This window comes from Sorex fumeus, unplaced genomic scaffold, assembly GCF_029834395.1.
Source record: "Sorex fumeus unplaced genomic scaffold, SorFum_2.1 ptg000098l, whole genome shotgun sequence".
Lineage (NCBI taxonomy): Eukaryota > Metazoa > Chordata > Mammalia > Eulipotyphla > Soricidae > Sorex > Sorex fumeus.
In genome coordinates this window covers 21,123,859-21,241,578 of record NW_026606155.1, presented here as the reverse complement: position 1 = coordinate 21,241,578, position 117,720 = coordinate 21,123,859, and the positions used below count along the sequence as shown (strand labels likewise).

Sequence of the window (117,720 nt, the reverse complement as noted above, 5' to 3'; positions counted from 1 at the left end):
AGGTGGCTCCGTTGCACAACGGGAGTGCACTGGACTTCTAAAATACATATACAGTCTTTGGCCCATTTCCAGACCTCATGCATCTGATCTCTGGGGGGCACCTGGGCGTCCTGTGCTCCCTTTCCTGCACTCATAGCTGGGGTCAAAAATTGGAATGTGTCTGAGGGCAATTTGAAACTCAGGCTTGTGATCACCATCCAGGCAGAGAGAGGAAAGAAAGTGGGAGCCGCAGGGAGGTCACAGCCTGTGGGTATGGCTGCAGGAGAAGGGCTGAGTGCTCAACTGACTCGGGGACGTTGCAGCAACGGTGGGTCCAGAAGGTTGGCAGGAGCCGCGGCGGGATTGGCTCTCGGGCTCACCCACGATCTGATTCGAATTTGTTACTAGAACTTCAGAATCTGGAGATTGTACATTAAACAAATTCAGATTGCTTGTTTTTCCTTGAAACCTCAGGAGATCTGTAATTCCGGGTCCACATTTCCAAATGGCAGCAGCTGGCAGGCGCCGGGTAGCTGATTCCATGAGTCTCTAGCTGGACAGACTTCCTGTTTTCTGCAGTTCCGACCAGGTCCACTGAACTCTTGTTTGTTACCCGCTGGAGAAGCCTTGGAGACACGGAACTTGTGACCCCCACCTTGAGCGTGGGCTGGGTTGGTGAGGGAGCTGTTGCATATAGTGGACCACAAACATGCGGCAGTGTGCATGGTGTCACTAGCACACAATTCTGTGTGTTTCCATACTGGTTCTGCCTCCTTAGTGATTGCAGCCTTCACAGGTGCTCAGGGAGCCTGTGGGAACGCCATATCCCCAGCAGAGGTTCAAGGCGAGTGGGGTGCTGGGGGAGCCCCCAGGCTTCACAGAGGCCGGCCTTTCTCCTGTGGGAGTAGCTAGGGTGACTGAAGGGCTCTAGGAAACTGCATATTTACCAAGCATATCTTACCAAGTGGGATTGTTCTGGCCCTTTGTCTAGCCACGCTTTGGCCAACACTGGCCACAGGGCAGCCGTAAGGGAAAGATCTGTCCACCGCTGCCTGTGGTGTAGCACAGATCTTTCACAGAATAAAAGCCCCGTTCGAGAGGGTAATTCCGAAAGAGTGACCTAAAAAGCTCTATGGCCCAGAAGACTCAGTGTGTCAATATAGCTAGAGTCCCACTTGGTCAGGTGGCGTGGCTCACAGCCGCCAACCAGGAGTATTTGTCTCCTCTGACGGCTGCACCGCCAACAGCAGTGCCCACTCGTGTATAATACTGTGATCTGGACTCGGTAACTGTGAGTCAAGACACATGGATCCATTTCTGGCTCCAGAGATGCTTTATGAGACTTGTCCTTTGAGCATCAGAGGCTCCCTGTCTAAAATTAGCTCCGAAGCCTTCCCAGGCATAACTGAGACTGATGAAGGTTACAAGGGCAGAAGCTCTGTCCCTGTGTGCCTGGTCCTCTTACTGAGCCTTAAATAGAGGAATGGCACGTAGCAGATTCTTGAGACTCGCTAGATCCCAGTAAGTCAGTCTCATAAAACTATTTTTTGTTAGTTTCTGGGCCACACCTGGGGGTGCTCATGGTTTACTTTTTTTGGCTCTGCACTCAGGGATCACTCCTGGCAGTGCTCAGGGGACCCTATAGGATGTAGGGTGTTAAACTGGGGTCAGCCATATGCAAGGTAAGTCCCCTATCTGCGGTACTACCACTCTGGCCCCCACAAAGCTATTTATGTCTCTTTCCCACATCTTCCTGTCTCTTGAAAGGGAGAACTGGATCTGAACAGGGAGAAACTGAGGCATTCCACCATGACTTAACTACTTAATCAGCTGGTGCCCTCGCAGAATCCAGAAGTTCCAAAAATCAAACTTCCGCCGCCAGGAGAGAGTTCATGGATGAAAGAGTTCTATGGATGTGAAAAGTTTCCTGCATATGCTCAAGAAACCAGTCGGAGAACTTACTCCACAGCCTGTGAAGACACTTTCCCACGGTTTCTATCTTCCAGTTTGGGCGGAGGGCAGGAAAGGCACAATTCTTGGAACTCGAATAAGGAACAGAAATTCCTGATTTAGCCCCAGAAGAGAAATCTCTGAAAAATACTCAACCAAGAAAAACAAGTGTAAAGTGATACCTTGAAGAGTGAAGGCTGGTGGTACCCATAGGACCCTGAGTTTCACAGATGTGTTCCAAGACCTTTTCTCAGAGCAGTGGGTGGTATCAGGCTGGGCTGAGGAGCCCGCCAGCCGCTCAACTCTGTTGCTGAACTCCAGGACTCCAGTACACAGGCAGGCGGCGCCTTTTGGGGCCAGGTGGGGCTTTAATCAGCGTAAAGGGGAGCATGGCCCACCTGTCCTTGTAAAAGCCCCTGCAGACATGCACTTTGTGGTCACAAGAAACTGTTTCGAAATGTGGTGTTTAGGAGTGTTTTCTCTCTGGCTGGCTCTGAATTTTGCTTTCATTCACTGCAGCTGTCTCAGGGGATGGTGCAGTGGTTATGCAATTCCTGCTATGGAAGAGCCAAAGTCACCTCTGGCCCTCCTGATGTTCACACCATGGAGGGCAGAATTCTGAGTCTCACTGCACCTGAAATGGTGACGGCTTGCTCTCGTTTTCAGTCCCAAGCTACAGTGTTTTCTCAGCATGTTCAGAATTAGGACCAGTGCAGAGAAGAAGCTAAAGGCAGTTACTTAAAAATTTAGTTTGGGGGCTGGAGTGACAGCACAGTGGGTAGGGCTTTTTCCTTGCATGTGGTCAACCCGGGTTTGATTCCCAGCATCCCATATGGTCTCCTGAGCACCACCAGGAGTAATTCTTGAGTGCACAATCAGGAGTAACCCCTGTGCATCGCTAGGTGTGACCCAAAAAAGAAAAAAAAATTCAATGTGGGGGCTAGAGCGATAGTATAGTGGGTTGGGCACTGGCCTTGCACATGGACAATCCAGGTTCAATCCCCGGCACCCCATATGGTCCCACCACGAGTGATCCCTGAATGCAAAGCTGGGAGTAAGCCCTGAGCAATGCCAGGTGTGCACCCCGCCCCTCCCCCCCAGCCCTGAGCAATGCCGGGTGTGTGCCACCCCCACCCCTCCAAATTTGATAGATGCCTGAAACTCATTTATCCATGAGTGTGCAGTTGAGGAGGAGGACCTCTTTCATTAGCAGCATTTGCCTCGTATGTGTGAGGCCCTGGGTTCGGTTCCCAGCACCGCCCGCACCCCAATAGTGATGAAATACCTTGAATAATGAATGAGGAGCTAATAGCAATAGCTCCGGCCAGCCCATCTTTTGTGTGGGTGTGGGCGTGAGCATCAGCGGTTTTCTTTGCTTTTGAAGTAAACAAGAGCAAGTTGTAAGGGTAAACTCAGGCCAGCGCGAGCTGCTTCCGACTGCTGCGTGAATCACGCTGGCTGGCGCGCTGGACTTCAGACACAAGTCACTCAGTTCCCTTTAACTGTCATCAGGGTGCCTGAACCTTTGCAGGTGTTTCTGGGGAACACTGAGTTCCCCATGACATGGAGTAAAAATGATCTGAGGGTTTGAAAACTGTAAGCCACAGGATTAACCTCATTTTCTTTATATCCCCCATAACCTCTTTGATATTTTTTTTGGGGGGGTAGGTGGGGGGAGGAGGTGGAGACACACGCAGCGATGCCCAAGGGTTATTCCTGGTTCTGCACTCGAGGATCACTCCTGGCAGTGCTCAGGGGACCACATGGGAGACCGGGAACCGCACCTGGGTTGGTACATGCCAGACAAGCACCTTGCCCATGTATCTAGCTCAGGTCCCCTCCCCCACAACTGCTGATGCAATAAACGCTGACTGGGGAGGGCTGGGAGGAAGGGCGGGTTTATTGAGTGCAGATTCTCTAGGTTTTGGCTTTCCAGACTTCCTTCTTTCCCTTTCCTCTGAGCTCACCTCTGCCATCTCACTCTGGATGGGAAAGCTGGAGGGGCTGTGTGCTCAGCAGTGGCCGCCATACCAGGCAGCTGTTGGCCTGCTGTTGCAGAGGGTTTGATGGAATAGAGTGGCACCTCCAACCCACCACTGCCTCCTGGCTGGAGCGCCTGTTGGGCCCAGTGCCTGCTCTCGAGGGACCGCCGCTTGTCTGTTCTCATTCGCGTGGGGTCCTCAGCCCTCCACATAGCACTACAACTTGGCCCTGCTCTGCCTGGTTTAGTTCTTAGCTGTGTCATCCTCTTCCAGGCCCAGTGCCAGCTGGGAGCTGACCCTTCGCCTGGCTCTGATCTCTGATGGCTGGAACCTTGTCATCCTCCGGTGCTTATGGCATTGCAGAGTCCAGGCAGGTTTGGGACTTTGCCCAGGCTCCTACCCAGTCTCTCCCTTCCTTCTCACCTCTACCTTCAGCTTTTCTGACACTGGCTCCTAGTGCCAGCTGTAGTTTTCATTCTGACCGCAGGACCGCCTCTCATCTCAGGAGCTAAGTCATGGCTGTCACACAAGGGCCCGAGTCTGGAGTAAATGACCGTATTGCCATCAGTCTGCCTCTTTCCCTGACCAAAGCTAAGCGTCTGGAAAGCAGTCAGCCGTAGGTGCGCTTCTTGTCCTGTGAAATTCTGATTTTACCAAAAAGAGAACCCTCTAGAATGGTATCATTTCATAGACCCTGAAGTTAACAAAGCCTCTTACCACCAGAACCTGATAAAGTTCAGCCCCTAAGTCTATAAAGTATTAAGTTCCATATTAATGAATTATAAAGACCAGCATCGGGGGAGTGGGGGAATGGACACTGAGCAATGTTTAGGGTAATGGGCGGCATCACTGAACCTCAACAGTCTCTTCCTGGAAAAGAGGAGTTCCTGCTTCCTCAGAAGACTCTAGGAATCAGCAACAGTGAGGTTGGTCAGCGAGCATGTGGTCACATGCAGCTGCAGTGACCACAGCTCTCTCTTCGTGACAGCACCACCAAAGGTCTCAGCATTGCCAAGAACAGCCCCTGAGCATGATAAGGTGTGGCCCAACTCAACCTCCTTCCCCTCAAGAATCAGGAATAATATATACAAGGTACTAAGTATAATGTTAAGCCCTCAGCAAATGGTCACTATTACTGGTTTTTGGATTTTGGATTTTTTTTTTTTTATGAGTATCAGTATTTAAGATTTTTGGTTTTTTCTTTCTCTCTCTCTGTTTTTTTCTCTTTTTGAGTCACACTTGGTATTTAAGATTTTGATACCCAGGACCCTACACTGATGTCCTAAGGGGTCACTGCTGCCATTGCTGGGGCCAAAAAAACTTGGCACTCCTTTAACTTTACACATAATAGTTGTGTGATCCTAGACAAACCACTCTGAAATTTATTTAGCCCCAGTTTCCCCCTTTGTAAATATGGTGTGACTACTACCACTTTGTCTTACAAGTTGCTAAGAAATTCAAGTAATGTATGTAAAAATTTGTAACCTTGAAGCAATATACAGGGGCTGGAGCAATAACACAGCGGGTAGGGCATTTGCCTTGCACGCAACTGACCCGGGTTCGATTCCCAGCATCCCATATGGTCCAAGCACCGCCAGGAGTAATTCCTGAGTGCAGAGCCAGGAGTAACCCCTGTGCACCACCCGGTGTGACCCCCCCCCAAAAAAAGCAATATACAGGACATGTTAATGATTACTATTATGTATCAGAAAATTAAATATGTTTTTGCACAGTGGCACCAAGTTAAAACAAATCAACACTTACCTGGGTGGCATGTGCGAAATGCTCTCCCCACCCCCCTTTCTGGGTCACATCCAGTGATGCTCAGGGGTTACTCCTGGCTCTGCACTCAGGAATTATTCTTGGTGGTACTCGGGGGACCATAATGGATGCTGGTGATTGAATTGGGTTGGCAAGGCAAGGCAAAAGCCCTATCTGCTGTACTATGGCTCTGACCCCACAACACTGTTTTTTTTTTTTGACACAACCAGCAGTGCTCAGGACCATGTGCTAGGCAGATGCCTAACCCCTCCCCATACTGCCTCTTGGCCCCAACACTTATTTTGTTGTTTGTTTTTTGGGGGGCATGCCTGGCTGTGCTCAGGGTTTACTCCTGGCTCTGAGCTTGGAGATCAATCCTGGTGGGGCTCAGGGGACCATATAGGTTGCCAGGGATCTAACCTGGGTTGGCTGCGTACCCAGCAAGCTCCTTACCAGTTATACTACCTCTATAGCTACCCCACACTTTTTTTTTTAAATCTCACGAATTGGTCCAACCTGAAAAAGATTTGTTTGTTCTTTTGTTTGGGGCCACACCCAGCAGTGCTCGGGGCTTATTCCTGGCTATGCCCTGAGAGATCACTCTGGGCTGACTCAGGGGACTGAACCCAGGTTGGCTGTGTGCGAAGCAGGCACCTTAACCACTATACTCTTGCTCTGACCCCCTAAAAGAAAAGATTTTTATTTATTTTTTGCTTTGTGGATCACACCTGGCAATGCTCAGGGTCACTCCTGACTCTGCACTCAGGAATCACTCTTGGCGGTGCTTGGGGGACCATATGGGATGCTGGGAATCGAACCCAGGTCGACCACGTGCAAGGCAAACGCCCTACCCACTGTGCTATCACTCCAGCCCCCTGAAAAGAATCTTAAAGGTAAGCTTGGACAACTCCTCTCCAAGTAGCTGTGGAGCCTGAAGGTCAGGAGACAATAGCACCCTACTGGACTGGTAGGAGAGTCCTCCAGAGCTGAAAAGCCCCCTCTCTCTAAGGCACCTCAGGTGTGAAACAGTTTGTACGTGGTGGAGTCAGTGCCCCCTGCAGACACTGCGTCTGTGCTGCAGCGAGCGGGACGCCCCTGGGAGCCAGCACAAGCCTAACTGCAAATGAAGGTGCTGCCTCCCTGCACCTGCAGGACTGACCACTGGGCTGCTGGCAATGAGTTTTCTTATATGAGTACAAATCTGCTTCCTATATTAAAAAAAATGAGAAGGCTAGGGGCCAGAGAGACAGTAGAGGGGGGACACGTACTTGCATTGCCTGTGTCTTGCCCTGATTCAGATCCTCGCTAACACAAAGGTTTCCTGGAGCCTAACCAGGAGTGATCCCTGAGCACAGGACCAGGAGTAAGCCCTGAGTACTACACAGCCCAAAGAACAAACAAACAGGGACTGGAACGATAGTAAAAGGGGTAGGGTGTTTGTGTTTGCCTTGCATGCGACCAGGCCCAGGTTCAATTCCCAGCATTCCGTATGGTCCCCTGAGCACCGCCAGGAGTAATTCCTGCATGCAGAGCCAGGAGTAACCCTTGTGCATTGCTGGGTGTGACCCAAAAAGCAAAAATAAATAAATAAATAAATAAATAAATAAGAACAGAACGAACAAGCAAACAAATATTGAGGCTCATCAGAGAGAACACGAAATGTTATTTCTGGATTACTAACCTATTGTCGAAAGATAATATTGGGCTGGAGCGATAGCACAGCGGGTAGGGCGTTTGCCTTGCACGCAGCCAACATGGCCGACCCGAGTTCGATTCCTCCGCCCCTCTTGGAGAGCCCGGCAAGCTACCGAGAGTATTGGATATGCCAGACACAGTAACAACAGTCTCCAATGGAGACTTTACTGGGCCCGCTCGAGCAAATCGATGATCAACGGGAGGGCCTTTACTTACTTACTTTACTTAACCTATTGTAATTTATTCAAGAATTAAGTAAATGCATTGAGGCTCACTCCATGTATGGTCTAATTTGAGAGGATTTGTCAGGTAATATAGAGCTGATGTCCTCATTTTAAATCTTTCTAATTGTATACCCCTTCCCAGTTGCAATGTCATAATTATGAGTTACTTTGTTGCTTTTTGTTTTCTTTTTTGTAGGACTTATTCTGTTGTTTTTTTTTTTTTTTTGTGTGTGTGGGGGTGGGTGGTTGGGGGAGGTGCCTACACTGCTTACTCCTGGTGGTACTCAGCCAATCGGGCTGGGCATTCAATGCCAGGCCAGAGGACGCGCTGTGCTGCTCAGGCCCACAGGGCCACAGTCCCAGCTGTGCTTGGGCGTTCGGGGACCCGCAGGGCTAGACCTGGGGATGCTTGTAGAGCCTTGTGGTGAGGGAAGGTCAAGCAGATGCGAGACATGACCTCGACTCCTGCACTATCTTCCTGGCCCGCTGTTGAAAAAAAAATCTTTTTTTTTTTTTTCAGATTACACCCTGAAGAGCTCTGTGCTTATTCCTGACTCTGCTCTGTGCTCAGGGATCACTGTAGGCAGACTCAGGGAACCAGATACGGTGTAGGGGATTGAACCAGGTTGGCTATGTACAAAGCAAGCGCCCTGCCCACTGCACCATCTCACTGCCTTCCCTGCACGGCCACTGCCCCCCCCCCTTGAGAACTCTAATAGCCAGAAATCACATCATCTAGGAAGGTGGCAAAATTCAGATTCGAGCAGCATAATGAGCACGTGCAAGGCATTGATCTTGGTCCCGAATGAGATGCTGAGGCTGATAGGCTTAAGGTAATAAACCAAAACAGAACTTCCTGTCTGGGGCCACCCCCAGCAGTCTTCAGGGCTTACTCCAGGCTCTGTGCTCAGGGTTCACTACTCACAATGCTTGGGGAACTGGATGGGGTGCTGCCGGGGATCGAGACTGGGTCAGCCGCATACAAGGCAGGCACCTTATTTATTATTTTAAAAAATAATTTATTTTATAAAGTAGCTGACAATATTTCATTAAATTTAACATTCAAACGCCAATCCCACCACCATTACACCTTCCCACCACATTTTGAATGTTTCCGCCCCGACTCCCAAAGCCCGCCACCAACCAGGACCTAAATAATTTATTTTGTATTACTTGTTATGAAAAACCATTGAAGATGCTACAAAAAAGTATCCTTAGAGGAAAGAGGGTGAAGACTGTTGTATTTCATTCAGGGGCCATTAAGCCCTTCTATAAGAGATCACTAGCATGTTCTTAGAGGTGGAGCCTTGTGTGCATATATATATATATATATATATAAAATGTAAAAAAAATTTTCCTTCTAAAATTGGTTGCCTCCTGCCTTAAACTCTGTCAAATGTGGAAACACCTTACTTACTATATGATCTCTCTGGCCCCAAAACCAAGACATGACTTCAATGGGACAAAAGTGTCCTCTTTTCCAGGGGAAAAAATGTAAAGAATGTTTCTGGCTAGCCTGAAAGAAAGCGGCTGCATTTTGATATAAAAACTGTTTTTTATGCTTTAGGGGGCACTCATAAAGTACAAAAAATATTTTTATAAAGTGAGCTTGTAGTACTTTCATCAATTTACAGATTTGGGCTAGGGATATCAGTCTCAGGGCCTAGACCGTTTCAAAGCTGGGGCCACATAGTTCTGGAGAAGAGGGGGTTGCCAGGGTCATCTTCATCTCAGTACTGGGGGGGGGCATGCCGTGGAGGGGATCAAACTCAAGCCTTCACATGTGCAAGGCATGCGTACCAAACTCTGTGCTAACTCACTCCTCTTCCATCTGAAAGGAGGAAGTGAACTGCATCAGGAACGGGATGTTACATTTTCCTGTTCAGTCCTGGTCCTTCCTTCTCTTGATAGCTTTTGTCCCTAAATAATGCAGTCAGTGATCTGAGAGACTGAGGGGAAAGCTTTATTGAGCTGGAGAAAGCCTTCAAGTCTAAGACTTCGAAGGCAAAGTAGCAACAGGGGGACATGCAAAGGACAGGAGGGAATGGGGTGGTCAGTGGTGTAGCACTGGCCAGCTGCTGGGTGGTGACTGGGTGGCCACAGACTGTGGATGTGCTGGGTGTCAGGTCAAATTCATAAATGCAGACCAGGAGGCCAAACCAGAGCAACAAAAGCACTCCTCGAAAAACAAAAAATAAGCAAACCAATGCAATCATTGAACAATTAATCATGAAAACAATTCCCTAAATAGGAAGGAGATCATGCAGGGCAACCTCCTGTGACCATGGATGCCAAAGTATAAACTATCCCTGGCTCCAAGGGACTGGCTGATGCAGTGCCCAGAGTGGCTGAGTGTGTCAGACGCATTGGTGAGCATCTCCAGGGCTCCTTAAAGACCAAGAATTTGGGTTTCTGTTTTATGGGCCACACCTGGCTGACTCCTGGCTCTGCACTCAGGGATCACTCCTTGGTGAGACTCAGAAGACTGCATGTGATCCCGGGGATCGATCCCAGGTCAAGGTAAGTGCCCTATCCGCCAGACAATCTCTCCAGCCACAAGACTGATGATTTTGTCCTCAGGTTGGTTCACAAGCCGACAGAGTGGGCTTAAGGCTTGTATCACATCTTTCTGTTTTTCCAAAGAGACGCCAGGCTTGAGCCATTTTACGAAGTTTCGCGAGATTGGGTTTCACCTAAGGGGAGAAAGAGTAACTCCAATTAGCAACAGGCAGAAGGAGCACGTAAGCACTTCCTATTGTGGATCTTGAAATATGTCTCCAGTTTGGATTTCGGGATTCAGAAAATAGTCCTGACAGCCTCAGGCTAAGTGGGACCGGACACTGGGTTGCCATCTCTTCAGGACCGAGGACAACACTTGTTTCATTTCCTTTCTTGTATCGTATGAAACCAACAATTTTTAATGGGAGTCAGCACTCAGATCGGAGTTAGAAAACCTGATTTTGGTACCTGAGAAGGCAGTGGCACAGAAGACTGGATGGCCCTTGGCAGGAAGGTAAGCGAGAGGAACATTCTGGAAAGCAGCAAGCTGGACATGCCTATTACACTCTCGTGTTGTTTCGCTTAAGACGAGAACAAGGCCAGAAAGTCTGCTTTCACTGAAACCGTTCCGTGCCTTTATTGCATTATCCCCAGCATTGTTCCCGGGCTGCTGAGTCATAGGGACCAAAGCGCAAAGGAGGCGCCTCCTGCCGTGGCTGGCCCAGGCCCAGTGCAGAGATCCTTGGCCACGGCTGCCACTCCAGCTAGGGCCATCGAACCACAGATTGTTTGAGCTTTATCTGCCGGCAGTGAACTTGTGCTTCTACCAGTGCTTTGTTGCCCTCGAGAGAACTTCTGAATCTTATGAAACCCACGGGCCAACAGGTCACAGTTGTTAGCGATACAGCGATCTTACATGGATGCTGAGCTTAAAAAATACAAAGACGTAGGGGCTGGAGCAATAGCACAGCCAGTAGGGCGTTTGCCTTGCATGCGGCTGACTCAGGTTCGATTCCCAGCATCCCATATGGTCCCCTGAGCACCCCCAGGGGTAATTCCTGAGTGCAGAGCCAGGAATAACCCCTGTGCATCGCCGGGTGTGACCCAAAAAAGCCAAAAAATATAAAGACGTCAAGATCACTAAGCATTTCGCCCATTTTGGATTGGGCAAGAGGAAATGGTGAGGCTTTTACGAAAATCCCCGCATACTGTCTTCCAACCTCTCAGATTCTGGAGAGGATGAAGACGGGTTACATTTGGATATTCAGAGCAGAGCGGGAGGGCTGGCCTTTATCCCCTCTTCCTGTGCATACCTGTGTGTCCTGTTCCAAGTGATTGATGTCGGCCAAAGGCAGCATTGAGGGCCTCCCGTGGGCGCACTGGAACGGCAGCCGGCACCAGGACAGCGCGTCAATAAGGCGGCAGCATTCCTCGAAGCTCAGGCTGTCGTTGAACTTAATGGCCCCTACATGAGGGACAGAAGCAAGACAGTCATGGTGTGTGTGGCGGGAAACCGGTGCTGACCCTGGGGCAGAGCCATACGTCTGGGGAAGGTGCTGTGTTTCCTGGGCTGCTTCTTTTTTTTTTTTAGTTTTTATAGCACAGCGGTAGGGCGTTTGCCTTGCACACAGCCAACATGGCCGACCCGAGTTCGATTCTTCAGCCCCTCTCGGAGAGCCCGGCAAACTACCGAGAGTGTCTCGCCTGCACGGCAGAGCCTGGCAAGCTCCCCATGACATATTTGATATGCCAAACACAGTAACAACAAAGTCTCCAATGGAGACGTTACTGGGCCCGCTCGAGCAAATCGATGAACAATGGGAGGGCCTTTGCCTTTACCTTTACCTTTATTTATTGAATCACCGTGAGAGCAGTTACAAAGCTTTCGGGTTTAAGTCTCGGTCATACAATGAAACACCCGTACCTTCACCAGTGCCCATTCTCCACCATCAAAAGCCCCAGTATACCCCCATCCCACACCCTCCCCTACCTGTGGGGCAGATGATTTCCACATTACTCTCTCTCTATTTTGATCACATTCAATATTTCAACACAAGACCCACCATTATTATTTGAGATTTTACCCCAACACTCAGATCTGCTGAAAAGGCAACAGTAGACAATTTGTTTTCTATTGCTGGTTAAGAATAACATATGATGTCGTGTGGCTGCAGTAGTGGCCACGCAACTTTGAAATTCCAAAATTTTAACACTTAAATCTGCAGGGATTTCTGCCAAAACGTGCTGGGTTCCGAGATTTGTTCCTGAGTCTCTGGGGTCATGGCCGTTAAGCAGCTTGATCAGGAGCAAGAGAGACCGTTCATGGGTGACAGTCTCATTGGGGTCTCATTGGGGTGTGGAGGAAAGGGCCAGCTCCACCCCCATCCCATGAGGCTCCACGTGTCTCGTCACTGAGGGCCCAAACTTGACTGTCCAAATGGCCTCTGGAGGATGGCAGCCACCGAGCCACCTAGGGGGAGCAGGCAGAGGGACAGTACCCTTTCCTCCCTGGGGTGGACCAGCGACAGTAACCTACTGCGGGTCTGGACACATTTCTGCCAAAAGCCACTGGATTCCGAGATTTGTTTCTGAGTTTCTGGGATCATGGCCATTAAGCAGCTTGATCAGGAGCCAGAGAGGCTGTTTGTGGGTGGTGACTCCGGGTCTCGTTGGGGTAGGGAGGAAAGGACCGAATTCACCCCCATCCCCTGAGGCCCCGTGTGTCTTGTCACTGTGGACCCAAACCTGATTGTCCAGTGGCCTCTGGAGGCTGGCAGCCACCGGGCCAGGGGGAACAGGCCAAGGCACGAAACCTATTCCCACCTGTGGTGGCCCAGCGCCGGAAACCTACTGCAGGGACTGGATGCATTTCTGCCAAAAGCCGCTGGGTTTCGAGATTTGTTTCTGAGTCTCTGGGATCATGGCCATTAAACTGCTTGATAAAGATCCAGAGAGGATCCCACCGTTTGTGGGTGGTGACTAGGGGTCTTGTTGGGGTGAGGAGGAAAGGGCCGGCTCCACCCCCATCCCGTGAGGCCTCGTGTGTATCATCACTGGGTTCTGGGCTTCTTTAGGTTGGCCAGAACCTGGCACAGTGAGAGTGTCAGGCTGAGCAGTCTCTCGGCGTCTCCTCGGGAGAGGCTGCCTCAGGCCTGGAGGAGGCCATCCTCCATCTGGCAGGCTTGTGCTTGCCGGGCTCTGCTCCGAGGCGCACTCCTCCGAAGCTTAGGAAACTGAGGTCATCTCTGTCCACAGCCAAACCATCATCAAGATCTCTGCTTTCTACAATGTCCACTTTATTTGCTTTTCTTTAATTCCATAATAATCTTCTGAATCTAAACTCTCACATAGTCAGGTGCTCTGTGCGTACAGTAATTCACTCTGTCAACAGGTATTTATTAAGTGTCTAGGACTGATGGCTACTTTAGCCACGCCGGGCCGTGACGGTGAGAGCTGGAGCTGAGGATCCGATAGGCTCAGACTATGAGGTGACCAAGATATAAATAACTACACCGTCATTGGAAAACAGAAGTCCAATCAAACCCAGGGCATGAGAGAATACATGAGACCCAACCCAGTTTTAGAGGTCAGAGAAGGCTTTCCTGGAAAACTGGTATTTAATCTGAGACCTGAGGTTAGAAAGACATGACTGAGAAGGAGCAGGAAGTCATTCTAGTCATACAGCAAGGACAGGGCCAGAGTTCAGCACACACAGCAAGACTGAGGAAGCAGGCCGCAGTGTGAAGCAGGGTGGAGAGTGACCAGAGAAGAAACCATGGCCGCAGTCAAGGGCCTGGCCATGAAACCCTGATACATCGTGACAAACACGATTTCCTGAGAGCAAAGGGTCGTCATCAATTTTTGGTACAAGCATGACATGCCCAGGGGCTGAAGAGACAGCCCAGCAGGGAGGGCACTTGCCCTGGATGCACCCAACCTGGGTTCAATTCCCTGAGCACCTCTGGAAGTGATTCCCAAGTGCAGAGCCAGAAGTAAGCCCTGAGAACCATCCTGTGTGACTCCAAAACAAAACAAACAAAAGAGAATGACATGCTCAGAGGGATGTTTCAACCAGAATCCTCTGGGTGCTGAGGCAAGAATGGCTTGAGAATGAGCCAGAATGAATGTGGGGAGATGAAGTCTGAAGACTGGGCCAGGGCGAGGGAGACAGGGGCGGGGGGTATGGAGCAGCTGTGGAGATGGATGAAAGCAGACACAGGAAGCACTACAGCGGCAGAGATGAGGTTGGGTGATGGAGCAGGCATGGCAACTAAGAGAAGACAAAGGAGCAAAGGCCTTCGGGATATCTGCGGTAGGCAGACTCATGAGGAACTGGGTTTCCTGAGCCCAGAAAAGAAAGGAAGTGAGGGGAGGGCAAAGAGAGAGGGTGCCAGTGGACGGGACCCCCACAATAGTCAAGAGGCAGCTGCAGCGACCCCTTACCGTCCCTCCAGTACCACTGTCTATATTTTATCATAGACAAATACCGCAGAACCTCCATTATTCTAGGGCCTTCTATATAAAAGCTAAAGGCTTTGTTGTGACCTTTGGCTTCTGTTTTTCTTTTCTTTTTGGCTTCTATTTTTCTTTGCCAGCCTAATTTCTTGGTACTCTCTGCCACTCCTCATCTAATTAGTTTGTTTCTGCTTTTGGGTCTCTGCCCAGACCGTTATCTCCCCACCTGTAATAACCTTTTCCCTTCTAGCAATTTCTGAACTTGACTCAAATTGGATCTCCTGGAGCCGGAGCAATAGTACAGTGGGTAGGGCATGCCTTGCACGCAGCCGAACTGGGTTTGATCCCAGATACCTCATACGTCCCTTGATCCCACCAGGAATGATCCCTGAGCACAGAGACAGGAGCAAGCCCTGAGCACTGTCAGATGTGACCCACAAACAAAATAAAACATTAGCTCCTCAGGCACTGAGAGTCTGGGCACTTAGGCGATGATGGGGCGTAGTAACACTGTACATCAATACTAAGAAAGTAAGCCCTACTGTTATCATATTATCTGTACAACGATGTAAAAAAAAATGTTTTTTATTCACCTCCACTAGGAGAAACTCCTCTACTCAACCACAGGAGGGTCAATTTGCTTTGTAAAAGTCATTTGTTGGTGTTCACTTTCCCCCCCTACAGTTTCACTGCTTATTGGTCATTTCTTGACACAGACTCCCTAAGGCAAGCTGCAGAGTCTTTTTGCTTCTTTCAGAAATGCAGCATCCTGGGATTGCTGGCATTTGAAAACAGCTGTGCTGAGTCTCTTTCCCTTTTGGCACGGGCCACTGTGGTTAGTGCTGGGGGACTCTGCTGAAGAACTGAGGATCCAACCTGGGGCTCCTGCACTAGTCACCCACCTCCCCGCCCATGAGAATCTTACCGTGGCAGGCTTGAGATGCCAGCACCTTCTGGACAGTCAGTGGCAAAGTCCCCTGGATGCTGCCAGTCGTCTGCAGCAGCTAATGCGGGAGACACACTCTTTATTAATGGGGAAGGGCCCAGGACAACGAAGCCTTTTGTGTCTGTGAGAAATCCCAAAGGAAGAGAAAGTTTACCTCTACTTGTTCTCGAAGCAATTCCTACAAAGCAGAAAAAGGAAGGAGGATGAGGCGTGGGAAGAAAGGCATTAATATATACCATTATCTCAAACAAAAAAACAAACACTGTTCATCGATTTGCTCAAGTGGGCCCAGTAACGTCTCCATTTTAAGGCTTGTTGTTACTGTGTTTGGCATATTGAATACGCCACGGGTAGCTTGCCAGGCTTTGCCATCACGATCACGATCACGATCATCCTGCTGTTCGTCAATTGCCTCGAGCAGGCACCAGTAACGTCTCCTTCATCCTAGCCCTGAGATTTTAAAAAGTGCCATATTCAAGGCTCTTTCTGGGTTAGGAGAATGAGACCCATCATTGTTACTGGTATTTGGCATATTGGGTATGTCATGGGGAGTTTGCCAGACTCTGCCGTATGGGCCGGTTATATTCGATAGCCTGCCAGGTTGTCCAAAGCAAGAATGAGATAATAAGATGTCAAGTGGACACAAATGTGGCCATGTGCTTCTGGGAGCTGGGTTTTATAGTCTCTGGGTCTTGGCCATTGATGGGATTACATGGTGTGGGGGGATGGGGGGCCAGTTGGTGGGTGTGACCGCTGCCTACTGAAAGATGGAAGATCTGGGTGGAGTATGCTCAGCCCCAATCCGAGCAGGCTTGGAGATCTCAGCCCCGGGACCCGCATGCCTTTGTTCTTCTGCAGGTACCTTCATGCGTATGGAGAGTGGTCTCAGCATGTTGTGACTGGTTCTGGAGGTCTTTGACTGCCGGAGCCCTGGTCAGGGCGGGGAGGGAAACTCAACCTGCTCCCCTCCAAGGGGCCCCGGCGAGGACAGCCAGGTGCGGGGGCAGGAGACTCTGCACTGTTATCTTCCGGGAGCTGGGTTTTATAGTCTCTGGGTCTTGGCCACTGATGGGATTACACGGCGCCAGGGGGCCAGTTGGTGGGTGTGACCCCTGCCTCCTGGAAGATGGAGGATCTAGGTGGAGGATGCTCAGCCCTGATCCGAGCAGGCTTGGAGATCTCAGCCCTGGGACCCGCATGCCTTTGTTCCTCTGCCGGTACCTTCATGAGTGTGGAGAGTGGTCTCAGCATGGTGGTGGCTGGTTATGGAGGTCTTCGGCTGCCGGAGCCCTGGTTGGGGCGGGGAGGGAAACTCAACCCACTCCCCTCCAAGGGGCCCTGGCGAGGACAGCCAGGAACGGGGGCAGGAGACTGCGCTGTTCTCTTCCGGGAGCTGGGTTTTATAGTCTCTGGGTCTTGGCCTTTGATGGGATTACACGGCACCATGGCAGAGTCTCCTGCCCCCGTGCCTGGCTGTCCTCGTTGGGGCCCCTTGGAGGGGGTCGCTTTGAGTTTCCCTCCCCACCCCGAGCAGAGCCCCGGCAGTCGAAGACCTCCAGAACCAGTCACAACCATGCTGAGACCACTCTCCACATGCATGAAGGTACCGGAAGAGGAACAAAGGCATACGGGTCCTGGGGCTGAGATCTCCAAGCCTGCTCGGATTGGGGCTGAGCATCCTTCACCCAGATCCTCCATCTTTCAATAGGCAGGGGTCACACCCACCAACTGCCCCCCCTCCCGGGCATGATTACATGCCATGGCTTTGCCATGCAGATGTGATACTCTTGGTAGCTTGCCGGGCTCTCCGAGAGGGTCGGAGGAATCAAACCCGGCTCGGCTGGGCTGGCTGCGTGCAAGGCAAACGCCCTACTGCTGTGCTATCGTTCCAGCCCATTATATCATACCTTCCTTTTGACATTTACAGAATATCCCAACTTTCTCTAAGGTATTTTTCCTGGGCCTGGAAGGTGGCTCCAGTGGCAGGACACCCCCCCTTCCCCACCACCACTGTAGGTTGTGACCCTCACACCAATTTAAAAATAAAGTAAGATACACCTTTGAAGGGAGACTTTCACCCATCTGCACATGGGTACAAAGAACTGGGTTGTTAGAAGGCACTTTGAATATGAAATACTGAGACAACTGAATGGAACTCTTACTGCATGAAAATATGTTTAGCCCCTGAAACTTCCTCCAGTGACAGCCTATCAGCTTAGCAGGTTATGTAACTGGGGAGAACAGCCTTGATGATTCAACCGATTCTAAAGATCATGGAGGCTTTGCACCAAGAAGCCGTCTGTTTATATGTATAAGCTTAGCTAGAACAAGTGTAATGTTACACACAAACAGAACAAATATACAACAGCCACCGAACAACTGTGCACTCAGCCTAACACTCGCTGAAGTATCATAAACATACGTAAGCTGTCTCTTTGGTTCCCACAGACCTTCTTTCCCCCTTGACAATTCCTTTCGGGTCACAAAGCTTATTTTTCCTAGACGTTTTGCTAAGTTTTTCCCCACTAGCATAGCTCTGTCCCTGGGGAGGGCTTTTCAGTAGTAATGTCCCTGCATCTGTTAATATTTACAAAAAGACTAAAGAAATGTAAAGAAACGGTTTTATGCTATTAATTTATTTTGCCTCTAGGGGTAAAAAACAAAACCAAACCAAAACTGTTCTTATGAGATATGGCACACTTAATCATCTATAAGAAAACACAAGATTTCCTTACTCCTAGGAAAGACTGTGTATTAATTAGCTTCTCAAAGTTATAATGCGTGCTCGCAGTAGATTTTTCATTGTCAACAGGATTCAGAAAATCCTCTCTCCCCCCTCACACACAGGGTGGCCTTCCAGGCTGATACATGGGCACAGTCACTGAGAGCTAGAGGGTGGATACTACAAATTCTTTTAAAAGTCACTAACTTCCCCAAACAAACCTAAAGGGAAAGATGTCTCCTAACACCTGACCCACTAAGTTTAACAAAGATACAGATCAAACCCAACTTTCTTGCGCACTCCTATCCAGGTCTTCGGAAGCATCAGTTTGTAAGCCTGGTGAGCGGGGGAGCTGGGTCTTAATCTCTGCCGATTTTATATTCCAGCGGTTCAATGGATGCAAGATAATCTAAACAATATTCCAAAGAGGCTCGGGCTGGAGGGTCGCACGGCACACACAGCTGTCTCTGTGATCTTCCAGCGGCTAGGCCCAAGAGGCTACCTTCTCCCCAGGACACCAGCCCTCTTCCAGCTTTTTACAGAATCAACAACGTCTTTCTTTATCAGCCCGACTTAGCATAATCAAGAAAGACTTTCTGAAACCATAAGCTTTGTTTCAATTTGAAGTAAACTCCTTACCAGTAGTCTTTGAAGTCCCTTTAGGAAAAGTTTTTACTGTAATTTTCTGGTTAAATACTTAGGGATTGAATTACAATAAAGAGCCTAGCAGATCCTATCTTTTGGACTTATGACAATTTGGAGAGAAGCTTTGGAGAGAAGTTGCGTTGGAAGGGGAGAGCGGCTGAGGGCGAGGCGCAGGCTGGTCTGGTCAGCAGCAGAGCTGAGGTAAGGCCAGAGGCTGCCACTGGAGCGGCCTCTTCCTCCGGGGTCCTCTTACCAGGAACCACAGACCCCCTCATCACCCCCATCGGAGGACACACACAGACCCTTCCTCACCCTGTGTCCTGCCCTCCCCCCAGCCAACATGCTGTCTCTCTCTTCTGCGTGTGCCCAAGTGCTTGAAAGCACCTCCTCCTTTGCGCCACTTCCTCCTGCTGCCCCGGCCACCACGTGGCAGGAGACCATTCCATATGGGCCACCACCACAGCGCCGGCCCTGGGGGTGAGACCCAGCCCTGCAGTTCTACCCGACGGCCACTGCTAACCAGGCCCTCTGGCTTAAGCCTTCCCTGAGCTCCGACAATAGTTACTTTTCCCCAGATCTTCCCCTCCTCCTCCTCTAACCAAATATTTTCAATCATCCTTTACTTTGGCAGGGGACCTCAGGATCTCTGCCAAGACACATACACAGTGAGTGACGGTGCGCCATAGGCTCTGCTCCACACTCCTCATTTCAGTTTCCATATTATCCCTGGACAGTCTCTCCAGACCCTTCTCCAGCTTCTGATATTATCAAAATAAATATGTACTTTTAACTCTCAAAAGAGCTACATAAGAGCCCACACTTCCTCCCGAAGCCGCAGAGTGCCGGTAACTCTGCCTGTCCACGCACTGGACATGAGGCACATTCAGTATGGCTCAGTCTGGACTTCATCGCGGGCACAGCTCCTCCTCCACTCCACTATCTGCTGCTGCCACTGCCACCACCATCCTCCCCGTCACCCAAGCGAGAACTCATTACCCACTTCTTCTCCTTTATCCTTTTCATATCTTTATCCCTTTTCTTACTCTCCAGATCTTTGTTTCTACCTTCCAAATTATGTTTCAAATACATCCTTCCTCTCCTGTTCCACTGCTATAAACTGAGCATTTAATAGCACTCATTAATCCCCCGCCTCCTTTATTTGAACCAGTACAAGAAGCTGCCTCACAACCACCTAGTCTCTCTCACTCTTTCCCAGATAGTGTATCCCACAATTTCTCTAATAAATCAGTTACCATTTTTATTTTCAGATATTACTAGAAAGATTTCAATTTCTAGAAAAATTTTATTTCTAGAAAAAAAATAGTATTCCTAGGCAAATGGTATGAGCAAATGTGAACTTGCTTATACTCCAAAGAGAAGGGGTCAGAGGTAAAGAAGGAATAAGAGACCATAATTAGAAGATAGTTAAAAATACACAGAAATAAGGAGTGACTTGAGAATGAACCAAGCATAAATTCTGGAAATGAAACAGTCATTGATATGAAAAATACAGCTGCCTTGCAAGCAGTCAACCCGGGATCCATCCCAGCATCCCATATGGTTCCCCCAAGCAGGTCAGGAGTAATCCCTGAGTGAAGAAACCAGCAGGAAGTCCTGAGCACAGCCAAGGGTGGCGCAAAAACCAAAAACAAAACCAAAACCTTTAATAAGATTCACTACAGTAAAAAGAAACTGAATACAAAGAAAAAGTAGATGCAAAAAGCAACAACAAAAGACTTTATAAACTTGGTTAGTCTGATCACTGTTTTCCAAAATGCATGACTGACCCCATCAAGAATGAAGACTGAGAGACAGAGACAGAGACAGAGATGCAGAGTGGTTGTTTCAGTTTCTGAAAAGGGGATGGCAGGCCAAGTAAGTCTGAGGACCTCTATCTAAACATGGATCATAAAATCAAGGCCTGCCAGAGGGCCGTGACCTAGAGGGGCACATGCCTGTGCTCCCCGCAGTGCAGCTTACAGCAGCTGAGATCTGGGAACCACTCTGGGACCTGCGGTGGATGAGTGGAGGAAGATGTGGTATATGACCACAATGGAATACTACTCAGCTCTGAGAAAAGATGAAATCTTGCCTTTTGCTACCACTTAGATGGAACGGTAAGGAGTCATGCTAAGTAAAGGAAGTCAGGAGGAGGACAAACACTGCGTGATGTCACTGGCTGTGTACAAAATAAAGAAGCAGAGTAAAGACATAGGCAACGGCCAAAGAAAACAAACTCTAAGGTTCTGCCCACAGGCCTGAGTTGGCTGTTGGGGCAAGAGTGATAGTATATATGGTCCCCCAAGCACTGCCAGGAGTAATTCCTGAGTATTGCTGGGTGTGACTCCCCCACCCCCTCAAAAGAAAAAAAGATAAAAAAAAAAAGAGTAGATTAAAAAAAAAGAGTTCAATGGGTTGAGAGCATGCATTACATGTGGGAGGCCTGGGTCGAATCCCAACAAATCCTGCAAGTCTGGGTTCAGCCCTGCCTCAAGCACTTCCAGGCAGTGAATACTGAATACAAATTCAAGAGCCCGGAGTACTGAGCTCGGAGTAGCTCCTGAGTACTGGCGTTCTGGTCCCCCCAATAGGAAAATAACAGAGAAAAAGAGGCGAGAAAAGGCAATAAAGACAAATCATAAGAAAATCATGAAACACGTAAGAAAGACCTCTTGAGCAACACTAGTACTATCCCCAGCAGCTGTTCTGAGGCCTTTATAAAGACACATACGTAATACGCAGTACTAGGATGGGTCTTTCTCCTCCTCATTCGCTCCCTACGGGATGAAGTGCGAACAGCTCGGTGAACTAGGCTAAGCTCTTGTGTGACGCGGCCTGACTGTGTAGCTTACTCATCTCATCTAATTCGGTATCAATCGTAATTGGAGTCAGCTGAATGGCATGGACATTGGAAGTTCCCGAAACTTAGGCTCTGCTCCCGTCTCCACCACCCACTGCTCTGCCCCGTGCCTGCGTCCCCACTTCTATACTTGGCAGGCTCCTACAGTTCCAACAGACTTCTCCTAAAAACACATAAAAACAATGGCTATTTGGCGACAGTTTCCTTGGCCTGAACCCCCAGACAGTTACCATTCTATTTCCACAGCACTTTTGAACAGACCTCTATTGGACAACATTTTATTGCATTATAGTTGAGGGTCATTCCCAACTTGATGTGGGCTCATTCATCTTTGAATCTTTTTTTTTTTTTTTTGGCCACACCTGACAATGCTCACGGGCTACTCCTGGATCTGCACTCAGGAATCACTCCTGGTGGTGCTCAGGGGATCAGGTGGGATGCTGGGGATCAAACCTGGGTTGGCCACATGCAAGGCAAACACCCTACTCCCAGTACTATTGCTCCATCCCCTCATCTCTGAATCTTTAGCTCTCAACACACAGCAAGTATTAGGATTGGAGGTTGGGGGGTTCACATCCTGGCTCTGCACTCAGGGATCACTCCTGGCAAGGTTCAGTGGACCATAAGGATGTTGGGGATAAAACTCGGGTCAGCCGCATGCAAGGCAAGAGCCCTAGCCACTGTCCTTACTCTGACCCCAGATATTTCTTACTTACTGAGTAAAAGATGAGCATAGAGAAGTTCAAGACAAGATACGGCCCCGCAATTTCCAAATATCGTGTCTTACCTCCACAATACTCTTGGTCACAGTGGATCTTCCTCTTCGGAGTTCACTGGCCTCTCTCTCTACGAAACAGAGAGGTACTTTTCCTATAAGGACTAGGGAATCACTGGAGTCCGGAAACAGAATTTCAAGGCCCAGATCTTCCAGATTTTTGTGGTAGCACCTACAGAGAGAATCTCAAATTAAAAGCATTACTTCATTCACATTCCGGCACTGGTTCCAAAGATTTGATAGTTTCTCAAAAGCTGCCACGAGCTTTGAGAGTTTACTGTTTTTCTCACACTGCTGGGCGTGTTTAGGACTTTCTATGATCAAATTTCCATTTTGAAATAGGGCAATCCTCCTTTTTCTTCTCTTTTCCATTGAGAGAATCAATTAATTCTAAGTCTTATTCCTAAGTTTTTATTCTTCACCAAGGAATAGCTCATTTCTGGTTACTGGCACTTAAAGGATTTTGGCACCAGTGAGAGGCTGAGAATGTTTTGAATCAGCACTAAAGCAGGGAGATAATTAACACCCTCAGGAACTGCGAAGTCCTGATTAATGGGATGCAAATAAATGGATCTGCCTCTAATATAAATTATGCTCCGGGGGAAAGACTTATTGGCAGTAGCCTATTTTGAAACCCGAAATAAATTCTGAGACAATTCTCCTTTTCATTTCCAATCATTTGTGCTGCTCAGAAATGGGAAAATGTCCTATCTGTGACTCGCAGTAAGATTTGCTCCTGCCTGGCGGCACGGTGCTTTGCTTTCTCCCCAATATTATGGTAATGAAAACTAAGAATCTAGAATGCACCAAGGCAAAGCAGAATGGAAGCAATTACTGCAGTAACTCTGCTTTCAGAAACAGCACAGCATAAACACTGACGGTTCCAAGAAATGGTAAGTGTTCTAAGCCAACTGCTGGAAAAAATTATCAGGGAAACTCTATCCTATATTCAACAGATGTGCTATAGTGGAAAGAAGGGCGCGGGGAGGCAGGAGGGCTGCCACTGAGCGGCCGCCCTACCCGTCAGGAGGCAGCAGGGCCTTGAACAAATCCTGGGAGCACCCTTGGGCTCAGGGCCGCCTCTGGCGCAGGGAATAATGTTATGCAGAACTCAGCCTTGCCAAGTTCACGTTAGAATTTACACTGTCACTGCCACACTCGAAGATGCCTAGTGATACTGACCATAAGAGTCTCCTTTGTTCCTCTGTCACTGTTATTTCCAGGGGAGGACTTATGGTGGAAGACAGTAATTTTTTCCGCTTAGAGCCTTGAGGGGGCTGCTTCTCATAAGAATCTACGGAAGGAAGAATGGACAGGTTACGTGTGGGACATGCAGTCTCCTGGCCTGAGCTAAAAGCTGGCAAGGCCAGCTGTGTTCATTACTGCTGTGTGCGTGTGCATGGCCGCGGGCGCACACACGCCGAAGATGGGCTTCAGGGCCTGCCTTACACACGCAAGTGCTTTACTGCTGGGCTACTGTCCCCAGCTGTGTTCATTAAAGTGGTCATTAGACGTGGGTTCAATATTTAGTCTTAAAGTTCGATTCTCCATTATTGAGATCAAAGAAGTATCCAACCTATTTATTCGTTTTAGCACAATTCTCCAAAACAAGAATTACTTGCCGTAAACATTACACTGAAATGGAGAAGGCAATGTTTCTGTAGCTAGCTAGTCAATAAATATGGCTCTAGTAAATGAGGTGAAGAATGTGGATGGCTGGGGCTGGAGCGATAGCACAGAGGGTAGGGCGTTCGCCTTCCACGCGGCCAACCCGGGTTTGATTCCCAGCATCCCATATGGTCCGTCGAGCTCCACCAGGAGTAATTCCTGAGTGCAGAGCCAGGAGTAACCCCTCTGCATCACTGGGTGTGACCCAAAAAGAAAAAAAAAAGAATGTGGATGGCTGAGGAAACGGAATGGGTTTGCTACCCAGTCTTCTGGCTCTGCAAGGCTCCCCATTCCCCAGTCCCGAGTAAGCCCTGAGCCTCTAACACTGTTTTCACTACATGCCTTCTCAACAATTAGGTCTTCGCTTGAGCAGGGAAGGTGGACCTAGAAGTGACACCTGCCAGGCGAATTCATGAAATAGCTCCTTAGCAACTCCCTGACGCTGGGATATTTCACTGTTTGAAAAAGGGGGTGAACGACTTCCCTGATACTTTACCACATAGGGAACAAACTGTCTCACAATGAGAAAAAATGGTTACTAACGATTTAAAAGCACAGATTATTACTGATTTTTGGTCACTTGCCCACATCCTATGATGCTTGGGGATCCCTCCTGGGGGTTACTCCGGGTGATGCTTGGAGGACCATGTGGTGCCCGAGCCTCCTGCATGTGGATCCCGGGCCTCCTGAATGCAAAGCTGTGCTCCAGCCTGCTGATCTCTCCAGTCCCTTACAAACGGACTTTGGAAGGTTACAAAACAGCTTACTCTAGCTGATAGCCCCTGGGAGAGAAACAAGGTGGTGGGATGAAGGAGAGGGTGGAAAGGAGACTACCGTCATCCTTTAGAAACTTTCAAACTTGAACTTAGTCCAACTATAACACATTTAAAAACCAACAACCAAACACTGTGCCAGCTAAGCTGCAGGTGCTGCCTGCCTGCTGAATGGTGAGAAGGTCTACAGAGTCACACAGCCGTGTGGAGGGGTCCACCTTGGTGCTGGATGGCACCATAAGTTCTGAAACTCTCACTCTGCAGGGCTGATGATGAACTCACAAATATGCCTGTGACCACGTGGGCCTACATGTTTGAACCAGTAAACTGAAATGCATCCTCTTGATCCTATCAGCAGCCCTTCTCTTGGTGGTAGAATGCCAGCTTTGCATGCATGAGGGCTTGAGTTGGATCCCAGGCCTGCCCCGCATTGCTGAGTTCAATTCCAGCACTGTGGCCGTGATCCCTCGCACCACAAGTATGTAACTCCTATGAGCATCATGCCAAGCCCAGGCATTCCAACAACAACCAGAAAGGAGAGCAAAGGAGGAGCAGGGTCTTGGGGAAGCAAAATCAAAGGCCGTTAGCTTAATTTTTCAAGTGTCCAATTTACCTTTCCTCCCCATAAGCACGGCTAGAGAAACCCACATACACTGATCCTTTGAGGAGCCTCAGACGCTTTCTGGCCCCAGACAGACCCTTACCAAGGATGAGCTGCTCCAGACGGACGCGCTCATGCGCGGCGTGCTGGTCCACCAGCACCAGCAAGTTCCCACCTGGAAGATTCGCAAGGATTACTGCATGCTCAAGCTCTCAGGCCAAGATCAGGATGTTCACACAGTATAGAGGGAGAAAACGGTTAAACTATTTAACAACATGGGAACAAGAGAAACTTCCTGAAAAATAACAACTCTATCTTTTATTTCTTGAAAATACTGAAACCTAGGAGGAAGTTTACATCTACCTTATCACTGATTAAAATACTCTTCTGGGCAGGAGAGACAGTATAGTGGGTAGCGCACTTGCCTTGCAAGTGGCCAATCTGGGCTCGATCCCCAGCATCCTCAAAGGTTCCACCATCAGGAGTGATTCCTAAGTGCAGAGCCAGGAATCAGGTGTGACAGTTCATCAGTCCCCCCGAAAAAAAAAAGCTTAAAAATAAAACCTTTTTTAATTTTTCCTTTTGTTTTTGTCTGTTCATTTGTGTGTTTGAGCACACCCGGTGGTGCTCAGGGCTTACTCCTGGGTCTGTGCTGGGGATTCAAACCTAAATCAGGAGATCAGTTCCTTATCCACTGTATTTTCTCCAGCCCCCTAAAATACCCTTTGGTTCATTATTTCATTTACCAAGCAAGGTTATAGCCTTCAATGTTCAAATACTGACTGTGCTTTATTAATTCAAATTTGAGATAATGAAGGAGCATCAAAACAACACATTGCTGTAACAGCCAACTGTGATTTGCAAGCTATAACCTGTGAAGAATGTAAGTCTAGTACACTCTGGATGCTAGCATTTTTGGGTTTTTGTTTTGGTGCTCAGGAAACCATATATGGTGCTGGAGAATATGGATCAGTCATGTGCAAGGCAAAATGCCTTAACCCCTATACTATTTCTCTGGCCCCAAAACTAGTTTTTGTTTGTTTGTTTGCTTTTATATCATACCCAGAGGTACTGAGGGCTTACTGTTGGCTTTTCATTCAGGAATTACTCCTAGCAGTACTCAGGGGACATGCAAGATACCAATCTGGGTTGGCTGTGTGCAACATAAATACCCTACCTGTTGTACTATCACTCCAGCATTCCCAATACTAGCTTCTTAAAACTGTGGATTGACGGGCCAGAGTTATAAGGGTTAAGATGTTTACCTTGCACCTGGTTTGATTCCTGATACCACATAGTCCTGGAACACCACTGGGAGTGGTCCCTGAGCACAGAGATGGGAGTAGCGCCTTAACACAAAGATGGGAGTAAGCACTGCTGGGCATAGTTCCCAAACCTCAAAACTACCACGACCCCTCCCCCCCCCCCCCCCCCCCCCCCCCCGCTGCCAATAACATCATTCACATGCCACACTGCACAGGCAGATGAGCCACAGGCAGCCAAAGAGAAGCATCCATGTCTGTCCCAGCAGATCACAGGATTTCACGGGACTGTTCATGGGCCTGACATGCCCTACCCCTGCTTTAGACTCTTTAGTCCAAGAGGGAAGGCCAACACCCTGGCAACAAACCAGGAGAACTCTTTTCCCCCCTCCCTCCCTCTTATTTTGGATTCTAGGTGACTCCTAGCTATGTGCGCAGGGATCACTCCTGACAGTGTTGAGGGTATTCTATGGGGTGCAGAGGACTGAACCTGGGTTGGTTGCTTGCAAGGCAAGTGCCCTACCCACTGTACTATTACTCCAACCTCATACACAGGAAGATGTGTTTCTTATGTCCTAGCACAACAGAACAGTAGTTTCATTAAAGGCAAGAATTTTTGTCTGTTATATTCCCAACTGAATCAAACACAGAATAGGCACACAATTAATATTTATGAGATAAATAAATGAAACTTTATTGTTCAGGATATCATAACTGAACAATTATATTTTATAGGTTAAAGCATGCTATCACTTAAAGTGATGATATTTAAGTCCATTACCAAAATGTAAAAAAACTAAGATTAAAGGAAATTCTTTAGTTAATCTATAATTAAACTCTTAATTATAAGAATAGGTTGCTTTGGTTATTCATGAATGACAGTCAATACACTTACATTTTGATTTTGTAGAAATATTATTTGTATTTTCTAAGAGTAAGTACTCTTTGGTGGCACCTAACCAAAACAATTATACTACAGAATTACAAAAGAAATTCGCGTAGGTCTCTTTTATATCTTTAGACATCTGCAGATCTTAGTGGTAAACAACAAATAACTCTGGATTATCAAAACTGTAGAAAAATAATTGATTCATTTTGTAGAAACAGTAAAACAACCAGAATTTGACCTCACTAATTCTATATTCTTGATAATTATAACTGAACTTATGGTTAATCTGTCTTTCATCTACTATGACATTTTCTAAATGAATTTACTTAGTAAACCAGATAAAAAGGAACATTTGAAATACAAAGAGAATGAAGTGCTTCCAAGCGTGAGAAGCACTCAGAAGAACTTTTTCCCCGTCTGATGGAAGAGCGGCAGGGCACTTGCCTTGGAAGTAGTGTACCCAGATTGAATTCCCGGCATCCCATACGTTCCTCCATGCACTGCAGGAGTAATTCCTGAATGCAGAGCCAGGAGTAACCCCTAAGCATTGCGGTGTGTCCCAATCACCACACCCCCAAAAAACCCCAAAACAACCTCCCATCCTCAAAAAAAGAAAGCAATGTCAAATTAGTTTTTTTTGATATGTGTGTGAAAGGTTTGGGCCACATACTGCAGTGCTCAGAGAATGCTGTAGTACCAGGGATCGAGTCAGGGTTGGCCACATGCAAGGAAAGTGCCTTGATCCTTGTACTATCTCTCTGGCCCCATATTAACTATTTTAAAAGGTCAAAAATAAAAACTTTCCCTTTACTTACTGCTTACACATACTCTCAAGGTAACTACTGTTAATAGTACAGTGTTTATCTAACATATGTATGGGCATGTATATAAAACTAAACTATCTGTACTGTTTATCTAACATATGTATGGGCATGTATATAAAACTAAATGTACTGAGGATGAAGGATAGTAGGGTGGGGTAGGTGGGCAGGGTGTTTGCCTTGAATGCGGCCAACCTGGGTTCGATCCCTGGCAACCCACAAGGTCCCCTGAGCACCACCGGGAGTGCAAAGCCAGGAGTAACCCATGAGCATTGCTGGATGTGACCTAAAGAACCAAAAACAAAACAAAACAAAACAAAAACCCAAAACACCAAACCAAAAAAAAAAAAAACCCAAAACAAAACTATTTCTCTATAGTATTAATTTGAGTTGATTTTTCCTAATCTATTCAAAGACCTTTAATGTGGCCAACCAAGATCTGATCCCTGGTATACCTTATAGGCCCCCTGAAATATCCCCAGGACTCAACCTTAGTGCAGGGCCAGGAGAAACCCCTGAACACCACCATATGTGACCCCAAAAATAAAACTAAAAGACAAAAACAAAATCATTGCAGCTTTAGTGTAGATAAAACACCTGAGGAGGCTAGAGAGATGGCACTGGGGTTAAGGCACTTGCCCTGCATGCAGAGGACCCTGGTTCCACCCCACAGAGCTTCACCTGGAGTGATCCCTGAGCAAAGAGCCAGGCAGAGTCCCTGAAACCAAGGGGTGTGACCCCAGAGCCCCAAAACAGATAGATTAAAAGGAGGCTATCAGAGGGCAGCTGGTTATTTATTGAGGTTCAACTCCAGTCTTACCTGCCCCGGCATTCTCTTCCGTCTTAGTGCTCATTAAACAGGCAATAAACTTGTTATCCACTTGCTGGAGAACCTGCCACACATTCAAATAAACGTGTAACACTAAATAAGAAATACCAGAGGCTTATCTGCAGAGAAAAACAAAACTTAGTTTGCCTTATAACACTCCCCTTTGGGGCTGCGGATCAAAGAAGAAGGGGAAGGAGTTGGCAGAGACAGGAGGGGCGGGGACTCTGGGAAGGGCAGGGGGAGGCGTCCAAGGGGGGGGGCGAGGGGCAGGACACGGCAGTGATCACAAACCTGGGGGAGATCTGGAGTGTTCCCCACAAAATAACTCTTAAAAACTAGTCACAGAAACTGAGAATTGTTAATAAGACCAGATATTGCTAAGAGGGCTGAAGTAAAATTGAAAGTTTTACACAAAACAAGGAAAACTATTTTGGAGAAGACAGAAGACAGTCTGTCGAGAGGAATCTCAAAAGCCCCCAGTGTGTGAGGGGCGTGGTAGAGGGTCTGCTGTAGCTGTGCGGGGTCCTGGGGTTCAGTTACACACACACACACACACACACACACACACACACACACACACACACACACACACCAAATGAACAAAACCCCCGAAAAACCCCCCAAAACCCCAAGATATCTACCTTGGGTCTATCTCATTAAATAAATCCAGTTTCACAAGAGTTAGTCTAGCCTAGATCTGAAACTTATTTTTCTGAAGTCTCAGAGTCCACCTTTTACCTGCATTGAATGGATCATGTCTTTGGTGAAGCGATAGGGATACAGGACATTGTGGATTTTCACTGCTAAGCTCTCAGCCTGGCCACTGCTCACATCAACAGCAACCTAGAAAGACCCAGCATAAGCATCACTCAAATTCAATTTTTTATGTCCGCAGATCTGTTTTACAAAAGATCTCGAAGTACAAAGAAAGATTCATTTTCACCGAACCCACTAGAGGGTAAGATGAAGTCAGGGAACATAAAGAAATTCAAAGAACTCAATTACTGGTCAAATGACTTCTGTTTTATAAACAAAACTACTGATAGAAGCCAATGCTGTTTCAGAATAACTACTTGCCAATGCCCCAGGATCCAATTTTGAAAGATCCCATCTTAACTGGAAGATCAGTAATCAGATACTCAGCTATGATACACCCTCATTAAAACACCCAAATACATTCTGTGATAATGCTGAGAACATCTGCCCAGGACGGTAAGGAATTGTTCCTCCTTTGTCTCACAATAATTCTGTACTCCGCCACCCAAACACTCTGCTAAAGCTGCAAGGCGAGTTTCTAAGAGTGGCAAACACATCCTCCATCCACATCCTGACTATATCATCCTAAGTGTCTCAGTCCCCTCTTAGGCTCTGAATTCTGATTCTTTCTTGTATCCAATTCGAACTTTTGGATATATTACTTGGGAACATGTCTACTCTTCCTTCATAATTACAAATGAGTATGGCCATTCATACCCATCCCCTGCTTAAATCAAGTTTTAAAATGTAAAATAACAGATAAAGGAAAACTGCTTGCAAACCCACCTCTGGACAACGGGCAAATACGGGATTGTCCCATTCTGAGAGCAGACACTGAAGTGAGTCACTCCCAGCAGCCTCGTCTGCAGCATCTAGGGCAAAATGGAACAGGTGAAGTTGGCATCAAGCACCTCAGGGAGAAAGTGGGGACAGACTCTTGCATTCAGCGCGGTGCAGACTCAAGACCATACAGTTCCCATATGCTACAAATGTGCCCTGTTTGCTCTATCTCTAAATTGTTTTTGATCTCTTTAATACAGATGATTGTGTCATCTGGCATCCTAATTGCTCCTCCAAACTATTTACACTAAAGATCCTTCAGAACACAAGTCCTGAAGAAATGGGTTCAAATTAGTAGCATGATTCCCCTTAGGTGCAAATATGCCTTATCTGCTTCTAGAAACAAAGACAAAAACAATCAGTGTCTGTGGTGGTTTTGTTTGTGTTCTTCTGTTTTATTTGTTTTAGTGTTCTGTTTAGATAAAACGACTTGCAACATACAGTACAACTATAATCTCTGAAAACAAGAAACATCTTCTCAATCAGAAGATACCACAGACTGTGCATAATCGCGCGGGATTGACCTCAAGTCTGGAAAAGTAATTCCTGATCTAAATGCATGCACTGAATTACTTAGTTCTGCTGTTAAATAAGACCATGGGGAATTCCAGTAAGGCACAGCTGGCACTGATCAGGCTTCATAATGCAGCCCTGCTTTGTTTGTTTCTCTGGAGGGAGGTGGGACGCTATGTCCTAGGTGTCCCAGCAGTCGCTGGGACTGACCCTACCTCTGTTAGTCTGGCCCATCACAGCCCTCTCTTTCCGAGCTCTTGGAAGGAAAGGAAGAACAAGGTCACTTCGAAAAGGATGACACCTGTACTGAGATCCTAGAGACAAAACAGAAAAAATCTGGCCACTGGAATCCAAATATAAACAAACCATTAAACGGTTAAGGAACATAAAAATCTCTTCCCCTGCAAGTGGAATAAAGACATGGCCAACACTACCACACACACACACACACATGCACACACATCACTGGGCTTTGCTGTGATTCTTTAATAAAATGACCATCATGGACCACTCTGCACGGATGCTTTGTCCCACAGTATGTCTGCATCAGATGGAATGAGGATCTAAAGGATTCTCAGGGGGAATATTTTTGCCTGAGGGCCACTGGGGTAATGATGTGGGATATTAAGGGTTGTCTCAATTTGGGGAAGGGTTGCCACTGGCACCTAGTAGACAAGTCTGCTAAAATACTGCTAATGGGCCGGAGCGAATTACAGCAGGTAAGGCGTTTGCCTTGCATGGGCCAATCAGGGTTTGATCCCGGCATCCCATATTATCCCCCAAGCACTTTCAGGAGTGATTCGTGAGCGCAGAGTCAGGAGTAACCCCTGAACATCACCGGTGTGGCCCCCAAAACTAAATAAATAAATAAATAAATAAATAAAGTGCTGCTAAATGTCCTACAATGTTTAGGACAAACCTGACCATCGATAATAATTAATTCCAAATGTCAACAGAGCAAGAGTTGAGAAGCCTGTCCTATGGACAGTGGGACTAAATTGTCATCCTTCACCACTTGGTGCAACCTTTCCATATCCTAATGTAAGTCTCTATTATAATGTATGTCTTATCATTTTATAACGAGTTTTGATAACTGTTTTCCCTAAGAGACGGGCAGGTTCAGAGAGCAAAGCATCAGTTCACAGCTGCACAGACTCCTCAAGGAGCAGGAGAAACAGTACAGTGGGCAGGGTACTTGCCTTTCATGTGGCTGACCCAGCGTCACACATGGTCCCCACAGCACTGCTAGGAGTGATCTCTGGGTGCAGAGTAAAGAGTAAGCCCAGAGCACCACTGGGTGTGCCCCAAAACAAAACAAATTGCTAAACTGACATGTTCTGAACAACAAAATGATGAGTTTATTATATCAATAAAATCAGCTGGATTAAAAACTGGAGAAATGAATTTAGAATATCTTTGCGAAAAATAGTATGGATCACCAGTCACAGAGAGGACACCAGCAAAGATGTTTAATTATTTATTTATTCTATTTTAACCTTTTTTTTTTTCTTTTTGGGTCACACCCAGCGATGCACAGGGGTTACTCCTGGCTCTGCGCTCAGGAATTACCCCTGGTAGTGCTCAGGGGACCATATGGGATGCTGGGAATTGAACCTGGGTTGGCCGCGTGTAAGGCAAACACCCTACCCGCTGTGTTATTGCTCCAGCCCCCTCTATTTTAACCTTTTGGCCACAGCCAGCAATGCTTAGGGATTACTCCAGGCTTTGCACTCTGGAATCATTCCTGCCAGTGCTGGGGGGACTCTATGGGGTGCCAGGGATCTGAGTCTGGGTCAGCCAAGCCAAAGGCAAGTGCCCTGCTTGTTGTACTATAGCTCCAGCCCCCTGAAAGCAAAGACATTTTAAAGAAAAAAACTGCTGGCACTCCTTAAAATTATCTTCAGAGTTCCTGTTTTCTATGCTCACCTCCCAATCATTTATCTTGTGGGATGGGCAAGCTTCCAGCACAACATTCCCATTTCCAGACAGAGGATGCGCCAGGTGGTACTTCTGAGCTATCTTTTCAGGGAACTTGTTTCTCTACCCCAGAATGTTATGAAATTACAAAATTTAATATAAAAGTTATATTATAAATCAACATGAGGCGTGAAAAAAAATCAACATGAATTTATATTCAAATATAAATTTAATAGCAAACCCTTATAAAATTTTGGGTTGACATGCCCTTCGAAAGTTCCCAACAAAACTTTTTAATTAAAACTTAAATCAGTTTAAAGGGTTTAAAAGACAAACAGGCATGGATGTTTATGTTGAGTGCAGTAACTAAGACTTCCCTTTGTTTTAGCAACAGTCTTCTCAGTTGGATGTAATCTGTTTTTATTTTTTTTTTCTGGTCACCTTATTAAAAGCAATTGCATTTCAAAAGGATGAGGTGCCAGGGTTTCAGCATTGCCTCTGATAAGCATTCACTACAAATTAGGATGTAAAACTACATCGACTGAAAAAACACACATGGGTCTGGAGTGTTAACACAAAGGGGCTGGAGTTTAAGCTTTGCACGCTGGAGCCCCAGGCTCAATCCCCAGCACTGCATGGGCTCAGGAGCACTGCGGGGTGTGCCCCTGGGGGGACCTCAGCTCTCGCTGAAGAGGAACCCACTCCTCCCAAACCATCTGCACCTTTAAGAGCAAACTGATGTCTCAAAAACAGGATTGGAAATGGGGCTGGAGCATTAGTACAGCGGGCAGGGCGTTTGCCTTGCATGTGGCTATCCCGGGTTTGAGCCCCAGCATCTCATATGGTCCCCTAAGCACCTCCAGGAGTTCTTCCTGAGTGTAGAGCCAGGAGTAAACCCTGAGCATCACCAAATGTGACCCTAAAAAACTGAAAAAAAAAAAAAGTAAAAAATAAAGAACAGTATTAGAAGAGGAAGGTTTTCTCTTTTCTCAAATATTCTGAAAATTATTGGAGTTGCTACAGAGATCGCTCAATGGGCTAGAGCATGTGCTCTGTATGCAGAAGACCTAGCTTGGATCCCTGGCACGGCATGGTCCCTTGAACACCAGGGCAAGGGTAGCCCCTAAACACCACCAGGAGTGTATGACCCAAAAGACAAAAAGAAGAAAAGAAGAGTGATGATTTCTTAACCAGAGGGAAAAAAACACACAACTCCATTTAGAAACAAAAGATACGGGGTTCGAGATAGCTCAATGATCTGAGTGCAGGCTGTGCTCAATCCCCGCACCCCATGGTCTCAACTGCACCACCAGGAGTGACCCCAGCCCACAGCTGGGGAACCCCCCTCCCCACCAAGCACCATCGGAAAAGCCCCCAAACCAAAACCAAACAAAAAGCCCAAAGATTTATTTAACCTTAAATCATCAGAGCTTCCTGCTAGAGAGTCGTCCCAGGAGGCATCCTAAGTTAATTTACAATCACATTCATATAACTTAAGTTCCTTTATAGCCTTCAAGGCTTTTAATCTGAACACACATTTTAATGTTTATCCTCTGATGTAAAACCAAGATAATAGCCAGATGGAAATCAGCTTCACCATCTCCCAACATCTGGCTCTCAATATACTGCCAAAACAATGTCACTTCTAAGGCTGTGAGACCCGAGAACTGAGTTCTCAGCAGGCTCTAAAGTGGCTGTGTGAGGAGGCCAGAGAAACAGCAGCGAGGTGGGTAAAATCCTTGCCTTGCGTATGGCCAAACCCCCTTAGGTTCCCAGCACCACACGAGCCCTCCAGGAGTCATCCCTGAGCACCAAGCCTGGAGTCATCCCTGAGCACCACCGGGTGCAGTCCCCAAAATAAAGAGCTGTGTAGCATGATTTGAAAGTCACATTACTATCTTCTTGAATAACAGCTATTCAAACTGCAATCAGATTCAGTGAATTAGCATCTGTATCATATCAAAGCACATTTGAAAAGCATAGCTATTAAGTACATACTTATAGTCTACATTTCGGAACCTGTATGGTGAAGTCCTAACTTTCTGAGCTTTTTTTTCGGGATCACACCCAGCAGTGCACAGGGCTTACTTCTGGCTCTGTGCTCAGAGACCACTCCTGGTGGGGACTGAGGGACCGTCTGGGGTGCTGGGGACTGAACTCTGGTTGGCCAAGGGCAAGGTAAGTGCCCTACCCACTATACTATTGCTCCGGTCAAGTTCTAACTTTCTGGGAAATAAAAAGTTCTTAAATATTGCATGTACTGAGCCATTGTTTTTACTGGGAAACCTAGATTATAGGATTATTCTGGTCCTTAATCTAGGAATCACAAAAAAACACTTCTAGAAAAATACCAGGCATTCCAAGTGCCTCTGAAGATAACTTTCTAGGAGAGTTATGTGTTTGGGAAATGGAAAAATGGGGCTGGGAAACACAGCAGATCCTCTCATAATGCTAACATCTGCATTAAAATTTGACTCACACCTTGCTTGTGTGAGGTCTTGGGTTCAACCCATGGCAACGCAGAGAAAAAAATAAATGGACCATGTCATCTCCATATACATGAAACCACAGGCCTGTATTTCATTGTATTTCCAGATTTCAATAATATCAGTGCCAGAGATATTGTAAAGAGCTAAAGGAACTTGGCTTGCACATGTCTGATGTTGGTTTGTTCTCTGGCACCACATACAGTGTGCAGAGTCTCCCGAGCACTGCCATGTGTAATCCTGGAGTCTGACAGAGCCAGTAGGAAGCCCCAAGCATCGCCAGGTATGGCCCCCCTGCCAAACAAAACAAATAGGATCAGACTTAGAGATTCGCTATAAAATATATTTTAAAACTGAACGTTCTATCCACTGAGATTCTCTCTTTGAACAGTAGTCTTCTCTGGGCCATGAATCCTAGCTTTCTGCCCAGAAATAGGATACTCACCATTCTCAAGCCTGACATCCACGGCCATGGTGGTCAAGTCTTTCGTGCAAGCAGCCTGCACGTCCTCGGTAGGGGTGACAAATGTGCTAAGTCCAGTCATTTTGTTGATGTAAACCATTCTTCCCAAGACTGTATCAAAATGCTGCTGCCAATCCAAAGAACATGTGTTTGATGTTTCAATTTCTGAACAAGTCCTTGCTACAGTAGACTCCTCAGCCTGAAAGCATGTTTCAGCTTGGTCAGCTGGGAGGTCTTCCACTTGACCCACAAACATGGTTTTGGAAGAAGCAGGACTTCTGATCTGCTGTGAAGCTACCAAAGCTTCACTAGTAAGTGCACCATTATGACAGGGTAGCAGTGAGGGAGGTTCTGGTATCACAGAGTCCTCTGGTAGACTGCTGGTAGAATGCGTTTCACTAACCTTACTGAAGGAATTAGCCTGTGTGATAGAGTCTGGCATTTGGACGATGCAACTCTCGTTTCTTTCATGTTCATTGGTAAGCGACTGGGAATCCAGGGTTAACCCGCCACACGAATCACTATTATTCCTACTGGGATCCAATTGTGAAAACTCACCAAAATGACTCATCATCTCCACTGTGGGATTCTCTCTTTCAGAACTTCTCATCTTGGCTAATTTAGAGGCTAGTGATTCAGGTGAATCTTCAATATTCACAGTTTTTCTGTTAACATGAGCTAATTCCTGCAGAGTTATAGGACTTTCGTTCAAGCAAGGCATTTGTTGTTCCAAATAGTCTTTTTCCTTGGAGAATGGAAACTTCTCTGAATCAAGGATATTACTTACTTGTTGACAACTAGTTGAATCACTCTGTTTCACAGTAGTGAGTTTATGAATGTCAGAATTATCTAAGTGGTTTTTGTCTGTCTGGGACGCATCAGAGTCAACGTGGAGGCTGAGATTGGTAGGGATTTCGAAATTATTTTCCTCTTCTTCAGAATTCAGATGACTTTTAACCTTCCCATATTGCCTCTTAAACTTCTCTAAAGATCCCAGTTGTGCATTTAAGCACAGCTTTTTACGGGTTATGATTTTGAAGGGACCCACTGACTTATCTGTTTTCTTACTACCAACTGAAACCTTCCTACACCAAGGAAAAGAGGATGTGTCAAGAAATAGGCAATCTGTGCCTGGTTTTCCACTTTCTTTTTGAGAAGCAGCAAAATCTTCATAGGCTGATATAGGTTTTTCCTCCCGCCCAAAACTTGTACTTGCTCTGCAAAACTTTTTATTGGGCACTTGAGCACATTCTTTACTAAAAGTGCTGGTTAAATCTTGGACATCTGAAGTCTCCACTGAATGGCAACTTCCAAATGTCTCCCTCCTCGGTCCAAATGGAACACAATTTTTAAACAAAAGTTGTGCTTCCCTTGGGTTAGCCTGTTCATTTTGCACCACATGAGTTATGAAGCCAGTGGAAGATAATCTAACTTGTCCACAACTAAAAACATTCTTTCTGCCCCAATCACCAGGTTCATTCTTACTTTTCTCTTTCTCTCTCTGAGCACCATGTTCCCTCAGTGACGTCTTACAAGGCAGAGGCTGGCATGCCAAATCAGTAGCTCTTTTATGTCTCTCTAGTTGATTCTGAATTCTGCTGTTTCTCAGGATGTTGGCAGCCATGCCATGAACAGTAGTGCTGACGTTTTGTATTTCTAGATCTTCTCCACTGTCCTCAGAATGACATGTTCTCTGCAAAGGGCTTGCAAACATTTCTGAGCTGACTCTACTTGGAGTTTCTGAAGAGTTAGGTTCAAACTGAGAATTCTTATTTTTCTCATTTTCTCCTGGTTCTGATTCTTCAGCTGTCGCTTGTTCTAAGATCCTTGCTTCTGAGCCAGTCCTATCTTCATTTGGTGAAGCAGGCTCTGTCATCTGACTATGGCTGGGGCCCTCTGATTCACAAGTATACAGAAATGAATCAGTTGTCTTTTTCCCGATAGGTTCCACATCCCTGAAATTCGGTGCCTCTGTGTCTTCTGTAGGGGCTTTTCTTTTCACAGCTTTGGACTGCAGATTAAACATTTCATAGGAATCCAGTATATTACTACATGCTTCTTGGAAACGGAACTGGTCACACTTTTCATTAGAGGACACATGCGTCTGAAGCGTAGCACTAAATAAGTTAAAATCATTATCTTCACTCAACTCCTTGAGGTCCTCACCTGATAATTCCACAAATAGCTTTTCTTTCTTTAAAAACCTTTTCACTCCTTCCTGGATGCAAATCAAAAGACTGTCCCAGTTCTGAAACTCAATCAGAGTTTTTGCTGGCTCCAAGCACACATCATACTCACAGAATTGGCACAGCAGATTGATGACATATATCCCATGGAGCTCGGGGTGAGACCGCTGCCGAGGGCTTGAATTCACTTGCCTACTGGCAGAGCCATTCTTTGGCCTGCATATAATGCTTTCTTTTCTGAGTAAGAAATCAATGAGTTTGTGCAATTTTGTCCTTAAAACTAGCCTTTTGTTCACGAACAAAAACTGCATATTCTTATTGTAATGTGCTTCAGAGCTAATGTAGCCACTGAGCTCAAACTCCTTATATTTAAAATTTATTTCTCTTAACTTCTGGGACTTACCCAGTCCATAGATTTGACAAAATCGGGAACATGTGTCTTTGGCTTTAGGGAGCTGAAGAACCATGGACCCAGAAACGTCATTTCTCAAAGAGAAAGAAATGGCAGGATGCATAAGCGAGAGCGCCTCTATTCTTTGCCTGACCTTCTCGAACTCCAGCCTGGGATCCATGCATTTCCTCCTTACAGGTAGCTGATAAAACAGATTATGTACAGTAACTGTGGTCCCAGCACTTGGTCGAGTCAAGTCAGCTTCGCTAACTTTCAGGGCTTTTCCATTCTGAAAGAGTTTGACAAAAGTTTTTATTGTCCTATTTTTCCTGGAAGAGATTTCCACAGCGCTGGCCATGTCAGCTACACTTGCCAAGGCCTCTCCTCTGAAACCAAAGAACCTTGGATTCTCCAAGTCCTGGATGGAGTTGCATTTACTGGTGAAATACCGATTTCCCGCCTTGTCTACATCTTCACTCCCCATGCCCAAACCATTGTCTATCACTTGAACTTGGAAGGTTTCCAGATTCACCCTGACCGCCACACATCTTGCTTCAGCATCAACACTGTTGAGGACAAGCTCCTCCACACACTGGCCCAGGGAGCAGATAGCCAAACCGGAGCGCAACTTAGCTTGTACTTCACTTGACAGGCACTTGATCATGGCAAGAAGAAAGCTGGTGAGGGGCCAGGCACTGGTTTTCTCCTCCCACTGGAAAGAATCACCTATGAGAGGGAAAACAAGCATAGACACCATCAGAGCCTCATTATCATTTCTCTCAAACCCTGTGAAGAAGTAGCACTTGAGGGCCAGAGCAGCAGTACAGCAGTGTGTAGGGTGTTTGCCTTGCGAGAGGCTGACCTGGGTTCATCCCCAGGACAACCAAATGGTCGCCTGAGCACCAACAGAGGTGACTCCAAAGTGAGGAGTGAGAGTTGAGCACAGCGGGGGTTGGGGGGTGAGGGGATTGGTGGGTTGGTGGATCCCAAAACAAACAAACTAAAAGAAATAGCACTTGGGGTAAATAATCACTGTTTGCTTTGAGGGTTACTCCTTCTGGGGTGGGGTGGGGGGTGTGATTCAAGTACAGAACCCAGGCCTCCAGCAGGCACTGGAGATACACAAGAGATACTCTTCTTCTGAGGTATCTCTCTGGCCTGCTATCTCTCACTAAGCCACATTGTAAAACAAATGATTCCTCTGATCACACAGTGATCAGTGCAACAGACTTAACATCCAAAGCAACAGCCACAATTTCATCATTTTCACTGCTCCTTTCTAAATCCCAAATGCCCTAAAGTGAACTCATCATCACGCTTGAAGTTGACCCATAAAGATAGCATTCAAAATTCTAGTCACTTCACCAAAAACAGATGCTAACCTAAATGCAGCTAAGAAACATTTGCTAGAAAATTTTTCATTAAAAAGGGGGTCTGTTAGTTTCATAACGTTGGTTATTACACAATAACCTGTGACTTTCAGAAAAATTATATAATAAAGTGTTGGAAACATTGTAACAAGAAGATGAGAGACCCCCAGGCAATTAAAAAAAATCAAATCGTAGCACGGAGAAGCGCATGCAGGGGTTATTGTTTTTGCTGGCAGTGGCCGGTAACTGCCTCCGGGAAGAGGGGACGCGGACGGGAAAGGGAAAGTCCTTTTCATTATGAACCTTTTTAATGTAGCATTTCATTTTCATAAACTAGTTTGGTTAAAAGTTCTCATAGGGTCCTTATTACTTTGGGGGGGGGCATCGATACTCCTTTGGTCTTTGAAGATGTCTATCTTGGCAATAAAGATGGGACGTGTGAATCTGATTTTTTTTGCAGGGAAACAAAATGAAGATTACGGTGCGATTCCAGGCCCCCCGGTTCTTCCTCGTGGGCGAGAGAGAAGCAGGGCTGCATTCTCCCAAATAGGAACGGCTGATTTTTGTATTTCCCACCCCCCCACCCCCCAACCCAGGAAAAATCAGAGCTCTAACTGCAGACCTGATGATTGCTAAGGCAATGAACAGTGGCAGTGGGCAACAAAGTGGGCTGGGGACCGTGGGGTAGGGAGACAGGTCTCAGGAGTCTCGGTACTTGGGCCAACGCCATAGACAGCAAGGCGCTTGCCGTGCACGCCGCCCACCCGGGTTCGATGCCCGGCATCCCACAGGGTCCCCCAGCAGGGCCAGGAGCCATGCCTGAGCGCAGCGCCAGGAGACAGTCCTGGGCAGTGCTGGGCGTGTCCCACAAAACAAAATAAATAAATCAGAGTCTCCATACTAGTTCCCCACGCACCGCCCCTGCTTCTGCTCCAGGCCTTCTTGCACCGCAGCTCCGGGGTCCGAGGGCGCCCCTGGGCCGCTCAGCACCGGCCCGTTCCCCGCCGCGCCCCCCGCCCGGTTCCCCCCAACCCCGCCGCCGGCTCGCAGCCCCTGCCCAGTCCCAAGGCCGCCCGCGGGCCACATCCTTGAGCCGCGCGTTGCCTCCCCAGGTCACCTCCAGTCGCGCGTCGCCGGCCCTGCAGACCAACCGCCTCGGGTGCGGGCACGCGCGGGACTCACGAGGCGCGGGCACGCACGCGCGCGCTCGCGCATGCGCCGTCCCCGCGATCCGGCGACCGCCCGCCCGGGGCGCATGCGCGCCAGGTGTGCCTGCGGTCCCCGTCACCCTTGGGCCGCAGGCTCTCAAGCCTTTAGCCCCCCCCCCCCACCAGCCCTTCACCCCTAGATTCTTTAATCCGATGCGTATTTTGCATTTAACCGGCTTTCTGTTCTCGAGGAGGACATTCTCGGCGGGAGGCATTTCGTCTGTTTCCTGCGGTGACCCCAGCGTCCCGCGGTGATGCCTGGCTTGTAGGTAGAACGTTCTGTGCCAAACTCTTCTAGAGCCGTCCGTGTCACAGGCTGTGTCCTCAGAGCCGCCCAAGACTGGGAAAGGACCCAACTCGAGTCTCTGCCTTGACTGCCAAGGGCGCCCAGAGGTCCCTGCAGACCGTTGCAGTGTACTGCCTTCCTAGTGGAAGTGGGTGCAATGCAGAACCCCGCCAGGAGGGGTTCAGGCAGTTGTGCACGGTTTTTTTTTTTTTTTTGCATGGTCTCGTTTCCACGGAAAGAAACAAGGAATTTGTAACAAACCTGTCAAACCCAGGACGCATTTCACTGTCAGCTGAATGGCTGACCAAACCAAGTTAAGACTTGTAGGGCAGAAGGAGCAAAATCCTGTTTATTACTTATATTAGTTTGCTACGGCTGTCCTGATACAGAGAGGGTGGTTTAAACAGCTCATGTATTTTGTGTTTTGAGGGTTCTGAGCCTGAAATGGTGCCAACGTGATTGATTACTCCTGAGGGCTCCCGCCTTGGTTGGTTGGTGGTTATCTTCTCATCTCTCTCAGTACATAAATGAGTTTATTTGTCCTTAGTTACTTCCCTAAGGCCTACTTCCAAATATAGTTCTGAGATATACAGGACATACAATTGGGGGGTGGGGGGGCATAATTTAGTCCATAACATTGCTCTGTATGAATTCCTTGCTCAGAGGGAAAGGAATGATAGCAGAAATTCTAGACAAGTAAAAAAGTAAGGGCTGTAAAACATCCTTTGAATAACAAACAAACTGAATTTACAGTATTTGCTTTTATTAGGCTTTCAATCCTGAAGAAGACTTCATGGAAACCAAAGAAATGCTTCAAAGTAACTCTTTTAGACCTCTTAAAATTGCCTCAAAATTCTCTTCCCACAGATGATTTCTAATTAAATTTCTTTGTATTTTGCCCCAAATGAAATTCACCAAAAATAAAGTGCCTCTCCCCATAACGTCCTGATGTAGCTTTATTGATTATAATTGTGTACAGTTGTAATCCTGCCATTACAGAACAGACAATAACATTCACATGTGGTATTAAAATAACTTACTGACATATTCAAATTCTGAATACAGAATATTTACCTCTTAACAACAAAATAAAACCATTGTGTTTCTCCTAGAAATTGTCAATTTAGGACATTATTTCACAATTTGGAAATCTGAGTAATCCAACTTTGAGATGACTTTCTCGTTGTTGAAATTTGCTCTCTCAATTTGGGATTTGGGACTTCCTTTCTTCTCAAGCCACTGCTGCATATGACGCACTTTGGAGATGGGACCTTGTAACTGTCCTTGCACTGTGCCCTGTTCAGTGTTCTGGACCCAGCCTACCAATCCCAGCTTTTTACTCTCAGCCTAAGGGAAAGAAGAAAAAAATGAAAAAAAGACAAATCCTGTGAGGTCAAACCAAAAAAAAAAAGGTTACATCTGTTACCAGAATCTTGGCCCAGAATCAAGCCACTGAAACAAATTTGATATTGTCCAGAACAGTTAAGACAGCTAGGAGAATCTCATTGCTGATCTTAACATGAACACAGGTCACTTAACTCCATTTCCGTCTACCCTAACCCTAAGAAGCTTGGGCACTAGAATTTTTTCAGTGTAGTCAACATGACTAAGCACTTTGGACTAAGGACCAAATGAGACACTTCCACAATGACTTCCTAATAATATTAGAAAACCCAGAGGGTCGTGTTCACTTTCTCTTTCCCTAATCAGGAAATTCAGTGGGTACATTAAGTATAAAAAGCATGAAGTTATCTGATGCTTTTTTTTGTCTTTATTCAGGACCACACCTAAACAAATCCAGATGAATTAGTGTCCATTACATTTTTAAAGATCAGCAGAGTATTTCACAATTTCCTGGGCAATTCATTCCTCTGTTCTCATTGTAATTGAGAAAAATTTCTACATTTTCTTGCTGTAGAGAACTTGTCTAACCCAAGGGTTTTATACTGCATTCAAAGCTCATTTTCTGTCATCCTGTTAAAGAGTGAAAAGGCTGAGAGTGATCAACCAAAACACCAAAAGTTCATGAGACCACATAATTTTTAGCCTTTTCACTTGACCTTCTCTTCTAAATAGTCACAATGTTTTAGAGTTGGAGTCACTTACAGGACCATCTCATAGTCCTGTTCTTAGCTTTCCCAAGGCTCATTGCTTTAAATCATTAAAACTGGAAAAGAGTGAAAATTTGGGAAGGTGAAGTGTTTGAGAGATTTTATTTTTGTACAGATACGCAATAGAGTTTTGTAAGAAGTTACTGTTCATCAAATTTGTGGATATGGAAGAGGCTAGGGCACAACAGAAAACGGGAGTTAACAGGATAACCTGCCCACACGCCTGAAGGGTGACCCAGTAGATGTAGGAGTTCACTGAAGTTGTCCAAAGAAAACATTACGTATAGCAAAATCATATTTGGAGAGCATCCACCAAATCAATTATGCTTAGTCTAAGGCATGTAAATGTAAATGAACAAGAGTGTCTATAGTCAATAGCTGTGAGGGAGACGGGGCAGTTAAGGGATGAAAACAATCTGAAGGTAGTAACAGGATGTCCTTTTTTGGGGTTTCTGGGTTTGGGGGAACATAGGGGATGCTGGAGAACAAACCGAGGTAAGCTACATGTAAGACAAACGCCCTACCAACTGTACTACTGCTCTAGTTCCTTCTTTTTGGTAGTACTGAGCATCAAACCCAGGTGTCCTGCACGTTACCACTGAGCTACATCCCTGGCCTCTTACAGCACCTATTAAATGAAGGCATTAAAAAACAAAACAAAACAGCCACCGAGATAGCACAGGAGTTAAGGCATTTGCCTAGCATGTGGGCCACCCTAGTTTGATCCTAGACACCACATTTGGACCCACAAGCACTGCGAGCACCAAGTCAGGAGTAAGCACTGGTGCTGCTGGGGAGGCCCCAAGCCCACAAAGTACTTTTAAAAAATTTTAAATTAAACACAGAGAATGGATATTGAGGAAGACTATACACTCAACTGCCTTTGAGTCACAATTGTACTTTTATGCTTCAGACTAACCCGGAGCAGAAGACTATCGATAGTTCACTATGGGGACTGGTCTCACGAAATTTTGGTGTTTTGGTTGATCACTGACACCCCTGAGCCATCCCTGGTGGGGCTGAAGTCTGGCTCCTGGCTCTCTGTATAGGGGTCACTCCTAGCAGTGAATGGGGGACCATGTAGTACTGGGGAGCAATCCAGGGATGGTCACATGCAAGGTAAGTACCTTAACTCCTATACTAGCTCTATGGTCCTTACTATCCAGAATTCTGTTTTGGTTGTCTTTGTTTTAGGGCCACACCTAAAGAGGTATATAGACTTTATTCCTGGCTCTACCTGTGCTCAGGGATCACTCTTGGCATGGGTTAGGGGACATGAGGTGCTGGGGATCAAACCCAGGTCGGCCACATATAAGGTAAGTACTTTACCTGCAGTACAGTATCTCTGTTGGTAGTCATAATTATAATTATTTTTTTTATCTTGATGGGTTCTTTTTTTCTTTGCTTTTTGGGTCATACCCAGCGATGCACAGGGGTTACTCCTAGCTCTGCACTCAGGAATTACTCCTGGCCATACATGGGTGGACCAATTGGGATGCTGGGAATTGAACCCGGGTTGACCGCATGCAAGGCAAATGCCCTACCCATTGTGCTATCCCTCCAGCCCCTCTTGAGGGATTCTTAGGGCAAGACCTGGCTATGCTCTAAGCTCTATGTGCAGGATCACTCCTGGTGATGGATGGGGGACAGTATGTAGTGCACAGGTAAGTATCTTATGCATCAGATGATCATGATGTCCTCTTTGAATTTCTGAGTCTCTCTTTTCTTGATAAGTCTAGCTAAAGGTTTGCCAATATGGGCCTGGGGAGACTGCAGGGCTAAAGTGTATGCTGTAGAAGACCTGGGTTCAGACCCCATCACTGCATCACCTGGTCACAATATTAAAAAATTTAAAATTATTCATACATTTAAAGTTAGTATTTAATATTTTGGGGGCTTGGGACCACCCCGGCAGCACCAGTGCTTACTCCTGACTCTGTGCTCTCAGTGCTTGTGGGCCTAAATGTGGTGCCTAGGATCAAACCAGCGTGGCAACATACAAGGCAAATGCCTTAACTCCTGTGCTATCTCTCTAATCCTTTTTTTTCAAAGTGCGTCAATTTCCAACACTAAATATGTGCTGTAGGAGGTCAGGGATGTAGCTCAGTAGTAAAGTGTAGGGACACTTGGATTTGGTCCTAAGCACTACAAAAAAAAAAAAATAGAGGAGCTAGAGCAATAGTACAGTGGGTCCAGCATTTGTCTCATTATCATCTAAATGGGCCTGGCTGACTGCAAGGTAAGCACCTTACTCCCTATACTATACAGTTCCTATTTTTATTTATCAATTTTTTGCAGTGCCAGAGGTCACACCTAGTGCTTCAGACATGCAAGGCAAGCATTCCACCACTGAGCCACATCCTTAAGCCTTATTTGTATTTTTTCTCTTAATGGTAACAGTGTTGCTGAACTAAGATATTTTTTCCCTAAGAAAATTCCAAAAAATCAAATTCCCTTTCATAACCAAATTTTTGCATAGACAGTCATCTGAAAACATTTTAAGGAATGTAATCACTAACTCTAGCCTCAATCAAAAAAAAAAAATTTCCCTCAAACCAACAATCTAGACTTCTACTTATGAAACAAAATGAGAAGAGCAAAGCTAACTCTGAACAAGAAGGAAACAATAAAAGATCAGAGCAGGAGTTACTGTAACAGTAGAAAAAGAAGGGAAGGGGGCCTGAGTAATAGTAGAGCAGGTAAGGCCTGCCTTGCACGTAGCTGACCTGAGTTCCATCCCCAGCATCCCATATGGTCCCCCCGCCCCTCCCCCACCCCCCAGCACCGCCAGGAGTAATTTCTGAGTGTAGAGCCAGGAGTAACCCATAAGCATCGCCAAGTGTGACCCAAAAAGCCCCTCTCAACTAAAAAAAAAAAAAAAGAAAGAAAGAAAAGGAAGGAAAATGGATGATGCCAAAGTTTAGCTCTTTGAAAAGATGAACAAAATTATTAGAGCTTAAGGTGGGTCTAGCCCACTCCTGGGGGACCACGCAATAGTGGGGACTGAGCCCAGATCTTCTATATGCACAGTATGCCAGTATGAGCTTTAGCCCTGCAGTTCCCCTGGACCTCTATATTGTCAAACCTTTAGCTATACATCATCATAACCAAATTTCTGCATAGGCAGTCATCTGAAAACATTTTTTTTTTCTTTTTGGGCCACATCCGGCAATGCACAGGGGTCACTCCTGGCTCTGCGCTCAGGAATTACCCCTGGCGGTGCTCAGGGGACCATATGGAATGCTGGGAATCGAACCCGGGTCGGCCGCGTGCAAGGAAAATGCCCTACCCGCTGTGCTATTGCTCCAGCCTCATCTGAAAACATTTTAAGGAATGTAATCACTAACTCTAGCCTCAATTTAAAAAAAAAAAATTACCAAAAAAAGGGTCAGAAATTCAGAGGGGACATTATGATCAATCTCACAGAGGATTCATGGGACTCTAGAGTATCAAGGGGGCCGAAGCAGTGGTACAGCTGGTTGGGTGCTTGCCTTGCATGGAACAAACCAGGGATCAACCCCCGGCATCCCATATAGTCCCTCAAGTACTGCAGAAGTAAGCCCTGAGCACAGACGAGTGTGGCCCAAAAACCAGAAAAAAAAAAAGGTATAAAGGAGACTGAATTACTAATCAAAAAGATTGGTTTGGGGGCTAGAGAGAGCTCAAAGGGCCAAGCACATGCTTTGCATATGGAAGTCCAGGTTCAATCCCCTGTACTTCCTGTACTTCATATGGTTCTCTGAGCCCCACCAGGAGTGGCCCCCAAGGACAGAGGCAGCAGCAGCAGCCGTGGAGCACCACGGGGTGTGGTTCCCAAACCAAATGATTGGTTTAACACATAACAAGTACCAAAACAAAAAACAGAACGAACAGATTGTATTAATGATAAAAACAAAAACTATGTCATCATCTGAATAGAAGGAAAAAACACTTGGCAAAATCTTGTTATGATAAAGATATTTCCATATTAAAACAAGAAAGAGGTGTTTGACTTATGAACATGAGAAACCACTATTAATGGCAATCTTGTTATGATAAAGCTATTTCCAAGAAGTGAGGGGTGTGAGATATAGTACAGTGGGTAGGGTGCCGGGTCAGCCATGTGCAAGGAATGCCTTGGCCAACCTGGATTGATCCGAGGCAGCATGTGGTCCCTGAGACATAGCCAGGAGTGATTCCTGAGTGCAGAGCTAGGAGTAATCCTTGAGCATCGCCAGGTGTGGTCCCAAAACCAAAACAAAAAGAAATGTATTGGTTTTACTAATTTTATGCTATTTTGGAAAGAATCTCTTTGGCCTGATAATGGGCATCTGTGAAAAGGCCACAGCTAAGGGGTCCTATGATATGGTTCAGTCATGAAGCCATGAGTTTGATCCCTGGCACCATCACATATAAAGGTTTTCCAATTGTGACTCCCCAGACACAACTGAAAATAGTGTGTTGAGGTGGAAATATAGAACAGAAGCCAATATGCTTGCTTTGCAATGAGGACAACCCCTGTTCTATCCCTCAAACAGCATATGTTCCACCAAGCACCAGCAGGGGTCACTCACAGAGTAGAGTCAGGAATAGAGCAGGTGTGGTCCAACACACATCTTTCCCATTCACCCATTCACCAATCCACCCTCCCGCCCCTCCCTCCCCCCTGCAATTAAAGAGTGTTTGATCCTCCAGCAAGCATACACAACTAAGCACCGCATAAAATGGCAAAAACAAAGAGAAGGGAAGGAACAGAAATAAAGCCAAACCAGAATCCCCAAATTTTTTTTCTTTTTCTTTTTGGGTGACACCCGGCGATGCACAGGGCTTACTCCTGGCTCTGCACTCAGAAATTACTCCTGGCTCTGCACTCAAGAATTACTCCTTATGGTGCTCAGGGGATCATATGGGATGCTGGGAATTGAACCTGGGTGGGCCATGTACAAGGCAAACACCCTATCCACTGTGCTATTGCTCCAGCCCCCACACCTGCCCCCAAACTTTTTCAGATAGTGATGTTGGCTCTCATTTCTGCTCTCTATTATTCTGGAGGTCCTAGCAAGGTCAGAGAAAAAGAATAAAAAGGCATTCAAAACGGAAATGAGGTATATATACTTCCATTCAGATAACACACCTGTACAAACAAAAAATCTTACAGAATACACACACACACACAAACTGGAATTAAGTTTACAAGGTTGTAGGATACAAGATCAATATATACATATAAATAAATTGTATTTCTATAAACACAGATTAGTTCAGTAATTAGCGGGTAGGGCGTTCGCCTTACAAGCGGCCAACATGGCCGACGCGAGTTCGATTCCTCTGCCCCTCTCGGAGAGCCCGGCAAGCTACCGAGAGTATTCGATATGCCAGACACAGTAACAACAAAGTCTCCAATGGAGACGTTACTGGGCCCGCTCGAGCAAAATCGACGATCAACGGGAGGGCCTTTACCTTTTTACCTAAACTGAAAAATGAAATTAAGGAAACAATTCTACTTAAAATTCAAAAATAGGTGCTGGAGTGATAGCACAGAGGGTAGGGTGTTCGCCTTGCTCATGGTTGATCCAGGTTTATCCCCAGCATCCCATATGGTCTACCCATGCATGGTCAGGAGTAATTCCTGAGTGCAGAGCCAGGAGTAAGCCCTAAGCATTGCCTGGTGTGACTAAATAAATAAATAAAAAAAATTTAGGAATAAATTTGACAAAAGAAATGCAAAATATTTGTGGAAAACTACAAAATACTGCTGTAAAATTAAAATCTAGAGCCAGAGTGACAGTACAGCATGTAGAGTGCTTGCTTTGTATGTGGCAGACCCAGGGTGAATCCCCGGCATCCCATATGGTTCCTTGAGAACTGCCAGGAGTAATTCCTGAGTGCAGAGCCAGGAGTAACTCCTGAGCATTGTCTAGTGTGGTCCAAAAAGTTAAAAGAAAAAAAATGAAAGTCTGAGCAAAAGGAAAGACAGTGTTGGGGATGTAGCTCAGTGGGAGAGCTCTGGTTAGATTTGACACCAACACAGGAAAAAAAAAAGCCACTCTGTGATTCTATATTCATGAACTGAAAGACAATACTCCCTAGACTGATCTGATTCTAGCAGACATGTAATTCAACTAAGCATCTTGATAATAGACTGCAGCTATAAACAAAGATCAAAACATGTATTTAAATAATAATAATAAATCTAAGAATGTGGAAGGTAACAATTTTCCTAGAAAATTAATTTACCAATTCCTATTTTTCTATATTATTTTATTCTCTCCTAAATTGGGGAACACAGAGGCAAGTGAAGAAAGGTGGGTTGTACCACCATCTGGCCTTTTCCCCCTCAATAAGCTTTAAATTTGCCTTTGAAACTGTCCATTTGCTGAACTGCAGGAAGCTATCCTGCAGAACTGGCAGCAAAGCTAATTGTAACATAACTCTTCCTTTAACTTTCAGCAATTGTTTTTTTTTCTTTTTTGCTTTTACTTTGGGTTATGAATCAAACCAGGGCCTTACACATGGAAAGCAAGTGCTCTACACTGAGTTATATCCTGGCCCAAATACTGAACTGAATGGAATTTGATTCCCCCCACTCCCCACCCCCACCCCAAGTACTAGGGATCCAACCCAAGGAGTCACAGGCAAGTACGACAGCTAAACCACATCTCCAGCATTCAGCAATTTTTTTCTTTTTTTTTAAACAGGTATTTCCTGTTTAACATATAAAACTGATTGTAAAATTTTCAAATAGTTGAAAAGAGGCACTAATATTAAACATACCTGGAAATATTCAGGAATCACTCCTGGTGTGCTCATAGGGTCATATGGTGTGCCAGGGATCAAATCTGGGTCAGCCGTGTGCAAGGCCTACCCCCTATACTCTCACTCCAGCCCCTTAATCTTTCTTTTTTTTTTTTTAAGCTATTGAGCAGATAGAGAAGATAGAGAAGATAGAGAAGTGACCACCAAGTAAAGGATGTTTGGAGGGCCTGCTCTGGATGGGAGATGTATGCTGAAAGTAGACTATAGACCGAACATGATGGTCACTTAATATTTGCATTGCAAACCACAACACCTTAAAGGAGAGAGGGAGTAAAAAGGAATGCACCTACCACAGAGGTGGGGGTGGGGGTGGTGGGAGGGATACTGGGATCACTGGGATCATTGGGATCATTGGTGGTGGAGAATGGGCATGGTTGAGGGATGGGTACTTGATCATTGTATGACTGAAACGTAAGCATGAAAGTTTGTAAGTCTGTAACTGTACCTCATGGTGATTCATTAAAAAAATAAAAAAGATATTGAGCATATTTCAAAGACTAAGGATTTGACTTTTTAAGTACCACCATCCTAGGAATGTGAAATTTGGCAGATTCTACATCTTGACTCATCTTTGGGGTTGGAAATACCCTGTAAGGCACCATCCTACAGAACACAGAAGGGAAACTGAGATTGCATTTGTACGGGCATGCTGTGGGAAGATTAGTGACATTAAGCTAGAGGCTGCCAATAGTACGTTCATCCCCTAAACTATTCTCTATTACTCATAGAATACCACACACCATGTTCGGTATTACCATGACTTATCCTGGAATGGAGAAAGTATTTTCATTGGAAAAGTTTCACCTGGAAAAGGTCCTTATTCCATCAAAGCCAAAATGAGCAGGGGCGGGGAGGTATGGGGGGGTGGGGGGGCAGGGGAGGGACAGGTCAGTGGTAGAGCACTTCCCTTGCGTGTAAGGCTCTGGGTTTCATCCCCAGCACCTGGGCAGGCACGCCCATGCCCAATTGAATAGAAAAAAAATTAAATGAAAGGGAAGACATGTGAGGTCACAGAAGTCTAAAGAAAAAGATAGATTATAGAGAAAGCACCTTATGCTAGGTGTTAATCTCATGCCATCTCTTGGGCCTAGATACCACCGCAGGGAGAAGCCGGGAAGCTCATGAATGTGTGTAATCAGGTGGCCTGGTATCACCCACCATATGAAGAGGGGCCGGAGTCATAGTACAGCGGGTAGGGCATTTGCCTTGCATGTGGCAGACCCAGGTTCCATCCTTTGCATCCCATATGGTCCCCTGAGCATCACCAGGAGTAATTTCTGAGCACAGAGACAGGAGCATCTCCTGGTGTGCCCCCACCGTGAGCCCCCAAACCAACCACGACGAAGAACTTGGGCTTTCCCACTGCAAACCTCACACACTCCTGGGTCTACAAGCCTGTTTCTGTATCATGCTTCCACCCTTCACCCTGCTCAGGCCTGTGGTACTGGTGTGTCCCCAAAGCGAAGGTCACCTACCTGAGTATACTTGCGGAAAAACACCCCTTGTACTTTCCCAAACACTTCATAATCCACCGAGATGAGGGTGTCCCCCTCGGCCATGCTCACACCTGTCAAGAGACCAGGAAAGCAGAAAAGGGAAAGAGCCCGTCATCCTTCTCCCTGGGACGGAGACCTAGTACAGGGGCGAAGGCGCTTGCCTTGCCTGTGGTCCTGCCCTGGTTTGATCCCGTTGCCACCTAGGATCCCCCAGCCCCCTGCACCGCCAGGAGTGATCCCTGGACACCAGTCCAGGAGAAATCCCTGAGCACCCCTAGGTGAGCTCCTCCAAACCCGTCCCAGCCCCTACCCCACCCCAGCCAGTTTCCAGGGCTTCACCTGCCTTTGCTCCAGGCCCTGAGGGACCCCGTGGGGGGCAAGGAAGCGAGCCTGTAAAGCGACAGGAAGTTAGGGGGAATCTTCAGGGTCGCAACTGCCCACCGAGGTTTCTTTAGCGGTACTGACCTGCGCAGTCCAGGCGCCGCCCCACATCCACCCACCTGGATGGGGGTCCAGCCGCCTCCCTGGGCCTTGCCCTTCCACCGACCTGGAGTCCACGCAGCCCCGAGAAAACCCTCAACATCTGCGGGTGAAGACCCCCACGGAGCCCCCACGCCTCGGCAGCCGGCCTCCCAGGCTCACCGTCCAGCCGCTCCACCCGCACGGCGACCACCCGGTCAAACTGTTACCCTCGTGCGTAACCGCCGCGCTCCGCACGGCAGCTCCCCCTTCGCTGGCCTTCACGCCCATCACCCTCAGGACCAATAAAAATGGAGTTCTTGGCCCAGTGCCCGCCCACAGGGCGGGATTTCAAGACGGGCTGCGGAAGAGCGCAGGCGAGAGGGGGCGTGCGGATCTGCCCGGCGTTTTTGCTCCGACCTCGCAGAAAAGGTCTCGCCCCACCGCATAAAGTGGCCTTTGTCTCATTTTCTCCAAGGAGAACTTGAGAAAACTCCAGTCCGAGAGCCTGCAGTGTGCCGGCACAGCTGTCGGGGGGGGGGGGGGTGTGATAGAATCTATGCACCACCAGGTGTGGTCTACCCCATTTGGCCCCCCCAAATATATAAAGGGGAGTGAAGAAGAACTGACCTAGGGCAGCAGAATGCAAAGGGGCCGAAGATGAGATACGCTGCAAAAGTAAATTTACACAAAGTCTGCTTAGCAACAAGAGGCAAGAGTGACAGAGAAGGAAGCAGTGAAAATGGGCAGGAGAGGAACAGGTGGGGGAAGTGATTATGAGCTCGTTTCTGTCATTTGAGTTAGGGGTACCTCTACCTCAGAGCTGTTGGAAATTTGAGCTGCAACTAGCAAGAAAGCGAAACTGCTTGTCATTGAGACATAGGTGAGACCTAACAGTCTAACCCTTTGGTTAAAATCATTAAGGGAAGTAAGGCCTGGAAATGTATACAAGGCTTTAGAGACAAATTTAAATTTGGGGAGCAGGTGTGTAAAAGATGAAATATCAGACACCTGGAGAAGGAGTCTGGAAGGACTTGAAAGAAGAAACCAAGAAGCCGTGGGGGACTATGAGAGAATTTCAAGGGTGGACAAAAATTTCAATGGCGGTCCAGTAGGCTGCAAAATAGGCTGCTTTTGTCTTGTTCCTAGGAGGACTGGACAGTGAGGGGTAGAGGCAGGAGTGGGGGTGGACCATTTTCTATTAAGTTTTTTTTTTAATAGAGAACAAAGTTTTCTATTAAGAACTATTGAGGTTTGGAGTAGTAGTATGGGGGTAAGGTAGTTGTCTTGCACATGGCTGACCTGGGTTGGTTCCCCAGCAACTCCATTGGCCCCCTGAGCACTGCCAGGAATAAGCCCTAAGCATAGCCCAGTGTTATGCCAAAATAAAACAAACAAACCAAAAGAACTCTTGATAGAATAGAGAGTTGAATAGATAGATGCTTTGCATGCTGGTGTCTTGGGTTTGATCCTTGGCCTCCATATCCCCTCTGAATACCTCCAGGAGTGAGACCTAAGCCTCCTACCCCCACCCCACCCCCACACTGGCAGGTGTGGCCCCAAAACAAAAATAGTGAAATGAATGGGACCTTAACATGAGAGGGGGTAGATGAAGGGGGATCAGGTTTATTTTGCAGGGGTAAGTGAAGCATATTTAAAATACGTGGGTAGAAAAAAAATTACTGTCACTGTCCTCCCTTGTTGATCGATTTGCTCGAGCAGGCCCAGTAATATTGTGAGACTTGTTACTGTGTTTGGCATATTGAATAACGTCAGAGGTAGCTTGCCAGGCTTTGCCATGCGGGCGAGATACTCTGGGTAGCAAGATTTCCTGGGTAGCTTGCCAGACTCCCTGAGAGGGGCGGAAGAATCGAACTTGGGTTGGCCGTGTTGGCCGCATGCAAGGCAAATGTCCTACCCGCTGTGCTATGGCTCTAGCCCAGAAAAAAAATTAAAGAAAAAAATTTTAGTAAAGGAAAGAGATAGGTGGGCAGATAAACTTAAAAGTTACTAAAATGGGGCTGGAGAGATAGTACAGCGGCTAGGGCATTTGCCATGCATGCGGCCAAGTCTGGTTCAATCCCTGGCATCTCAAAATGGTCCCCCAAAATAGCCAGGAGTGATCCCCGAGTGCAGAGCCAGATTACCCCCCTGAGCATCACCGCATGTGGCCCTCCCTCCCCCCCCAAAGATATTACTAAAACTCAGAGGTTAAAGAATGGGGCCAATTCCGGAGGAATATTGAAAGGAACTCTGGGAGGAGAAATTAATCTTGAGAAGTAAGAGGGAAGGAAGTCAAGATGAAGGAAGGCAGTTGGAAGAACAGTGTCGGTGTGGAGGGAAGCTTCTATAGAGTTAATGACAGGCAAACCCCAGGCTGAGATCATTGACACCTAGAGATGAGTGGCTATTTGGAGCTGATACACAGAGCAGTCAAGGAGGAGAGAGAACGAAAGAACTGCCTTGGAGATCCCAGCAAGGAATCACTTTGTAACATATAAAAGCAGTGACAAGCCACACTGAAGCATTAACTTGGACTACTACTAAGTTGTTTCCCATGTGCACGAATAATTTTGAGTAAGTTACGAGAAAAAAGTAAGCTGCCTGTTCCGGACAGTTTACACAAATGAACTGAAGCATGAAGACAAATAAACTCTCCTCTGATGTTAACAAGTTATAGAATATCACTTAGTGTTGAAATTAGGTTAGACTGATTATTTTCTATCTGGTAGTTAACTTGATTATCGTTTCATTTGGCTGAGTCATCCTTGGGCCGTAAGAAGAGCCGGCCAGTTACCCCGTGAGAGTGAAACATTATGTCAAAATAATTAGATTGGCTACAAAACGACCATGGAAAGATACTGCAGAGCAAAACCTAGTCGAGATGCTCAAAGTTGACAGCAAGCTCCAAACTGCTGGCGCAAAAAAAAAAAGAAAAAAAAAAACACCGGGCAAGGGTTCCCAGCAATACCTGGGGCCGATGCAAAGCAGCCGAGCGTGCAATGGAAGGCTAGCAGCATGCCCACTCCTGCAAGGTGGACTGGCACCACCGGAATGGAGCGGCCCAAGCAGCGGCGAGCACCTCTCGGGGCTCCGTCCTTGGCCAGAGCAGGGCATTCCCCAGAGTCTGCGAGCATCGTTCTCAGCCAGTCCGCGTCTCGGACCGAGCCCCGGGGAAGAACTCTCTTGTAGCCGCCGCACTCCCCGAGACCCTGATCCTCAAGGGCAGGGCTGGACGCTCGGTCAGGCCCGCGACGCGCCGAGTGCGCCTGCGCGCTGCTCGCCGCGCCGCGGGGGCGGGGCCGGGCGCTCAAGCTCTCCCGTCTCCAGGCAACGGCGACAACAGAGGCGGCGCGCGCCTGCGCGGCGGGCAGTTGGTCCGCGGGCTCGGCTGCCCCACGGCGAGAGCGGTGCCCGAGAGCCTCAGGTACGGCAGGAGTGGGAAGACATGGGGTCAGGACCTCCGGCTTCCCACGGCCCAACGAGGACTTGTCCCCAGAGCGGGGTCCCCAGGCGGGGCGGTACCCTAGGACTGAAGGTGACTTCTGAGTTCCCGACCCAAAGCCCGCGGCCACCAGGTCAGGTGACCTCCACCGCGCAGCGACCGACTGGACCCCGGGGGCGAGGGGTCCCGCCCTGAGCCGCCTCTGATCTCCTTGGCATCAGCAAGAGGGAATCCCTGGGAGCTGTTTATGCCAGTCATTAACCGGCCTCCCTCCCTCTTTCCTTCCCTCCCTCCTCTTCCTTTTTTCCTCCCTCTCTTTCCCTTCTTCTTCCATCCCCACACCCAGCAATGCTGAGGGGTTACTACTGGCTCTGCACTCAGGAACTACCAGGAGTACTTGGGGGCATCATACTGGGTGCAGGAGATCACCCACCACCACCATCACCACCACCTCCCCAGCCGGCCTTGTAGAAAGCAAGCGCCCTACCCATTGTACTATCTATCTCTAGCCCCTGGGTCACAGATTTCTAACTTGTTTTTAAAAAAAAAAAAAAAAAAGTTGGGGCTGAAAGGGCCAGAGCTATAGTCCAGTGATCAGGGCAATTGCCTAGGTCTCAGCCAACCCAGGTTCAATCCCTGACACCATGTGGTCCCTGAGCACTGCCAGGGGTGAATCCCTGAGCATTGCTGGGTGTGGTCCAAAAACCAGAAAAAAAAATCAATCATGAATTGAAGTCAGGACTTAAACTGAAATTAAACTCTGAGCATAGCCCTTGGCTTATGGAAGATACAGCCAGCCAGGTTCAGAGGTTGCCCCTCCTGTTTTAAAGGCCTTAAACCCATTTACTGATGCAAAACACTGTGTGGCAGGAGTGGTCAATGGGGATGACCAGCTGGTGAGGGGACACCTGGGCATGTTCATCCCCCATCCTCAAGTGGCCACATGTGTCTGGCATCTACCAAATGCTTACAGAAAAGAAAGGAAAATATAGGTAGGAAAAAAGGCAGTTAGGGTTCACGTTAGCAACTGGGGTGAGCCTCAGTCTCCTCACAAATATCTGTTTGAAATCCCCCGTAGGCTCCAGAGCAGACCTGAATGGCTGATCTCCAGCTGGGACCTCTGCCAGTGGGTGTTATGCTCCCACATAATCAGAGGGAAGGCCCTGCGCTCCGCTCAACCAAGCAAGACCCCTACCGACAAGCTGGCTCTTCCCAGAGGCCCTCAGTGGTACACCTGAAGGATTATTCCCAGCATAAACTTTTGAGCACCAAAGAGGTGGCCCTGGAGAGTGTCAGTATTCACCCCACCTGGGACAGCTTAAAAATCCGGAGCTGCTACCCTCCCCATTTTGTTGGAACCAGCCATGAAGATTCAGGAAACCATCTCCAGGCTCCAGCCAAGGGCTTGGTTTACTCCTCAGACCCTCCGCCCTGTTATCTCCAAGCTAATAACCAAGACTTCATCCCCTTTGCAAGGAAGAGAATTGGGGTGGACAGGGCATACCCACTGAAACCCGTGTGCCACCGGAAATCTCACAGTACAGGTGAGACACACAGTGTGAAGGGTCACAATGTCTCTTTGAGATCCCTGGAACCAAGAAGGTTTTCCTGTGGCAGTCTTGGTTCACCTGTGTTTGATCCCATTTTTGATGCCACACAGAGGGAGGGCATCATGGCAAACCACCCGAGAGCTGAGCGGATACAGATCCAACGGCTGGAAGCTGAAGGGGCGAGCTTACAGGAGGAAATCCGAAGGAAAGAAGCCCTTCTGAAGGAGAAGCTAAAGAAGACAGTGGAAGAACTCAGAAGGATCCAGAAGGAAAGGGAACAGGCCAAGGAAAACGAGAAGAGAGAGATACAGAGAATAACCCTCCCCGTGAGGACAGTCAAAGGTAACAGAAATGCCCTGTATAGGCCCACCTTCACCCCAGCGTTCTGTTCTGAAGAGATGAGCAGTAGAGACAGGAGAGAGGGTGAAACTTGGGAACGGTCTTGGGAAAATTCTGGCACATTCCAGTTTTCTGATGATGAACTCCAGAGGCTTAGAAGGGAAAAACTGGTGGCAAACAATAACAGAATGCAGGACCAAGGCTCAGGGCCACTGATGGACACATTGTTCTTTCAGCCTTCAGAAGCTGCCCTCGGTGCTGGGCAGGGATCCTTCAGCAACTCCAGCCTGTCCAGAGCATCCGACTCCTCCAGTTCCGACTGCTCCACCAGAGAGCCAGAGCTGGGAGAGTGCATCCACTGCGGACGCAGATTTCTCCTGCCCCGGCTGGAGAGACACTCGAACATCTGCAGCAGGATGCAGGCTTCTAAGAGGAAAGTGTTTGACTCCTCCAGGGCGCGGGCCAAGGGCACAGAACTGGAGGAGTACTTGAACTGGAAAGGAAGCGCGGCATTCGTCAAGGTAACAAGGGCTGCTTGCACTTGACCGCGGGGATGGTTGGGAGGGCCAGTGAGAGCCTCACTGGCTTTCTGTAGAAAAATTTCTTTGTGTTGAGAGAAATTGAAAGCGAGGGCTGGAGAGATAGTACAGTGGGTAAGATGCTTGCTTTGCCCATGGCCGACCTGGGTTTGATCCCCAGCATCCCATTATGGCCTCCAGAGCCTCATCAGGAGTGATCCCTGAGCACAGAGCCAGGGGAAAAGTCCTGAGCAATGCCAGGGATGAGACTGAGATTGAATATATACTGATGACTACTGCTATGTGGTGCTGTGAACTTTTCCTGTGGTATTTACCATGACTCGGTGAGGATTTAGTTCTTTACTAGTTCAAACATCAGGTCTCAGAGATAAGTAGTTTGCTTGAGATCACAATTTTATTTTGGGGGTCTCCCATGCAGTGCTGGCCCTCTGAGCTTTGTCTCCAACCTGGGATCACAACTTGAAATGGCTGAGTCATATTGATTTTCAAAATTTAGATGCAAACAGACAGACAAGATCCTGTGAACCAGAGAAATTGTATAGAAGTTCAGGCACTTGCATGGAGCCGCCCCTGGTTCAATCTCTGAGCACCCCTAAGAGTGATCCCTGATAGTTGCTGGGACATTTTATGATTGAAACCCAATCACGAACAACTTTGTAACTGCAAATCTCATGGTGATTCAATTTTAAGGAAAAGATAAAAAAAGGGATTCTTGGGCATGGAGCCAGGAGTAAGCCCTGAGCATCACTGGGGTAGACAAAAACAAAACAAACAGAACCCCCTCCTCCACCCCCCCGCCCCGCCACCACCACCACCAAATCCTCTGGAACTGGGAATGTAGCTCTGTAGTAGAGTGCCTGGTTTACATGTGAGAGCCTGGGTTCCATTCACAGTCCATATGCCCTTTACTCAGAGTCTCCTAAATGTTTTTTTGACTATATATAAAAGGAAAGTTTACTGTAGAAAATGTAAAAACTATGAAATATATAAAGAAAAACAATGTGAAACATTTCATCACCCAAGAGAATTCTTTGCTTTTTTGGTAACTGCTTGGCCACCTCCCAGACTAGCATCTGATCACTCTTATGATGGGATTGATTTTTTTGTGTGTGTTTTTATATGTTTTGGGGGCCATACCCACCAATGGGCTATAGCGATAGCACAGCGGGTAGGGCGTTTGCCTTGCACTCAGCCACCATGGCCAACCCGAGTTCAATTCCTCCGCCCCTCTTGGAGAGCCCGGAAAGCTACTGAGAGTAACTCGCCCGCATGACAAAGCCTGGCAAGCTACCCGTGACGTATTCGATATGCCAAACACAGTAACAACAAGGTCTCACAATGGAGACATTACTGTACCCGCTTAAGAAAATTGATGAACAACGGGAGGACAGTGACAGTGACAGTGACCCACCAATGCTCAGGAGTTACTCCTGACTCCGTGCTTAGGAATACTCCTGGTGATGTTCGGGGACCGTATAGGATGCCGGGGATGGAACCTGGGTTGACAGCGTGCAAGGCAAATGCCCTACCCGCTGTGCTATGACTCCAGCCCCATACTGGAATTTATCTCTTAAGACTGGCTATTTTAATATACAGAACTACCATGAAATTTGGATTGCATCCAGCTCCGCCCTCTCTCCCTCCCCTTTTAGAGTGCAAACCCCTTAACGGCAAAGAGATTTCTTTTTGGTTATCTTTCAAAACTTTTCTGGCTGCAGGAAGACTAGGTTGTAAAAAGTGAGGACTCCAAGTTCAGGAGAATGTCACAGACACATTTAGACAATCCTGATCTGGAGAGTATTGCCCATAAATTAGTCTACAGCCTTGTCTGGGGCCTGCCTCCTGATTTGTATGTTGATTGTTATTCAAAGAGAAGTCTGCTTACAAGATTGTTTTATTGGTTTTAGTGTATTTGTATGGAATACAATATAACAATAATAATCCCATGATTCCCAGGAATCATAAATTTAAAGGTAACAGGAATAATTAGGGGAATAGAGTCAAAGTGGCAAGCCAAGTAAATTTTTGAAAAGCCTAGACCATGTGATTCAAAAGCACAGTTACATATTTAGCAAAATGACTGCTATTCTGTTTTCATTTTATTCTCACCTTCTCTGTGCTGTGTTAGCACTTCCTTTCTGTTAGCACTTTACAGTTGATGTGTGAAGTTACTGGAGCCTTTAAAAACTACTATTTATGTGATGAGACTGAGACGTCTACAGAAAATACTCCGTTCCATTTGGAACCAGAACCTGGAGATGCTCTTTCTGAAATCCCATTTCCACAAGAAGTCAACATTTTGTTCTTGTAGATAATGATGTGATCACTAGTTCCTGTTCTTTCCTGTTTTCTTTCTAACCACCCCAATAATGCGCTGGGGTAGTCTCTGACCATCTGGAGCACTTTGATCCTGGCCAGAATCAAAACACTAAAAAGAATCTTGTGTTTCTTGTGTTCTCAAATACAGTAGCAGTGAAGCCAAAGAGCTGGACTTTGAGATCAGATCCAGAAACATGTTTGAGGGAAAGTGTTGCCTTGAGGGGATTAAGGGAGGAAGGACCAGGGCTGAGGGTATCCTGTCACCAGGCTTACTCCAGAGCTCCAGGCCACTCCTCTGGCCACTGCTGTCATAACTGGTGATTTTTCCCTTTCTCTTCAATCTTCATAGAACTTCTAGCAGACTCCCACTTCAGGTCTCTACTGGACATTAAGCATTTGAACACAGGGACAGTTCTGTGCTTTGTGATTAATGTGTGAACTGAATAAAATTTCAATACAAAATTCTTTCTTTTTTTTAACGGTGAAGTTTTTGACTAAGTATCATATAGTTAAGGAACTTAATTTTTAAAAAGATTCCAGATATCATATCTTAACAACCGATTCTCTTGCTGTCTTTTCTGTTTGAAGTGAGATTTTTCTGGTGGCACCTTCCTTTTCCTTGGAGAGCATCTTTTCCTGTTATCATTAAGGATGTCAGATGACCAAGCAGTTGTCTTTTTACTCCTTTTTAAAATTTAATATAGGAGCCAGAGCAATAGTACAGTGGGTAGGGCGTTTGCCTTGCACGCAGCCAACCCAGATTCTATCCCCGGGATCCCATATGGTTCCCCAAACACCACCAGGAATAATTCCTGAGTGTAGAGCCAGGAGTAACCCCTGAGCATTGCTGGGTGTGGCCCAAAAAGCAAAAATAAATAAAAATTAAATGTTAAACAGTTGAGTACATTTTAGAAGTCACACATGTAGTGCACAGTGAACAGTCATACCTTGTTCTTCTCCCACTCTGGATCTAATCCCCAGAGGCAGCTTTTGCTTCATTTTTGTATATATATGTATATGTGTGTGTGTATATATATATAATATATGTGACACATATACCTCTCTCCTACATGTGTCCATATTTTGAGATAATAGATTTTCTTGACTGAGCACATTATCTGCTGGCTTCCTTTTATGGATAGTGTTGGTTAAGCTCTCTTTTATATCCCTTCCTCTCCCCTGCATTGAACCATCTTGGGTTAAATTAGTAATCAGCTTTTACACTATATTGACCAGGTAAATTTTGTTCATAAGTGAACATGCCGACCGCCCACACAACTGGAGTTAATAACTAACTCATGCTTTCATTTGCTTGGTTTCCTGCATACCTGTCTCTCATACCTGTTAGATACCTGTTAATGTTTCTGTAAATCTCAGACATCTCTAATAAGATATTATCTATTGGTTTGGCATTTTTCGGGTTGTATTTTAATTCTGAACACCTGTTCCCCATCTTTCCTTTTCCTTCTCCTTAGTCAGGACTGGCGTCTCAAGGCCTCATGTAGGTCAACCCTGTTGCCTTGGGGTTTCTCTCTGCTTCTCTCCAGTCTTGACCTGGTTGGCTTACTCCTGGCTTTGCTAAGGTTTACTTACAAAGGTAAAATTTTGGTTTTGGAATGAGTGAAAATTTCTCTACAATTTGAGAAATTATATTTGATTGAAGTTTTGGCCAGAATATGGAATTCAAGGTGGAAAATGATTTTTCTGTTAGAACTTTGAGGGTATTTCCACTCCTTTACTGTACACCTGGGTTGGAGCGATAGCACAGCAGGTAGGGCGTTTGCCTTGCATGTGACTGACCCGGGTTGGATTCCTCTTCCCCTCTTGGATACCAATAGTATCCCGCCTGCATGCCAGAGCTTGGTAAGCTCCCCGTGGCATATTCAGTATACCAAAAACAGTAACAAGTCTCACAATGCAGATGTTACTGGTGCCTGCTCGAGCAAATTTGATGAACAACGAGACAACAGTGCTACAGTGCTACTGGACACCTAACCAGTGTTGACTGCTGAGGAATCTGGTGCTTTGTGGTTCCTGCCCCATGATTGAAACTCTAATCCCCCTTCCCTTTTTTTCTTTTGTCCCCCTTTTTAAAAATGATTGTTAAAAAATTGGTCATGATTGGGTTTCAGTCATACAGTGTTCCAGCACCTATCCGTCCGCAGTGTACATTTCCCACCACCAATGTCCCCAGTTTCCCTACCAGCCCCCCCCCCCAGCCCCCACCCCCATGGCAGGCACTTTTCTTTCTCTTTCTGTCTCTCTCTCTCTTTCCTTTTGGGCATTAGGATTTGCAGTACAGATAGTGAAAGGTTATCAGGTATATCCCTTTACCTACTTTCAACATTCAGTTCCTGTCCAAAGTGATCATTTTCAACTGTTGAAATAGTGGTCCCTTCTCTATCCTAACTGCCCTTTGCCTGCATACACTTGAGGCAAGCTTCCAACCATTGGCCAGTCCTCCTTTTTTATTTCTCTGAAAGTTTGCATTAGGGGCTGGGGCGGTAGCACAGCGGGTAGGGCGTTTGCTTTGCACGCAGCTGACCTGGGTTCGATTCCCAGCATCCCATATGGTCCCCAAGCACCGCTGGGGTATGGGAGGGGCACTTTGTGCTCAGGGGCCACACCTGGTGGTGTTCAGGGGATCACATGCAATGCTGGGATTCAAACTAGGATCACAGTCACAACTGCATGCAACACAAACACCTTAATCTCTGCACTCTCTTTCCAGCCCCTATATTATTTCTTTCCCTTTTTTTTTTTAAGGAATGTTTGTTTTGAACACCAGTTGATCAGGTGTTGGGATTCCTAGACTAGACATTCTAGATTTCTAATCATTTGTGTGTGTGTGGAGGGGGCATGAGGGGGTGGAGAGGGGGTGGTGGTTGTCACACTTGGCAGAGTGTAGGGGTTCGTTGTGCCAGGGATGAACCCAGCCTCCTGCAGGCTCTCGAGGCCTCGAGCTCTTTCCCTAGTCCCTGATTTTCTTCTACCTTTCATTTTGCTGCCCTCCACCACGCCTCTACCCCCACATCACATTTTTTATTTTGGGGCCACACCCCGGCGATGCTCAGGGATCCTTCCAGGCTCTCTGCTCAGGGGCCATGCCTGGCAGTGCAGGGGTTCCAACTAGGATCACAACTGGGGCTGCATACAAAGCAGGCACCTTAGCCTTTACACTGTCTCTCTGGTTCTCATCACTAATTTTTTTGTCCTTATTTTGTTACATTGCTGTTTGTTTTCTTTTTTTTTTCTTTTTGGGTCACACCCCGACGATGCACAGGGGTTACTCCTGGCTCTGCACTCAGGAATTACTCCTGGCGGTGCTCGGGGGACCCTATGGGATGCTGGGAACAAACTGGGCCGGCTGCGTACAAGGCAAATGCCCTACCTGCTGTGCTGTTGTTCCAGCCCTGTTATTTTTCAAACTTTTAATTTATGAGAATTTTTGTCAAGCTACTTCTGACATATTCAATATGCCAAAAACAGTTAACAAGTCTCACAATTTGTTGTGAAACGTTACTGTTGCCCGCTGGAGCAAATCAATGAACAACAGGAGGACAGTGCTACAGTGCTACATAGTATGTGTATTCTTGTTGACACCATGGTTTTGGTAAAATTTCTTTTCCTTTTTCTCCGACTCCCGGCCTTGCTGCCGCTCCCCGAGTCTGAGCTCCTGTGTCCGTGTGCTTGTTCGGGGCTCGCTCATGCTCACGCTCGACTACCCAGGTCCCAGCTGAAGTGGGGCTTGTGGGCGAATGGCCTCCTAAAGAGTGAGGCTGTGGATCCATGAGCCCTCATTTGCAACTTTGGCAGTGCTGGGGCAGGAACCTGGCCTGACGACCCTTTATGCTGGGACCCCTCCGAGTTCACGCCCGGTGGCTTTCTCTGCGCTGCTCCATTTCCTCAGAGTGCCTCGCCTCCTGAGGGGCCAGGCCTGCACTCTGGGAGCTGACTCGAGGGAGGGAGGCCTGTCATCCGCCCCGCACTTCTCCTTAGCTACCATTTTCAGCCCCAGAGGATTGATCTCCTGAGTGTGAAACTGGTCCGGTCAGTCCCAGCAGGGAACAAGCGGCAGCTGTCCCACGGAGGTGTGGAAAGGCAGCTGCCTGCTGGGATTCTGCTGGGGAAAGCTCCCCAGGTCCCGGGACCGCCTCTGGCCACTCAGTCCTGGTGCCCCATGGCTTGCCTGGCGGCCGAGGAGGGTGACAGAATAAACGCCAAGTTGAATGATCAGCCTGCTTTCTCCTCGCAGGCTGAGCCTCCTCCGAAGAGCAACTGGAGACAGAAGCACGAGTCCTTCATCCGCACCCTGCGCCAGGCCCGGGAGATCCAGCAGGTCATCGCCAAAGGCGGAAAGCCCTCGGAGCTGCCGCCTATCCCCCCGGCAGAAAACCCGGACTATGTCCAGTGTCCTCACTGCAGCCGCCACTTTGCTCCCAAGGTGGCTGAGCGGCACGTCCCCAAGTGTAAGACCATCAAGAACCGCCCTCCGCCTCCGAGGAAGCACTGCACCTGAGCAGGGAAGGGCAGAAACCCCCAGGGGCCAGGAGGCGTGCTTCTCCGGCGGTAAACCGGGGTAGAACCCTGGGAGGCACAGTGCAGGGCAATGAGACACCTCCCAGACCAGGCCCGCTGCAGAGGGGAGGCAGAGAGGGAGCTGGGCTTCCTTTGCGCCCCACTGCGAGCTGCGGTGCCTCCATTCTGCCCGAAGGCACAGTGGAGATGCCCACTTGGTCTGCGGGGCAGAAAGCGGCCGCACTAAAGCTCTCTCCTCAAAAGCCCGCCTGTGCCATCTTCCTGCCACATCTCAGCATGTGCCCGTGGTTCCTGTGAACTCCTCCCGCTCCGTAGGAGCTCTCCCCAGCAGAGGCCCAGGCTCGCCAGGGGGAATCTCTTAGAAAGAGAATGAGCTTTGGCTCCAAGGTCAGTGGAAGCCTTGTTGGACCTCACGGGAGCGGGGTCTGCTGTTGGTCAAAAGCCAGTATGTCAGGTTAGGGCACACCGGACCCTACCCTTGGTATACTGGGTCATTTTTCTTTTCTTGGGGAGGAGAGACAGCCTGCAGGCTCAGGGGCACTCCTGGTGGTGCCTGGGGGAGCATCATGGTACCGGGCCCCCATGGGGCCTCCTGCAAGGGTAACACGGGCTCCAGCCCTCTGCTCGTGTGGCCCTGGGAGCCTCATCTTCGGGCGGGGCCATCACGGTCGGAGTAGCACACTATGTGCTCTGTCGTGGCTCTTTCCAAATGGACTTCATATGTTAAACAAAAAGGCAGACACTTCATTCGCAGCTATTGCGAGCACTCTGCTTTTTCAAATCAGGATGGATAGCAGGCTTTTAAAAAGGAGGCAGCAAAATGACCAGCAAAGCAGGACGCTGCAGGGTTATGTGCCCTGCTGATATGCCGCAGTCAACTCCTAGATCTGAAAGTGAACTTTGCAGGGACAGGCACCAGGCTGTTTTCAATTTTCTGTGTCTGATCATGTCCCGTACAAGAAACCTTTGTAATCAGACACTCGATAAATGAGGTTTTAGGGATTTCAGATTGAACAAGAAAGAATCCTTGACCTGTCCAGTGGGAGAAGGGATTAAGTAATGTCATACTGGGCTAATGTCAGTGCAGATAAGAGAAAGCCAGCACCTCGGAAAGGCTGGCTGGGCTGTCCTCCCAGGAACATTACTCAAACTGTTGTTTTTTTTTGGGGGGGGGGCACACCCGGCAGTGCTCAGGGATTACTCATGGATCTGTGCTCAGGGATCACTCCTGGTGGGCTTGGGGACTACATTGGGTATTGGGATTGAACCCAGACCTGTTATATATAGGCAAATACCCTCCTTGCTATAGTATCTCTCTGGCCCCTCAAATTGTTTAGTTTTAAAAAAAAAAAGGGGAAAAAGTATCTTAATCTAGATACTTAATCTAGACTTTTAGGGGTATTTCACTCAGCAACAGATAAACACTCCTCTGCATCTTCTACTGGGTGTCGGGGCTCACAGATGAGACCAATTTGAAATGAGAGTTTAATGCATTAGCGGTGAAGATGCTACCCTGAAAATAGGGAAGTATTTTAAAAAACAGCATGTTGAATTGCTTTGTGTTCTAAATTGTTGCAAAGGAAAAGAATGATCACATAATAAACTTCTGGTTGAAACCTGGGGCAGAGAACCACACTCTGCATTCCCTGGACACATTTAATGAGGCAGTGTTTCATACACAAGATAAAAGCAAGAGATGGTAAGAATGCCCTGTGGCTGGGCTGCAAAGTGGACTGCTTTGCCCCACAGATGTTTTATTTGGCTGGCATATTTAAAACAGAATGTGACATTTAAAAAAATTGCAGTATAAAAAATGTCTTGAAAACGTGAGAGTTGTAGTAACACTGGGCCAGCAGCAGCTCTGCACAGCACCAGCCAAGTGCGGACCAGAATCAGTTGTGGACCAGAGAGAGTATAGGAGTCATGGTGGCATTTGCCTTGCACGTGGCAGACCAGGGTTCAACCCCTGGTTACTGCATGTAGTCTCCTGAGCTCTGTGTGTGTGGCCCTAAATCTAAGAAAACGAAACAGTGGCTGGTTCTGACTAGACAGAGTGCTCACATCCTTGCTGGCCAACTGCAGACTTTGCTGGTTGCCTTTGGCCTTGGTCAAAGGGATTTCCCCACAGGCACTGGACTTTAGGATGTCTGAACCAAGACCAAAGATCAGGGCCCTCAAGGGAGAACAAATGTGTGTCTGGAGGGAGCAGGAGTCCATTCTTACATTGCCAAAGAGGCCCTCAATGACAACATATTTAAGCCTGGTTTTATTGGAAGTATCTATTGTATTTTAAATTTAACTTCATCTGATCTTTGGGATGAGGTAAGAATTCCAAGATGGCGGAGAGTAATTGTGTAAATGCATGCTGCTGGTAATGTCCAGGCACCATGGCCATTTAACTAAGGAACTTTAGTACATACGCTTTCAACTTCAAAGTTCAAAAGATTATGGGTTTTGGTGTCAGAGAGACAGTGGACAGGGTCCTTGCCTTGCAAGTGGCCAGCTCAGGTTCAATCTCCGGCACCCTGTAAGATCCTGAGCCCTGCCAGGAGTAATCCCTAAGGAAAAACAGGAAAAACCCTGAGCATCACTGGGTGTGGCTTCAGAACAAAATGAAAACTAAAGGACTGGAAAGATGTCATGGTGAGAATCCCATGGAAAAACATTATATTTCAAAGTGTATGCAGATATGCTGAGATAATCTTCTCTCAAAGTTGAATGTTTAATAAAACAGGACGTTTGGGCCAACATTTATTTGCTTTTGGCCATCAACTTATCACTCGTCACAACTGTGCAGAAGGTAGAGATGTTGTTAGGGTGTTTTTCTTCCTAATGTTCAGAATTCTGGGAGGTTTGGTGACCAGCATGTTTCTTTCCATAATCACTGCAGCCAATAAAAGATTTTTGCTTTGCAGCAGGAAGGAAAATATAGTCCTGACTATAGTCTACTCTTGTCTGATACTACCATACATACCTACCTTGGAGGCCCAAGAAGGCATTTAATTGAGTTTACTTACAATACATCCTCACTCCAGAGTTGTTCTATTATGGATCTTTCTAAATATATGGTAAGCCAAATGAAATGTGAGTTGAAGGCTACTTTTGCTTTAAATGTAGTGGAATACTTAGCTAAGAGATGTTATACCTTGGCTGTGTCACTCAGGAGACAAGTACAGTTCAGTCTCTTTGAGGGAAAAGGTTTATAAATACCAGCTGGCATTATCACTTGGAAAAGCTCGTGAGATTGAAGAGGTAAGTACAAGAGGGTCTTCCTCTTCTAATGGCTCCTCCGCTCTCCTCCCAGCCCCTCCCTTTATTTTAAGCACTGTATTTTATAACTTCTGGGGAGAAAACTAGCAGAAATAATTGTTAGCAAGAAAAAGAAATCAAAAAGAAAAGGCAAAGACTTATTTCTGTTACGACTATTTATATAATATAAAGACTCACTGAATCAGACTCAGAAACGCCTGGAACCTAGTCTTTTGTCCCTACCTATGGAAGGCCTGTATGCAAGCTTACTGAAGCAGAGAACTCATTGAGAGTTTAAACGTTTATTTAAAACAGAAATGCCAAACCACTTTACCTTCAACCTTTCAAATAGCCTAGCTCACAGTAAGCTGCTTCTGTGGCAACAGTGTCAGAGCAGAGGGGTATCTCAGGTTATACTTTAACTCAAAAAAGCATTACTACTGGAAAACTTAAAACACTTCGCATAAGGAAAAGAAAACAGGACAAAATATAAGAGAATGAGTGATGACAGAAAACCACTCAAAGGCATTTCTGCTGCCTCACACTTTATCCACTGCCACCTTTGAATTGGTTCCTGTTTGCATAGCTGTTTGGTGGGAAATATCATACAGCCGTGTCAGGCACAATCAAAGTGCAAACTGTCTCTAAAGGCACAGAATTTATATTCTCAGCCAGATTAACAGTAAACCTAGACTTCCCAGGGGAACATGCTAGCGAGCATGACCACTGCGCTCTGCTGCTGGCGGATGACCCCGGCCCTGAGCAGCGTGCTCCCCCTTTTGCGTTCCGCAGGTCCACGGCAGGGTCAGTGCGTGTCAGCTAGACCCACAGGGCCCCCGCCTCTCAGGCCTGCTGAGATGGTGAGCATGGGGGCTACAGAACAGGAAAGGCCTTCAATGATTAAGTCCTCACAAGAGTCAAAGTTGCATTCACATGATGAACCGGAACCCACTGTCAGGGTGTATAGCAAACTCCCACGTCCCCAGAACTTGTCACCTTTCTACAGGGTTGGGCCCTTCCCTTATTTTAAGGAAAGGCTTCAGTGATTACATTAGTACCATTGTACTAGGCTTCCCAGAATTGAGAAAACAATGGGAACATCAAACCAAAAAGATCCCATTGAACAGAGTTGCCCATCCCAGCCATGAGTTTCCCCCAAGCACCTGCCTTTACTCTACCAGTTTTAGAGAAATGGCTGAAATTTCATAGCACATTCTTTGAAAATGTTGAACATATTCCCAAACTTACTTTTTTTTTTAAGTATGGGAAAATGAAACAAAAATTCATTTAAGGAGAGAGGATGTGAGATTCACCAAAGCACGTCTTATAGAAAAGAACATTTCATAAGGCTAGGTGAAACACAGCTCACATCCTTAACACTGGCCTCAACTGGAAGAAATTCTATTCTTCTAGGACACTATTGCTCCCTTTGGAAAGCTGACTCGCTCCTGCCTACCGGGACACGACAGCACGGGCACAGAGGGGAGCTCTCGGCCAGGTTCTTTTCTTTCACTTGGCAGGTTCTACCTGTTCAGCGAGGCTTCCTGGACTACCAGGGTTTGGTGCTGGCTTTAGGCTACTCATGGAGGAAAAATGAGACAAACTCACTGATACGGCTTCATAAAACACCGAAAGGGGAAAAATACTGACTAGACATATGGGAAGGGAGTGGCTGGGGCCAGCTGCTACCCAAACTCCAGGAGCCTGAAGGTGACGGGTGGGCAGAAGGCTCTGTCACCCGAGGCCTTCCAGTAAAGGCAGCCAAAGGGGACCTCTTCTCCCTCATGTTTTTCTTTCTCCTAAAAACCTGGATGTTAAAACCCCACTGACTCAATTCCTATCAGACACCTCATCTCTTAGGTCTCTTCCACAGCGAGACAAGCTTACCCTGTACTGGCCACAGCCTGAAACTCCAGCTCTGGGACGTGGAGGGCCCTGTCCTTTCCCCTCTACTCCTTACTGAAGACATTTCAGTCAGCCCTCAGAGGGAAAGCTAAGCCCACTTTCCCCCTCAAGCATGGAGCTGCATGAAGTGACTGAACTTTCTAGATCGACTACACAGACACCTTTTCCTGTACTCAGGGATCCCGAGAGGGCTCTGAGCCCTTTGACCACTCTCCGGGGGACCCTGAGCGAGCCAGGCTTGGTTCCAGCCCATTTCAGCTTCACACTTTCCCTCCTCCACCCAGAGGTGCAATGCCTGGTGTTGAATCCCCGAGGCAGCTTCCAGGTAATGGTGAAATGATGAATGGGATATAAGCTGCTACCAGTGAAATTAAAGTGAGCATTGTGTCTCCTCTTCAAAGGTGGGGTCCCAGATGAGGTACAGAGCTGCTGTTGCTATGGCAGTCAGGACAAAGCCAGGGCCACGGGGCCCTTCCATCCTCCAAACAAAACCACTCCTAGATCCTAGCTAAAAGGCAACGCCACTCTCCCAGTGTCTGTGGAAAGTGCTCCAGACCCTCCGCCTCGCGCTCCTTGTCTGCAAGTGAACAAAGCCAGGAAAGCGCGCTCTGCATTCAGTAAGTGTGCTGTGAAGTTCTCTGCGCCCCAGTTTCCTGGAGGCTACACAGGCTCATGAGACTAGAGGCTGGGTCGACAGGAGTCTGTTCCTAGGAGGCACCAGGAATCGGAATCTAAGTCAGGCTTTGGATCCATCTCCATTTCTTCCTTTGCTGTCTGCGTTCCTTTGGAATGCATCCCCACCTGTGCAGGTAAAACACAGTTCCCATTAACAACACGGCCACCACCAACTCACAGCAGTTCAGGATAGATTTTCTTTTTCCTATTTTTTTGTTTTTTGGGCCACACTTGGCAATCCTCAGGGGTTACTCCTAGCTCTGCAATCAGAAATCACTTGGGGTCCATATGGAATGCTGGGGAATCAAACCTGGGTTGCATGTGCAAGGCAAATGCTTTCTCTACTGTGCTATTGCTCTGGCCCTCAGGAGAGATTTTCAATGCCAAACTTTTATGTTTTTAGTGTAGGAGAGAAGGGGGAACCATACCTAGCATTGTGCTTACGGGATCATGCAGTTCTGGGGATAAAACCCTGGGCTCCTACACAGAAAACAAGAGCTTGAGGCCCGGACACCATCTCCCTTGGCCTTAAGCATCAGACACTTAATAGTTTTGTGAGAAGTCATAAAACTCTTTTTTGGGACGGACAGAGGGCACACCCAGTGGCACTCAGGGCTTATTTCTTGATCTGTACTCAGAGATCGCTTCTGGCAGGCTTGGGAGATCATATGAGGTGCCAGGAATTGAATTTGGATAGGCTGTATGCAAGTCAAGAATCTCTACTGCTCCTCACAATACTATTTTTAAAAATTTTTTGATCGAAATCTTCATGCCTGCTACAGCTGTCAGTCACCCAGGCTTAACTCAAGAGTTCTACTTTCCAGAGTACTTTCATAGACCTTACTTTACTTAATCCTCAAAATCATCATACAAAGTGGAAGGTAGTATTTATTCTCTTAGGTAAGAAACCAGGGCTCACAGAAACAAAGGAATTTTTTTCCAACTACATATAGCTGGTAAATGGCAAAGCCAGAGACTGAACCACATTTCCCAGTCCTGGCTCACTGTAAGAAAACACTAGAATCAGTATCAGCATCATTAGACCTATGAATATTTGTTCCTAAAACATTTAATAAGTTGGCTCTAATCAAGTCTTAAACCTAACTTCTAATAGAAATAACAGGGGAAAAAAGAGAATAAGCAGTGCCCCAGGAAAACCAGCCTCATCCAGAATGTGGGAAATCTGTGTTAAAATGACCAGCTTCTTAAAGTCAGTAACTGAAAATGAAATTCTATCTATCTATCTATCTATCTATCTATCTATCTATCGATCGCCAGAGAGAGAGCACAGAGGGTTAGGGTATTCCCTTGCTCGTGAACGTCCAGGTCCAAATCCCTGGCACTGCATATCCCCGGGGCACCACTTGGAGCAATCCCTGAGCACTGCTGGGTGTGGGGTACCCTCCCCTGTAAAGTTTATACTGTAACGCATCCATGGTGTGTTTAAAATGTGTGGGTATAGATGTATGTATATATACATACACACATCTATGTACAGATAGATGTATATTATGTCTAAATATACATCTAGACCCACATTTTATTTATAAACATTTTAACACATTTAACACATTTTAAACACACATCTGAAACATACATTAACATGTTAAAATTTGTTGGATTGAGATGGTGCACATATGGGAATTCATTGAATTGTAACAGCTAATGTGTTTTAGAGTAAAAAGTGAAAGGAAAAAAAGTACCCAAAACATGGAAATTAGGGGATAAAAATGATTCAATCCAGTGCCTGAGCCAGGGCCAAGACTTCTGGGATAAATTACAAAAGTTACATCAAACCAAAGGTAAGTATTTCAGAGGACCAAACCCATTCCGATCCTTGGTGTTTTATTTTTGGGATTCTTTAAAACAGAATTAGAAATCATTCTTTTTATGCTCTCACCTGCTGCCCCACTTCCAAATTCTTGTTCAGCTTCTGCAGCTGGGTACAGATCTGGAGGTTTTCTTGCTGGAGCTTCTGCTGTTCAGCCAGACACTTGAGCAACAGCCCCTGCAGTCTCTCGACCTCCGCCTGCAGAGTGCTGCAGGCGCACGGAGACGGCGGTGCCGGCACGCCCTTCCTGGCACCTGTCCCCGCAGCAGGCAGCCGAGGCGGCTAACCAGAGAAGAGAACAGGGTCACAGTTTGCCAGGTGCCACAGCTTCCCAATCCCAACACCGCCCAAATGCTCTCAGATTTTATTTGACAGGACAAGGACACGGGTCGGGGAGACAGCTCCAAGGGCTGAAGCTTTGCCAGCAGGAGCCCTGGCCTCACACCCTACTACATGGTTCCCCCAGCATGGTCAGGGACAACCTCTCTCCACAAAGGTACTAGGATAAAACATGCGAGACAATCAGAAAATGTACACTAGCAGAAAATGAACAGAGCCCCGAATTTAGTCCTTGGCACCACCACCAAAGAAAGGGAAGAGGAAAATTCAGATTGCTAGAAGAAATAAGAAAACTTTTGAAACAGTTTGGTCGTCAGCACCACATATGGCCCTGCAAGTCCGAAGAGGCGGGGTGTAGCCCATAACCCCGCAGAAAAAGCAAGAAAGGGAAAAATCCTTTGGGGGCTGGAGAGATAGTATAGAAGAATGTTTGGCCAAAATTACAGTAGTAATAGCTCAAACCTAACAGGTCAAGAGAACAGTGTCTACGATGCCATTATAATGAGGTAAAAAAATCATGTTTCTGAGATCTTTGCAAAAAAAAAAAAGTAAACACTTTAATATTCCTTAAAACATGCCGAACCCCACCCCCAAGGTAATCCCAAACATTTACTTTGAAGTTTCAAGGGTCTCTGTTTTGCTTTGGGGCAACAGCTGGCAGTGCTCAGGGCTTCCTCCTGGCTCCATGCTTAGGGATCACTTTTTACCTTTTTTTTTTTTTTGTCATACCCGGTGATGCTCAGGGCTTACTCCTGGCTCTGCATTCTGGAATTACTCCTGGAGGTGCTTGGGGGACCATATGGGATGCTAGGGATAGAACCCAAATTGGTAATGTGTAAGGCAAATACTCTACCCACTGTACTATGGCTCTGGCCTGTCAGGGATCATTCCTGGGGGATCTCAGGGAATCATATGGAGTGCTGTGCACTGAACCTGGGTTGGCCAAATGTTCTATCTGCTATCCCATCTCTCCAAACCTCAAAGTGTTTTTCCCTTTCTTGCTTTTTCTGGGGGTTATGGGCTACATCCTGCCTTGTGGGACTTGTGGGGTCATGTGTGATGCTGGGGACCAAAGTGTTTCAAAAGTTTTTTTTATTTCTTCTAGGAGTTTGAATTTTCCTCTTCCCTTGTTTTGGTGGTGTCAGGGACTGGATTCAGGGCTTTGTTCATCAAAGTATACACTTTACCACCTTCACTGTCTCCCTGGTTCTAAGCAAACTTTCTTACACTTGGTATCTTTAACCCACCCTACCAGTGTCAAGGAGAAAAAGGATTTACACTTAGGGATGTCAAGTCTGGGGTTTCTAAAGTAGAGAGGAAAGATGAGATGACCATCTGGTGTGGAAAGTTGTTACCCTGTCAAAAAGGAAAGGGCAGCAACTCGGGTTAGCTCTGACGTGCTACTGCACAGGGTGGTGAGCAGAGCAGGTGGGAGACTAGGGAAGCTAGGGAGGGGCCAAGAATCTAGCAGAAGCGGCAGCCACTGCTATCTTCATGGAGACCCAGAGGGGAAAAGCTCACCCAGGCCCCGGCTGCGGGCTTGTTTTCTGAGGGCGCCTCTGAGGCCACTTTCAGTTCCTGGAGCTCTTCGTAGGGCAAGGTGTCTTTCTCAGACTCCGAGAAGGCTGCACTGAGGGGAGACGAGCTGTTGGGCATGGGGATGAACTCAGCATTTTCCAGCTCCTAGGCACACCGGGAAGAGTCTCATCAGTTTGGTTGCAGGTATCCCCTCTCCTGCCCCGCCCCTCATTTTCATGACATCAGCACCCCCTAGTGGGGCAGGACAGCTGTGGGTACAGCACGGAACACCCGACCTTTCAACAGCATGTTCTGCACTGCTACCCACTCAAAACTAAGACTCCAGAACAGTCTGGAATGTCTCACACGGTTTTCCCACATACTTCCTCTACACGGGAAGCTGTGGCTTGGCAGTGAGGCTGACCGCCAGGCGGCTAGATGCCAAAGAGATGGAGCCACTTCCTCCTGCACGCTCCTAAGCGCGATCAAGTTCCGCTTTGTCAAACGAAGTTTGAAATCAACCGTACCAGCCAGTCATCTATGTAGATTTTGTATATGTCTGTATGTATCATCTGTCTAGACTGTGTTTTGTGTGTGTGTAGAAAATAAGTACCAACTATTCCATCTTCAACTGATGATGACTGTTCAAATAATAATTATGCATTACATATTTTCTAAAAGAATCCATGATACCACACAGTCATTCTTTTTTTAGTTTTTTTGTGTGTTTTATTTACTTATTTTGCAGTGCCAGGACTCAAACCCAAGGCATCATACACTGCTCTTACTCAACATTTTTTTCTTGTTTTTGCCATACCAGGTGTTGCTCCTGGCTCTTTTTCTTTTTCCTTGTTGGGTCACACCCAGGAATGCTCAGGGGTTACTCCTGGCAGTGCTCAGGGGACCATATGGGATTCTGGGGATTGAACCCGTGTGAAGGCACGAGCCCTACTCACTGTACTATCGCTCCAGCTCCTCAATGTTTTGACCATCTGTACTTCAACTTTCATGTTTCATTCTAATTATCCCAATATTCAACTTCTACAGACCACAGTACTAAATGAACCGGCACAGTTTTTACACATTCAGATCACAAAAACTGCACGCAAGGCTTAATTTACATCCAAAGATTTCCTATCAATGGGCACTGGTGAAAGGATGGGTACTCAATCATTGTATAACTGAAACCCAAGCACAAAAGTTTGTAAGTCTACAACTGTACCTCATGGTGTTTCACTAATAAAAAAAAAACCCCAAAACAAACAAACAAACAAAAAAACACCCAAAGATTTTCTATCTCTTTGGGAAGTAAAAAGGACAGCAAAACCGGAGATACTGTTCCAGGTAGAGCAGCTGCCAGATAGATAAAGGGATGTCTGGGCTACTGAGAGGTCCTGACAAAGGAATCTGTACAGAAGGCATTACCTTTCGAAGCCAGCCTGGACAGGAGCTGCTGGCCCCACTGCTGATGCCCACGGCCTCCGTGGGACTGACTAAACCTTCTATTCCTCGGTCTGCTTCCATTGTTCCTCGAAAGCCTCCACTCGGATCAGGAGTTTCCGATTCCTGTTGACTGTCTTCCTCTTCTCCCCCACCGCCGCTTCCTGGGCCAGAGCTCTGTACCACTGACATACACAGCACAGAAGTAAAGGGTTTGTTACAGCGTACGGACAGCTGCCACCTTGCACCCCCAGAGAACCCCTACAGAGGTTCTTAGAGTTGCATGAAGAGGAATAACAGTTTTATATATATATCTATATGACTATATTTTTAATTCTTGTACAAGGTACATGAATATTTTCATATGAAAATTCCACTGCTACTTCCCAGACATGCTTACCTCTACACCGAGCGCACTTTATCCATGTTCTAAAGCATCACGGAACGGGCACCCAACAATGGTCAACAATGGTCCAAGCCTAGTATACTACTTTAACAGAGATATTCAACTCTAGCACCCTTAACTGAGGCTTGTCTTGTACAAAAAGCTCTTTAACACCTGAGTTAGAGATGTTTACTCTTGAATTTTCACCTAGCTATTCTGAAGCTTGCAGAACTAAACTGGTGCTTCCCAATATAGCAGCACTAGCCATACACAGCACTTATTTTTTAAATAAAAATAAAAACCCAGTCAGTGCCTCAATCACAACAGGTTTTTTTTTTCTTCTTTTTTTGGGTCACACCCAGTGATAACCAGGGGTTATTCCTGGCTCTGTGCTTAGGAATTACTCCTGGTGATGCTCGGAGGACCATATCGGGTGCTGGAGATCAAACCCGGATTGGCTGCATGCAAGGCAAATGCCCTTCCTACCATCACTTTAGCCCCATGAGCCACTTTTCAAGTGCTTAACAGTCCCATGTGGCTAGAGGCTACTCAGATGGCCAGTGCAGACAGCGAGTATTTATACTGCTGCAGAAAGAGCTACAGGGAAGTGCAGAACCAGAGTATCACCTTATTGTTCTATCCCTTGCCTTGAATTCTCTTCCTTCTCTGGCCTGCAACCCAGATGGAACTACTACATAACTCTGTATTTATTATTTCTATTTTTATTTTTGGGTCATGCCCAATGGTATGAGTCTACTCCAGGCACTACTACTTGGTGGCCCAGGCAGTGCCAGGGACCAAACCAGAGGCTCCTACATACAAAACATGAGCTCTGGTCCTCTGAGCCATTTCTTTGGTCTTGGGTTTATCATTTTTTTGGTTGGCTGGTTTTGGATCCTCATCCTGGAGGGTCTGAGCGCTTCTGGGTGTGGCCCCCTCAACATCCCCAAAATCTTTTCAGGGTCAGAGAAATAGTTGACAGGACTGCACATATGATTTGCATACAGGAGACCCGGGCAGATCTCCTGCACCACACGGTCCCCTAGGAAATGTCAGGAGTGAATCTCAAGCAGAGTCGGGAGGATCCCATGAATATAGCTGAGGCCCCAAATCAACCCCCCACCCCCACTGCCCCATAAGAATTTTTAATTTTCCAGCAAGACAGCTTTGCTTAGGAAAGATATGTTTGTTATGATGTGTGACAGTAATATGAACAAAGAGATACTGAGCAAAAGGAAACTAACAAAAGATATGTATATGTGTGAACTAAAGTTCAACTCCACATCTAATTTGAACTGTTTCTTTTTAGAAAGATTAATCTTTTTATTTTGGGTCCTTATTCTACAAAATATCAGAATACAGTTTGTGAAAAATAAAGTGTTCTAGCACTGGAACACTAGATGTGTTCTAGCAATGGAAAACTAGAAAGGAGTAAATATTCGGCTTCCTGGCAATTCCAAATAACAAAGGCCCATAGATAAAGCAGTGAAAAGAACACAATCAGAATCTGGTTTTGTAGCACTATTTCCACACACAGGAATTACCCCTGGGAAGGCTGTGGATCTAAAGAGCAGACAGAATCTATAGTCTACCAAGGACAGGAACAATGCATATTCACATGACAAAGTTGGACAAACCACTTAATTACTTCCATATGCTTGGTGGCAAGGATGTACTCTCTAGCTTTGACCACAATGTAAAAGTTTTTACTGCGAAATCTACCCAAATAGTATTCTTCCTCTTGACCACTGTATTCCGCATTTCCCAAATATATATTCTGTTAACCTTTTTGGGAAGACTGTGAAATCCAACCCAATGGCCCACACCTCAGAAAAGCACTGGTATCCAAGCCATGGCTACTTACCAGTTCTGATGGATAAGCTGCTGCTATTGGAACGGATGGTCTTGGAATTCAATACTTTCTCTGAGGAAAAATATTCAGTACATAAGCACTCTTTATAGGCACAAACCGGAAAAGAAGACTCGGACAGGGAGTGAATTTAGGCAATCACCGCTATTTCTGAGTGTAGATAAGTTTATGGTTATTTACATTTTAGATTTTCATATGAAAGTCAATACTAGCTACTCTAGACAGATTCACCATGTAAAGCAGTGGCTCTCCAGAGTGGCTGTTCTCTGAGTGTCTGGGAAACCAGAAAGCACCCATGCTTCGGTGCCAATCCCGAGACTCAGATTCAATTTGTCAGGGATAGGGTCTAGGGAATAGGATTTCAAAAAGGCCCTCCGCCTCCTCAAGCGACTCTTAAATTCAGCTGGTTTTGACCTGATCGTTGAAAGAATGAACGTATCGTGAAAGGTCACACGGGCTTTTATAAAAATCTAGTTCATAACAAAGTCAGCCTTAGGCAGAAAGCTGTCACAATTTAGTTTCTACAGGTGGACGGAACATTATCCACAAAGCTTGAATACAAATAATAAATAGATTATTAGAATTAGCACATTCTAAGGTGAGGCGGGCTGAGCCCAAAGATATGTGACACTGGCCAGCTTGGGACGCTACTGCATCTGGCCCCTTTAGAACACTTGTTTCTAAGAACATGACCCCATCAAACCTTAAGTGTGGCAGACCCTATCCAAGCCACCCCACCACTACAGATGAAACCCTTACCAACAATGAGGATGGTGTGCCAGCCCCGGCAGGACAGGTCTGGGACATGATGCAGAGATCCAAAAATAGGCCGAGGCCACGAGGTACAGATATCAGAGCCATGTGGTCTGTCTGTGGGGGTCATTGCCAGGCGACCATTACCACCATTGCCCCAAGCAAAAATGTGGTTATCTAGAACAAAGAAATCAAACAACAATAGTTTAATACAACATTGGTTTCCCAGCTCTGGCTTGCCCATCCGTGTGCCTGAGAGCTAGCAAGATTTCCCACTGGATCCCAAACGAGGGAAGGCAGCTGTTTAACCCCGTATCTAGGCTAAACTCTTCCTGATCCCACTCAGGTAATATGACCGTGACTCCTAAGTGCTGCCAATCATTCAACTTCCTCATTAACCTTTGGGGGACTGCCAACCACCTCTCCCTTATACACTTGATGACAGGTTCTGCTCAAGGTATAGGAGATAAGAGCACTGACTAAGAGTTTCTACTCTCTGGTGCTGACATTTGGTGGGAGACATCTATTTAGATAGTTGGAACTTCAGATAGTGTTTCGTGCTATGAGGAAAACAGAAAGAAAAGTGGAACAAAGTAATGGTAAAAAGAGCAAAAGAGGGGTCAGAGTGACAGTACAGCAGATGCTTGCCTTGCATGTAGTCAACCAGGGTATTGGTCCCTGATATCCAGTAGGGTCCCTGAGCACTGCCAGGAGTAACCCGAGTGTAGAGCCAGGAGTAACCCTGAGTACTGCTGGGTGTGCCCTACCCCGCAAACTCAAACAAACAAAAGAACAAAGCAGAAGTAAGGAATAACAGCAGGGTATCATAATTTCGGGTATGGTGGGTAGAGAAGTACTGGCTGACACCTGGGCAGACACCAAGGGGAGAGACAATGTGAATATCTAGGGAAGGATTTTCCAGGCAGAGAAAGCTCAAGTGCAAAAGCCCCAGAGATAACTCTGTGCTTTACAAACAAGGGACATGAAGGTGCTTCAGCCAGGGCAAAGATGGAGAAGGGACAGTGGTTGGAGAAGAGCCTGGAGGTGGCTTGTAGGTTATGGTAATTCACGACTTTTTTTTTTTTACTGGTAGAGGCAGGAAACACCAGAGGGTCAGAGCAGCGGACTCTGCCATGAGCAGACTCTCACAAGGTAACAAGGGCAGTGCGAGGAGAGGAGCTGGAGGAGTATGAGAAGCGGCAGGACAAATTCTGAAGGCAGACAACAGGACTTGCTGATGCACCAGCTGCAGCCATTAAGATGGAGCTCCCATTTACCGAGCTGGGAAGGCAGAAGGAGAAACAGGTGTGGACAGAAAACCAGACATGCAATTTAGCATATAACGTTCATTGGAGATGCCTATAACTTATCTATGCCAGGGCATTTTATAATGAAAATTGCTATTATTGATTAAATTAGGATGACATGAGGCTGTAGTGATAATACAGCAGGCAGGGTGCTTGCCTTGCATGTGACCAAGCCTGGTTCGATCCCTGATATCCTTATGGTCCCCAAGCTAAGTGTAGAACCAAGAATAAGCCTGAGCATCACTGGGTATACACCTCCCCCCCCCCAAAAAAAAAAATCAAACCAACAACCCCTAGGATGATAAGTAGAAATAAGAATGGAACTGATCTGGAAAATTTAACCTATAAAGCTGCTCCTCTTTTATTTATTTACTTTTACTTTGTGGGGTCATGGATGAACTCAAGGCCTTACACATGCAAGATATGTGCTTTACACTAGCCCTCTCCCCCTGCCCCCCAAAGTCACCCTATCTTTTGACATCTAAGATATATAAAACCAGGGGCAGTAATACAAAGTGACCAGGTGCATAGCAGGGATTGAAAGGCATGAGTGCACTCAGCTAAGGAGCAGAAAGAGAGGAGGATGAGCAGAGAGCTGGACATAGCTGTGAGAGCCTGACTCACAGGCCTGCACGGGTCTATTTTATTTGTCCGTCTCCTCTACCCTATGACACAGGAGTCCTCCAGTGGATCTCCTGAGACTCTCTACTTCCAAAGCCTAAAGGGAACCAGGAGCACAGCAGTCTCACTTTATGTTTGCAATGTGAATAAAGGACCAAATAAGGCTCAGAAAAGTACAGAGACATTCATTAAGATATAATATGCCCAGTACTACTCCTGGTTCTGAAATCAGACTTGTGAATTTAACAGATTTAGGAAACAATTATTGGGGCTCGAGTGACGCAGTGGGTTGGATGCTTGCCTTGCATGTGGTCAACCCAGGTTCGATCCCCAGTACCCTATATGGTTCCCTAAGCACTGCCAGGAGTAATCCCTGAACACAAAGCCAGGAGTAAGCCCCGAGCACAAGTAGGTGTGCCCCCCAGCCTCTCAAGACACAAAACCCGAAACTGAAACAAAACACCTTACGTCTTTAAGGCCCAGTTACTAAGTGCTCCTGAACTTGCTGCACCATAAACCTCAGCAACATGTCATCTTTCTAAGGAGCATTTCTATGTACCCAGCAGCATGATACCAACAGCCTGCTCACTAAAGCCCCTGGCATGGAGAAGAGCAGGGAAGGTCCACTGCCCATCTGAAAGCTGGTTCCATTATAAAACAAGGAAACATCACTTATCTGTTACTTAAACTCCTTGTGTGTGAACAGGTCCAGATGAAAGATGAAAGACATCTCAGAGAATGAGTGACAACAAGGAAAGCTGAAATATGCCAGAAGGTAAGAGGAAGTGTGCTAAGGGACATCTCCACCCTGTAGTGGAGGTGTGGTGTTGGCGCAGCATATGCATGAAACCGTGAAACCCTCCCATTAACAGCACTGTAAATCACAGTGCCTAAAATGCATTTAAAAAAATTATTTTTAAAAGATGAAGTGTGCTTTTTGTGTGGTTATCTGTCAAAAGACAGAACTACAAAAAAAAAGAACACAACACTGAGAAGAGAAGAAAAAGGAAACAAAGCGGAAGAGGGAAGGAATAAAGACTAGTGTAAGTTGCAGTAATGATGAGACACGGTGAGCAAGATGCTTCAGAGAAGAAACAGCCCGCAGAGAGAGAACAGACTTTAGCAGACCAACTTGGAGAGAGCAGCACAATGGACACAAATGTTCACCTGCAGAAGGGCCTGAGGATATAACCGCAGTGCAGACAATGCCAACCAACGGGCAAGGATAAATTTGATTATTTTTTCCAGTTAGTCAACTGAGGTTGATTAAAATCAACATGGTTTGGGGCTAGTATTTCATTTTCTTGTTTTGTTTTTGGACCACACCTGGCAGTGCTCAGGGCTTACTCCAGGCTCTGTGCCAGGGATCACTCCTGGTGGGACTCTGGGGACCAATGTAGTGCAGGGAATTCAACATGGGTTGGCCATGTGTAAGGCAAACACACTATCTGCTGTACTATTGTTCTAGCCCTGTATTTCGTAATTCTTAAAACAGGGTCCAGAGGTCACCAGGGGAAGGCACTTGCCTTGTATCCCACTGACCTGGGTTCAAATCCCTGGGATCACATGTGGTCTCTCAAAAATCATCATGGTTAGCCCTCAACACAGAGCCAGGAACAGTCCCTGAGCACCACTAGGTGTGGCCTGAAAGTCAAGGAACCAAACCCAAGCAGACCCAACCCAAAGGACCTGCAACATTTTACAAAAAAAAAAAAAAAAAGTAAAAAAGTGAGGACTTAGAATAATAACTTGCTATTATCTAGAAATTTGACTTTTTAGAAACGTCACTCTCTTACTCATAAAAAAAAAACAAAAACAGTGCTAACTTAATATAAACAAAAAACTAAATAAATATATGATCCGGTTATATAATCAGCTCTCTTTTGCAATCAAAATCAAAACACAATCATGGAGTCCAGAAGGTTCACAGCGACGCGAGACTCACCATCCGTGGCGGCGATGGTAAACTCATCGCCACAGGAGACCCTGATCACTTGCTTCCCACTGAGGGGTCCCGTCAGCACATTGATTCCCAGACGCTTCTTGTAATTGCCAATGCCCAGCTGTCCACACTTGTTGCAGCCAAAGGTCAGGAGCCGGCCTCGCTCTTAGAAAGAAACAAAAACACAGGCCTGAAGGGACATACAATTATAAAGCTAACAACAGGGTCCTAAGCGAGAGCAGTTACAGTATCTTGGAATTATTACCAATTAGACATAGAAAATGACTCAATATTCTATTTTCTCCCTAGTATTCTAACGCAAATGTGAAAAATGGGTACTAATTCGCTCAAAATATTTACAGTAGGTACTATTTTTTGTGGTTTTGGGGTCACATCTGGCAATGCTCAGGGCTTACTCCTGGCTCTGTACTTAGGGGCCGACCATATGGGGAGCCAGGGATGGAAACCTGGGGCCGCTGTGTGAAAGGCAAATGCTCTCCCCGCTTGTTCCATCCTTCTGGCCCACAGAGACTACAGTTGTCTGGAGCTCTAAGTGCGGCATTCAGGTATGTTTCTATTATACATTTATGATTAGTAAAAACCTGTTGTTGAATACCTACCTAATTGTTAATAAGCTAATACTGGGAGGCTGCATGTGGAAGGCTCAAGTTTGATACCTGGTACCACACGGTCCCCTAAGGCCTGCAAGGAGCAATCTGCAAGCACTGTGCAGAGAGTAGCCCATGAACACCACTGGACTCCAGGGAGGCAATCGGGAGAATGTTATATATTGTTAAGAGAGAATACTTGATGAAATGAAATGAGTGAGTCTGGTATGAACACTACATCTGGAAAGGTATGAACCCACAGTCCTAAAATGTATACAGTGTTATAAATTCACATTACCTCAATGAAAAACAAAAACACATAACAAAGCCAAAGCCTAGGCTCTGAGGGCCCCTATCTGTAGGAAATCAACTCACCATCAATAGCAGCTGTGTGAGTCTTTCCTGGGGCAACTGTACGGATTTTATAGAAGGACAACTGTTTGGCCAGAGTAAAGGAGGTTGTGTAGGGAACTTCATGGTATGCCTGAAACAAGGTAAAGCAGAAAACCAAAGCTCATGAGGTTAAAAGAAACTTCAGGGGTAACAGGCTACAAATGCGGCCACAGTGTCAAAAGGCCTCTTAAGCAAATCATTTTACCAAGAAGGTATCCAGGTAGCTTTATCCTCCAAAAGAATTTAAAAAGAAATAAGTCCAATACATATCCAGAAAATTTAGTGTATAAAGCAAAACTTTCTGGGAAAAAGAGACTCTTCAGCAGGTATGCAGAACACAAACTCTAAACCCCTGTTTTTAAATAAAGACTGACATTTATCTTGGTTATACATTCTGCATACCTAACAAGGGCAGGGAAAATAAAGAAAATCCTGAGAACTTTGTTTCACAGTACAAAGCAACTAGATTACTATGATCAGATTTCTACCAGAGGGCAGTGTTTCTCAATGTGTTAAAAAAAAAAAAAAGGAAAGAAAGCATGCTCTGAGGCAAGAAAGATAATACAACAGGTAGGGAGCTTGCCTTGCATATAGCTGGCCTGGTTTGATCCCAGGAACCCCTTCAGTGCCCTGAGCCCTGCCATGAGTGATCAGCAGAGAGCAGAGCCAGGAGTAAGCCCTGAGCACAGCCAGGTATGATCCCAAAACCAAAATAAACAAAAGTGTGTTCCTTTAGATAAGCATTAAAAAAAAAAAAAAGTCCTGCTCTTATTAAATGTAAAACAGGGCCCACAAGGATAGGTCAAAAGGGATGGGACCCTCACTTCGTATGTTCAGGGTTCCTTTATGCCGAACTATGTGGCCAGGTATTACCTAGAGCAATGATCAGGAGAACCCCTGCCACACAAACAAATACGAACTCTTAACTTGCCCATTCAGTCAGGGAACTTTTGCTTTTAATTTCATGCTTTTTTGTTGCAGAATTCGGGCCATCCTTTTTTGTTGTTTTTCAGGACTTACTCCTGGCTTTGCTCAGGGATCATTCCCGACAGCGTTCAGAGGACCTCATGTGGTGTTGGCAATCAAATCCAGGCCAACCGCACACAAGGCAAGCACCTTAACCCCCTACTCTCTTTCTCTGGCCCCTAATTTCATTATCCAGAAAGAGATAAAATTCATTAAACTAACACACAAAAGAGAGACTTAATATCAATGATAAATTTCAAAACATCCTTGAAAGAGAATAGTAGTTATATTCAATAAGTCTATACATACCCAGTAATTTGGGAGAAATAAATCTTCAAAAATTTCCCAGGTAGGTGAGACACAAAAATTAAAAAAAAAAAAAAAAGTTGATTTTCCTTGGGGGGTGGGGTGGCCTCCTGGCAATCTGCATCACATGTCTGGCCTAATTTTCTTGTACCCATTTCAGTGATAAATAAATCTGAACATCATCACTTAATGCGTTGTCATCAAGTTACTGACTTTTGATAATATACTGTATTTTATATCATTTAATAATTTCCTTATCTAATTGTGACACCACCACCCAGACCATCTATAGACCATCACCTTTGATAATTCCCACCTCTTCCGTTAACACATTTTCTCTCCTCTAGAAGTAAACACGATTTTGACTAAGGTTATCATAATTTTGCCTTTTCTTAAAGTTCATGTAATTGGAATCATACAGTATGTACTCTTTTGTGACTGGCATCTTATGGGGAACGTAACATCTGTGGGATCCTTATTCTTTGTTGTTGTTGGCTTTTGTTTTTGGCCACACATGGTGGTACTCAGGGGTTACTCTAGGCTGAGCATTCAAGAATCACACCTGGCAGTGTCTAAGGGACTGGCCGAGATGCTGATGATTAAATCGAGGTTGGCTACATACAAGGTAAGTGCCCTACCTGCTGTACTATCTCTCTGGCCCTATTAGCTTACTTTATTCTTTAGTCAAATTTTATGGCCACTAATCAAATTTCAAGGAAATTTCAAATTAGAGAAGTACTGACAGTTTGTTTTGGACATTCAAGGGGGCACTTACTTCATGGTTGATGATTCCAGACATGCACTGATTCAGACCAAGCTTATTAAACTCATTGAGTCCACAGGCCAGCACTTTGCCTGACTGGGTAAGAAGAAATGTTCCATCACAGCCACACTGAACTGCGACAATAATCAAAGTCTTGGGAACATCCACCTAGAAGGAAAAAAACACAGGAACAAAATCCCCCAATCAGGGAAGATGATACAGAAATCTGTTCTATAGTATGCCCTGCACTTGAGAGGATGACCATCGGAAAGGAAAGGTTGTTCTTTTTTCTTCAGATTTGCTCAGCTTCTCAGAAGACATGATTCCAAGGAGCACACATTTCCTAATCAAATTAAAGAGGTCACTTAAACAGAAAATCCTATCAGAAAATGCTTATCTAGGGGCCAGAATGATAGTATATGGATATGGTATTTGCCTTGCACAGGGTCAGCCTCGGTTCAATCCCCAGCCATATGGTCCCCCGAGCACCGTTAGGATTAATTCTTGAGTACAGAGCCAGGAGTAATCCTTGAGCACCACCACCTGGAGTGATCCCCCAAAAACAAATAAATGAGTTGAATAAAAATTTTCCAAAAAAAAAAAAAAAAGAGGAGAAAATGCTTATCTAGAAAAACTCTTCAGGAAATGCTGAGAAAGAAGTTTAAATTTGTTACTAATTTTGTCCTCTGTAAAGCAAGGCCTAATGATGGTTCCAGAAAAACAACAGCAATAAAAAACAGCAGCTCTTTGGGGTCCTAGTAGATGCTGTCATAAGTGGAGTGACAGGAACAGAAGAGATAGTCCAGCAGGGAGGGTGCATGCCTTACATGCAGCTGACCTGGGTTCGATCCCTGGCATCCTATATAGTCCTTCGAGCCTGCCAGGAGTAATTCCTCAGTGCAGAGCCAAGAGAAACACCTGAGCATCACTGGGTGTTGCCCCAAAATGAAAACAAGAAACAAGAGTAGAGGGAAAGTACAGCGATAGCAGCCATGACTTTGCAGCTACTTGGAGGCAGAACTGCAGAATGAATGATGGGGCCTCATGATGAGCATTTGTGAAACCTGACAGCTCAAACCTCAAACTCTTTACTACAGGTGCCAGAGACAGTACGTGGGTAAGGTGCTTGCCTTGCACATGGTTGGTTCTTGTTTAATTCATGGCACCATATATGGTTCTCCAGAAAACACAGGGGTGACCTGAGAACAGAGTCAAGAATAAGCCCTGAGGGGCCAGAGTGACAGGACAGCGGGCAGGGCGTTTGCTCCCTGGCATCTCTTCTGTCCCCTGAGCACCACCCGGAGTAATTCCTGAGTGTGGAGTCAGGAGTAACCCCTGAGCATAACTGGGTATGGCCCAAAACAAACAAACAAAAAAGAATAAGCCCCGAGCACCTCTGTACATGGCACCAAACTGCCTGCTCCCCACTCCAGCATAACACAGTTTCTACGACAGTCTTTGCAGAAGATGAACAGCTATGAATCCACCAAAATGATCCCACAAATAACTTGTGTGTGGTGTCAGAGATCAACCTAGGCACTCCAACATATGAAGCACATGCTCTACTACCCTGATATTCCTGGCTCAAAATATTTTTTGGGGGAGGGAGCCCCCCTACACCTAGTGGTACTTAGGGTTTTACTCCTGGCTCTGCATACTCAGGGATCACTCCTGTGGACTCAGAGGGACCACAAGGTGCCAAGAATCAAACCCAGGTCAGCCACATCCGATCAAGTGACTGTACTATCTTAGTTCAATTTTTTATTTTTTTTTGCATTTTAGATCACACCCGGTGATGCTTAGGAGTTAGTCCTGGCTCTGCACTCAATAATGCCCTCCTTGCTGTACTATCGCTCCCGCCCCTTGGTTCAATTTTTAAAATGTAAATAGACAGGGACCGGAGCTATAATACAGCAGGTAAGGCGATTTTCCTGTATGCGCTGACTGGGTTTGATCCCTGCCCCCTGTATAGTTCCCCAAAACTACCTGGAGTGATCCCTGAGCACCACTGGGTGTGGCCCCCAAACCAACTTGATAAAATATAAATAAGTATAAATATAAACTGAGCAGCAGTTGATCACAGTCACATTCCAGCAGCCGAACCTGTGCCCGGGGCGGGTGAGAAAGAGGTGCCCATGCTCTCCGCAGTGGTCTGATCCTGGGCCAGTCAGAAGTACTGAGAGGAATCAGACTGGTGCTTTGTGCACGATGACCCTTAAATATAAGCAACTATTTCATCTGGTGCTCAACTGAAGAAGGGAAAATGGCCTGTTCAATTGAGACTCTGGCTTTCTCTGTTGTGCTGGGTTTTTGGTTTTGGGGCCACACCCAGTGATGTCAGGGGCTACTCCTGGCTCTGCACTCAGGAATCACTCCAGAAGGTACTCGGAGATCCAACCTGGGTTGGCTGCTTGCAAGGCGCATCCTACCCGCTGTACTACTGCTCCAGTCCCTGTTGGGCTGTTCTTTGGGGGACATGCCTGGCAGTGTTGGGGGTGGGGGAGGGTCACTTCTGGCAGTGCTCAGAGGACCACGCTGTGCTGAGGATCAAAGTGAGCCTCCTGCATGCAAAATATGTGCTCCAGCCCACTGAGCTGTCTCTTTGGCCCTCACAGCTTTTTATGCCTTAGATGCCAAGACCACACAGTGCTGCTGAATCAGGAATCTTTTTGAGTATTTCAGAAAGAAAACCCTTGGTTTGAGAAGTTAGGAGAGAGAACGTGTCACTGGAGGATGTACTACCTCTGTCGGCATTAGAAGAAAATGGCTTCGGATTTTACCTTCTGTGGTGTGTAATAGTCCTCTTCTGAATCCAAACCCAGTCGTCCTGAGACACACAGAAGAAAGAGGTTAGTAAAATGAGGGTCTCTGTCCCAGTGACAGTCCTGAGACGGTCCTTACTGGAGGGCACTTCTAAAGTGGAGACTGTATGGTGTGTTCAGATGCACACAAGTCTGCAGCCTCAGAATAAGCGGAAAGACAAGGTCACACCTACCATATTCCCCACAGCCCCAAGAATAGACTTCTTTGTTTCGCGTCAGAACCACCACGTGATTATCCCCACAGGAGACCTGCTCCACTGGATTATTCAGGAAGAAGTTCAACTGCATGGGTTCTAGTACTTCAGGGCCAGCAACCTTGTCCACCCCCATGCAGCCGTAATAATCAGATCCGAAGGCATAGATCTGACCTTCATCTGCAAAAGGAAGGGAAAGATCCATGAAAGGAACAAAGTACTCTGTACAATCAGAAGGTTGGTGGGGTTGGAATCAGGTCGGTCTAAGCCAATCACATTGATCACATTTACTGATTAGAGAAAGACAAAGGCCAGACTCTCCCCATCCGGAGTTGGGCCTATTTAGAGGTCAAATGTACAATTCTCAGCTTTACAAAACTAGGAGCATTACATCATGTTAAAAGGAACATTTGGCTTGCTCTTCAATCCAGTCTTCTCCTTTGATGTAAATCTCACTTGTTTGTCTCTGCTTCCTGCCCGGGCTCTCTCTTGAACACATTTTTCTTTCCCTCACATCTTTCTAAATAAAGGTAAAGGTAAAGGCCCTCCCGTTGATCGTCGATTTGCTCGAGCGGGCCCAGTAACGTCTCCGTTGGAGACTTTGTTGTTACTGTGTCTGGCATATCGAATACTCTCGGTAGCTTGCCGGGCTAAATTTTAATAAAAATTATCCAGCTTCACTTTTTCACTCACCCTCCCCCACAACATTCTTTTCTCTTCTGAGGCAAAGATGACAGGCTGGGACTCACCTGCTCCAGGCCAGGCATTTCCCTGAGCACTGGTGGATCTAGTGGGTCAAGCAGAGAGGTGGAAGCACTCTTTTCTCGGGTCTACCTCCCTTGCTCCCCAATTCACCTGGCCACCAGCAACATAAGCATCTGTCCTGGCAATTGCTAGCCTGTCCTCACTGTTTAACCTGTGCTAACACGGACTGCCCCTGGGGTCCAGGATGCGCCAGCTTAGAGAGCAGGCCCATAGCTGGATGTCCAGCACAGGGCTGAGACAGACAGACAGACAGCGAGGATCCTTACGCCTTCCCTGGGTTTTCACTATGTGCACAGCATCAGACACCTGCTTCCCTCTGAGTTCTTAACCACACAAGGAAACAAAATGCCTAGCAGGGCAGAGCTGTCCTACTCTCTTTAAGGCCCAATAATCATAGCAGAATTACACAGAATTCAAACCTCCCCTGAGCCTTTCCCAGTTTTCCTCCTGGGCCCATTTCTGTTCCCAGTGGCCTCAGGCTTGATCCCTCTCATTATAAAAAAAAAAAAAGAAAAAAAAAAGGAAAGGGTTTAAAATTTTACTGGGGTCATCTTTATTTTACAGAGAACAGAGAATAAGAAAAGTACCAAGAAATCTAAGAGCAGTGAGACCAACAAAACTAAATTTTAGCTATTTTTGTTTGTTTTTGGGCCACATCCAGTGGTGCACAGGGCCGGCTTACTCCTGGCTCCACACAGGGGTATCACTCCTGGTGGTGCTCAGGGGACCATAGTGGGTGCCAAGGATCAAATCCAGGTTAGCTGTGTGCAAGGCAAGCACCTTACTCGCTGTACTATTGTTCCAGACTTACATTTAGCTCTTGATTCCCAACTTAGTGTTATACATCACCAACCCTCATTCTGGCAGTTGATTGCGCCCTGCAACATACTTCTCCTTAGAGGACCACTTTCCCCGTCACCCAGCTATACTGTCCTTTCTTATTTAATGCTATAAGAAATGGGGTATCTTGTTATGTTTTATTGGCGGTAAAATCCCAACTAAACATGTCCACACTAAGTGCAGTGCCCCACACTGAATGTATGCAGATGCTCTCTGGGGATGACTTACCGGTTACACAGACAGTGAAATCGTCACCACATGACACTTGACGGATAGCTTTGCCTTGCAACTTTTCCACATGCTTCGGTTGTCTGTAAGAGGCCTTGTCTCCATGGCCCAGCTGACCATGAAGTTTGGTACCCCCCTGCATGTTCTGTGGAATAAAAAAGTCTTGTGAAGTTTTGACTTTTCATACATATGTAATTTCTTGCCCCGACCCTCCTTCCCCCCGGGAGGTGCTCCTGCACAGTATTCTGGGGGCTCAGGGGCCAGACCTGGCAATTCTCAGCTAACTGGGCCAAAGAATTGGAATGCAAGGATCCAAGGATGTGGTGCAGGCCCGTGGTACGAGGAACCACCTTTGAGCTATCGTCTGGGGCCCAAAAGATACTATTTTAAGAACTATTCAGACTGATACCCATCAGGTATACAGGTCCAGTTTGGTCTTTCTCTTTCAAGTATAAAATAAAGTATATATTTAATTTTGAGTAACGGTGAAAATAAGTCTATAGTCTAACTTTTCTACTTCAGGATTAAACTCTTCCCACTTAATCCTTTTAACACAGAAATTGTACATGACCCAGGATATATAGTAAGTTAAACACTTATAGATAAATTTATTTTGGTTTCTGGGCCACACCAGCTCAGGGCTGATTCCTGGCTCTGCACTCAGCAAATAATTCCTGGTGGGACTTAGGAGACCATATGGGTACTGGGGATCAAACCTGGGCCAGCTAAGACAAGTGCTCTATCTGCTACAATCTCTCTCCACCCCTAAAGCAAATTTTTTTTTTTTGCAATCCCCACATTAAGTTGTGCAACCCCATGGGTTGTGATCCACAGTTTAAGAAGCTACATTCTACAGCAGTATAGCTGCTGAAAATAATTACTAGGCATTTCATAAATTTTGGTTGGTTTCCCTGAAATATGCAATTTATAAAAAATCTAGTTACGGTAAAGATGCTGCTATACTGAGACTGACTCCTAAGTGACGTTCTAGTAGTCATAAGGCAGTAAGTAAACATAATCAATGACTGAACTGAAAATTCTCAAGTACATGTTTGCTTAAATACCCTATTAAAGCAATGGGGGGTGGGGGGAGAGGGAGGAAGGGTTCCTGGGGTCATTCCTGGTGATACTCCATCAGTGGTATTCAGGGGCTATGAGGGCAGCCCTGGCAGACCTGAGGGGCCATGCAGTGCTGAGCATAGACCTGAGGATCCTATACATACTACTCATGCATTCTACCATGTGTGTGATTTCTGCAGCCACTTCATTTTGAAAGAATTAATCCTTCCTCCTCTTTTTTTTCTGGAAGTTGCCCAGGGACTAGTTCTTTAAGGGCTTTAGGGAGTAAGTCAACACGCCAGCAGTGGCCAAACCACTTTTTCCATTGATTATGTTTACTTACTAATAGTTACTTATTAATAGTTCAAAACTCTGCCACACACTGGGGATGGGATGAAGGCCGTCTTCACAGAGCAGGTGTCTGAAAATGTGAGACCAATGAGCGCCCTTGGGAAGGGAAGAGTGATTCCCAAACTTACTTGGCCTATGATCACCTTTTCAGGAACAAAGTATTCTCAACCCACCCCCACCTCCAGAATTACTTTATGTGAACAAAGAGAAAGACGCAGCCCTTCTTGCTTGTACTGCACTTCTGGTCTGTTCCAGTGACCTTTGGAAACACTGGCTGAAGATAAGATTGTTCAGAAAAGCAGTCTGAAGAGAACTAACTGAGAAGACACAGGAGGAAGGAGAGAAAAGAATCTCATGGCAGCAGAGGGAAGACAATTTCAGGACAGAAGGTGTGGCCGAAAACTGCAAGTGCTTCTGGGAGGTCAAACAAGGAAAAAAGCATCTGTTTCACCGCCACAATTAAGAGGTCATTTTGTCAAGAGTAGTTTCAAGTGAGTGGAAGGGAGCGAGATAGTAGTGGGTTGACCTGGGTTCAATCTCTGGCACATTATGGTCAACAAGCCCCACCAGGAATGACTCCTGGGTGCAGAGCCAGGAGTAAGCCCTGAGCACCACTGGTGTAGCCCCCAAACAAAACAGAAAACAAGTTAGTGGCAGGGACAGACACTGCACTGAAGGAAAAATGAAAAGCAAATGGGAGTTCAGGAAATAGCAAAAGCAGGCAGTTCTGTCCAAGAAAGTGAAAGGGTGGAGCCTAAAGGGAACAGAAAAAAATCTGATTCAAGATATACCTAGACAGCTTCGACACTGGTAGAGTGTAAAATCTTACCACGCAGAAGGTTGTGTGTTCACAGGCTCACTGGATGGCTCTTTCTCACTGCCTGCGTTCGGTACTCTTGAGCCCTGTGTGTGCCTGGATCAGGATGGCTGTTCTTTCTCTCAAGCTTGGGCCCCTCTTGCTCTGACCCTGGATCTCTGGAGCCTGAGCTCTCTCATTTCTGACTCTCTCCTCCCCGAGCTTATAGTCTTAGTTTATATAGCATCACATAAGGTGGTGACATAAAGGTGGGTTGAATATTGACAAATCAACAAAGAGAGGTAAAACGACTCCTCCAGGAGATTAAGGATAAAATCTCATCTAAAGAGATTACTCCAGATTACTAGGAAATCCGCTCAACGGTGGGATTCCAACAAGGGTGTGTTCTTCCCTCAGTTAGTAATCTACTTAAATATTTGTAATAAATCTACTTCTAATATTTCTAGCAATGTCATTCTGTACGAGCACAGTAAGAGATATAAACTTAGTTTGGTTCTTCCTGAGAACATCTCACTATACATTCCGTAGTCCTCAGGCCAGGTTAATCTTCCTAGCTCCAGCAGGGTCCTAGTCTCGTTGTTACTTACTTTTGGATCATGACAGCATTTGTCCATGATCATGCCCTCAACTTATAGTTGACTATCGTGGCGCTTTGGCCTGGCCCATTTTGATGCCAGGGTAGCTCACAGCTTGCCCTGGGTCCATTCAGTCCCTTGTCGGGACCCTGCTTTTGGGGTGCTAGGAACTAAGGGCAACTGAGTCAGGAAATCAGATGCCTAGGAGTAAATATTATTCGGAGTCAATCAACTCCCAAGTTACAAAGCAAAATATTAACTGTCTTCCTGTGTCCACACAGAAAGGACATTGCTGACAATACAAGTTCAGTGTCCTTAGATGGATGTGACCCGATAAACCTAAGCTACCTGAGGAAGGACAAAAGAGTGTTATCCTACAATAGAGGTCTTGGAATTTGGCTTGTCTGACACAGTACTTCATTTGCTTCCAACAATAGTTCATAGATAGAAACAGGCTACTCTGAATTTCGTGCTAATAACAAAATAAACCAAGTGACTTTCTGAAATCACCTATGTACACTGGGAGAGTCAAATCTCCTGAATTTGGACCTACGGCTCTTTTCATTCTTCCTCTCTTCTCATTTATTTAAAAAAAAAAAAAACAGTTCAAGGGGATGCAGAGATAGTACTGCAGGTAGGGTGCTTGTCTTACATGCAGCTGATCCAGGTTTGATTCCTGGCATCCCATATGGTTCCCAAGCACTGCCAGGAGTAACATCTGAGCATCACTGGGTGTGGCCCCCCAAAATAAAATATAAACATTTCTAGGCAACCAAGCATTGAGAATACATCAGAGGAAGTAAGCAACAAAATCCTACTCTCTAAAGGGATTATACTCTTATTATTCCATCTCTCTGCTTCTGTGGCACATGATTAATCACAAAATACTGGTGTTCTGGGCCCAGTCAACAATGACGAGGCTAACAGCAAGGACCTAAAGCACTTCATTTCCACTTACCACCCAGGTGTAGAGTTCTTTTTCTACTGTGACCACAGCAAAGTGAGTGTTCCCTGCGCACACCTGACGGGCACTGCAGCCACTCTTGATGACGTCCAGTTTCTGGGGAGTGGATTTTCCACCACCCCAAACGTAGACTTCACTGGTCCGTGATGTGACCACAGCAATGGGTGCTTCAGTCACAGTGCTTGACCTGCCAACAACCCCCAGAACAAAGGCACATTTAACATGAAAACTGTAGCAAAGAAAAAGGCTCCCTCTCTTTCCCGAGAAGAACTGCCAATTATGGTATGAGAAAATATGCTCTTAGTCGACAACTTATTTCAACCCTCTATCATGGCAGACTCCAATTCCTTTCTCGGGGCTGCATGAGTTCAGTCAGATCAGATTCCGGTCCGATCCGTAACACCTACCCTTTCCAATGTTCATCATGGTAATGATGTCCACTTTCACATGAGAGTGAAATTACAGCTTTCTTCTTCTCAGAAATAACTATCTGTCATTTAAATAGATGTTGGCTTCTGAACGGAAGCCAGAGACGATTACTGGGATCAAACAATACATAAGCCCAAGGAAGGAAGACCCCTGGTGGTAATTCCAGATCTAGTCATTTCAAGGGTCTCTGGAGCTTTACCTTGGTCTCTTGGTCGGTGCATTAAGTAGCGTGACTTTTTCCTCCATCTCTCTACCAAAAGAAAAGACACACAAGTGAAATGTTATATTCCTGCACTGCAGCGTCCCTTGCATACAAGTCACAGATTTTATCCTCCATAAAATCCTCTATGGCTACTACAGTGTTAAAATGCTTTTAGGAAAAGATCTTAATACAACCCAAGCAGTTAAACAGAAAGGAATCCAACAACTCGCTAACTATAAGGGGACAACGGTTTGGGGGACACTTTTTTTAACCTCTAAGAAAGATTTTAGGGTGGAACAGAGAGCCTCAATGACCTCTTTTCTTTTGTGAAACAGGTGCCAAATGCGGGGGGGTGGGAGCGGAGGATGGGGAAGTGTAGAAGGGGGGTGGGGGAACACAATGATCACTTCCAGCAATGCTTAGAAAACCATGAAGTACGATCGATCAAACCTGGGCTCCACATGCAAACATGCCCTCCAGGAGCATTGAAGAACATTTTAAAGTACCTGCTGGATGTCTACCTGTTTCATCTGCCCCCTGGCACCCAACGCCAACACCTTTCTATTTGCATGGAGCCCTGCACATGTAATGCACACCTATTTCTCAACATCTTTACCTTAAAATCTCAGCTCATTATCTTTTTTATGTTTACTTTGTTTTAAAGATATTTGAAAGACAACTTTATTTTGATTCTAAATGAAAAAAAGGAATGGGAATGGCAGTAACAAACACCATTTCACTACTAAATACTGTGATGTAACTGCAGCAGTCTTAGATCTCAAACTCAAAGGAGACAAGTGCAATTCCAAAAGAGCTAGATATGCGGTCCAAACAAAAGTTGTTTAAAATAAAAAATAATTAAAAAAAAAAAAACCTGCCACATTTACTAGTGGGGTGTGTGTGATGTAGGGATCCTGAGAGCCTCTCATGTATCTCTATCACTGTACTCCGTCTCTGGCACCCCTTACCTACTTTCATTTTTTTTTAGGGCGGGGGGAGAAGTGGGAGAGGTAGCACCTCACTAACCTGGTGGTTCAGAGGGAGGGTCACTCCTACCAGTGCTTGGGGAATCATGTGGCACTGGATATAAAACCTGGGGCTCTGACATACAAAGTGTTCCAAACCTTTGAGCCACCTCTGACTTGAGTCCCCTCCTTTGTGATGGACACTGATGCCCAATAGTGCCTCCTGAGGCACATCACACCACCTGCCTTATCACAGATTCCAGTTCTTCCCTTTTCTCTTGAACACGGCACCCACTCCTTCATCTGGCAGCCAAGGTGCCCTGCTGCTTTTGGTTCTTTTCCTTCCCTCAGCCCACTCCCATGGCTTGCCCTTGAGCTTGCAATCTACCACATCAAATATGGTCGCACTTCTGGGCTGATACTTAGGCACTGATCAGTTTGAACACGCCTAAAATGTTGCAACTGAAAATTCAAGTCGACTCATATGGGACTCAGCATCCTTGTATCTAGAGCTCTGTCATGTTTTCATCCATGCACAAGATTCTAACAGAATGATACACCATCTGTAAAGGCTGTAATAAAAACTGCAACTAAAATTAAGATAGAAATATTTATGTTGGCCCTAGTTTGATTCCTGGCATTGCATACAGACCCTTGAGCAACAACAGGTGTGAACACCCACCAAAGTATAATAGGATGAAGCCAACTATAATACAGACAATAGCTCTTCCTTTGGTAGGGCTGGAAGTGGGGAATACATGACCTTCTTTCTACCTCTAACAGACTAAATCTCAGCAAAGAGCTCGGCATAGAAAATAAACTGTGTTGGAAGCTGAAGCAATGGTCCCGGCGTCCCATATGGCATCCCATATGTTCCCCAAGCACCCCATGAGTGATCCCTGAGTGCAGTGCCAGGAGTAATGCCTGAACATAACTGGGTATGGCCCCCAAACAAACAAATAAAAGAGAAAGAAAAGAAACTAAATTGTCAGTCTCAATCCAGGGCCTAAGGGTGTCTGAGCCCAGAAGCCCACTCTCTAAATTAGCACATGTTAATGCTTCAATTCCAGATTAAAACGCACAGATGGGAGTAAACAGGGAGCACAAGAGCACACATTTAGAACAAAGACTCCCAAACTTCTTTGGTCTATACCCCCTTTTCAGATGGGCACTCCTACGGAAACAAAAAGCACCCACAATTGCATCTGAGACTTTACCCCCAGGATTGTTCCAACACTCCCTAGGGGGCCTTTTCTTCCACACTGAGAAGCAGTGGTTTGAGGCAAAGGTCAGGCGCCACCCTCAAGTAATGAAAGGAAAGCGTGGATAAGGAAGCAGTGCTCGACAGCCACGTCAGGAAACACCACCCTCTCTTGCAGGGCACTGATTAGGTGCCAAGAGCCAGTCATCTATGAAAGGACAATGGAACACCCTCTCTGGACTTTACCTCCTGCGCTTCCTGAGAAGGGGGCAATCCAGAAGTTCATCCGCAGTGGGTCTCTGTTCAGGATCCTAAAAAAGTACAAACGGAGTCAGTTTTCATATAAAGGGAACAAGCAAAAGTTGATCTAAAGAGGCATTTAACTTTTTCGAAAAGGTTATAGGTTTCAGGGTTAGAGATAGTCTAGTGGGGAGGATGTTTTGCCTTGTACATGGCTGATCCAGGTTTGACCCCCAAGTGCAGAGCCAGGAGTAAGGCCTGAGCACCACCAAGTGTGTCTCCCATTTCCCCACGAAATGGGTTACAGGTTAATTAGTCAAAGACCACCCTAAAGTAAGGTCCTTGCCATCCAATGACCCTGTTTCAATCCCCATTACCACACAGGGTCAGGAGTAAGCCCTGAGCACTGCTGGGTGTGGCCCCCAAAACAGAAAAGGCCATCACAGGGGCTGGAGAGATAGTAAAGTGGGCAAAGCACTTGTCTTGCACAAAGCCAACCCATATGGTCCCCTGAGCACCACCAGGAGGAATCCTAGAGCAGAGAGTCAGGAGCAAGCTCTTAGCAGAGTTGGTGTGGCCTCAAAACACATAAAAAAGAAAAATCACCAAAAATTAATTATCCTTTTTTTTTTTAAAAAAATACCACTTGGGAGAGAAGAAAGGCCACTGGGAGGCTCCACAGCTCCCGGAGAATGCTCCAGGTCCCAAAGAGAGCCGCCCAAAGAGAGCTGAGATCACCGGGAAGTCCCAGATGGGGTAGCTGCCGCATCCCACCTCCTCCAGATGGAACCCCGGTGACCATGAGCCTCTACAAGCACAGCTGGAGCATGCGGGAACAGGACTTTCACTCCAAACTGCCGGGACTGCCCTGGCTCCCAGGTAACCTCTGATTCCGGAAGTCACGCCCACAGCCCGCCCCCCAGCACCATCTTTACAGCACACAGCCACAGAGAAGAAAGGCCGCTGGGAGGCTCCACAGCTCCCGGAGAATGCTCCAGGTCCCAAAGAGAGCCGAGATCACCAGGAAGTCCCAGATGGGGTAGTTCCCAGATGGGGTAGGTGCCGCATCCCGCCTCCTCCAGATGGAACCCCGGTGACCATGAGCCTCTACAAGCATAGCTCGGTTATGCAGGAACCAGGACTTTTACTCCAAATATATGAAGTGATCAATGGAAAGTAAATCATCCAACATTTCTCCCTGAAAATCAGGCTTAACTCTTTTACAAACCACAACACCCAATAGGAAAGAGAGAACAAAAGGGAATGCCCTGCCACAGAGGCAGGGGGGATGGGGGGCTGGGGGGTGGGAGGGATACTGGGATCCGTGGTGGTGGGAAATGGGCACTGGTGGAGGGATGGGTATTCAAAATAAATAAATTAATTAAAAAAAAATCTCAGGGCTGGGACGAATGGAAACATTGCTCGCACCTCCTCAAGCAAATCAATGAACAAACAGATGACAATGATATAGTGATAGAGTGATACACATTTAGCTAAGCTCTTAGAGTATCATATGACTTATCACCTCAAGTTAGAGATCCAAGTGCCCAAGTGAATGCTCATTCTGTTCATAAGACACTTTCAAATAAGGCACTATTCTGTTTCTTTTTCTCCTATGTTTTGATTTTGGGTTTTTGTCGTTGTTTTCGCTTTGGTTTTGGGGCCACACCCCGTGTCACTCAGGTCTTACTTAAGGATCACACATGGTGGACTCAGGAACCATGTGGGGTTCTGGGATCAAATCCAGGTTGGTTAGGTGTAAGGCAAATACTCTACTCTCTGTACTGTCTCTCCAAGTCTCCCCTGTATTTTGAAAAGTGTGTTATTCATGGTTCAAAACACCACTGGTAATATTCCCAGTGTACAATAGTTACAGCATCTCTAGAATTAAACATGGATTATTTTTTTCATGTGCGACACAAATATCTCTGATCACAGTGCCTTAGAAAGGGGTGTTCATCAGTTTTTCCTGCCCTGTCAACATAAGTCTGCTTGGAATGTGGCATGAGGCATGTATTTCAGAATTTGGCTTTTTGTGTGACTTCTGCAAACTGACCACCATTGCTTTACGCTAAGACTCTGTCTGCTCTACTCCTCAGAAAATTCCCTTAGCATTGTGATTGAAAAATTAATAAAGGAATAAATTCCTTGTTCATATTTCTGAAGTTGAATACATATCATGGAATATACATGTCATATACATGCATATTTATTTTTATGCATTTAAACAATTTGTTAATGGTTCAATGATTCATTTTAGGATTCTCTTGATTAAATAAATCAGAAGACAGAAAAAAAAAATACCATTTTTGGGTGAAGGATGGGCGCTCCCAAGCAGTGCTCAGGGGGTTCAGTAGCAACTCCCCTTCATTCTTGGTCACAGGACAGTGACTCAGTGCCAGGGTGTGAGGATGTGGGGCTAGCTGGGCCTTGGGGTGACAGCATGGTGCTTGGGGCCTCCAGGACTCTACCTGGAGATGGTGCACGCAGACACCATGTGGTACCAGGATTTGAACTTGGGTCTTTGCATATGCAAAGCACCTTTCCTTAACTGGTAAGTTACTTCTCCAGCCCAGGGACTATTTTCTTTTAACTTTTGGTTTGAACCACAACTGGCAGTTGCTTAGGGGCCATCCCAGCCCTATATTATAGTGTCACTTGCTGGCAGTGCTGGGGAACCAAGGGATGTGCTCCTACCTATTGAGCAACCTCTTTGAACTCCCAAATAGTAATTTTTTAATTACTTTTTTAAAAATTAAAATTTTTTCATTTACTTTTTGGTTTTGTTTTGGGGCCATACTGTGTCACTCTCAGGGGTTACTCCTAGTTCTGCATTCAGGAGTTACTCCTCATGGTGCTCAGGGACCATATGTGATGCCTGGGATCAAGCCCCTGACAAGTGCAAGGCAAATGCCCTACCTGTTGTGCTATTGCTCCAGTCCCTAATTTGTTCTTAAGGCATCATGATTTAAGAGTCACTGAGTTTCAGGCATACAACGTTGCAACATCAATCCCATCACCAGTGTCCACTTCCTTCCACCTCAGCCCCACCCCACCTGTCTCTATGACAGGCACTTAAATATTCAATTTTAGGCACTGTCACTGATAGGGTTTCATACCTAACACACTTCAGCTCAACACCCCCCAGGGTGACCTCTTCCTCTATCGCTTTCTCAGTGTCCCTCCTCCCCATCCATCCTGTCTTACGGATGGCTAGTTCTCAGTTTCTGTTGCCTTTGGACAACTGTCATTCCCTTACTATGTCTCTTTACATGTGAGAGACATAGGAGAGATCGTTCTGTCCCTTTCCTTATGACTAGCATCACTCTGCATGACACTCTCCAGCTCCATCCATGTGCTCCAAATGGCACGATTTCATCTTTCCTTATAACCGAGTAGTATTCCATTGTGTACGTATGCCATAGTTTCTTTATTCACTCATCTGTTCTTGAGCACTTGGGTTGTTTCCAGACTCCTAATTTCTTATGTCAGATTCCATGTTCTGTGTTTATAATCTCATTTACATTTATACTGAGAAAAATGGAGCTTCCTCTGGTCGAAAGAGCTCAAAGGCTAAGAGCATGTTTTGCATGTATGGGGCCTAAATTTGATCCCCAGAGCCATTTGGTCCCCCAAACACTGTTGGTAGTAGTTGGTAGTGACTCCTTAGCACTGAGCCAGGAGTAGCCCTCAGCACCCGGTATCTGACCCTCCCCCCAACACCCTCCAAAAGAAAACTAATAGAAAAAAAGAGAATGCTGCACCTTCTCCATGTGTTCAGTTAGGGTACTGTCAAATTTCTACATATAGCACGTAAGAAATGGGGCCAGAGAGACAGTACAGCAAATAAGGTACCTCCCTTATGTGTTACTGACCTGGATCTAATCTCCCTGGCATCACATATGGTCCCCTGAGCACTGTCAGGAGTAAGCCTTGAGCACCACAGGTGCAGGCCCACAAAAACAAACATACCCCACCCCGCCCTCACCCCAAAACAAACCAAAACCTTGCTCTCAAATATAAGCTAAATTAAAAAGTGTGTGTGTGTGTGTGTGTGTGTGTGTGTGTGTGTGTGTGTGCGCGTGGAGGGTGGATAGTTTGGGCTATGCCTGGGGTTGCTGAGGGCTTACTCCTGGCTCTGAGCTCAGGGATCACTCCTGGCAGGGCATGAGGCAAAGGGGGCGGATATGTGTAAGGTGAGTGCCTTACTCGCCATACTATAGCTCTGATACCAAGAATCACCATTGTTACACCACATTTCTGGACTTTATCCAAAGATCTGCTTTTGATCCAACTCAGCTGATCTGTGATGAAGCCCAGGAATCCTCATTTCTAGTGAAATGCTCTGACCCTCTGGCGATTGTAATGCCTATGACTCATGGACTATGCTCTGAATAATATTAATCTAGAGCTGTACTGCAGGACAACTTATATTTTAGGGCTATCTACTTTGCACATTAGGAACTCTAAATTACCTTTGGTTATAATTTTATACAAGCATTTGACAGAGATTATCATAAAACTACAATCAGATAGCAATATACTCTTATAAATTAATAAAGTGAAAATAGAGCAGAATAAATCATTTGGTTTTTTTTGTTTGGGGGACATACCCAGCAGTGTTCAAGGGTTGTTATTCCCGACTCTGCACTCAGGAAATTACTCCCGGCAAGGCTCAGGGTACCAAACGGATTGCCAGGGACCTAATCTTAGGTCGGCTACGTGTAAGGCAGCACCTCACCCACTGTACTATCTCCTCTGGCCCCCAGAATAAATCACTTGTTGACGGAATTTCTAGTATTTCCATGAATATCTAGTAACCATTCTTCTGAGTACAACCTCAAATATATCCTACCAGAAGAAAGTGAAGGTGGGTTTGTGCAAGCTGATCCTTGCCATGCCCTAAACACTAGAGCTAGAAGGGAAAACATTAAACTAACATCTATATATAAGCCACACTTACCTGGTCGAGGCACACATGAACCATTTGGATCAGTTCCAAAGAATACTGGCTAGAATCAACTTCCATGGCCCGAATTCCTTGTACAATCTTCACACACAGATTAAGTGGATTCTATGAGAAAACGGCAATTGCATGGTTCTTGGTTACATTGAGATGGTATTATAGTCTGCTGACAGGAGCTCTGAGTGGTCTGCGACTAACTTAAAGACATGATGACTCCTCTGCTGCATTAGATATGACTTAGTTTTATAACTACTATTATGCAGCAACAAGAAACAGTTTAAGGGGGCTGGGGATGTCGCTCAGTGGTAAAGTGCCTGCCTTGCATGTATAAAGTCCAGGGAGGAATGGAGGGAGGGAAGTCAAAAAGGGAGGACAGAAGGGAAGAGAAAGAAAGGAAGGGAGGGACAGGGTAGTACTGCTGCTAACAGAATGGAGCCAACATGGAAATAAAGCCAATAGCATGACAGTCAAAGTGTATGCTAATAGAACGGAATCTCAAGGGGGAAAAAAGCAAGGTTAACCATGTTACTTGGCTTTAAGTATCTCCATCATCAACAATTTGTCTCCTAATTTATATATCCTAATAATGGTCAGGTAAGATAAAATCTGCTGCAACAAACAAGGAAAAATAAAACAATGATGGCAATGACCATCTTTAACCAACTTTATCGAGAGCCCCATGTACTAGAAACATATACACATAGGATCTTTTTTAATCCTTATAAACAGGATATAAGGAAGATCAATTAAATTCGAAGAGATAAAGGTTTGTTGCCCAAGATTACAATGTCAAAACTCATTTTGATTTCAAAATTAGTCTAATTCCAAAATTTATTTTCCTTCCACTATACTTACGAGAATTAGATTATACTAGGTTACGTTTTAGGATTGGGGAGGGGCGGGGGAGAAGAAAGAGAGAAGTGACATGAAAGGCCAAGGAATGTGTATTATTTTACATTTGCTTGTTTCATATAAATTATCTCTGAAGTAGGTATTGGAGGTGTACTGGCCAAAAAAAAAAAAAAAGAAAGAAAAAAGAAAAAAATTATGTTTAAAGCAGGCTGAAAAGATAAAGATTAAGGTACTTACTATGCACACAGTTGATCCTGGTTTAATCATACCAAACTGTGTATGGTTTCCTGTGTATGGTCCCTACAGCCAGGAGTAAGCCCCGAGCACTGTCATATATGGCTCTTCAAAATAAACTAACAAAAAAATCCCTAACACATCTCAATGAGAGGGACACATATTTTTTCTGTTATAATGAAATACAAGACCAAAGTGATGAAGTGATTTGCTTAAATTCTCATGCTGGTTTATGAGCACACTAGAAGCACTCTTGGAAATCAATCTGTGGTCAGAGGCTGGCAACATCAGCATCATCTGAGAGTTAATTAGAAATACGGAATATCAGGTCTCATTCCAGATCTACTAAAACAGAATCCATGTTTGTTTTTTCAAATTTTGGAACCACACTTGGCAATGCTCAGGGCTTATTCCTGGCTCTGCACTCAGGACTCACTCCTAGCAGGCTCAGGAGACCACATGGGATGACGGGGATGAAACCCAAGTTGGCCACATGCAAGACAAATAAATGCCTTACCTTCTGTATCATCGCTCTGGCCCCAACAATCTACATGTTAACAGATACCCAAGTGATTTTATTTACGCATATAAAAATTTGAGAAGCACTGCCTTAGACTTGGTGTTACATAAGAACAGGGGGAGGGAAAAGGACTTAAAGGAATGTGAGCCATAAAACAGTAGTAAGTAGGCTGGAGAGATAGGACAGGATAGAAGTTAAGTGTACATCCTAGGTTTGATCCCTGGCACTGAGCACTGCCAGGAGTGGTCCCTGAGCAGAGTCACGAATGAGCCCTAAGCACCACTGGGTGTGGCCCCCAAAACCAAAATAATAATAATAAAATTTTTTAAAAAGTGACACTAAGACTGAGAGCGTAGGGTTCTTGAACATAGTTAATGTGTTTAAGCAGTTCTGCATGCTTGAGTCCTAGATGTGATCCCTGAACACAACTAGGAGTAGGAGCGACCTGTGAACAGAATCAAAAATAGGCCCAGGTTCTGCCAGTTGTGAGTGGCCCAACCCCTTATCCCCCATGCCATGCAAGTAATTTTTCAAAAAGAAGATCAAGTCACTTAAACGGGAATTATATGACTTGCCTTAGTATTGAGAAAAGTAACATAGCAGAAGTATAAAATAAAATGGCTTATCCAAACTGGTGGATCAGACAGTCAATTGTAGATTCAGTTTTTCTTTTTTTTTTTTTTGATGACACCCAGTGATGCAGTGATGCTCAGGGGTTACTCCTGGCTCATGCACTCACTCCTGGCAGTGCTGCGGAGACCATATGGGATGCTGGGTATTGAACCCAAGTCAGCCGTGTGCAAGGCAAACACCCTACCTGCCGTACTATTACTCCGGCCCCCTCAGTTTTTAATTATATTGTACTCAAGCAAATTCAAGTATAGTACTCAGCTATTTGATTATAATTATTCCAGTGAAGAATTAAAAATGGAGATGTAGGGGGCTGGAGTGATAGCATAGCGGGTAGGGCATTTGCCTTGCACATGGCCAACCTGGGTTCAATTCCCAGCATCCCATACAGTCCCCTGAGCACTGCCAGGAGTAATCCTGAGTGCAGAACCAGGAGTAACCCTTGTGCATTGCTGGGTGTGATCCAAGAAGAAAAAAAAAAAAAAAAAGAAGGAGATGTATCTGGTCTCTGGTCTACAGCATACAATAGTGCTCTACTAAGTGACTAAATCATATTATCTACTATTTGCTGTTTAAGAAATCAGAAATTCAAGGCTAAATGAAGTTGAGTCTCTCAAATAAGCTATAGCATTTTCAAGGACAATATATAATGTATCAACTTACTGTAGCATCAAATGTTCTCTTTAGTGTAAGCAGTTCAAAAATGACGCAGCCCACTGCCCAGATATCAGACTTGAAACTATATTTTACTCCTTGGCAGAGCTCTGGAGACATGTAATATGGAGTTCCTACAAGCTGAACAACAACAACAACAAAAAAGAATAATCTCCATTATGAAACGAAGAATGATTACCATACTAATATTTCAACAACCAAATTAATTTTTTTCAGGAACTAGTTATAACCATCATAAAAATTCACCCGCATTTCCCAAATGATGGGCATCTCCCTGGATGATGCCATTATGAAGAAAGGTGTATTCATATAAAATCTCTTAGGCCAAATCTACAGAACAATCTCCGTGGTAATGAGAGCGTCATAGCACCTCTGGTCAGGTGGGCGTTAGGTGTTCAAGGCCCACTGAAAAGTCCAGAGAAAGAAGGCACTTAGTAAAAGCTAACATACAAATATATAGTACTCCCTTCAACTAACAAAAACAACTGGAGCACAAATGAAAAACCAGAAGGAGATAGTAACTGAATACAGGGTCCAGAATTCTAACTGAAACACATTAGTATATGAAACTTTGTGGGCCTTACTGGGCTGTGCTCAGGGTTTGATCTTGGCTCTGGACTCAGGGATCACTCCTAGTGGGGCTCAGGCAGGTACCAGGAATTGAATACAGGTTGGCTGAGTATAAAGCAAGCACCTTACATGCTGTACTATCTCCCCAGCCCCACTTATAACTTTTTTTTTCCTTTTTGGGTCACACCTGGCGATGCACAGGGGTTACTCCTGGCTTTGCACTCAGGAATTACTTCTGGTGGTGTTCGGCGGGGCCATATGGGATGCTGGGAGTGGAACCCAGGTTGGCTGCGTGCAAGGCAAATGCCCTACCCGCAGTACTATTGCTCCAGCCCCCTCCCTCCACATGTAACTTTAAAAGTAATCAATTTGATATTTGTAATAATAACATGGCTAGTGAATTTGCAAAAGATTTTCTGACCTCAAAAAGGCTTGGAAATATAAATGTTCAGAATGGAAGTTACGCCTCTCTCCAGAAGTTCAAATGATACCAATAGAGTCATCTGGGGCTGGAACAACTATACAGTGGAGAGGGCACTTGCCTTCCATGCAGCTAACTCCAAGTTTGATCCCTGATACTGTATATGATCTTCCAAGCACAGCGAGAAGTGATTTCTGAGTGCAAAGCCAGGAGTAATCCCTGAGCATTGCTGGGTGTGGTCGAAACTGCCCTCAAACCATTAGAATTATCTGGCAAGAGAAAGACAGTTTCAGCTGGCTTACATGTATTGTAAATTTACGGATTTCTATACTGCTTTTACCCTTATCATTTAACATTTTTGTCTTGATTTTAAAAAAATACTTAAAAAGGTTATTCCTAAGAAGGAACATCCATAGAAGGCTGGATGATTTCTTGAGCTCAATTTGGAATCATTATACAAGGTAACTGAGTCAGTCCCTAAAGCAGATCCCAACCCTGGTCATCAGCATACTGAGGTCTCTTAAAGAAGCTTGAGGACATATCTTGGTGTTAGTTTAAAAATTAAAAAAAAAAAAAACCACAGTTATCAATCTGTATTTTCATGCTCTTTTAAGGGATAAACACTGTGAAATGAGAAGAGTAATAACTGGGATGAGAATTCCTAAAGGATGGGGTCAATGTCTTAAAGGAAAAGTGTGCTCTATACACAGTCGCTCGCGTTGAAGGGAGCCAGGAGCTCACACTGTGTACACAGACAGGTCTCTGAGCAACTGTGGTTTTTTTTTTTTTTTGGCTTTTGGGGGTCACACAAAAGCGATGCACAGGGGTTACTCCTGGCTCTGCACCCAGGAATTACTCCTGGGGGTGCACAGGGGACCATATGGGATCTGGGAATCGAACCCAGGTTGGCTGTGTGCAAGGCAAACGCCCTACCTGCTGTGCCAATGCTCCAGCCCCAGTGGCATCCTTTGGAAGAGAGGAGGCCCTGGCCTGGACTCAGGAATATTTTATGAGAAATGCAAAAATGAAAGTCAAACATTCTAAGCTAAACATTAAATCTGATATAGTGAAATCTACTAAAGACTAAAAACAATAAACACAGTAAAACAATATAGTAAAAAGAGGTAACAAAAAAAAAGGCAGTAAAGACTTCATTGCTGTCAGCCAAATTTTTAGTGTTCGAAAGGGCCATGAGGCCAGAGACGTAATGCAGACAATGACTCTTGAAAGAACCCCTGAATATGTCAAGTGCCGGTTAGTGAGGGACAAAAAAAGACACTCCTTTAGAAATATGAAGACCTTACAAGAATATTGAAAAAAAAAATATTGTCTGTAAGATTTAGGGGTTACAGTGATAATTCATAGTGCTAGAAAGAAAAATCAGTCCAGGAAAGGAAAAAGGAGACACATACCGTCTCAGCCATGGAATACTCAGAATTAAGCTTCTTAGCTAGACCATAATCTCCAAGTTTGATCAGATTTGCCTTGGTCAGAAAAATATTTAATGTCTTTATATCTCTGGGGGGAAAAAAAGGCAGCATATTAAATTCAGGTAAGTCAACTGTTTAATCTCATCCCACATCCCAACCAGGATTATGAAAGAATAAAAATGAATGTGTGACCACTGTGCAGACCTTACAGGGGCCAGAGCAGCCGTCATCACTTTCAAACAAGATATAACACTTTTTTGAAAAGGACCTGGGGAACGGAGGGAGAGTATTAACTCCATCCTCTGGGGCTTTACTAAACAGAACGTCTCCCAAACCACTAAATCAGCAGGAAAAGTTGAGAGGGTTAGACAAAACAAAAACGATGGTTCTTAAAGGTGCACTGCCTCTTCAATTATCACTTATGTCTTGAATTAAATAATATCGGGGATTATCTTAACACTTGACTGATGTCAAAGTTTCAAAGCTATGAAGGCACAAGAATATACATCCCAGTAGCAACATAATTATATCTAAATAAAATCAGTGTGTTTCTAAACACGAAAGACAATCTGTGATACAAAAATATGTTCTTGTTGTACAATCTGGCTCCTTTAACTCAAAAATACGAAAAACCTGAATATTCTTTGAGACTCTGGAAAGAAAACAATAAACAACAGCAGTCATTCAAAGGCTATCAAGAAATATTTATCATTAATCTTTAGCAAATGTCAAAGACTCAAGAAAGGTATTAATTGAGGCCGGAGAGACAGTGTAGTGGGTAAGGCACTTGCCTTACCTGATGCCAAGCTGGATTCGATCCCCAGAATCCTGTATGGTCCCCTGAGCACCACTAGGAGTGATTCCTGAGTGCAAAGGCAGGAGTAACCCCTGAGCAGTGCCTCTGGATGTGGCACCTCCCCCCCAAAAAAATCCAAACAAACAAACAAACAAATAAGAAAGGTGCAACAATCTAAAATTTTCATTTTATCTGAATACTTTTTTTTGGAGCCACACCAGCAATGCTCAAGAGATGTAACTGATAGGGAGAGAACCCAGTGCTCCTGCATGGAAATCATGCACTTCAATCTCCTGTGCTATTTCCCCAGCCTAGAAAGGCGTAATAATATTCTCTCTTATAGAAATAAGTATAAATCTGGTTCCCTCCCTTACCTCAGCGATCTCATAAAATTATAAAAGTTTTAAAAATGATAAGACTTTTCAGGTAATTTTTTTTTTTTTTTTTGCTTTTTGGGTCACACCCAGGGATGCACAGGGGTTACTCCTGGTTCATACCCTCAGGAATTACTCCTGGCCATGCTTGGGGGACCATATGGGATGCTGGGAATTGAACCCGGATTGGGCCGCGTGAAAGGCAAATGCTCTACCCGCTGTGCTATCACTCCAGCTCCAACTTTTTAGGTAATTTTAAAAATTAAAATTGCCAATCATGACTGCTCAGAAAAACATGTAACATGAATTCCAACCAAAATACCAATTCTCATTTATTAATGAATCAATGAACTGAGCTCTAAAGTCTCTTAAATGACTAATCCACATGGGGCCTCACGGGATGGGGGTGGAGCCGGCCCTTTCCTCCCTATCCCAACGAGACACTGAATCACTGCCAATGAACGGTCTCTCTGGCTCCTGATCAAGCTGCGTAATGGCCATGGTCCAAGCGACTCAGAAAAAATCTTGGAACACAGCAGGTTTTGGCAGAAATCCCTCCAGATTTAATTGTTAAAATTTTGGAATTTCAAAATCACGCGGCCACTGCTGCAGCCACACGACATCATAACCAGCAATAGAAAACAAATTGTCTACTGTTGCCTTTTCAGCAGATCTGAGTGTTGGGGTAAAATTCCAAATAATAATGGTGGGTCTGGTGTCAAAATATTGAATGTGATCAATGTAGAGAGAGAGAGTAATGTGGAAATCATCTGCCCCACAGGTAGGGGGAGGGTGTGGGATGGGAGTATACTGGAGTTTTTGGTGGTGGAGAATGGGCACTGGTGAAGGTACGGGTGTTTCATTGTATGACCGAGACTTAAACCTGAAAGCTTTGTAACTGCTCTCACGGTGATTCAATAAATAAAATGATAAAAAATGAAAAAAAAAAAAGTAAGGTGGAGTTCATGCCCAATTTAATCAGCTAATCAGTGGCTGAATAAATAGCAGTACTCCTACATTAAAAAAAAAAAAAAGAAATGACTAATCAGTACTTAGCTACTGAAAAGATTCTTCCTAGACCACAAAGAGAGTTTAATTTCAGGAAGTAAAGATAACATCCCTCATGACTCCCTCTTTCCTTTCCAAACTGTATCAATGAAAAAGCTTTGACACTTTAAGAAAATAATGGCACTGATGGGAATGTCCAAAGTGGGGGGCTGGCTTCGTTGGGATGAGTCTAGCCTATATTCTTTCACTCCTTACCTATGAAGAATTCCAGCTTTATGGATACAGCTCACTGCTGAAACAATCTGAAATAGATACCACACCACCATCTGCAAAGACAAAATAAGTTACATTTGGATTGGAAACAAAATAATTCCATTTAAATAAAAACAGACACACAGACACACAAACAAACAAATGAAACAAAGGAAGCTGCGACCAGAGGTTATGATCTACATGACTTGACATCTCTTGTAGGTTGAGTAGGCAAAGAAAAGAGATGGGGTGAAAGAAAAAGCAGGTCATTATAAGATAGTTCCAATGTCAATATAAAATACAGTGTGGTGAAGCAGACTTGTGGAAAGAAATCCAGGAAGAATACAAAGGTATAGAAAACTGGGCATACCAGTATGCAGTAATAGAACCAGGAAAGAAAGCCCATAGAGAATCATGAGGTTTCCTTTCTCATGAATATCAACCAGAGCCTGGAAGGAGTCTGAACAAAAGGAAAAAAAAACACTCTTCATTGTTGGAAGAGTAAATACAGAACTAGAATGCAAGAATCACAACATTATAATTCTAGTTTCTTTCCACAGAAATCTGAATTACCTCTTCCTCGAACAACTTGTCTTTCTGACGAAGGATTTTGTCATATAAGTTCCCTCCTGCAATTAAAAAAGTTAGGTTTGATCAAGAGAACCAAGATTCAAGTTTGGCTCCTATATACAGATTTTTTAACACTGATACAAAGAAATAAAAAATCCTGTTTTCTAACTCCAAAGGAAAATTTCCTCCCTTTCCAAAGTACTCTTTTAATGGTTTCAACACTTCTCCCGTGGAACAGGAGATAGTACACGGGTTGAGATGCATCGCCAGCATGTCTGATACCCAGGTCCAATTCCTAGCTCTTGTCCTCTAGCACTTGCATTGAGTTGCCAGCCTGGTGGGACCTCGACTTCCTGAGCACCACTTGGGGAACCCCAAAACAGAACAACTTCTTCCCATTTCTCAAAGACTGTGTCAAAATATTCTTCAAAGAATACTGCCTCCCCTAACAAGAGACTCAAAACAAAAATAAGTGTCATATTTTTAAAAAAAAGCCAAGTTCCTTTTCTTTAGCAAAATTCCCCAGTATATCTTCAAAATTAGATGATTTTCTTCTCTGACAGTACTTTAAAAGAATCCACAAATTTTTTTTTTTGGGGGGGGGAGGCACACCAGCATATTTACTCAGGGTCCTGGCTCAGGAATATATTCCTGGTGGGCTCAGAGGATTATATGGGATGCCAAGGATCAAACCTGGGTCAGCTGTGTCCAAGGCAAGTGCCCAGTGTACTATCATTCCTGACAGAATCCACGTTTTAACAAGACTCTCAGAGCAAACACTAGATAGAACCCTGAATCACCCGCTTTGTGGGTAGCACTGACAATTTCTTTTTCCTTCCACTATCCTCTGAAAAGGTTTCCCAATATTTTGGGTCAATCTCTGCAATCTTTTCAATCATTTCTCCTTCCATAAATTCCTTTTTTCTTTTTTCCAGAATAAGTCTTAATTTGCTTTCCTCTTTCCTTTGTCAAGTGATACAGACTACAAATGATCTATTTTATTTCCTGCACTGTAGCACCATCCTCCCCTTGTTCATTGATTTGCTTGAGTGGGCACCAGTAACGTCTCCATTGTAAGACTTGTTACTGTTTTGGGCATATCAAATACGCCACGGGGAGCTTGCCAGGCTCTGCCGTGTGGGCGGGATACTCTCGGTAGCTTGCCGGGCTCTCCCAGAGGGACAGAGGAATCGAACCCGGGTTGGCTGCATGCAAGGCAAACGCCCTACCCTGCTGTGCCTATAACTATTTCACTCTGGCCAATTTTCACAATCTCATTTCTTCTGCAACTTAATAACTCCAGTTTCAATCAACTCATCATGTGTGGTACTTCCTCCTAACCACAAAGGAAGTTAGCTGCTCATGATTTTGCTACTTCAAAAGTCTTTTTCATTTTCTTCAAAAAACTTTAAAATTATCTTGTACATTTAGACTTGGACAGGATATTGACACAGGAGTCCTAACAAGAAAGTTACAAGTCTATGAACTTTCGCTTAGTGATTTAAGTGAACTATATGCTTGTCCCTGTTTAGTCGAAATCTTCAGAAAGACTTTGGGAGTTCTCTTATGTAACAAGAACAAGAGCTTAGACAGAATGTCTAAAATATTTGCTACTAACCACAGTGTTTATATAAAGTGTAGGAGGAAAAATACACATGAGTAGGCCTTACGTAGCTCATGTAAATTCCAAAATATAGTAGCACAGCATTTCTTTAAAAGTTTGGTCAATGACAAGTTAGGCATGATTATTAACCAAAATGAGATCCAAATATCAAATAAAATTTAAAGCAATTTAAAAAAAAAGCTGCTACTTAATAATCACATACTAGGAGGGTTTATATATTCACTTAATACAACAACCCAGGACAGGGATGTGGCTCAGTGGCACAGCATTTGCACTGCATGTGTTATGCCCTGGCTTTAATTATTGGCACGGAAAAGCAACCCCTGAGCACTGAGCTGGGTGTGGTCCCCACAATCGCTGGCTGTGGCGCAAAAAAAAGATAGGAAGGGGAAAAAAATGAAGAAATTGTAGGAGATAGGCAATATTTATTAACCAAACCCTTTATTTGGAGGTGGGTGGGTTGGGAGACACCCCATAATGAACAGCAGGGACTCATGGCTGTTCTCCGGAGACACCCCAAGTGGTCTAAAGGGGACCATTTGGGTGCAGGGATCAAATCAATTGGCCAAAAGCAGATGCATGCATACCAAGTGCCCTACTTCCTGTACTCTCTCTGGCCCCAACAAACTCATTAAAATGAGGAAGCTGAGACACAGGGAAGTTTTTTTTTTTTTTGGTGAAAGGTTAAAGAGTTTAAAAGCAGCTATGCGTTTTATATGCATTGTCTTAAAAAAAAAAAATCCAAGTAGACTAGGCTGTTATCAGAGAACAGATAAATAAGACCATACTTTACTACACTTTACTGTTATAAAGTTACACCTTTTGAATCAATCTTTGAGTAAGAAAGCTCATGCTGAAGGCAGAATAAACAAGTATCACCCATAAGATTTCATTATATGAGCTGGAGAACACAGGGGTGAAAGCCGTGCACATGGCTAACCCTGGTTCAATCCTAAGAACCGCATATGGTTTCCTGAGCACTGCCAGGAGTGGCCAAAAAAACCCCAAAGATTTCTCTTTACATATCAAGCACCACTACACAAACCACACTGTATCTCTAATGCCTAACCAATGTCCTTTTACAACTAAAACAAAATTTAATAAATGAATGTGAAATCTAAATGCACAAAATAATTCGAGGATGGAATTGTAACCAGGGAGAATTTGAATATGCGGGGGACCACTGCTCCCCCTGAGCACTTAGACACTCAAGGGCCAGAGCTATTTATCTTAAACTCTGGTAAACCACTTCAAGCTTTTATCAAGTTTTACTTCCCCCATCTGGGAGCCCAACCCAGAGTGGCTTGTAGGGGGAAGCTGGGAGCCCGGGCATACCATTACAATACTCCAGCTCGATCAGCAGGGTCGTGTTGTCCATGAAGTGATTGTAGTAGGCAATGATGTTGTCGTGCTGCAGGAGCGCCAGAATAACAATCTCATTCAGAGCATCACGACGTTCCTTCTCAGACAATCGGGTCAAATCAACTTCCTTCCACACAACCAATGAGTCATCCTATAACACAGTAATAGAGGCATCGTGCTCTCCTCTAGTCGGCAAAGCGTGAAATCCACACCTGCCTCTGGAAGCCTAGAAAGAAAACTTCCTAGATGGGCAGAGAACGATTCCTTTTATTTTTCCCTTTAAAAGAATATGAATAGGCGTCAGTTAATACAACCTGCAAACAAGCAAACGTTACACATTAAGCAGGATGGGAAAGTAAAGCGCTAAGACGCTCTTTACGCGGCTGCTATACTTTAGCACCCCGTTAATTCCAGCTAAAAACACGGGCTGGAGGTACACTTTAGATTCTATTGTGACAGCTGACACGTTCACTAGTTATGAGAAGCCTGGGAAGGCTACAAACTAAGAGAACTAGAACCTGGTTAGATACAGCTGACTGGTTTCTGGTAAAGGCAAACAAAAACTTGCCTTTAAATTCAGACATCTCCAGTGATTTTTCCTTTACCCTCGCTGGGGCTTTGGATTCATCTCTTTTACCCTAATCCATTCTGCAACTTTGTATTTCCTGTCCCTTTATGTATCATGTTTCTCTCAAGTTATAAAAACTTACCTGCTCCCAATGTTTTAAATAAAATCTTAATTTTGCTTGTCTGTCTGTGGTCACCCCTGGAAGTGCTTGGATATGCAGGGCCGGGATTGAATCCAGGGCTCCTGCATGCAAGCTCCTCAGTCTTGAATGCTCTACTGACACTGCTGACAGGAGCATCTCTACCTACAGAACCTAGGAGGGTTTGGAATGATACTGCATGGCCAATGCTCATACACTAAAATATTTCTCTATGCTTTTTCATTTATAGACACACACAGGAAATCCTATCTTTTTTCTTAAACAGGGCTAACTTGACCTTCTATCGAAAAGCGTTTGACAGAAAGGTTGCTTCTAATGAAACTTTAGTGCATTCACTGATCACAGGTGATATGCGGCTCTGGAGAGATGTCACTGTCACTGTCCTCCCAGTGTTCATCTATATGCTCGAGCGGGCTCAGTAACGTCTCCATTGTGAGACTTGTTGTTACTGTGTTTGGCGTATGGAATACATCATGGGTAGCTTGCCAGGCTCTCCAAGAGGGGCAGAGGAATCGAATCAGGGTCGACCGCGAGCAAGGCAAACGCCCTACAAAAAAACTGGGGGAAAGGGTGCCGGAGATGGAACCTAGGGCCTTTACCACATGCAAGGCATATGATACATATTCTTATGACAGCTGAACTCCGTCCCCAGCCCAGTGTAATAAAATTTAAAACAACCTCAGTACTCAGGCCCCACACCATTACGAAAGACGAGAGAAAGAGGAATGTGAACCTCCACTCTATAGTCAAAGATTTACTTCAAATCTATGGGCAAATCATTTAAACCTGTCTTCATTTCCTTACACATCAAGTCACCAGGGTACTTAGGCAATCTTCACATCGTGCGATACTCTTTTACAACCAACTCTTCCCCTGTCAACCCCATCGGACCCTCATTAAACGGTGATTCCTAGTAAACAGACATTGGGGGAATCAAACCCAGATCACTGTCTTTGAACGCACCGTCCCCGTTTCCCCGGGCCTGGCGTCATCACACACTCTTTGTGTTTCGTGGTTTGGGGAATCACACCCCGAGGTGCCCTGCAGTGCCAGGGGATTGAACCCAGGTCAGGGGCTCTGGCCATGCAAGCCAAGTACTACATCTCTCAGGAGTCCCTTACAAGGTATTTGAATAGGGCGAGGGTTGGGGCCGGGGGAGGGGCGTCATTGCTCCAAGGGCGTGCATGTTATGCAAATGCCATGGGAGGGGTCGCTATTCACATCAGGCCCCTCCAGGGCTCGGAATCAAAGGCTTTTCGGCGCCGTCGTCGGCCTGGGACGTGCAGGACCTGGGGCTTAGGCCAGGAGAAGTGGGTGGGGGAGGGGGGAAGGGCAGCGGGGAAAGGGAGGGGAGGAAATTGTCTCCTGGAATCACCCGGGCCGAGTCCTTTCCAATGCCTCCACGCTCCTGGGTAAACTGAGGAGCAACGTGCCCGGGGCGGGCTGGACACCTGCGCTTCAGGTGCGGCGTGGGCCGGCCACCGGGCTCGACCCCTGGACCTCGGGGAGCCGTGGGTGGGCACCGGCGGGCGTCCAGCCCGACTGCCGTACCCAGTGCGTGCGTGGGGGCGGGTGGGGGACAGCCTGCTCGAGGGCTCCCCCGACGGCACGGACGGTGCGCACCGGGTGGGGGTGGGGGGGAGCTCTGCGGCGCGCGGGAAGCCGGGGTCGCCCCCCGCCCGGGAACGGGGGGGTGGGGGGCGCGCGCGCGCGCGGCCGCTACCTCGGTGCGGCGGTACAGCGTGGCCTCCCCGAAGGCGCCGCGGCCCAGCACGCGGATGGGGATGTAGTGCAGCTCCTCCTGCTCCGCCGCGCCGCCGATGCCGCCGCCGCGCGGGCCCGCGCTGCCGCCGCCGGGCCCCGGGCCCGAGTCCCCGCCACCCCCGCACTCGCTGCCGAAGTCCGAGTTGATGGAATCGCAGTGTCGCTCGTACTCGCCCAGCACCGACATGGCGGCGGCGGTGGCGGCGGTCCCCGGGAGCGCCCGGCGCGCCGAATCTCGCCCGCCGACCGACGCCCCTCGCCCCCCACGGCGGGGCCTCACACGCCGGCCCGCGCCTCCGTCAGCGGCCCCGCAACCCCGCGAGGTCCCATGGTGGCGCCTGCCCCCTGACCCGGAAGCAGTCGCGGGCGCTTCCGGCCCGGCGGGGCGGCCTCCGCCCCCGCAGGGGTTTTCCGGCTTTTCGGCCGCCAGTGGCCGCGGCGCGCCGGGGAACCGCGGAGGTCGCGGGGTGGGGGTGACGGCCGTCCCGGCGGGGCCCGGGAGTCCTGCTTGCTGCAGGTCCCGGCCAGCTCCCCCGACGGGCTCGGTTGGGAGTCCGGAGCCCGTCCGGTTTCGTTCCGGCGCCGGGCTTATCTCGAGTGCGGACGAGGGACACTGACCCTTCCCACGCTGGACAGCGCCCCGGGCTTAGAAATAAGATCGCCGAGAAACTGGAGTTGAGCTCAAGGGTTTGCCATTCGTCCTGTCAGTCGGTGGACCCAGTTCTTGCTCCCAGAACCAACCGCCCTAGGCACCTTTCTCTTGCACTCCCCTCCCCTCCCCCCCATCCCCCACCTTCTGGCAGATTTCAGCTTCTTTTGTCTTCAGGCAAATCTGACTTATCTGATCTCACGCAATATTCTTTGGACTCTAGGTGCCAACATTAGGGGGTTGGGAAGTGATCTGCAAAAAGACGCTCCCTGCCCTCCAGTCCTGAGAATTGCAATCCAGTGGCAAAAACGTGTCCATCAGTTACGTGACTGGGGCAACCTCACATCTCCAAGCTTGCTTCCCATCTGCAAACATGAACTACATATAACATACATATATATATAAACATACATATATATTTATATATA

The 117,720-nt window shown here is 46.0% G+C and overlaps 4 protein-coding genes across 8 annotated transcripts; 1 reads left to right on the top strand and 3 right to left on the bottom strand.

Moving 5' to 3' along the window:
- Positions 1-10,124: 10,124 nt before the first annotated feature.
- MLH3 (mutL homolog 3) lies at positions 10,125-41,450 on the bottom strand. The gene is made up of 13 exons (XM_056133781.1): positions 41,376-41,450; positions 36,294-39,614; positions 31,661-31,759; positions 30,879-30,964; positions 30,075-30,179; positions 29,328-29,400; positions 25,639-25,710; positions 23,676-23,787; positions 22,506-22,665; positions 15,646-15,669; positions 15,471-15,549; positions 11,404-11,555; positions 10,125-10,284 (listed from the first exon to the last, which is right to left on the bottom strand). The coding sequence occupies exons 2-13, from the start codon at positions 39,550-39,552 to the stop codon at positions 10,168-10,170; spliced, it is 4,338 nt and encodes a 1,445-aa protein (XP_055989756.1). The 5' UTR covers positions 39,553-39,614; positions 41,376-41,450; the 3' UTR covers positions 10,125-10,167.
- A 1,240-nt stretch (positions 41,451-42,690) lies between these two features.
- ACYP1 (acylphosphatase 1) lies at positions 42,691-52,851 on the bottom strand. 3 transcript variants are annotated; one of them, XM_056133786.1, is made up of 3 exons: positions 52,797-52,851; positions 52,134-52,225; positions 42,691-43,099 (listed from the first exon to the last, which is right to left on the bottom strand). In XM_056133786.1, exons 2-3 carry the CDS (start codon positions 52,215-52,217, stop codon positions 42,884-42,886), a joined length of 300 nt encoding a protein of 99 aa, XP_055989761.1. In that variant the 5' UTR covers positions 52,218-52,225; positions 52,797-52,851; the 3' UTR covers positions 42,691-42,883. The 3 variants fall into 3 exon arrangements, with proteins under 3 accessions (XP_055989761.1, XP_055989760.1, XP_055989759.1); XM_056133785.1 differs by lacking the exon at positions 52,797-52,851 and adding an exon at positions 52,655-52,767; XM_056133784.1 differs by lacking the exon at positions 52,797-52,851 and adding an exon at positions 52,620-52,761.
- A 3,099-nt stretch (positions 52,852-55,950) lies between these two features.
- On the top strand, positions 55,951-65,346 carry ZC2HC1C (zinc finger C2HC-type containing 1C). Of its 2 annotated transcripts, none has more exons than XM_056133782.1 (3): positions 55,951-56,040; positions 57,137-58,468; positions 65,061-65,346. In XM_056133782.1, exons 2-3 carry the CDS (start codon positions 57,155-57,157, stop codon positions 65,322-65,324), a joined length of 1,578 nt encoding a protein of 525 aa, XP_055989757.1. In that variant the 5' UTR covers positions 55,951-56,040; positions 57,137-57,154; the 3' UTR covers positions 65,325-65,346. The 2 variants fall into 2 exon arrangements, with proteins under 2 accessions (XP_055989757.1, XP_055989758.1); XM_056133783.1 differs by lacking the exon at positions 55,951-56,040 and adding an exon at positions 56,096-56,151.
- A 3,533-nt stretch (positions 65,347-68,879) lies between these two features.
- Positions 68,880-116,954, bottom strand: NEK9 (NIMA related kinase 9). 2 transcript variants are annotated; one of them, XM_056133568.1, is made up of 22 exons: positions 116,603-116,954; positions 114,125-114,302; positions 111,169-111,224; positions 110,599-110,669; positions 108,148-108,253; positions 105,733-105,864; positions 102,831-102,941; positions 97,874-97,938; positions 95,459-95,509; positions 94,825-95,017; positions 91,065-91,209; positions 89,211-89,411; positions 88,996-89,042; positions 86,228-86,383; positions 84,163-84,271; positions 83,183-83,344; positions 79,316-79,486; positions 78,551-78,610; positions 76,287-76,486; positions 74,865-75,026; positions 73,074-73,286; positions 68,880-71,299 (listed from the first exon to the last, which is right to left on the bottom strand). In XM_056133568.1, exons 1-22 carry the CDS (start codon positions 116,828-116,830, stop codon positions 71,177-71,179), a joined length of 2,940 nt encoding a protein of 979 aa, XP_055989543.1. In that variant the 5' UTR covers positions 116,831-116,954; the 3' UTR covers positions 68,880-71,176. The 2 variants fall into 2 exon arrangements, with proteins under 2 accessions (XP_055989543.1, XP_055989544.1); XM_056133569.1 differs by lacking the exons at positions 111,169-111,224; positions 114,125-114,302; positions 116,603-116,954 and adding an exon at positions 110,966-111,016.
- Positions 116,955-117,720: the final 766 nt, after the last annotated feature.

Coding starts and splice junctions, on each gene's coding strand:
- MLH3 (XM_056133781.1), bottom strand. CDS start 39,552: ATGATCAAGTGCCTGTCAAGTGAAGTACAAGCTAAGTTGCGCTCCGGT. Junction 30,965..31,660: donor GATGGGCCAGACTAACAGAG/GTAGGGTCAGTC, acceptor ATTTTGCCCTAG/ATGCTGCAGACGAGGCTGCT. Junction 30,180..30,878: donor TATTTGCCCGTTGTCCAGAG/GTGGGTTTGCAA, acceptor GGGTCTTTCTAG/GTTGCTGTTGATGTGAGCAG.
- ACYP1 (XM_056133784.1), bottom strand. CDS start 52,737: ATGTTGAGGGTTTTCTCGGGGCTGCGTGGACTCCAGGTCGGTGGAAGG. Junction 52,226..52,619: donor GCGGCGCCTGGACTGCGCAG/GTCAGTACCGCT, acceptor GTCTCTTGACAG/GTGTGAGCATGGCCGAGGGG. Junction 43,100..52,133: donor TTTTCCGCAAGTATACTCAG/GTAGGTGACCTT, acceptor TCTTTCCCTTAG/GCTGAGAGTAAAAAGCTGGG.
- ZC2HC1C (XM_056133782.1), top strand. CDS start 57,155: ATGGCTGATCTCCAGCTGGGACCTCTGCCAGTGGGTGTTATGCTCCCA. Junction 58,469..65,060: donor GAAGCGCGGCATTCGTCAAG/GTAACAAGGGCT, acceptor TTCTCCTCGCAG/GCTGAGCCTCCTCCGAAGAG.
- NEK9 (XM_056133568.1), bottom strand. CDS start 116,830: ATGTCGGTGCTGGGCGAGTACGAGCGACACTGCGATTCCATCAACTCG. Junction 84,272..86,227: donor CTGGAATCATCAACCATGAA/GTAAGTGCCCCC, acceptor ACCTTGTTTCAG/GCATACCATGAAGTTCCCTA. Junction 73,287..74,864: donor AGCCCGCAGCCGGGGCCTGG/GTGAGCTTTTCC, acceptor TTCTCTGGTTAG/CCGCCTCGGCTGCCTGCTGC.